At 43.3% G+C, this 144,179-nt stretch overlaps 1 protein-coding gene across 3 annotated transcripts; it reads right to left on the reverse strand.

Annotated features, from left to right (window-relative positions):
- Positions 1 to 9,450: 9,450 nt before the first annotated feature.
- Positions 9,451 to 86,220, reverse strand: LOC117754185 (cadherin-18). 3 transcript variants are annotated; one of them, XM_034572960.1, is made up of 12 exons: positions 81,255 to 81,554; positions 62,719 to 63,294; positions 49,185 to 49,479; positions 44,631 to 44,750; positions 35,343 to 35,510; positions 34,064 to 34,251; positions 33,389 to 33,642; positions 29,293 to 29,429; positions 26,095 to 26,216; positions 23,967 to 24,084; positions 15,699 to 15,950; positions 9,451 to 10,489 (listed from the first exon to the last, which is right to left on the reverse strand). In XM_034572960.1, the coding sequence occupies exons 2-12, from the start codon at positions 62,947 to 62,949 to the stop codon at positions 9,984 to 9,986; spliced, it is 2,391 nt and encodes a 796-aa protein (XP_034428851.1). In that variant the 5' UTR covers positions 62,950 to 63,294; positions 81,255 to 81,554; the 3' UTR covers positions 9,451 to 9,983. The 3 variants fall into 3 exon arrangements, with proteins under 3 accessions (XP_034428851.1, XP_034428853.1, XP_034428852.1); XM_034572962.1 differs by lacking the exon at positions 81,255 to 81,554 and adding an exon at positions 86,146 to 86,220 and having other exon boundaries at positions 9,984 to 10,489; XM_034572961.1 differs by lacking the exon at positions 81,255 to 81,554 and adding an exon at positions 86,141 to 86,201 and having other exon boundaries at positions 9,984 to 10,489.
- Positions 86,221 to 144,179: the final 57,959 nt, after the last annotated feature.

Consider the following 144,179-nt stretch of genomic DNA (forward strand, 5'->3'; position numbering starts at 1 on the left):
ATATCAAACTAACTATTTAGTGCTTATTTACTTTGGGTCAAATTTGCCTCGAGGCCGTAGTTGAAACCTTCTCATTCATGAAAGATGTGGACTCTGTGAAATGTAAAAAGATCTCTACACTTGTTTTGGTTGTAAAAAAAAAAATCTCCGCTCTGGATATGAGGGGATACGGCGGGGGGGCGGTCGGGGGGGGGATAATAAATGTGTTGTGTTGCAAGGTTTCATTTATTTGTTTCTTCCTTCTCGAGCATCATATTAAATAAACTTCCCTCTGAGATTCGTGGAGTCAGCTGGGACGCGGCTGCGCTACGAGGCAGCCATATTAGCTTTTGAAGAACTGGGACGAGATTCAACGGCGCCGTGTGATTTCAATATGTCATCCTCACATGTGGGTCGCCAAACATTTCCCCCGAGCGTTGGAATCTGAGTCAGGAGAACCAATTGTGTTCCTCACAAGGATAATGAAAATAATCGTAGCCAGTTCTCCACAGGGAAATCTCCCAACTGTAGAAAAGTAGCAATCCATTGTCCGTGTCTGTTTTTGCTTTGGACTAGTTTGTTCATTTCATTGTGAGGTTTTTTGCAAAAATAAACGAGCGCTTGAAGTCGCTGTGAGAACATTGTTTGTGTGATGTTCCCGTGACAGACGCCTCGAGCGGAAAAGAAGCCTCCTGAAAAAAAATCTTCAAATCGGGTTTTGTAAACACTCCTGCCCCCCCCCCCCCACCTGTTTGAAGTTCCGTCTTAATCTCCGTACATGTTAATGTTTTCATCTGTCGCCGTTCTCGTTCATTTCGGAAGCAGCTCTTTAGCATTAAGATGCAGCGCGTGTGTGTGAGTGTTGTTAGACACGCAAACCAAACAGGATCAGTGGCAGAAGCTCGTCCCTCGAGGCTTCTTCTTCTTCCTATCTCCAGATCGACGATAATATGCAGTAATCATGAGCCCCTACATGTTTACATATGCATAATCAGGAGGCTGCAGTGAACAGGGGTCCTTTGCATTACCTTTGGCATGTTGTTATTTTCACACATCCTTCCTGTGCATGTCCCTGCTGCACTTCTCAACTCTGCATATATCATCCCAGTGCAAAGCTAGTTTAAAGGTAAGATAGGGGAGTGTAAATTACTTTAATATTGGCAGTTTCTACCTATAGAAGTAGAAATAATACAAATAGAACGGAGAGGGTGTCCTGTGCTTGTAATTTACTTTTTTGCTATTTTGCACTGAACTCTGGAGACATTTTCCAGAAGGAAAAATAATTCCTAACTACAATAAAGTATATTGTTTCATTGATGCACATATTTGTGATTTCGAATCCTCCTTGGAAATGGCATCGTGCTCCTTCCCAGAGATTTGCCAGCGCTTAGAGAAAGTGAGTGGCAGCCGGTGGTTCCAGCCGGCGCAGAGCACCACCCTTAATGACAGTCTGCAGAGCTCGGGGGCCTGTTGGTTTTTATTGGACTTCTCTTCTCGCTGACTGATTCGCTCCTGGGACTCCAGGTGAAGGCAATTAACCGTTAAGTAGCTGGCAGGACATGAAGAAGAAGCAGCAGCAGCGAAGAGGAGCAGCAGCGGAAAGTGACGCTCGACTAGATGTTACACCAACGTTTCGACTTTCCGACCAACCAAAGAATTTGTCAGAAAGCTCACGAGGAAGAAATTGACCCATGCAACACGGCCACAAGAGTCTGTTATCGTCTATAGTTGTTGTCGAGTGTTTAATCCTGCGGCGCCCTCCTTTCACACGCATCAGTTCGAGAGGAGTCTGTGTTTTTCGTCCCTTGTGGAGGCAAATCAAAGCGGTTTATATATTCTGTCCCTCATTCAGCTGAATGTCAGAAACACTCATCGGCGTTTCCCCACAGATCTCATTATCCCGTTAATTTCCAATTATTTCAAAGACAAATGAGCACACCTGGCATCCCCAGAAAACCTGTCAGTGATGAACACGGGGAGACGCTGCCATCCCCGCCTCCCTTCGCCGGAGATAAATGGGCCCACGATCAAACCTTCTTATTTCTATTTTTTTCCATTTTCCAACTAGGCCGGGATTCAAGGAGAACTCAGCAGCTATCTTTCCCTTCATGCAGGAGGGGGGCTCGGTGTTATCTGCCATTAGATGCTGCGGTGAAGCTCATTTGTGGTTGATGGTGAAAGAGGATCTCCCCAGTGTCTCCAAACATGTGTGCAACACAGCCGTTCTAGTGGATCGGCTGTTCGGGGGCAATCACACTGTTGTTCAGCCTTGACCCGGCGCTTCCTAAATTAGTTAACATCCTCCAACTATACAGTAAGAGCCTGTGGTTTGGACTTAAATCAATACTGGAGCACAACAGACTCAATTCCTATGGGTTTTGCAAAAAGAGCAGATAAGAGCTGGAGAAATTGTTTATGGGCTGAGCCACTGAATTGGACCTGAACAATAAATCGTTTTAAATTCAGAGAAAATCATGTTAATTCATGCTCGTGTGTGTTTGTGTGTATTTCAGCCATTTTGCATTATTGGGCATTTGAGTTAAACTTTTAAAATTGCAAGAAAGTTGTCTCTGATCAACAGTGTTATTATTCTGCACAGTGTTTATTATAGTTTACATTTGCTACCAGACTTCACAGTAAATCCAATTTATTATGTTTTACAGTGTAAAAATACATAAAAAAAATGTATTTGACTTAATGATTATTTTCTAATGTGTAAATCAATCAAACATTACATTTTAAACGTTTTACTTTTCAGGGATTTACAGGAATGTGAATTATTCTGATATTAAATTAAATTCTTTCTACAGGAGAAATTCCTGAAGTTCTTTATTATGTCTGAGCACAAATTAGTGCTTCGTCCCATCAAATGAATAATTCCAGGCCGAGCCCCGGGCTTCTTTACATCTATCAAAACCCCCGATGTCACAGATAATCTGCTGTGTGAATTATTCTAAACATGATTTACTGCATAAACAATTAATCTGGTACGTCACGTGAGTGTTTTCCCCGGTGTGGCTGTCGAGGTTCGGAGCTGCTGTAAAGGTTTGTGGGTATTAAGCAGGAGCCTCTGATTACAGTTGTTTAATTGAATCAATCGGATGAACACTGATCAGACTCGCTGCGCTGACTCGTCCACATTTCGCCCACGAGAGGCCTGAAGTTATCAAGCGCACCTCATTTGAAATCAGTGCAGTACGACGTTTCACCACCGGGCACTGGGAGTTATTATGCTCTTATACATTAGTGATTTCATGTGGCTTATTTCACGTTTAATCATTTAAGCTGTTTTGATTTCCGCCTGTCGGAGCAGCGGGGAGTTCCGGGGCGCGCGGATGAATTGTTAATGTTTGTCTTTTCCCCACACTAATCATTTCCTTTGTTTGTGGGAGGTTGTTGACGGAGGTGTGACCAGGTTCTCATTAGCAGAGAAGCTGTGAGAGATGCTCGCTGCTGCCGTCGCTCAGGAATTAGCAACATTTCTCATCCATCGAGTTCAGAAGACGAGATATTAAAGATTATTTGTACTTTAAGAACAAGTTCTCATCTGATCTGGATCATTTTGGAGCATCGTGATGCCTACGTTCACATTAATGCTGGAAAATGTGATTATTCGAATATATCTAATCAAATTAATTATCCACTTATGTAACTGGAGGACAAATACAACAGGGACCAAAATTTTAGTTTTCGGAACAGGTTCGATTTATTTGTGGCATCAGTCAAAGGTTGATCCTGAAAGTTGTTTGAGCTGTTCGGGATCAATTAGATCACAGAAATTAGTTTTATTCTCTTGTATGTACGTCCTGATAATAGACGTGGAGGCGATCGGGATAATCTGTCATCTCCTTGATCAGAAGATGAAATTCTCGTTGTTCCCGACGACTTCTCAGGATAAAATTAAGCTGAAGAATTTTCTCTTCCCATGAGGCTCTGTGATCACGACTCCTGCCTGTGTCAGGAATAAAGGAAAGAAGTCGGGAGGACGGTAACTGAATTGTTGCCCCGTAGGTTTCCAGATCAGTAACAGGCACGCACAGCGGGGGGGGGGGGGGGGGGGGGGGGGGGGGGGGGGCGCTCACAGCGGGCTGCACACCAGCGTGAGCCACAATGCATATCCATCAAAATTATCACACAGCTCCCCCCCCCAGTGTATCGAGCTGTATTCACCTGACACCCCTGGCTGTCTGCACCTCATCAGGGTGGTGTGGTGTGTGAGGTCGGTGAGAGGTCGTCACACAGCACATGGTCGGTAACAAGCTGCAGCTCTGCCTGATGGACGACGGCGTCAACACAACGCCAACGAGTTGTGTTACTGGCTTGTTTTCTCCGAGAGCAGAAAACATTTGGTTTTCAGAGTTTCCTGCAGAATGTCTCGTCTTTACCAGAAGTTTCTTTAATATCCCAACAGGAGCCGCCTACAAATCTCTGTGCTCCCTTATTGAGCTGCCAGGTCCAGCTCCTACAAACTTTTTTATGATGTCACGGCCGAAATTAAGTTCGACGCGAGTTGAAACTAACCCTTTAATAAAAAAAACTCCTGTAGCTATTTCTAATTTTGAACCCCACAGTTCATACACACATTTTAACACAGTTAAATATTGGTTTTGTCTAATATTATGTAACATAACCATTAACAGGTGAGTTTAAAAATCTATATTTGTGTAAAAGTGATTGTCAGCCTTCTTAAATGAATCATTATAATTCAAGGAGCAAATATAACAAACCTGAAACACAGCCTTTATGCTCCATGTGCATTAAAACGCCACATGAATCTGTTTCCATATTCTCGTGGAGGTTTCAGTTTCCTGATGTAGCTTCATATTAGTCACAGGCCGGTGAAGAAAGTCAGCAGCAGCTCGTCCCCGCTCCTCGGCTCAGACTATGTAGGTCAGCTCTCAAACTGATGCCGTTGATTGAACCACGTTTTCTTTTTACATTTATCCTCCAGTGTCGCTGGATATTCTGTGTAACTGCAGAGGTGAAGTTTGGAGCGTAGACAAATTCTCATCAACAAATGTGAAGCTGCATTTTTCCCCTGATCGACATGAAGGAAAAGCTCCAGAATTCTGAATTATGTAATTGTGTCATTTTCAAAGCCCGGATTCACAGACACACAGTTGTTTGAAGAAGAAGATGTGGTTATTTTGCATTTTAAACGTTGAAATTCCAACTTTTTCTACAAACAAACCTGCAACCCCCCCCCCCCCCCACACACACACACACACTTTCAGCTAAAACAACTTTAATGATCGCAAGCTTGAATTTGAAAGGATTCTTAAGGCTCTTTGATCTTTTATTTCCAATTCACCTTCACACACTCCAGAGTCATGAACATTTATAATATGCAAAGCCGCCCTCCATTAAATCATACTCTCTGTGAAAGCTGCAAACCTTCTTAGAAGCCTCTGACCTCAAACGGTGTGAGAAGTAGCAGCAGCTGGCTCGACCGGCCCTCAGGTCTTACACAACCCGCTGCAAAATAAAAAAATAACGAACTACCTCTGCACACACGCACCTCACTCCTCAGCCACTCAGAGGCACAAACCCCTGCATCCTTGACCTGATATGCAAAGTGCAATTAAAGCTGGTGTAAACAAACTCTACTGTATGATGCACGGGATCCAGGAGACGGGAAAAACATCACAGGAACCAACAATAGTGTTTTCAAAAACGAGAATCCACTCTGCTGCTTTTGACAAAAGATAAAACCTCGGGAGCCATTTCCCCAACATATCCTCACACGGCCCGTGAGATATTACCCCTGCCTTATCTCAGGAACATATGGGCGCAGCTCTGATAGATTGTGGCTCCATAAAGAAGAAATCTTTATTCAGGGAGTGATGGTTTAATCCATGTAAACCTCTCGGCGTCTAACACTTATCTCACCATTCTCTTTTGCACATAAATGCAATTTGGTGCATGTTTTGGAAAGTTTACACCACGTCCACCTTCTTATTGAATTGATTCTCGGTTTAAACGAAGTAATTAAACACACGTGACACTAATTAATTGACTCCAGACTTGTTTTTTTTCCTGTTGTCCTCCTCCACAAGATGTATCTTCCACACAGGACTGAGCGCCTATATGGACGAGATAAGAACACACGATAACACGTCGCTGCATCAGCTGTGGAAGTGATGTGGATTTCCTGTCATTAGACAGGGGAGTGCACAGACCAGTGTTCACCACGGGTCGTACTCGGCGCCTTCCAGTCGAACAGGATCCCTAATGACACGTAGTAAAACCAGCTAATCAGGCAACTAAATCGTTCAGATGGAGCAAATGATTTCCTGCTCCGAGGCTGCTCCAGTTTGTGTTGGGCTTTTAAAATATGAGTTTTTACATTAACATTAAATATTGATTGATTGGACCCAAAATAAAGCAGCAAACTTAACTTTCTGTTCAGCTCCCACTGTAAAATCGATTTGCTGCAATGTGGAAAATACAGGAAATATCATGTCTGAGAAGATGCTCTGGAAATATGAATTATTCATAAAGCAACAGATATTTAGTTTTTCTTTCTAAGATAAAATCAAAGAAAACATTATATTTATCAAATCACCTTTTTCATCCACTAACTGTCAGAAATACAAATATATTCATTTCAATGTCATATTAAACAGAAAACTAACATTTGATTAAAAGAAAAAAAAAATCAATTTTGTCTGAACAAATTAATGAAAGTTGCCATTTTTCTCTCATTTTACTGCCAGATTGTGTGTGATCATCTTTTTCTAATATTTTGTTTAATTTGTTTGGTAAAAATTTAGCACATTTCAATTTCTTCTGGTTTTATGTTTCATTAAAACTTCTCATTCTCGTGAAAGCTCCTCCAGGAATCACATACCAAATGAATCACGGAGCCGGTGCAGGTCACAGAAACAGGATAATTGCAGGTCTTGTATTTTTGTGCCTCGGTGAGAATTTTAAAAACTTTTGCAGCCCTCACCAGTTGCATGAAAACTAACATCAATCTTCCAGAGCCGGGGCCCCTGGTTTTCCAAAGCTACTTTTAAAAATGTTCCCGTTTCTACGTGTGAACCAACACAACCCTCCGGGGCAGGCGCTGGAATATTTGTAGCCTGGGGAAAGAAGTTTTGACGCTTTAAGAGGCCGGGAGTCATCAGAAAGTCGCAGCTTTCTTCTGGGCTGCGTTTCCCTTGGCAACCACAACAGCAGAATGAAGATTTGGAGGAAACTAGAATTACTGCCTTGTTGTTGTTATGTCTCCGCAGTGAAAGCTGCAGTTTACATCCACGAGGAACCAGACTCGTACAATATATGACCTGAAGACTTTGTGCGACTAGGATGAGCAGTTTCAAAGGCTCCTTCAAATTAGGCCGACAAATGCGTCCCTACATCCCAGTGAAACGAGGGCTCCAACAGGTGGATCCTTCCCAGAACAACCTTTCCCAGGATTCATTGTGCTTCAGTGACAGACACCACATCTGTGAAAAGATGTCGCCCCTGAATTGAGACACAGCTCAGGCGTGTAATGAAATTTCCTGCAGGCGTTCCTGAGATTCCATGTTGACTAGAATGAGACGGACGTGAAGTCACAGGGATCTTGACCTTTAACCTTTCGACCACGACAATCAGTTTAAATGATTTACGACAAGATGGCGGCGCGCACGGACGCCACACCTCTTGGCTCTCTGCAGTGATCAGAGGTAGCACTCAGAATTTTCTTGTATTATCTTAAAAATTCATTTGTTCATTCAGTTAATCGAACTCCAGACAAACCCAGAAACATAATGCCACCAGCCACAGTAGTCTCCGGCGCAGAGGCATAAAAATAACAGATGAAAAGGACAAGGATGATAAATCCTGTGGGTTTGAGTGACGGCTGCAGCGATCGTCCGATAATCAAATAATTCAAAATGACTCAAATTGAAGGAAAAGCAAAGAAACAGTCACTGAAAGTCAGTTGAAGTTTCTTCTACGTTTGCCTTTGGCTTCGTGGGATCTATCAACAACTCTCTGCTCGTCTCCTCGCTTCGATCCAATTGTGGAAAAGACAAACATCAATGTGTGAGCAGAGGGAATAAATGAGCAAGAAAACAAGGGTGTGTGTGTTGAATTCCGGAGGAGTGAGTGCAGGCTGTGAAACACTCATCACCCTCCCTTGTTTTTATTTATTTTAATCGTCTGCATTTCTGAACCAAACTCGACAACGACGACGAGGTGGAGACAACTCATCACCGAGTGGAATTGATCCCGTTTGTGTTCGAGCTCTGAAGTCGGTGCCCGAGTGCTTTTTTGTTCTTCATCACACGGAACAACTGAGGAGTTTAGTTGCTAAATGAGATGTTAATGACGAGTGGCAGCCATTGAACTTTCCAGACGTGACCCCGTTTTTTTACAAATTTGCTCGATGGCACAAAATGAAAGCAGCTTCCACTCCCAGCTCGCCCCAAATGACACCACTCTGAAGTTTGGCTTTTCTTGTCTGTGTGATAGAGTCAGTGATGAATGTGAGGCGAGGCTTTGTTCTCTAATGGATGTGAGCGAAGCTTCTTGCATTCTGTGTCGTAGAGATGTCACTGGTGGCACTTTGACTGGAACATACCAGACATGACTCCAAATAAAGAAGGAGCGATTAGAGAGGAAGTCACATGTGACAATTGACATGTCTCTGTGTATTCACATGAAGAATCTTCATAGAGAACAAGACTTATGTACCTTGAACAATCACTGAACAAAGTAGGACGTGTGCATACCTCCACTTTGTTCTATTGGCCACTTTATCAGCTTATTCCCTGTATTAGGTCCTACATCAGATATATATATATATATATATATATATATATATATATATATATATATATATGAGTTTTGCAGAGATAGCAGTACTCGACAGTACCAATTTTCCCTTGATGCATTCTTTCTTGAAGAAAGTGAACAAAACATTCCTGGTTCTGCCCTTTAATCCCAATCTCTGGAGAAATTCAACACATTTTTGGGGGGGGTTCATGGAATTTCATGAAATTGGATTGAGTAGTTTTTCGAATAATCCTGCAGGCACACAAAGGTACTGCAACTGCAACAAAAAGAAATCTAAACATCATTATAAAATGGGACATAACCAGCACTTATGTATTAGAGTGAAGAAACTGAATTGGCTGGTTTTGAGTCCGTGATTACAGAACAATAGTTAACACTAAGAAATCCTCCATACTGATACTGATCAGTTCTCCAGTGTTGGTGAATACGAGTTAGTTCTGGAGAACTCGATTTGGGACGTGGGTCCACTGGTCCCATTTGCTAAAAGCCTCACTCACAAGCAGATGAATAAACCAGTGCAGAGAGACCAGCTCCTATGGACAGACCCTCACACACCCAGTAAATTGGACAGTTGACCATGAGGAGACCCTGGAGAGAAAACTAATTTTTTGTTTGATTGGTTCAGTTGTGATGAATTTCAACTTAAAGTTGTGTTTGATTCATTCCGGGTAACGTCACCTTTTTCTCAACTAACATGAAAGTAAGTTACTTATTTCCACAAAGGGCTGATTTTCCTAAAATTTGCCAGAAAAAACTACCGACACTAAACTTATATTCATGTGACTCTCGGTTGTGTTATAGCTCGGCATCATCCTCTGCTCGGTGAATCATGAACTTCCCACCTCTGTAATCTTTACTGCACGCAGCGCTACTCTCGGGGGAAGAAGACAAAGAACCATTTTTTTTTTTTCACATATCCACTCATGGATTTCAGGACTTTATTGAGCAATAAAAAATATACACCGAGGAAAATATCATTTTCCTTTTTCCCCATATTGTTGTTCTTCCATCTTTAAAATCTGATTCAATGCTTCCAGATGAACGAAACCATGATCCGACGCGACGAAAAGGAAAAACCGAGCAGTGTCTGCGGCTCAACGACAGAAATCCACCAGACCAGTTTGAAAGCATCTCGTGTTTGTTTGTATTGTTCACTGAAAACTTGATGCAAAACAGATTTCAAACAGATTTGGTTTGAACAGGAGTGAAATCACACACTAGGTCGTCACGTCGGATTCTGCCTCTGCGTAGAGTTCTGCCAGTTTGTGGAACTCGGGCCCCCAGTCGTCCAGGTAGTTATAATCCTGCTCCGATTGCGTCCCGGCAGAGTCTAAAGGACTGACGGTTCCCGTGGGTGAGCCCTGGCCCTCGTAGGCGTAGGTCTGGAGCGAGTCGTAGGGCGGCACGCTGGTGTCCATGTCGGCCTCTACCAATTTCTGCTTGATGAATTTGTGCACGTCCTGTTCGTCCAGCTCCACCGACGGGCTCCGGTGGCTGCGGGGCGGGACGCAGTGTTTCCGCGACTCCGGGCGAATGTCCCGCCGGAACTTGAGCTCCTCGGCGGCTGCTGGGTTGCGGAGGGCGATGATGTCGAAGGCCTCGGTGTCCTCCTCGCCGCCGCCCTCGTCGTCGTAGGTGACGACGTTTTCTCGGATGTCCTCCTCGGAGATGACGAGGGGCTCCTTCTTGCTCCGCCTCAGGGTGATGAAGAGGACCACAATGGCTGCAAGACAGAGGGACAAACGTTATTTTGCAGAACTAAAAATAGGATGAAGCCACAAAAAAGAACCATAATCTGTTATTTTCTAAATATAATTCTGGAAAACATGATAAAATCAGAGTCTGACTTTTCAATGATTAGATCAACAAACCGCTTAAAACAACAATGACACATAATGGGAACAACTGAATGTTGTTACTGCGCTCAGCCATTTCTTTTATGTTAATTCCAATGCGTGTGTGGTGTGTTGTTGTTAATTCATCGCTCATGACAGACAAACATGTAGTGGTTCGTAAACAGCAAACCAAATGAACACGAGCCCGTTTTATGTGCGCATCTATCCAATCTTCCATCAGGACACTAAAACTGGCCGGGCGTCGCGGAGCAGTAAATCAATACCCACATTAGCCGACATTAGCATCGAGGCCGTGATGGTTCTTTGAATGCGAGCTCTTGAGATGACGACAATGTGAACATTATCATCATCATCCCAGGAGCCGATTCCGCCTGCGCATCCGACGTCAAGTCGGGAGAGAAATCGTGCGGAGGTGCCTCTCGTGTAATCGCCTCATCTTTGCTTGTGCCAGTTGAGCCACATCAAAGAAAATATGGCACGGCTGCAAAAACTCTGCCGATAAGTAGCTCACGGTCTGAAATAACTTTTCCAACTGTTAATGAAATCATGGAGCCAAGTAATATTTGATGAGATAGCTTGGAACTTGTTCCAACAGCTAATGAGAGTTATGCGACTTTGGGTTAACGATGACCCCTCTGCAAGTTGTTAACACCAACATCCATTTAATAAAAACGCTGTCAGCATGGGATGCCCATTTTTACAGCAGTGTAATATCCAAAAGGAGTTCATTACGCTCCATCAGCAGAGTGGAGCCACACAGATCAGTGTTCCTGCAGAGAGGCCTGATGGGCTTCATAATGAAGTCGCACTGAGTGTTAGAAGCAGGAAGAAGATTCAAAGGAAGGAGAAGGAGGCACCTTATAACACATGTGAGGTGAGAAGCTGACAGACAGACAGGGAGGTGGTGGAGGTGGTAGATTAAGAGGAGCTGGAGGTTTCAGCTTACATGACTCCCAGGATGCGATGATGCATTTGGCTGATCTACTGTACTTACACAAGTGATCCATTTTTATGTACATACTGTGGCGACTCTGGCAGCTGCAAACAGACTATAATGCACTTTAAAAGATTTAAATTTAGACTGAAGGTGCACAAGCTCGAGCACCAGAGACTCCACTTGCGATACACTCGGCCTGGAGAGAGAGGGATGCTATTCAAAATGTGGCAGCACTGAATAACATGGACCACAACTGAGAAGCCGAATTAACTCCAGTGTTTTAATGGATGTAATCAAGGACAGATTTGCCTGCTGGGGACAGAAATGAAAAGGACAAAAAAACAGCTTGCTTGTGTTCTGAACGCAGCCTTGTAACTGTGCAGTGACACCCACCGAGTGTCAATGCAGACTCTGGCAGAAAACACAGGATTACCGACAAAAGAGCTGATCCTGTGGGACCCTTAAGAGTCTGCGTCCATGGGGCGGCTTTACAATTTGCCTGACTGATAATCCAGCCTTGTGTATGAGGAAGATATTGACACGTACGAGCCAGCAGTTGTGCTCGGAACCCAAGTATTCCCATAATAGCACTAAGAGGAGTTCACAGCTCCGCCAAGACCCAGCAGTCTCCTTAAATTTAATCACGCTGAACCGAGTTGTTCACAATCATTGATATCAGCCTCTAAATGTGCCGTTTTTTTTTGCATTTAGATTCAAGAATTATTCCTGGGAAATAGGTGAAAACATACTTGTCGGAGGTAATAAAGTAATTGTGGGTAAAGAATTGTCTGGATTGATGCACAGGTCTTTTTGTTACGTTTATTGAATATCAAAAAGTTTCACCTGTTAATAAAACATGCAGACAATACCTGAATGTTTCCTATGACTTATTTACTATGCACAGATTTACTTATTTAGCATTAGACACTGAAAATGTTGTTGATATAAGAACATGATAAATCAGATGTAGATGATACAGAACTAAAACAAAAAGACATATGATTCTGTGGAATTTGGAGGAATATGATTTCACTATTATAAACTAAAAACTGTTTTTTATACTGGTTTCGTTCGTTATATTCCAGTGGGGTGAGTTCATCCGTTCTCTCCAGCACTGCAGTATTCTATAGGTCCCATATACCGTATATGAGGCTGAGTGCTTCCTGATATTGACCGTAAATCTGTCACGGTTTTAAAAAGGTTGGTTTTACTGTTATTCAGGAATCCTCACTGTCTCTGCTTGTGCAAGCGAAAATCCCACTTTACTGTACAATATAGAACTTTACACTCATCTGCTGCAGCGAAGCTACACTCTGTGTTTCTTATTGATGATATTCAGGTAATTTCCACGACAATCTACATATATTTCATTTATCGGTGCAGTTCCACGCTGGTGTTTTTAATGAAATGTCCACAGACTGTACCTGCATGTGATTACTATGGTGAGAGAGGGTGAGAGAAGCTATTTGTTTGAGAGATGTTTAAAGCAACACATCACACAATGCAAAGATGAAATCAAGAACTTATTTTTGCATTTTTATTGACCTCCTTTTGCCTATTTTGGATATTTTTTGGATTTGGATAATGCACCATTTATTATTACTCTATGTTATTTAACTTTTCCTCAGCTTGTGATCTACTTGTATTTGCTCCCATTCACAGTAAACACCACATTGTAATGCACTCTCTCCATTAATGCTCCCTCAATGGTCCATTCAGGTCGTTTCATTTGCCAAGACAAGGCCAGCTGGGATCTAACGGCTCCACTCATGGCTCCAAATATCTATTCGCTGCAGTGACCATTGCAGGAATCTTATTTATGCTGCATTCATACCCTGGTTATTGAACACTACACTGGGAGAGTGTCTGGAATGTAAAAATAATGCGTCTAGTCCAAAAATCCAGTCACAACTTGTAACTTCTCAAGGCTGAAAGAGAGCAAAACTCATAATTCAAACTTTCTGAGTCCAGAAATACATTTTTATGCTTTTTTCAAAATTCTTCATTTAACCCAATTAGTCCCTTGAACTCAATAAGTAAAATCCAATGCAAAGTATTTATATCTTATGTTATTTAAGCGAAGTTAAAAGGCCGATGTTATCAACTAAGTCAGTTCACTGGTAGTTTGAATCCCTTTCGGTTCTGCTGCCGGCTTAATGAGGACGGCTTATTAGAGGGCAGAGATAAAATACCAACATTAATTGGACGCACGGAAAAAACCATCAGACACAAACAAATCACAGTGACAAGTACAAAGAGGAGGAATGGACCTGGGTCCTTTCAATCATGTTAAATAACAACATATTTCATATATTTTTTCATAAATTCATGATTAAACTTAACATTTACTAAATACTACACATTTCCTCCCATTATCTATGACCACACCATTCACCCCTGACATTAACATGCGATGCCACGGACTTAAACAACCTCAGTGAAGAACAAGTTGTATCAGTAACTCCTTCTCTCTAATTTACGAGTTAATACAAACCCTTTCATAATAAACCACTGTATTAGATGTCACTATACAGGTAATGTATCCAGGAACAGTTCACATGTGAAACCCTGAGGTTCAACACTGAACCTGGTGGAGCAGAGATGAAAACCCCCGGGGAACAGGAAGGTGTGTAGCATAGGTCCCCAGTGGGTTTTAAACAGGGACTATTGCAGTTACTACTCATGCATGTGCACCTCCAGGACACCCACGTCCTCGCTGTACATACATCTACACCATGGATGGTGAACTATGGGAAACGATGCAGGAAAGTCAAATAAATGGCTGTTACATGAGCTGGAATCTGATTTATTCCGACTGCGACATATCTCACTTCTCCCGAGGTGTTGTGTTACCAAACCTCCGTCCGGCAGCTCCGCTGTGTGCAACTGGAAAGTGTGAACCCCCGAATGCAACACAGTTCAAACCCTTGACAAAATATATATTTAGGTGTGATCAGCTCCGGTCCCTCGCTGTTTCTCTTCCTCCTAACTATTTGCCTCATGCTGATGATTAGTGATTCAGCATGTGTGTCTCTCACTCGAGCGTTTGCTCCAAACAGTGGCGATGGCCTTTTGTTCGACTCAGCCAGAGGCTTTGGCGTGGAGGAGGCAGACAGGCAGCATGAATATGCATAACCTTCACGCACTAATATCCACAGACAATCACTAAAGAGAGGAAGGGACAGCAGCGGCGGTGCAGCCGTGTTATTAGACGGTTTGCGTCCAGTCCTGTTTTGCTGCGGTTTGGTTTGCCACATTTCAGACATTTTCTAATTCACTATTTTCCAAATTCCACGTTTGTGTGTGTGTGTATATAATAATTTGCCATCACCTCAAAGACTGGCTGCCATAGTAACACGGCCTGCACACTCGGTGACATGCCTTGTGGGCGCTGCGGCAGCGGACTGGTACCACGGAGGTAGCCCTGTTTATTCCACCGTGTTTTCTGACGCTGTTTTGTATTCAAGGTGCGCGACGCGTCCGTCACACATGAAATCAACAAGTGTGGTATCTGTGTTGGCTGTCACCACATTCCTCCACGCTTGTCCTCCGCTCTCGTAGTCACAACATGCGATGTCAAACACTTGCCACGCAGCGGGAGGAGGATTCATGCTGCATCGCAACAGAGCGGATTTGAATTGAATTTCAAATCGTCGACAAATGTGATTCGAGGTCTAATCTGGTTTTGTGATTCGAGCTGCCTGTTGGAACATGAAGCGCTCTCAGACTGCGGCTCCTCTCTCCAGTCGCTGTGGGGTTACTCGGAGTATTCCTTCAGTTGTATGCGCCTCCTTTCTCAATCGCACTGACCCTGTAGTCGCCGTTCCTCGCTTCTTTGACCTCACTGCCTTCTTTCTCGTCGCCTCTCCTCCAGCCTCCTCCTTCTGTCCCTCTTCTCTTCTGCCCTTCGGTTTTTCTTCTATCCTTGCCCTCGCCGTCATCCTCTTACCTCATTCTGAATTCTACCTGTGTCCTTGCATGTCTATTCATCCCTCTCTCCTCCCCTGCCCTTGTCAAACCCTTTCAAACCCTTCCCTTCTCCTCCATGGTCCATCTCCTCCGTCCAAGCCCTCAGGATATTTGGCCCCGGGCAGCTCCCACCCCCTGCTGCAGTCCCCACAGCGGTTGTCCCAACTTACCCAGCAGGATGATGATGCACAGCAGGATGGCGATCAGAGCCCCGGTGCTGAGGCCCGCTGAGGAGAGGAACGCTTCGCCTTGGCACATCCGGATCCTGCCGTGGCGCTGGCACGGGCACACCCGCAGGGTCAAGGTGCTGGTTCCGCTCAGCGACGGCTCCCCGCCGTCCCACACCACAATGGGCAGCTCGTACAGCTCCTGGGTCAGGTGGTTGAAACGCCTCCGCCTCGCTATGATGCTGGCTGTGCTGTCTGCAATGAAAACAAAGTGCGAGGGAAAATTAGACCCCTTAGCTAAAAACACTAATTGATGGTTTCCTCTGAATGGCAACAGCATCACTCTTCCACTGAAGCCTGCAATTACATATTTACCCACAGTCATTTAGATTAAAGGTACGAATTGTCACACAAACAAGGATTCATAACATTTACCATTGTGAGCTGGAGTTTTATTTTTTTTTCTGGGTTTTTTCGCCGCTAGATTTCTTTGTGCCTGGGATAATTAATTTCAAAAGTGTACGTTTACTATTTCAAACGCGCCGCAAAAAGAGCAGCTCACCTTGGCTTCTGCAGGAACACCTCTCGTAATGGAACATGTCATGTAGATAAACCAAAATAAAAAAGGCTGACTTCATAGAGAAGAAAAGGCGAATATAAGGCAGAGCGCTCCAGAGGAAGGTGTTATGGCGAGAGACAGCAAAGACGAGGAGGTGGATAAACAAACCGCTCTCACACGTGTATATACTTGTAAAATGTGGCTTCAGAATAAGCTTATTGTGCAAATTGTGATGTCTGTGCTTTTCTTTGTTGCTTCATCTGAGACTGTGATGAAAAAGCTCTGAGCAGACAGGTTATGCACAACAACAGAATGTACATTGACGTCCTTATCTGGCATTTACTTCCTCTCTTATGCAGCTGTATACATATATCCTGTTCATGGATGAAAAGCACAAACATACCACAGACTGAACGTGTGCACATTTTCTATTTTGCACATTTTGAGTAGAAAAATCACAACCTAAACTATGTGCCTCTGTGATTCAAGTACCTGAATGACTAATTTGGTTTCCTAAGTAGAAACTTGCAGATGACAGACTGCATGCTGACGTATATAAACACGATATTTTAAGTTCCCCCAAAAAAAGCTGAATCGTGCACAGGGCAACCATTTTCCTTTCCACCCGGCAGGAAAAAAAGAAAAAAAAAACACCTCCGCCGCCGCGCTGAGCTTTCATGCCGCTGCTCTGAGACCTCGCCTCCCACTCCAATCTCCGCTCCATCTCGGAATAATTATAATGATCGACAGTTGGAATGACAACATGTACTTCAAGCTTTATTAAGTCAGACTCGCAGTATCACCGTATCAGCAAGCAGATGGGTGGGGGGTGGGGGGAAGGAAGGGGGGAGTGGAGAGGGAGTGGAGAGTGAAATATGTAAATAACAAGGAAGAGATGGGGAGTTGGAAGAGATGAGGAGTGGAGGGGGAGGAGGGGGAGTGGAGGCTGCGTTTGTGCCAAAAAAAGAGAGAGAGAGAGAGAGAGAGAGAGAGCAGAGGAGATGGAAGCTGAGGAGGAGGGAGAGAGAGAGAAACAACCCGTGTGTACGTGTTGTTTCACCGTCACAGCCGCACGGGTCCTTGTACCGACCACAATGAGGAAGTGCACATCCATTATGTCATGCTAATTCCACATTAAACCCGCCTCCTGTCGCAGGTGGCTGGCAAAGAGCCGCGCGCCTGTTGATTAACGCCGCGGCGAGTCGGGGGGCCATCTGCAGCCACGTGGCATTTCCACGCAAGAGCAGAGACAGCACGAGTGAGCGTAGCCACAGTTTAACCGTGTTGTGGCAGCTCGCGGTGGAATGCAGGTGACCCCCCCCAGGAAGGAAAATATGCTTTTAAGAGCATTTCACGCTTCATTGAAAATGTCATTTTGCAAATCACGAGCAAGCAATTTTCCTCTCCCCCTTTTTTTCCTCCTCCTGGTGCCTGGTTTTCTATCACATAAGAAAATGCACATGTATTAATATGCATGTGTGTTATGCTCTAAACAACCTTGCAGAAGTCCCTTAGCACTGGGTTCATTAGAGCAGAGCATGAACCACTAACTGGCAAATGGCCTCACGTTTTCCATAAGCATTAGCATCAGTATCACCGACACGACTCGTGCATAACTTATGCTCATCCCTGTTTCTCCCTCTCCGGTTAGAGGCAGGTTAGCTTTCACAGCATCAGATTAAACTTTACTGGCAGATGTGTGGGACTGAGGTGGGAACAGTTGGCCTTTCACACCCAATTCCCACAGATCTAAAGGGTCACATTCAACTCTCCATTGGGTTTTAAAGGTTAAATGATTATGAGTTAACCTAACACTGAGGGCATTTAAACAGGTCCTCCCCGGTTTACAGTAGTAATAATAAAAGGTATTTTCCATATGATGAATGCAAATATCTCATGTCTCATCGTGCAGATTCTGTGCATCACGAAAACCTGAAATAGATCCACAACACACACACACATCCCTGCAGACTTCACACTTGCCTACACATGCACCTGGTGAACCTGGGTGCGTGTGTGTAGGTGCCACTGATGGGAGTCAGCATGAACTCTCTCTCCGGATGCCTCTTGGAGCAGCACAAGCTGTGTACTCTACACTGCTCTGTACACTGGGTCACACTTTGAGGATATAAGGAGCGTTGGGTATTTAAAACTACATCTATATCTCTATATTTGGAAAAGGTTCATTATGATTGTACGGCTCTATTGAGTCGGTGAACTCACTCGTGAATAAAGATCAGGGATCCAGAGTATTGGCTTGAAAGTGGATGGGTTCATTCAAATAGACAATATGTCCGTCCATTGTCAATACTGCTTATCCTGTTGAGGGTTGCAGGGGGAGCCAATCAGAGTGGACATTGGGCGAGGGGCGGGGCTCCCCCTCGACAGGTCGCCACTGCATCACAGAGATAAACCAACATACAGAGACAAACGACCATTCGCTCTCACATTCACTCCTTAAGAGAGTCTCCAATTAACCGGAACCCAACCTGCATGTCATGAGAAACCACCACAAACACGGGGAGAACATAAGTCTCCACTCAGAACGACCCTGGACTTAGAAACTATGTGCAAACGGTGTCTATAAATAAGCGTAGTATTGTGTTACGAGCCCTCTTCACATCCTGTAATGAAATACATTAGCAGGCTATTGTCAGATAAATGACGTCACTTGAAATGAGCTGAACAATGTCGACCCACCATTAGCATCAGCACCAGCAATTAATTGTTAACGTTCTGCCAAAACTTTCTGGCTGAAAACGGCACTTTTAAAAAAATGCTGTCACACTTTAGGATGTAGCCTGTATTTAGTCCATATTAGCAAAATTATGCTGTAATCATTTAGCTGCGTGAACCTTCTGTACCCGGCAGAGCAGCAGGAGCAGATATCCCTAAACCTCCCGGTGTTCATAAAGGGCAGCTTTGACTATTGATCAGTGGCTCAGCTTTGTACAAATACTAATATCATTTTGTCCAGGAATAATAAGCATCTCGTGCAGAATAACAATCAGGAGACAAACATAACGATCTCCTTTAAAAGAAGCCCTCTGATTCAATAGGGATTAGTCTGACTCAGTAAGGCTCAGCTTAGCAAAACAAGCCCGGCGGTGACAACAGATAGTGGACGGGCTGATTGTTAAAAAGGAAGAGAGTAGCTGTCACCATTTTGTATGTTTGCTTCATTAGGCTGTGTTTTGTGTACTTGATGCTTCTGCTGGAAAGAGCGTATCATCATGTTCCTCTGTTGTGCAGAAACAGATTATTCATGCAGCACCTCAGCAGCCACGTCCGAGCTGTTAAACAATGTTCGTGCAAAAACAATATTTTCCTATTTCTTAAATCCTGATGACCTGGTAAACACCTGAGCTTTGCTTGGATAACAGGAGAATCTAAATCAAACATCTCCGAGTGAGATTGTGATAAATTCCAGCTCTGTGTTGTTTGACAAAGCGAGCGCGGGACGGACAGATCCTCTTCACGCAGATCCTGCTGTTTCAGCAGATTACAGGCTTTCGTGAAACTCGCTGTATCACAGCCAGTGCGAGTGAAGTGTGAATGACACAAAAGCTAATTAAATGTCCCACATATCAATGACTTGACAGCTCCTGTTTCAACACAGCTGATTAACTGTACTATTATGAGGTCTCCTGGAAGAAGATGCCTTCAGAAATCAATTGATCTATTTACGTATGTGGGTTATTTGGAGATCATAGCCTCGGTTTAATTGCCTTTTTAGAAACAAATGTCATCGCAATGTGACCGCTGACGAGATGAAAGCGGCCTTGTAAAGTGGGAGCAGTCAAGGTGAATATATTTAAAGGCATTTAAGCAGAACAGGTTTGTCACAAAGCTGCTAAACAGCTGCTGAGCAGAAGCATCTGCCTTGGTTTCCAGCTTTTAAGAAGCATTGTATTCTGCAGGAGTTTGACCTGCATTTAATACAGAACATCTTGCACTTCATAATAACGTGGATATTTAGCAAAATGGATGTTTTCCTCTAAAACAGAGATTTCAACAAACGCTTTCCAAAGTGCAGATTTTCAAAAACTCTGGCTCCTGTTTATCCGGGTGAACATGTAAAATGGCTAAATTGTACTCCACAGACGTCTGCGTCGCCCGATGTGACGTAGACCGCAGCGTTCCTCTGTTATATCTCATGGATGTTTGATTTCTCTTTGTGTTCTCATCGGGTCGGAGATATTTTGTACAACGAAGGTCACATGGACAGAGATTTCATTTGGAAAGGGAGAGGTAAACATCTTTTTAACGACCGAAAGGAGACGAGTTTGATCTCTGCAAACCAATAGGTAAAAGGCCTCGATCTAATTCTAAGGTGAGATCTGTTATGTGTCTCTGCAGGAAAAACACCAATTGTAACGAGATCACAGCTTCAAGGAATCTGATGTGGTTGCAATGAGCCAAAAAAAGCTTCGGTTAACGGGTTCTTTTAAAAGTCACAGTTGCTAAATTGCCGTATCGCAACCGAGCGTCGAGCCACGAAAATAGATTTGAGTTCCGTGATGATCCACAGCGAGCAAACTCTAACTGAGCAGGAAACGAGGTCACCGGAGAGTTAGTTATGTGAGTGACTGAGGGGGATTTTCGTCAGCTGCACAACAACAGAGGGAGGCATTAGACGCTGGCACAGAGCAGCTACCAACTGTTGGTCTGCTACAACAGCGATGAGCGAAGCTGCTTCGAGTGTGAAGAGCTTACTTTAATTATCAGACGCAGGAGTCAACAGTATGGTGCATTGTGCCTCTCTCTCTCTCTCTCTCTCTCTCTCTCTCACACCCAGATATCATGAACACAGAGAATAACCTCTAATACACAGTGGCAGTCGAACGCTGTGAGACTCTTCTGACGCCTCAGCCTCAGAGTGACTGGAGATGGGTGCAGCGGCTTTTCTTTACGAGAGGGAATCGTGCAGATGAGACTGCAGGAGTTAAAAATACTACAGAGTTATTCAAGGTGGCCAGGTAACAGTATAAGCAAAACAATTCACGCGAGAGGGCAGAGGTAGAAAAATAATAAAAGCTAAAAGCTCTCGAATCGGCTCATCTGTTTCTAATCTTGAGATATTTGTATTCTTTTTCCGTTTTGCGTCCCACAAGTGAATCCTCAGGATAATATTTTACTCTCAAACAGGCTCATTGTCCAGAGTTTTTACGAGGAGACCGACGGGAAAAGCTCTGAACAATGTCTCCATTTGCATCTGGGTAATTTGTGTTCTGGACAACTTCAGCAAATGTTTGGTGCATGTCTTAAAAAAAAGTATTTGTTCAATTCACGACCGCCTCTGGAGTCTAACAACTATCTTGAATGTGCCTTTGGTATTTAGCTGCTCCAGCGGAGCTGCTCTGTGGTCACAGGCTTTGCCGGGCAGCTGCCTCCCTTCTCCCCTGCTCAACTAACCATCCTCTAAATCAGAGCATGCTCTTTTAACAGCTTCCCTGGTTGAAGGGAAGGATGCTGCACAAGGAAATACAAGGGTCCCTTTATGTTAGAATGTTTTTTGTTGTGGTTGTTGGAATCCCACTTGTTTAAATCCCACTCCTGTGCTACAGCTCAGGATGAACGAAAGGTTTTTCAGGGTGAAAAGAAGAATCTTTGTTGCATTGCTTCTTTTCTCCTTCTGCTCATCCCTAACTTATCCCACTCTGTGGCTCACATAATGAACAAATTCCCTTTGTTTCCTTCAGGTTCTCGGCAACAAAAGATTAAAATATGACACATTTTTTATTTCCGTGTCGCGACACATAATCGGCCCGTCCCACACGGGATTATCTCGCATATAGTTTGACAAGAACAAGAGCCTGTGGGACGGTAAGCAGCAGGTGATAAAAAACAAATTGAAAGGTACTATTACTCAAACAGCTTTGCATCAAAAGAAGAACAAAAACATATTCCTATCAATCCTTCAAGAAAGAAGGTTGGCTTCCTGAATGTTTTCGGGATATTTTGCAGGCAGATGGCTTCGCTGTGAGAAATGTTTTGACAAAAACACTTTGAAATGAGTGGGAGATATTTTCAGATTTCAGTTTTTTGGGGGATTTGAAATGTAGTTTTTGAGGACAGAGGACAAGGAAGACCTCAAGTCTGCATGATGCAAGCAGACCTCTCCGGAGATGCCTGTCCTCAAATGGCAGATTATAGTGTATAGTATCATTTTATCTGTGAAATATATATTACTCCCTAATATTGCATCAGCTTCTCAAAATCCATATTGGGGAGATTCTAGGAAACACAAGCAATTTTTGTAATTTGTTGACTCCCTAATATCAGCATCAGGTACAAAACATCCATAATATCTCATTTGTGGCCATGGAGGACGTTATTATTTACAATATATTGTTCATATCTCACATTATTACACAACACTAGCAAAGAATGGCTGCATCACTGGGACCAGATTGTTGTTATTACCTTTATTAACTCCCCTTCAATTCCACACTGTGATTCCCTCACGTAGCATATGGCGAATCAGCACGAGAGGTTTGGCACGAAGCGGTGCACCGCGGTGCATTTCACACATAAACAACAGATTCACACCTGTAAACTGATGCAAAACGACCAATCCTCATTTATTTGGGATGAAAAAGGGAACGTAATTGTTGGACCAGGTGTTTTCAACCGAGCTCTGAATCTTTTAAAAAGACTCTGTTGCAACAGAACACTGAAGAATCCAACCCGAGACAAACGATTCACGATCAAGCTTGAGAAAGCTGTTGGAAGTGAAATGGAAGTGTGATGTGTGTGTTTCCTCCTCGGAAACACACACATCACACTTCCATTTCACTTCCAACAGCTCTACTGGGTCAATATGTGTAAAACTGAGGCAAACTACTACGCAATAAATTATGTATAACAGATTTGCACTTTTAAAAAATGTTAATTTATTGTCCTTGAGGAGATACGTGCGGCAGTGATGCAGTCGATCCTTGTTTGATTCAATCTCGCCGTTGCGAGCGGCAGGTGGCAGAGGGCGAGGAGCGTCTCTCGCTGCCACTTGCCTCTGCAGCTCCGTGTACTTGAAGTGGGCCCGGGAAGGCTTGTGGTGGAAAGTGACCGGTCCGAGGGCCAAACTGATTTATCTCCTAATATCACATAGAGGTTTTTCTTTCCTCCTCTCTCTCTCGCTCTCTCTCTCTCTCTCTCTCTCTCTCTCTCTCTCTCTCTCTCTCTCTCTCTCTCTCTCTCTCTCTCTCTATCTGTTTCCCTGCCGCTCTCTGGCTCAGAGATTCGTCTGGAGAGCCGTGAACTCCTCTTCTCAGTGGGCAACGGTGAGATATTCTGGCTGAGAGCTTTAAAAAAAAATAAAAACACAACCTGTGATTGCAGACCATCCCCCGGCTCAGCATTCACCTGAGACGGAGACGGTTGCCATGGTAACGCCCACTGTTGGACCCGCGCTGGATCAGAATAATACACGCGGGGTGGGGGGGGGAGCAAACTGGGTAATCCTTTCGACAACAGAATGCGCAAACATCTACGACTCTACTGTTCCACGAGGACACAGCTCCCAGTGGATCCCAGTGAGATCTCTGCTTTGCCCATTTGACGCATATTTTCATCGCACCTCCGAGGGATGAGGAGATCACCGCGGCTTATTGGATCTGGGGAGTGTGAGCGATGAGGATGGAGCGCTGCCCCGGAGGTGGAGGGCAAAGCTCATAAGAAATGCAAGCAAACATATTGATCACTTTAATTACCTTCATTGTCCTTCAGGGTGAAGTTGGGATTCACCGGCAGCTGGCTTGGCAGAGCAAAGGAAAACCGCTGTCCGTTGGCAAAGTCGTCCTTATCCACTGCTGTGACGGTCTGGATCACCTGTTGTCCAGGAGACAAGAGGACGGATTTACTTCCTGAAGACAACACCTCCATCATTACATCCCCACATGATCCCCTCTAATTACAACCAGGACAAGGGGTCGATTCAGTCGTTCTGTGATTTGTTGACAATAATCGTGCAGAGTCAGAGTTCTCCCTGACCCAACGCCAACTGGTCCTGTAACATATTTTCCTCCACCCTTCCCGACAGAGAGTGGCTGGTTGGGGCACTGGGCTTCCAGAGCGTTTGGCATTTGGCTGGCATCTAACAATGACGGGGGAGCTCTCAGGGCCACCTCGCTGCCACTTATGTCAACTTGTTATCCTTAATTGGTAAAAGGCACAGTGAGCGCGGGGGTGGAGCCGCTGGTGAGAGAAAAATGACCTAATATCCCCCGTCACCACGGGGACGTCTTATCTTCCATGTGAGATTTCCAGGCATCGCTGTGCCGCTGGTACACTCTCGCACAAGCCTTTGTGTTTAACTGTGCAGTGATACCATGGGCTTTGTTTGTGCTTGGGTTCACTTACGTGGATGTCGCGGCTGATGGAGTTTTCCATCGATAAAGAAAGAAAAACACTCAGTTATTCTGTAGGAAGCAGCATTATGGGATGCTTGGAGTCGGCCGCAGCTTAGAGATGCCTGAGAAACCATCACGTCTTTGTTGGTTTCTAAGTGGAAACTCATTCTCCATAATGTAATTTCTGGTTTTGAACATTATGAGAGTGTTTCCGCAATTATCTAAGATGTCATTGATCTTTTGGTGCTCTGTACACTTAGGTGGATTATAGGGTTTGCACCTAAATGCCGAGCTATAACTGATAAATCATTGAGAATTATTAAATGTTGACGGAGCCTTTTTATATTAGCTGGAGCAGCTCTTCAAGGCATTAAAGCGCTTGTTTAGGAATCCAGGAAACTCAGATTATCTCACGTGATGCTACAGAGACAAAGTGAAGAAAGGAAAAAGTATGAACACATATTCTTGTTGTGGAGACGATCAGTGATGTTAAAGCACCATTAGGATCATTAAAGAATCACAGTCGTGTGATTGATGACAAACAAGATTTCCTCAGATCCAAAAATCTGACTGAAAAACAAATCATTTTATTTTTTACCTCCACCTTCTGTTCAAAATTACAACCACTAATCTTGATTGTGTGAATGTTTATTAAAAGCACTCATCATTTGAATTAATGGATAATATTTGAATGCTGTGTAGCTCTGTTCACCTGCAGTTTAAAAGACCTATGATTAAAACAGTGATTTAACTTTTAATGGGAACTGTGGATTGACACTTGGCAACTAATTAGAAAAACACCGAGCACGGTGGTACGAGTGTTGAGATGCAAACAGATTTTACAACATTAATGAGCTGCTCTATTCCTCCTCACATCTCGTCGTCTGAATGGTGCCACTGTCTCATTCAACACATTATCATTCTTCCCACTTAATCCCACTGGGCCACGAATCCTGAGGCTACACGGCAACCGTAACTTAAACAGAACGTAAACTTTAATTCAAACTTTTCTTCCACTAGCTTGAATCTATTAAAAATGTATTTAGCTGCGTCTCCCCAGTTTTTACTCCCATCATCCTTTTCACTGAAACCGTCTTTTGGCCATTTCCAGCTGCTGATTGCTCTATATCTCAAAAACCCCTTCTCAATTCAAATGAATCAAAGACTGCAGACAGCAAATTGGAATGAGCTTCGGTTCAGAATTGTCATGGTTTGCTGATGAGATACTCATTTTGAATGAGGGATGATTAAGCAGCTCACTGCGACGTCTACACAGCTCTCAGTGAGCAACCCGGACGTCTGAGGGAAATAATAGCTCAGACACAGAATGCATGTATTCAGAGGGAGGAATGAGCTCGCAACACGTTCCCTCGGAGGTGTGGAGAGATTTGAACGTGTGAGGTGAGAGGGGAAAACAAACACAGCGCCACACACACACACACACAGGTGTTACGCATGTTTCTCTCTCGGGGGAGTACTCGACGCTCACCTGTCCCGGCCTCGAGCTCTCACACACGATGACCTCCTCGTCGGTGGCTATTTCTGGCGGGTTGTCGTTCACGTCCAGGACCTGGACGTTAACGGGGACGTGACTGAGGAGGCTGGGGTTGTCTGTAGCAGAGAGAGAGAGAGAGAGAGAGAGAGAGAGAGAGAGAGAGAGAGAGAGAGAGAGAGAGAGAGAAGATGAAAGTCAAATGTGAGCCGTAATAACAAAGTGGAGCATCAGCGCTGTAATTTTAAACTGGGACAAACTGTGCTCCTCGCGTTGGACTGTCTATGGGCTTTGTCTTAGACTGCGTCACTATAAAAGCACTGAGGGACGCAGAGTTGCAGACGGCAATTTTGTGTATTAAAGCACATTTGATCATCTTTGTGCGGCGTTGTGTTCGTCCCAGTTGGTGTGTGCAGCTCTAATGTATTACACCGCCTAAGTCTTTTCTCGTGGAGCAGTACAAGAAAATAATTTAACACTTGAACTATGGTTTTGCTTTATGGAATGGGACGGGGCCCCTATGCAAGGCGGTTAACTCTCACCCAGCGGGGTCCCTCGGTCCCCAGCAGAGGAGGAGGAGATTTACTGGGTGGCTTCCAGGAGCGAGTATATTTTGCAGTGTGCAGGGCAGCACTGAGAGATATAGCATGCTCACTCAGCAAGACCCTCCTTGAGCAGAAAGGAGCCGTGCAGGTGCAGCAGTCTTTCTTTTAAATGAATGTTTAAGGCTTTTTAGTTACGTCATCTTGTGTCGAAAAGGTCAAAAGGTTTAGAACCTCTAGAATGTTCCAGCTGTTATTCTAATTTTCAGTGTTTATAAAATGAAACATAGAAAAAAACAGCAGCAGTTTACATTTACAGTGTCAACAAGGTAAAATTATGATAAATGAGAGTTATTGCCTTTTTTTAATTAATATTTGTCTGTTGCAGAAATTCTCCTCTAATTCTGTGAATCATCCTCGTGCTGCAGGACCAACAACCTTCTTCCTTTTGTTATTTGTCTGTTGTCCTAATGATGGACGAGAGGGTGCAGGGACACAGTGTCTTCCAACAGTGTCTCTTCACACACAGAAGGCCTGGACGTAAGAATTGTAAGGCCTGGTTTAGCCCGGATCTTTCTCTGTGTGTAGTTTGCATGTTCTCCCCGTGTCTGTGTGGGTTTTTCTCCGGCTTCCTCCCTCTGTTCAAAGTCGTGCAAATTGGGGTTATGTTGACTGGAGACTCCAAATAGACCGGAGGCTTAAAACATGTGAGGGTGAGTGGTTGTTTGTCTTTGTGTGCTGGACCCTGTGGTGGACTTGCAACCTGTCCAGGGTTTGGCTCCAGCTCCCCCCCTGCAACCCTCAAAGGATAAGCTGCATAGATAATGGGCAGATGGATGGAACTTTCCTGGCTTCCTTTACTTCCATTGTCAAACAAATGACTTACTTTCTATGGAATTTAGGAACATTTTCAGTATTTGGTGCCTGGAACTTGTCTTATTTCCCCCCCACTGCTGATTACGTCCATATCTTTTAAGGTTTTTCACAGGATTTGATAGAAAAAACAAAAAGTCTTTTCAGGGTGGCTGGCAGTCAACTGTGCATTCGAGCGCTTTGTGTCTGAAGCACTGTGTCCTTGTTCATTCGAGAATGTTTAAAAGAGGTAAAACTGTATCATTGTGCCTTTGGACGGCGTCTTGGCATGTAACCGTAGCCCTGAATACTAAGGAGAGGTGAGGAGATAAAGACACATTAGCATTCAGCACCTTCGCCGGTTGGCAGGAGATTCGTCTAATTGTGATTACAAATTACCCAAGTTACCTGATAGCCATTCTTGAAGTTAGCGGGGCCTGCATTGACTCTAATTAATTTCCAATGTAGGAGAGGACATTGAAACAATTGGGACTAATTTGATTTTTTTTAGGTAATTATAAGGAAAATAGCACGAAGCTATTTGAATGCATTCTAATCAAAATGCTAAATAAACTCATTCATCCCAGTTTTTCTGCAGACTTTGATTGTTAATCTCACTATTAACTCATCTGATGTCTTTGGTCTTTGGTTACAGTTAATAATTCTATTAAAACATTGTTTTTTTCCTCAAATTGGACATTTGTGCAAATTTAATCCACTGATGAAGATTGGAACTTGACCATATTATTTATTCAAAATGATTAAAGACTTTAAAATTACCAAACAAATGTGTTTTTCTTGCTGTAAGCTTTGTTTTACTCTTTGCAGGGGGATATTTGTGCAACATTTCTGAAATGAATAATGCATTTTATACATTTAATTAAACAAAAATTACACTGTGACTGTGGAAAAGCATGATAGTAAAACATTTGTGTTTTCAGAAATTGGTTGTACGCACAGTGAAGTTAGTGTCATACTCCCTTAAATAAAAGTTTAGAGGACTGGTCAAGGATAAAGTTTGAACAATGACCAGTAAAGTGATCAACACATTAAAGTGAATATCTGCCGACTCTGTGCTTCACATTTTATTCAGTAGTTATCGGAGACGGGCGGGCGGGGGGCGGGGGGGGGGGGGGGGGGGGGGGGGGGGGGGGGGGGGGGGGGGGGGGGGGGGGGGGGGGGGGGGGCAGCACAGCCTCACACAGTTGTTCCGTTTTTACTGAACCTTTTCTTTTGTTGATATTGATTTTGACTCCAGTTTTACACTCCATGAATTTGAACCTGCACTCTTCTCTCGGACTATATGATCCCCTCATGGTGTCTCGTTATCTTGTAGGAAAGCAGAAGAAAAAAAAACCTTCTGGGTAGAACAGTGGCATTTACACGTTGTTCAATGTCTTGCACTCTTTGAACGGCCTTTCAAGCGGCTGCATTACAGTGTTCCAGATGTCAATCATTGGAGAGATGTACCACATGCACATGTCAGTAGGTGATGGAGCAGGATGAACACGAGATATTACGAGATAAACTGCCTGAAATTGAAGGTACACAACTACACAAAAAGTTGCTATTTACACAGAAACATCTTCAACCTTCTAAACTTTCTTAAACTGTCCAAGACGATGAGGAAACTTGAATCTTTCTGCAGATTTAAGTGCTGAGTCTAAGTGTCAGGACATTCAAAGGAAACACCTCCACCTCACCAACACTCTCACAGGAGCAAACACACGCAGCAGGTGCACAGCAGCTACTCGTCCACTTGTAAACGTCTGCTTAATGGGAAAGTATCCTCGGTACCTACCAACCTCCGAGGCCATCACCGTGATGTTGTGCCAAGGCATTTCTTCTCTGTCCAGAGGCTGCGTCGTCCGCACGACTCCGGTGCTCTCGTCGATTCTGAAGTACCTCTTCCCTTCTTCTTCGCTGTCCATGAAATACCTGTCGGGGAAGGAGGTTATTATTATCCAATGTGTCCACTTCAGGTGGATTATTTAAAAAAATGCAGTGGTGGACACAAAGAAGATGAGGGACAAGATGAAAGAGGAGAATCTGCAGGCTACGGTTAGCGGTTCCGAGTAAGAAGGACATTCTTGATATGCCGGTTTAAAGATATAGTGTTGAAAAAGCTGATTTAATGGACCACATTTCATTTTGTGTTTTTAAATCTGCATTACAAGGGATAATGAGGATTGCAATGCCTTTGAAAAGACGATCATATGTAACAACCACATTTTGCCAATATCTACTTTTCCTTTGACCTACAAATCACCAAAAATCTCAACACACACACACACACACACACACTGCTACTGACACATATATATATATAATCCCTAATACAGTTGGCCTATATATAAACACAGAAGAGATGATATTCCACAATAATAACTACTGTATTTTCCAAACTCTTTTAAAGACGGAAATATTTAATCTTTGTGGTCAAAAAGTTGAAAATGCAAAAGAGAGATTTTGACATTGAGGTGTATTTAAATTTTTGTCGAGACGTCCATGATAGATATGGATCGAACTGTAACTGCAAATTCAAAGATTTGATTCCAACCACAGCCGACCTACAATGTATTCATGCAGAGCCCTTTAATATGGATCAGTATCTGGAAGTCTGGTATTAGTATTCTAACTAAAATAGAGTGCTCATAAGAAACACATATAAAATGCACAAAGTCCAAAAGTTCTATGACCTTCGTTTCCCCCGATGCAACCAGTGTCTTTCAAACCCGACGCCCGAACTTTGGAACACAGGCTTTCTGATAGTAGTTAGCATTCTGCCAGGCGCCAACTCCAAATATCTGATGATATCAAAGTTGTTTCTTCAAACTTCTGAAAGCTCCTTCTGGAGCCGCGCATGATGCAAGATACAAGTGGTATCGCTCATCAGACGCCGAGCAGTCAGCTTCGTTAAATGCTCATCTCCATGCAGGCACTCAACGTTTCACCAATTCTACCGAGGAGTTAAAAAAAACAAATATCCATTTACTTCCATATAAAAAAAATGAATCAAACTATAAAATAAAACTCACATTAATGATCAGAAATCAAAACCGCGCGGTGAAATGAAAGAAGCCGAAGGGGATGTTCTGAATGCTTCCATTTTGAAAGTCTCGTACTACCTCTAATGCACATACATGAAAAGAATAATTTCCAGCTGCTTTTAAATGGACTTGAGTTCTTTGACAGAATGTTGTGAAGTACGCCGTTTCTAAGTCGAGCAATTATCTTCAATATTTAATGACAGAAGACGATTTGTCCTGCAGGCAATGTTTACACTGTTGTAATAGGTTTTCTAGCAATGCTGTCATCAAGCTCGAAGCAAAGCAGCCAGTGGAATACAAAGCAGAAAGGACTTCAGCATTGACGTACATTTTCTAATTCATCTCTTAATGACCAGTTTTCATTCTCCTGAGCATAATAGACTCTAAGTTGACTTTTTTAAATGGGTATGGAAGACGGAAAATAGTATTAAGGGATATTAATGCCAGGATTGCATTGATTTGAAATAATAAACCCATTTTAAAGCACAGATTGCTTTACAAGTGTATGTTGTCGTGATTTATTAAATGCTGAAGGTCATAACAGCACAAAGGCTTTCAGCTGTAAAAGTTATTTTATGGCTCGGCTGAAAAACGTTGCAGCTACTTGTGTATTTTGCTCTTTTATGGTATATTTTCACGTTCCTGCAGAGAACAAAACAACATATAAGATATTAACACATTATAATGATTACTTTCTTTGAGTTGTACCTTATTTTTTTTAATCTGCTATCATGTCATACATTACAGAATTAACTACTAAAGATAAAAGTCGTAGTTAACACAAACAGGATGAGAAGTTTCCGGTGATCATGATAATAATATGTGAGAGCAACCAGAGGTAATGAGCCATCACAGCTCTGATTGGATATTTAGACGTCAATTTCACAGCAGCATTTGACGTGTCACTTCAATGACATGTTGATTCCAACGCATGCATGGGCCGACTTCTGAAGATCAAAGCGAGCCGAGCACTGATCCCGGCTGCATTCTGCGTTCTCACGCCGGCACACGGAGCGGTGGCACAGTGGTTTAGCTTGTTTTTTGTTGCCCGGGTTCATGTGGATGTCGTTTGAAAATACCTCCCGGTGCCTCCGTCTTTGTGCCGTGAACATTGCCAGTGATGTACTGAAGGAATGGACGAAGAGGAGGTATCCCACCAGGAGATGAAGGGAAACCCTTTCATATGGAGATTACCGTCTTGTTTACTACAAATCTTCCACAAAGTCCTAAAATCAAAGAAGCTTCTTAACCCCATGTGTTCACTGCCATTTCAAATTGTGCATCATTCACGAAGAGGCGCAGATCTCACCTCTGTAAAACATAGGGGGCAGTATTATATAACACATGTCTGAGCTTCCTGCAGCTCTGCAGCCGATGGCATGACTTTAAAGTCTCTGCACACCTATAGTCCACCCACACAGGTCCTTTCTGATTAGACCTCTCATCAGCACAGATTGGCTGTGACTGACAGCTCCACAGCTCCACAGCTCCACTCTTGTTAATTTCGCAGCTCCCCTGGTTGACCTGTTATTATTCCTGTTGGTACAGTTGTGTGACATCATAAATTCCCACTGTAGTTCCACCCGTTTTCAGCCTGACCAGGTCTCATCAGTCACAGTAATTAAAGTAAAACCTGCGTGGGTGTGCAGGGGCTTTAAACTCTGATCCTACACCACGAAAACAGCAAACACTTCTTATTAAAATATCGGCAATACACAATCTCATGAGGAGTTTCAGTTTAAATTAACACAGGCGGTGCGGAGTTGAGCGTAATGTCATGAAACGATGTACCTGTGCAGAGCAAAGATATGAGATTAGTCCGCCGCCCGAGGCTAATATCAATCTCTTTTCAGCAGTACACAAGCATGTGTTTAGAGTGCATACAGATGTGCTAAGCTGTTGTATCGCCTCGGGTTACTTCACAGGCTTGCCAACAAAATAACTATGTATCTGATGATGCAAAAAACAAACGAGACTGATTCATTTAGCGTTTTACAGATTTTGTTGGAGGAGAATCATTTGGGGACGAATGCAGAACAGTGTCCTGAACAAACCAGAGACTAATTAGCACAGGGCAGTGAATCTGCTTTACATTATTCAAAGTTCAAAGTTACCAGAAATCATACTCTTATTGGTCATGTGGTGCTCAGAGATACAAAACAAAGGCTTCTGCATGATTCTAGAAATGCACCGTGCATTATTTCAAATGTGCACATCGATGAAATCTATTCAAACTATCGTGTCAAGTCGTCTTTGAAAGCTTTTCTGCAGAGATATGACACACGGGAGATTCAGGAAGACAAACATTCCATGGAGGCAGAAATAATCTCATTAGTTGACTTAAATCTCAGTGGGCGGAACCACAGCACCTCCGTTGTTTTGCAGCAGGAGAGATTTCACTGACTTGACTGCCAAGAAATACATAAAACCTCCAAAGATGCATCAATAAGCAGCTGAATACGAGTCAAATATGGTCAGAATATAACATAAGTATTACTATATAAATACAAATACATATACTGCATATATTCATCCATCTGATGAAGACTGCAAAAACCTTTTCAACTTTTCTGGAAACCAATTAGATGACTAAGTGACATACAGTGGCTGCTGGTCACAGCTGAACGAGTGTAGAGTCCTAAAATTAGCATCACACTATTAGCAACCACTCTCTCTTTGCCCTTTTACTTTTCCACCGACGTTACTTAACCGGACACATCTTGGAACAGCTCTGTGCAGTGATGCATAACCGATGTGACCGTGCACCTACTGAGCAGCTCTGCTTCTCGCCATTTGTAATCATTTCCCTTTTGAACGAACATGTACATTTGGCGGTTAGCGTCCTACCTGACAGGGCTGTTCCTGCTGTCGGGGTCTCGAGCCGTGACGGCGCCCACCTCCGTGCCTCTCGGTGTGTTCTCATACACATCCATGATATAATAATCCATAGAAAAGACTGGGGCTTCGTCCACGTCTCCCACAGTTATTTTAAGGGTGGCGGTATCTTTGAAAGAGCCCAGAAAGGAAAAACGAGGATCCACATGTGTATTCGTCCCCTCGATGTGGAGCGTGTAGGTCTTCTTCCTCTCGTAGTTCAGGAGCTGTTGGGAAAAGGGACCACGGGGACGTGTCATTAGTTACACTTCATTTGAACCGTGCAAGTGATAGTTTGCTGCAAATCTGCATGATCAGCTAATGTGTGTTGACAAGAAATGCAGAGTTGTCATTGTTAAAAACTCATTTGTCATTTCCTGCTGCGTAAACCCTTGAGAAAGTCTTATTTCTAAATAAATTGAAACTTGCACAACAGCTGGTCTCCTCCTTGTTCTCCTCATTTACTGAAGCTCTGCTGGATTTCTCAGTGCATTAATGCAGATGGATTCTACAGCACCACGAGAGGTCAAGACTCCACATTTCACCCTTTTAAGTCTGGATCCAAACACCAACAGACATTCCCCTGCACATTTTTCTAATAAATTTCCCAAAGATCTTGTTTCTGAGTTGATGAGCGCGTGTTGTTACCTTTTTGAGGCTGAGGATTCCCTCCCTCGTGTCCCGGTCGGTGGATATGAAAAACGTGTTGGCCCCCTCTGAGTTAATGATGCTGTACTTGATGTCTGCGTTGACGCCAAGGTCCTCATCGTTGGCTTTGATCTTCCCTACAGGTTTACCTACTTGAGCGGATTCAGGGACGTACAGCTGGTAATTTTCTGTGGAGGAAAAAATTGATGTGTAGCCATTTAGAGAAAGTAGTATAAAAAAAACAAAAACAGTTTGAAACACAGACTGATCTGCTCGTTTTCTGAATGTCATCCTAAAAAGGGCTTAGTTAGGCAATTTGAATCTGTCACCCTTTGTTCCGGAGGGAACGTCATTAAAATACTCTGCGGTGGTTCAATTGAAGCTAAATGCTAAGCTGAGGTAGATAGCGCTGCAATGGAGCAGATCAAACTCGGAGGCGGACGATTATTCAGAAAATGTTGATGGTTTTGAAATAGTTTTTCCAGCCGCAGCACAAAATGAAAAACCCTGGACTGAGGGGGATTGTGTTTGATGAGGCACTTTCAAAGGCAAAGAAGCACAACTAAATCATTGCTTACATTTATCATGAAAATGGGGAAGATTCAGTCTGCAAACCAGAGGGTTCGGACGAATGCTCGTCTAATTTTGCTAATTTAACTGCAATATTAGACGAGTGAGCCACACGGTAATTAAGTGTAATGCATCATAGTGAGAAATGCTGAATGAGGGGAGGTCTCAATAATCTGAGTTGCTCCCCACAAGAATCTAAGACTGATAAATGGTTAATCAATATATGCATGAACAAACATTTAAAATAATTTTCTCTCTGCAAATAATGACATATTCAGGTGCTTCTTTTCATTGAAGCTGCAAAACCAGAGATTGCACTGTGAAAAAAAACATTTTATGTGCAAATGTATTGGGACCTTTGTTACTGGGGAAGCACCAATCCAACTTTTTAAGTTCCAACACAGATTTGCCGGGGAAAGCTAGTCGGCAAGATAATGTTTATTCGCTCTTGCAGATGACTCTGGTTATTTATTCTGATTTCCATCCGTCCTGAGGAAGTGGCCACAGACAATTATCTAAATCGGTCCGTGTCTGGTACAATAACAGAGGAGACTTATGGAACAGAGGTAATGATCAACAACAACTAAAGAACTTCTATAAATCTAATTTTCCAATGGGATTTTGCCACATTTTCCAATATGCGACAGTCAACTATTATGATGCAGCATTCATGATATGGAATGTGCTCTTCCTGCAGCGCTCTACATACTTTGGGGAAACTGGGGTGGGTTGTCGTTGACGTCTGTCAGAGTGATGTTGATGGTGGTGGAGCCGGAGAGGCCCCCGACCTGGCCTGCCATGTCTTTGGCTTGAATAACAACTGTGTAGTGTTCCCTGGCTTCCCGGTCCATATCAGCTAAGGCAGTCCTGATGATTCCTGCACGGTTGAAGTAAAAACAAACATCAGCATAGAAAGAATAACCAGTCAGTGGGAAACAGAGACTAATAATAGTCTTCTGAGAAGGAACAAAGCAAGTCAGTGGCGAAGCAAAGTGAAAATATACATCTAGATTAAGACACAAAGAAATTGTTGTTGAGAGGGTGGAAATAAAACGCTTATCGCTGTCAAGATGTTACTGTTTTAATATTTCTCCAACAGAAACCTCTCAGTTATGGACGACTCCCGCAGCACCGAGTCAGACTTTCCTTTAACACTGTACAGATGTGTCTCTTTCATCTTTGATTCTCATTCATTGTCAAGGTAAAGCCTCGACTCTTCTTATTTATTTATTTTTATCACGTTTAAAATGACTATGCAACCTTGGATCGGAGCAGATTGCAAACTTTCTAAGTCGCCCATTCAATCACATTTATTACTACAATAACACAGCAAACACAGCCGTGAACTTTCACAATGCTAAGTGATATATGGCTGCACGTTGGGCCACTGCAGAGAAACTGTGTGCACGGGTAAACTGCGACAGGGAAACAAGCCCAAAGAGAGGGACACTGTGTTTGCTTCCTGTGTTGCTGGGTGGTCGGTGATTTATTGAATATAATAGGTGCATGTCTTGGCTTTGTGTGTTTGTCTTTGTGTCTTTGTGTGCATGTCTGTTAGTATATATTAGTTTTGTGTGTCTATTTCTGTGCCAGAGGGTTAATTCCCCACCTCAGCTCCTGAAAGCACATCAACACATGGGAGCCTGATTTAATATGTTCCATTTGTTACATCAGTGTTCAGTGTAAATCTCCCTTTTCCCCGGAGCCAAGACCCTCTGGCAACCATTGAACTTGTGTTCCTGTGAACTTGTGAACCCTGTAATAACGCACAGCGGTTGAGCGGGAGCGGCGAGACCCGGGAGGACGTGACACGGCATTGATCACCACGTGACCGTGGACTCTGCTGTTACCTCGTGTTGTGTGAGTGGAAATCACAGCAAGTGGCTTAAGAAAATGAATCAATTCCTTTTTGTAGGATTATTTTCTGAAGTGGTTTACATTGACAAAAGAACAGAGATAATCAAACGGTTAGTATGAGTTCCTTGTGTCAAATCGCTCTCTAATCCTGGTTTGAGCAAAAAGGAACTAATAACACTAAATCCTGAACCGTTAGGATCATGCAATTGAACATTTACGCCACCGGCCCTGCACCAGATATTTCCCTTAGGAAATGGTGGAAACCAAACACTGAGCTAAAAGGAAAGAAACTACTAGACTAAGATTCTCCAGGTGGACAAACACATGACTCTAAATTACTGCTAATGTTTCTGTGTATTTGTTGGAGTTGTTCTCACACCACACAGCAGGAAAGGAGATGGTGGTAATATGAGCCCAGCATGTGAAGATAGGGAGGTACTGCAGTTTTTACATTATCTTTGCAGTTTTACATTTGCTAGTAAATATCACAAACCTCGGACACATCCAGATGGTTATTACTACAAACAGCACCAACATAGAAAGACATATGAATAGATATGAATAAAATAACCAAGGAAGTAAAATCCCTACTTTAACACACTTAAATCCAGCAGCCACTGGATGTGGCTGCTGGATTTAAAGCAAACATTTTAGCAAAGTAATTGCATTGGACAAACTATTAATAATACAGGTTATATTTATATTTCTCAATTGCATCGTTAAGCTCTCAATCAGACTGAGTAAATTATCTTTTGTACCCGTTATTCCATTAGTGCCTAATTTTCTAATTCAAACCTCCACCGCTTAAATATAACAAACTTAATTTTGGAGCAAAATTAATGCAGTTTTCACGATTTCCTAATTTCACCGGCGAGGTAGGTATCGTTGTGTTTTACAAAAGGTAATTTGCTTCCTTCTTTCTTCATGACTCTATAGACAGAAACTAATCCACTCGCCTCGGGCAGAATAATCATTAAAAGTGGGTCAAGGAGCGAGGAAGCCAACGGTATGAAGATCCGGGGGATCGTAGGTTACACATCGTCTGTTACACAGAGCCGAGGTCCCATCCGAGGACTCGTCACCAGCGAATCAACAAAGAGATCAAATATAGTCTAAACAGCATGATGGAGCAGAATGGAATCATCTAATTATCATACACAAGTAAAGTAAAAGAAGAAAGTGCACCAGCAGGAGAAGTTCTCCTGATGTCGTATAATTCTGCAGCCAATTTAAATCTATGAATCAGCTGAGAAAACACACCAACTGATTCCTTCTCCTTTTCATATATATCTTGGAGTTGATACTACTTCTATAAAAAAGGACGGGGACGACTGGTTAAGAAAGTAAAATGCAACAATATCCTTAAATTCCTCCCGAAGGCGACACAGAAATGCAAAGTGAAAGAAGTTGTGACGTAAAGAGAGAGAGAACAGATTCAGACCCTTCCTCCGGAGATTCTCTCGGCTACATTGCGGCGGTTCAGGCTTGTTTAATGTACCAGCTCTGATAGCGTCTACTTCTTCTGTGCTGTCATTTTGTGCGCATTAGTTCTGCTCGCAAAAGAACAACCGTTAAGTGGGGCAGCGAGCTACACACACACACACACACACACTCTGATGTGTCGCAGGGCTTTATTCCAAAAGGATGGCAAAGTCAATACATTTACTTTGCCTGCCAGGTAGCTTCCTCTCTGTTAACGCGTGTCAGTTAAAGCTGCATTTAGATTTGTTTGGTGTTAGAATGTGGTTCCATAATTCATCTCCGGTTCCAGTTAAACGTAATTAAATGGAGTTGACCGACCTCACTGCATTATTCCTTTTCAGATGCCGAGCAGACAGCGACAGACTGTTCCTGCTGAGTTGATGAGACAGATCGTCACTACGCTGCCCTGATGGAAACGTCACAACCACGAGTTAAGTGCAGGTAAATAATTAACACCACTATTGGGGATGAATTGGGATTCTCTGGGATTTAGAAGCTGCCGAGATGTGACTATGTGTCCTATGTATAAATATCCTGGAATATCTGTGTCCTTGTTGCGAGACAAAATGAAATAATAAAATCAATCGCCTGAGAACAGACATTAACGCCACATGCTCGGTGAACGATTTCCAAAAAATCAGAAGCATCTATTTCTTGCCACACTGTTTTTTTTTCAAATGCCAGGACTCAGTGTTGTTCCGCTGCTTTTCTCGGTTTCTCAAAGTGCTCGCAGCCACTTTCCTCTAATGATGCCGGCTCTATGGGAAATCCTTCGTTATTAACTGCAGTCTTAGCATTACTTAACCTGTGTGTCCGGAAAAAACACACAGACCTTCGCAAATGGCCAAAGTTTCCATTAAAAACAACTCTACGACGGATGATCTGACCTTTCGAGTCTCTTATTAACCCTTTACACGTGAAGGCACATCGCTCCTGAGCAATACTTCACAGCAGCGGCTTCAGAAAACAATGAACACACACTCTATAAGATTTCCACTGTCGTCCACAGCAGCACGATGGATCTGCTGTTTCTGACCATTCAGCAAACTAAACACCAGGTAGGAAGACCGATGGGATTCTGCCGACGTACAATCACTCACCGGCTTTCATTCTTAAATTAATGTCTTTTAACTACACCGAAAAAGGCCACAGGGGTATTCTTTGGGATGTGCCGGCACCTGAAAGGTTTGTCAGTGCTTTGACAGGAAAGTCTCACCCCTGAACCCGCTCTCCTGACCATCTCTGAGCCGAAAACACCTCCCGAGACCGAATCTCTGCGGAGCTCGTCGGTTAATTTAGAAAATAATTGAGAAAGGAGCTGATTCCTTGAACCTGGGCCCATTTGACACAGTGAGGTGGTTAGCCTTTTCCTCAACCTCCCCAGTCTATTAGAGTTGATACCATCACACTATCCACCTCTTTGTCTGGCTTGGAAACTTCTAAAGGAGGACAATCTCCTGGGTGAACAAAAAGGATTATAGGAGATTACTAAGGCGCTCTTCAATCTCCAGCTTCAGGAATCTTGGTTTTTTTGCCCCATCCAATACGATGCTATCCCTGTATGTCTGCACTCCTGGAGTATTTTCTGGAGAAAAGGTAGATATCATCAACAGCAGCAGCCGTAAAAATCACAGAAATAATATCCGTACACTTCTATTTTACTTTCTAAATATTCTTCTTTTCGTATATTGGATTATATATCTGATTGAGAGGAGTTGGCCGGACTGCTCAGGGCTACAGTGCAGCTGATTGACAAAGTGACAGCTCCTCCATCGATCCACCCAGCAGTGAGACTTAATCCACCCCCCCCGTGAAACATCTTGATCTGTGTCAGCTCCTTCAATAAACTCTCCCAAATCCCAGATCAGCAGAGAAATTAGCCTATTTAGGATGCAACAGGGACTTAAGGGGTTGTGCAGTGCGGTGTGGCCTCGCCTCTATGTGTGTGTGTGTGTGTGTGTGTGTGTGTGTGTGTGTGTGTGTGTGTGTGTGTGTGTGTGTGTGTGTGTGTGTGTGTGTGTGTGTGTGTGTGTGTGTGTGTGTGTGTGTGTGTGCGAGCACAGATGTGAGGTGGGGGTGTTGGAGGGCATTCGACTATGAGACTCAGGAGGAACACCCTCAGTGTCTCTGCGGGTAAGTGACAGATGCACGGCAGTGATGGGAAAGACAGGAGTTATGACCCAACTATAAAAAGGATAAATGCAGCCACGGTCTGAGATGTGCTTCTGCTGAGATACAGAAAGCTCTTATTAAATCTGCCAGGCTTGCAGTTTTGAAATTTGCAAAGCATGTAATCAAATCCATTGCAGTGAACATTCTTAACGCGGTTAGCATGACACTAAGCTCAGCACATTACAGGACTGGTTATATTTCCTAATATTGCTCAGACAAAAAAAGTGACAGAGCTGGAAAACCAGGGGAAATGTGCATCTTTACTTTTATGCTGTGTGTTTCATATTCGGTGAGCAGATCGAGGTTCAGTCTGTCTGTCAGTCTCTCTGTTGTCCTTGTGCACCTGCTCTTGTTCAAGTCCGACAGGAGCAGCAGGCAGCAGGTTCGGGATCCTTCCCTAACGGACACCTTGCCAAGGATTTGTGATTGTGGTTGGAAACTCTTGGCTTTAACGGCGTCTTTGTAAAAATGCGACACAAGTTTCAAAGGAATAGTTTGATATTTGGGTAAACACAGTTCTGTGCAGAGTTGGCTTAGAGGAGTTGTTCAATATAAAGCTTGGAATTCTGGGTGAGCTAGTCATGAGTAATACAAGTTTACTTACACATTTTATCTTGATTGTACGATAAACACATCATCTGTAACCAAAATTGTTGTTTTTGTGCACGTTATTGATAACTTATTAACGAGTTCTTCAGGCTCTCGTATCCAAGTTATTTTTATTTACCTTGGCAGCGAGTGTTTCCTGGTGCTAATTTTAACTTCTGCTCGCCCTAACTTTGCAATTTGCATACTGACTTAAAAGTGGTATTGATCTTCTGATCCAACTCTTGAGCATCAAAGCCAATAGGTGTTAAATCTTTCCTTCAAAACCGTTTCTGCTAGATCACAAATGAATCGCAGCTCCATCGGTGATGAATATATTAAAACCGGACTTGCAGCGCCTCGAGGTAGAGAGGGAGTCTCCGATTGCAATGATTGGGGCTTTTCACCTGTTTTGAATGGGACATAATCAATGGGCCTCGGTGTGGTGAGAATGAAAATCAGCAGTTTCAACTAAAAATGATCGTACCTCTCTAAATTGCACCTCTCATTTTGAATTTTGTACAAATATGCCCGTGCTTGGTTGATTTTGAGTTGCATTTTTGAAAACAGTATTTAGGTTATATAGCTTCATACACAAGCTCTTCTGAGTGTCTGATTGAGGACAGAACCAAACTGCAATTTGAGACAAGGTGAAGCATCTCATCTTAACAACATATTGCACAATCCCTCCTCTGGTGGTTATAGTATTCCTATTTATATTTGCACAAATACACCACAGTAAATTCCTTGTACGTGTAAACCTGCATGGCAATAAAACCAGATTCTGGATCTGGTTCTGGAATATGGACTCCAGATCCCTTATCTCCTGCAAATACTCCCACACACCGGAGCTCAATTTTCTAATCAAAACCACCGGACTCTGAAGTATATGAGGACCAAATACGACTGAGACTGTCGCTCACCTTGTGGTAGAAGTACACTCTGTATATTACTCTACTTATCTTCGAAAGGTTTCATGTTACTCTGCCTGAATCTGTCCTCTTCCTGTCTGCAACCCTCATTTTACTGGATCCAGCTTCCTTGGTTTAAATTTGCTGGATCCTCTAACTTTACCAGAATCAGAGAACATTCCCAGTATCGATTCATCCTGTCTGAGAAGTTGTACATTAAACCTTTTAAATCTATTCCCGTCTTTCGCTCCTGTGTTCTGCTCTTGGATTTCAGCCATCTCCTCATAAACACATCCCGGTGAAAGCTGGTTGAGAGAATTTCCATTTCTTAGCAAATAGTCGTGTGATCGTCAGCGTCGATCCAATGTGAGTGTTTTGCCTCAGTCAGGACCTTTACTTTGACATTTGCTCCTCACCTCCTTTATTAAAGGAGCCTTGATTAATACTTTTTCAATAATGAAATCAATAAAACCAATATGCTGCCTTCTGGTGGAGACAAAGCAGCTGACGAACCTTAATCTCGTTCTCTGGGTTAATTAGCCAATAAAGAAATAAAACTCATTTACAAGTGACATCACGTTCATATTAACACGTCTGACTTATGAAATGTTAAATGTTCAATTGATTGGTAGAGGCCCAAATTAGGCACAATAATAAAGAAAAAAGTTATGAATATAAAACAAATGTTATACTCATTTATGGAGATTGGCTTTAATAAAAATAATGTGTGTAATTCCAGCTTGTATTTGGCCAGATGTGTTTTATTTTTCTGTCATTAGAAGTCCAATAAAATTCATAGTGATTCTATTAATTTGTGTCAGGAGGTTGGTTGAATTATGGGACATTTTTTTCAACTGCAAGTTTTTGAAATGTTAACAAATGTACTTGTTTCCAACCATATGCCGTTTCCAAGGCGATGTCAATGACTCTCGCTAAAAGACAAAAGTTTACGCCCTCACATGGTTTTCACTTCATGTTTCAGTGAATGTCAAGTGTTTCAGGAAACCCTCAAGTTTTACGAGGTCGTTTTCAAACAATGCTTCGGTTCTAGAACATTCAGCTTCTCCGGTTAATGAAAGATATAAAATCAAAACATCTTGTATCATGACTCACAGATGTTCCAGAGTTTAAATAAGGTCGTTACGATACAATGATTCAATTTCAGAGCTGCAAGGCAACAAAGAATTTACTAAGTTTCACAAGTTCACGGTTTCTTTACCGAGGCGGCCTGTTCTATGAACTCCTTCATGTTCCGAGGTTTAATCAATGCTACATCCTGTAAATGTGGCTCATTTGTCATTCCGGCTGTTGGCAGGTTTGAGACGACGTTATCACAAACCGCCAAGCCAGAAAGACGGCGGTTCACGTTGTTGCCTGCCCGAGGATTTGGGTCAAGTCTGAGACGCTCCTTTAGGGATTCCTCCAGAGCCATATGTCGGGGGGGCCAAATGCTGCCATTACCCTCTGTCCTCAAACCCTCCAGCTCCTGGCTCTTGTAGAATCAGTCGCTGCTGTGTCAGGCCACCAGACCAAGGTCAAAATGAAAGGTGTTGTGTGTGTGTGTGCTCTGTTAATCTGCTCACTAAACACAAGCTCCCCGTGCTGGTGTCTCTGCAGTCTGGGCATGGTGGGAGCCAGGTGCATGTGGCTATAAGGAGGTGTAAGCAAGCTACTGCACTGGGAGACAGACGCAGGAGCAGCCTCCGCTTCCCCCAGAAAGCGATGCTCCACTGTGGCAGGATGCCAGCACGACTGCTCCAAGACCTCGGCTCAGCATAATAAAGATCGCCTGCTAGTACAACTTCCTCCACTTGCTCATTTTCCACTGACCACTGGAGTTCCCTGCCCTAATTTGAGGGAGGGAGGCTGGTTTGCCAGTGGTGAAAAACAGCAGCCGACTTATATAAATTAGAATGTGTGGGAGGCATGGCGCTGTGCAGGGAGTGCAGCTGGCTCGGCCTTCGATCATGTCCCTCCTCCTCCTCCTCTGCACGCCCCGCGCTGAATTATAATGCAGACAAGATGCAGAGTCAGCTCCGGCAAAACAAGCCATGTGATGTGTCCAACAGCCCAGTGCATGGGAATAACATCACGCTAGAATATTGCTTACAGTCAAAATGTGATTTAAAATAACTTTCAGTGACAGGAGCCTGCGCTCGCGTTGCGTGAGGACGTCCAGTTCGCATCGCTTCGGCTTCAACGCACCGCTGAGAAATAGCTCCATCAATCCCCGCCCGCCTTTTCCCTGGAGGTGAAGCCAAAATATTCAGCAATTCATTTGTGTTGCTCATTCAGCAAAGACTTCATGTTTTACATGGGCGGCACAGTCTCACAGGGGCCAATAGTTGTTCCAGACAGCAATGAATCAATTCATACAAGTGGATTGTTGTTCACGTTAACCGGCAGCAGCAGCAGAGGCAAGCAGGCAAAGCCTCAACTACAAGCTCACGTTGTAAAGACAAAGAGAAACAAACAGATACTTACTCGCTCGCTGCACATTTTTGTCTTGCACTTTAAAGGGTTTATTAACAATTAATAGATCTAATAGCGGACCCACACACAAAGGAAGATGGATTTTAAAAACACTGAGTACTGCCCCGTTATGGCTTTCTCCTCTCAGACGGCAGGAAACAATGGTTTTTCCGAAGACCTCTCCACAAATGTCTCCTCTGACCCCTGAGGAGTTAGTTATGGTGCACCGAGTGGGTTGCGTGCTCAACAACACAGCAGTGTCTACGAGTAGTCCGTAACTCTACTGTGGCTGCTTGAGCTTTTATGGTGTCTGACGTGCTGCAATAACAGAACAGGATGTCGGCGGTGGGAAACATATGCTGGACAGATTTGACAGCGTGATTTACACATTCGCTTTAGGAGATCAACAACAGAAATTACGAGAAAGTTATTGCACACATTTTACAGTCGCAGTTGCCATGGCTGCAGTCTACGAGCGCTCACTTTGTGGATAAATGCATGTAATCATAACAACACACCTGTTTTGGGGTCAACGGAGAAATATGGCTGTCCTTGTAGAATACTGTAGACTATTCTGGCACTGTTTCCGTAGGTGGGGTCGTCGGCGTCCAGCGCGATGACTTGCAACACAGACGTGCCTGGAAGAAAAGAAAACATCAAAATGATTCCCTGGTAATCGCCCTCTCTCGCTCTCTCGCTCTCTCTCTTTGTCTCAAAGGCTTTTTAATGCAAATGACAGTAAAGTAAGTGATGCAATTTTATCGTATTATGGAAATGTGTTAGAAAAATCCCCAAGAAATCGTGATTTAAGGTCCAAGGAGGAATTCTGTGCACAAAATCTGCAGCAGCTTTAAGATGAATCAACACATTTAGCTCAAACAACTAACGACAGCTCAAACATGCAGACCCACTTTGCTTTAGCGACTGGTATTACGTATACCATGGTGCCTACGTACCGAGATGACATGTTGCCCTCATGTAAACATCAGATTTCATCAGTGACAACATGATGAAGCCTTCATTAAAAATCACATTATTAAATAATTACATGTAATGATGGAGTTTTGTGTACGAGCTAATTGCAATGTGCAATGACCTATGTCGAAGGAAAGATCATCACTGGACATTTTACATAGACGTTTTTCGCTTTAATGGGAAAATGCTTCGAGTCCAAGTTGTGTCTTTGCAAAAATCACGACAACATCGACCAATTATCTAAAAACTTGCAGCGATGGCTCATTATTTACACTGTTATTTAAAAATACTGTGTACGAACCACTGTGGTTCAATTTAACACATCAAGTGTTGCTCAAACAGCATTACAGGCTTCATTAACCCATTCTAATTGCACAATGAGTGCATTGTAATTGCACTACAAGCTTATATAATGGATTAGTATATGTAAGAATTCACAGTGTGCTAATGTTAGGAGACATATATTTTCGGGGGGGGGGGGGGCCTGTAAATCTTCTGGACATGCGAGTTGCTGTTTTCCTTTTGGGGATTAAACTAAATTAAAATTATGTGAAACTTGCTCCACTGTGTCCCGCCAGATTTGACTTTATTTTTTTTTTTTCCGTGGGGGGAACCTGAAGGAGCAGAGTGAAATGCCAGCCCATAATGAGCCGTGTACTCCACAGTATGCTCGGGCAGTTTGAGTCTCTGTCAAACTTGCACAGGGAAAGAATTGCACAGGGAATTATTTGAACTTAATCATTTCTGTGTTTTGCTTTGGAGGCCGCGCTGGTTCCGAATCATCTGTCTGGGAAAGCTCATTAGTCAGAGCGTCGTTTAATTGATGAACTTTGAATTGGTCTGTTGTCACATCTTAAGTATGAATGTGTGTCACCTTTTTTTTTTATCAGTAGTATTTCATATTAATGTGATTGCAGCAATATAAATCTCAGCGTACAGACACATTCTTCTAAGAGATGCAATGCACTTCAACTTAAGTACTCAAGCTCTTTATTTGTGGAACAATCGAGGTGACGGGTGCGTCTTTAATATGTCTGATGGTTCAATATTCTGAAGGCTGAGCTCTCATGAGTATCCGTGCAAAATATGTTTCATAAACACAATAAGACTCGGCTGGGAGTTTGTTCTCAGGAGTTTTAAGGGTGAGGGTTGTACCACAGACTTCTGTGACCATGATTAGTCACAGGTTCTCACAAAGTGACAATCTATCAAGACTATTCTGTCTCGTAAGAAGTAGCTTGAAACCTCTGCTGGTGCTTATTCCTGTCATTATTGAATATTAGACAAACCTTTAATGGAGTTTAACACTCAACATGTACAGAAACCATGATTAGACCCTGTAGGAGCAGAGATAAACTATTTTCGTTTAGTTTGAAAGGTTCAAAGTCTTTTAGATTTGTTCACTTCAAGGTTGAAACAGCAGACAGAGAGACACCTCGTCATTAGTGTAGAGTTTAGTCCTTTTTGAAAATAATCACACAAACATCAAATACTACGAAATTACTAACTTTCCTGCAAAAACATGAAATATGCACATGGTTCCGACTTTCACAGATCCTCCTCTCTATTATAAACCCCGTCACATACTATGAATCATTGACTCTCATCACCTCCTTCAGGTTTCAATCCATCTATCACCGCTGACATCGGTGAACTCATCGCCATGACCACGGAACCTAATGTTCTCTTTACAGGGATCAAGGCTGGTGACGGAAGGTGTTTTAAAAATCAGCGGGTTCTCGTGTTCGTCCCTCAGTCGGAGCCAAAGGATCGTTTCATCACCGCTTTCAGTCAGTGTTGAAAAGAAAAGAAAGTATTTCCTCGCTAACGAAGCAGCATTATGTTTGAGAGATGTTGCCTCGGACTCAATGGGCTGGAATAAGACGTCATCTTAAAGACGTCGATACGTAGACAAGTGGCCTGTCTTCAGAAAAGCAAAACAAAGTGTGTAATAAGTTCATTTTAGAAAATATGGGCGTGTGGGGGGAATAAAACACAATTGATTGGTGTGGTATGATGGATGGCAGCGTCTTCTTGAGAGGAGAACAGGGGGAGATAAATAAATAAACCCTGGATCTCCATTTGAATTCATTTGCAGAGGGTTCGACTCTTATCCACGTGCACATTAGCTCCAAGTAACATCCAATTATTCATAATTCATTATCTAAACAAGCCGCCACCATCAAACGGAGATGTTCCCAGAGGTGGAATAGTTGACAGGAAAGCAGAGCCTCTATCTCCAGCACGTCCACTCACTCCAGCTCATCAACTGGGACACATACAATGGTGCTAAACTGATGGAGCTTTCATCTCGCACTCAGAAAATATGATGGTGTAGAAGGTTTTTTTTCAAACGTCAGATCACCAGGCACGTGTCCAGCTGATCAATTCAAACAGGGGGTGGGGGGGGGGGGAGGGAATAACATCATAACCAATTAGCTGCCACACTCCCAGTCAGGCCCCTTCCTGCACTTGGGAGCACAAGTATTGACAAATGCTGGAGGATTAGTGCTGTGGAGTGTGAGGACAGTTGATTGTTACAGCCGATTTGACGCCGCAGACACCGAACCGAAAAGGAGTTACTCTAATGGGCACAAGCAATAGAGGGGGTGGGGGGGGAAAAGGGCTAATTATTTTCCCCTTCACAGTCCTTGATTTCCTCCCACGGGTCATCAGCGCTGATTGATTCTTTTTGGTGCAACCCACGATAAAGTTTGCAGCCAACACGGGAAACTTTTGAAACGAGCAGTCTGGCTGGAGCCGCACGACGGATGTCAACGCACCGATTACTGGACTTTTAAATAACAGGATGCACCTCTCGTTATCTTCAGCTTCATGGGCGAGTAATAGTGTTATGAGCCATTTAATACAGGAAGATATGTTTCTGTCTTACAGTAGCTGCAGCACCACCTAAAATATAATATTCACATGCAGCACTCCCTGAACAAATTAAGACATACACTTGACACATCCAACTTAGAAACCAATACACCGACTACTAAAGCTGTATGTGTGTCAGGCCTGTGCGCCGATGAATATTCATGAGCGCAACCAGGGAGATATCGACTGTTTATAAAGGGGGCGCCTACAGGTCTATTGGGGTTTGCATATCTAATCGGGTTTCGCACATTTACATCTTCTCGCTGCCAGAAAGTGACGCTGCCGTTCGTTTTCTTTAATAACTACTTCTACTTCCTTTTCAGCAGCTGACGGGAATTATTTCACACACACACACACACACACACACACACACACACACACACACACACACACACACACACACACACACACACACACACACACACGGGGATATAAATTGAATGTTTTCAACAAGCTGTCGAGCGCCACAGATTCACTATCTTCTAGTGCATTGGAGGTAAAAAATCCCACTGACAGCAGTTTGGCCACCGCTTTGGACAACCTGTGTGTTTTTAGGAGGCTCTGTGAAATATTTGAGTTGTATTTTTGAGCCACTGCGCTGAGACGGGTGGCGAAGAGGGTGGCTTTTGTTCACCCGAGCTAAAAACAGAACAGCAGAAGAAAAGAAAATGAAAAATACATGGCTGCTTGCATGAGGCCGGGCAGCGGCTGTCTCCGAGGAGGTGGATAGAGGCTTTTCTTTCCACCGCGATGTGGAGGACTCCACTGTCTCCGTGGCAGCAGGGATTGCTGTGGAGGCACTATTGAGTGCTTTATAAAGACCTGCCCACCCGGGAAACCGCCACAGCGCCGGCAAAACAAAGATGAAGAACAGGACCCGGCGGGCTTACCGAAGATCAGCCGTTCTGCAGAACACTATCACAGGAGGGACAAACCAGTGCCGCTCAGGTTAATAACATGTTTGATCCCTGTGTGCACCACTAATACCTTCTTTAGAAACATCCTGCAGCTGCTCTCGCTCATGAGTTCACACATAAGCGTACCCAGGATGTAAAGTCGCAGGTCTGGCTACAAATACCTTTATTATAAACATGGAGAATATCTAAGAATCAATAAGAAAACAACACTCAAGCTTAGACACGTTTCAACCAGTTCAATTAAAGCCAGAATGAGGAAAGCGATCATCTGAGGGTCCGTTTACATGCAGCACTACTCACCCACTTCAGACATCTCAGGCACCGACGCCTCAATGGGTCCATCTGGAAATGTGGGTGCATTGTCATTGATGTCTTGCACTTTGATGATGAATTCCGACTTTGGTTCCAGGGCCTCCTCTGTGTAGCGGTCCAAGGCTTGTGCATGCAGGACATAATGCGTTTTCCTTTCCCGGTCCAGGCTCTTAGTGGCATGAATATCTCCTGTCACCTCGTCAATGACAAATATAGTCCCGGCTCCTTCCCCGCTCAGGATGTACCTGACGGATCCATCACCTTTATCCGAGTTCGAGTGAAGCTGCGAGGAAAAACCACAGAGAGAGAGAGAGAGAGAGAGAGAGAGAGAGAGAGAGAGAGGGTGTGTGAGTACAGAGCAAAAATAACTTGTCAGGGTTGTTTTTGATTCACGGTTTCAGAGGATGATTCGTGGCTTTCACATTTAAATTGGTTGTAGTGAACTGGTGGGAAACAGCTGCAGGTGAAAGGACTTCGACTACATTTATGTGCATATTAGTGCAGAAACAAGTGGTGGACTCATTATCATAAAAGGTAATAATAGGTTTATTTTAAATAGCTACAAAGAAAACATCAAACATTATGTTTTTAGACCCTGTATTTTTTACCTCATTTCATATTTAACATCTTTTGGATCAATATCAGTTGCAACCTGATTCCAGACGAGGACATTACAGATGTTTCGATAGCGCTACACTACCGGAAGTTTACAAGTTCATTTCTGAAAAAAGAAAAATTGCAGTTTTAAAACTAATGTTCTTTAAAGATGTGGTATCAGATGTGCACACTCGCCAATGCCCGACCCGGCATTGTCAGCACTGTTAGCGTCAAGTTTATCTCCTATACACTGATATAATCTACAAAGTGTATTTAAAATATACTATAGTTTATATAGAACTATCCTTTGCAGCAGTACTGTGATGCTCAGACTATTCTTCAGCTTCTAAAAACTCCCAACATCCAAATCAGACATTACTCTATTGAATATTCTGCTCTCAGGCTCGACTGTAGCCGAGCATCGCAGAAGAAATGCATCTTTAGAGATTAAAGTTTTGGGGTAAATCCTTACAAGACGGTTAAAGATGGCAGAGCGCTGCCGTCTTTCTCACCAGGCGAGGGAGGAATAAAGGACAGACCGAGCCACTTGTTCAGCCATAATTGATACCGAGAGGATTAAGACTTTCATGCCAATCGCTCAGCTGGGGTTGCAGTTTTAAACTTTCAAATATATTTAACAATACCACGGAATCCTGAAACCAGGGCACCGCCATCGTTTGAACAATTCAATTTTTCACCCATGAATAAAACATGTGAAGAAATACAGTTTTTTTTTTCACCGCTGAACACAACAGATCCATTTTCACTGTGCATACGCAACACTTTACATACTGGTGTTTTTTTTGTGTTTCATATTTGTAGGTGCACATCAATGAGCTGTGAACGCAACCTTTGAATTCCACAGCACACCTCAGTCTGGTCTCCAGCAGGATTTATGCAATACACGTGCAGCAAATGAATAATTCATCGCTTGTATGTAGCTGATATGTTCTTTCTCCCATTATGATATATGTGTGGATATATGTGGATGATCATGGAAGACTTGTTAGCAAAGCGCCCAGATGTATCAGGGGAGGAGAACAAAGATGAATAAAGTCAAATTGAAACTCTTATTTTCTGTTGAATGCCAATTTGTTTATATACAGTAAAATATACATCTTAGGGCATTTCCACAAGTTTTCATGACAGTGTTTACATATTATCTCGTTAATTTTGGTGTCTGATGTTGGCGTGTTGTCAATTAGACGATTGTATTTGTTAACCTTTAGGAATAAAGTGTATAGAGAAAAGTGGTCTTTCTGTTTTATAAAGAAAATTAATTAACCAGTTCATTTAAAGAAGCTCTCACATGTTATATGTGTTCAGAAAAGTCTGCATCAAAGAAGGAAGGTGTGAAAAAAACCAGAAAACTCTACAGAGGCCAAATGATCTGTTACCTGACTGGAGGTGATTTCAAAGTGGGTAGATCAAAACAAATAACGTAAAAATAGAAACAGCAGCTACAGGTTGAGCCAAATCTTTCAAAATATTCACATTAAATTTAAATATGTTTTGGTCGTGTAATAAATTGCAGCCGTCCTCATCTATGTGAGTCAATGTTTTACATCCAACCCAATTTCTCAATCCTCAGCCGTAGATGTGCCGTTTCAACAAAGCCTAATAAGTCAACAGAAACAGTAACTGAATTAATCTTGTGATTCATTGATATAATATAATATAATATTTTTCTCCATCTAAATTACGCATAATGATTTAGATGCTGTTTTCCTTTACAAAACACAACTGGCACACTACCCGCCGTGACTCCTTCATGAATCCATCTGAGCGGTGCCGTTGCTGAATTGGGACACAGTCTACTTTTACACTAACCCAAATTTAGAATCAATTAATCACCATATTGCCCGGCTTTATTTAGACCATTAAACACTGAGCCTTTTATCGACCAAAGAGCGTTGTGCTTTTCCTTTCTGTCCGTTTGTTACATAATTAATCGGGATGTCAGCCCCCTGCAAATTCTTCACCAGACCTCCATCACACAGCTGAGATACGACATGACTAGAAAACGTGTATACCTATAAAGTCCATTAGGAGACATGTGCAGTGGAACAAGTCATTGAATTAGCTTGTGTTACCTCGCCGACCCCGCGGCTCCGCTCCCTACAGCCAGGGTGTATTTACCATTCATTTAATATTGAGTACAACCAAAGACGTATGAATTTATAAAATAAAATGTTTTTAAATGAAATGAACGGCCATACACAGAGACACGTTATTTAACAGGTTGAACACCCAAGGTCCTCAGGCCACGTCTAATCAAAGCCTGGACTCGCAGATACATGATTAATTAGAAAGCCTCTGTTGATTGCGAGTCTCGATGAGAGCAGACTGTCCTCTGCGTGGAAAATATCAAGCCTGTAATTACACACGGAGTCAAAGACCCTGTTGAATCAGGTAGTTAATCAGTTGCTGAATTGAAGCAAAAGGAAAGACGGCCACCCAAGGAAGAAATCAGGCCGTGTTTGCGTATCTGTGGCCGCTGTGTGCCGGCCCAATTACTTTGTTGACACGGCTCGGCCCATTTCTGCACCGGGAAATATTGGTTCAAATAGTTTGATCATTCCAAACCTGCCTATAAACGGAATCATTTCAATACAGAGAGCACAAGTTGGTACGTAAGGGCCGTTCGCTTCCACAACTACGACGAGGATGAATCCACTTCAGTCCGGCAGCGCTCCACGAGCTGCGGCCCATAAATGGAATTTTGCCTCCGGTCAGAGTTCTAATTTAGCCGATGTCTTCCTCCGCAAGAGCCAATAAATCAAGATCGGCAAAGTGCGAAGCAATGATGCATATGGCGACTGCTGCCTGCCCAAATCTATGGGTGATAAAAGTGTCAACAGGTTGCGGGCCATTACACAAACATCACGGGCTGAAAGAGCAGCAGAGAGCGGAACAATATGAAGATACAGGAGGTTGGAATGAGGGAGGAGTTGCTGAGCGATAAGGATGCAGCTGGATCACAAGTGTTTCCAGGTGGAGCTGCTGTGTAATATTAATAATAACAATCCAATAACACTACGTTGTGGTCCATTGTGTTGTCATGATACACAAACTATGTCCAGCCTTCATCGTGTACTTCTCGGTGGATCAAAATCTCGTTAAAGCAACACTATGCAACTTTCTGTTCCTTTAAATAGCAGCTTCAGAACCAGTCTGATAGATTTCTGTGAATATGGAGAATGTCTCCTCTCTCATTCCAACTCCTCACCCTGGACGCCTGGTCTATGTAACCTTGGTGAGTGGGTACCAAGTTGAAGAGTAAAGCTGAGTTTATCTCCAATATTCAGCAGGAAACTTTTTTAAAACATGAAGGATTCTAAACAGAGTTTGGTGGATGTGTTACAGCTGCAGCTCTTGTGGTTCAGGAAGCCGGGGATCTTTGGGTAATATCCACTTTCAGCGAGTGGGACTATTCAATCAGGGTTTTATCTCTTCACCAAAACAAATAAATCTTTTGGACCGACATAATGAATCACCACATGCTGCTCAGTAAAAGTTACATAGTGCTGCCTTTAGTAATTATTCTATGTATTTATCTATTTGCTTTCTTGCATGATGTATATTGTTTATTGATGAATGGATTTCCAGGAACTTGTATGTGACGAATGTAAACCCTTCGGAATGAGCTGGTTTATGATCTGATCTTCATAAGCAGACAATCACAATGTGCTTGTAACATTAACAGCACACTTACAATCTTCTTTATTGAACAGACCTGAACATCTGCAGTGCTGCAGAACCCTTTGGATGTAATATCTGTCTGAACCTCCTCTGGCAGCGATAACCTCAAACAAGAGCTGGTGCTCGCTGCAGATCCGATCTGCACAATGTTCAAGAGGAATTGGACCATTCCTCCTGTGGAACAGCTTCAGCTCAGACAGACTCTGATGATATTTGCTGTGAACGGCTCTCTGAGGTCACTCTCTAGTTTCTCTATTGGGTTAGGGCTCAGGGTCTGATAGGGTCACCCCCCGAAAGGCCGGATTCCTTTGTTAGAAATCATTCTGTATTACATTTATTTCTATGTTTACTGCAGCATAAATTTGACAATTCATTTCCCCCCCCGATGATTGACAGCAGCCCAGGTCCAGAGGAAGTAAACTAGCCCCAAATCACGACGCTCCTTCCATCCCACCGCCTGATTTGGATGATATTTCCATTTACACTACACAAACTATTCAACCCTAGTTTCATCAATCCACAGTTACATTGTCGAGGGTTAAGGTGACACATGTGACGTGTTTTTGAAGGAGAGGCGTCTTCTTCCACGCTCCGTGAAACGTGATTGGCATCAACCAGCTCCAGTTATTATTATCTTGAGCCAAGTTGCTGCTCGGGCTGTTTTTAACCTCGCTGAGCGTTTCTGCGTGAGGCCTCTGGAGTCATCTTAACCGGACGCCCACTTCCAGGGAGAGGAGCCACAGACCAAAATCTTTTTTTCCCTTTTATTCCGAGTTTGTCTCCGTAACTGTGGACTGATGAATATTTAAACTCTTTGAAATCACTTCCAGCTTTATGCAAATCAACACTTCTTGGTCGCGAGTCTTCCGAGATCTTTTGTGAGGAAGGTTTACACGTCAGCAGTTGCTTGTAAAACTCGATATAGCTCCGATATAAACCTCTTATCGTTAATTGTATTTTTCCACCAACTGTATATTATATATTAAACATAGCAATTTGATCCGGATAATGTGCACTGCCAATATTCCACAGGACCTCGGCTCTTCAGCAGCACTTTGCACATCTGCTCAGGTCCCAGTCAGTTATTACCTGCACTCAGAGCAATGAGTCACAATTGAACTTCATGGACTTTCTCTGATCTGAGGTCACTGCCATGATATTCTTTGCCAATAAACTGATGTAGAATCTATAATATTTGTAGAAGGCAATATTATCTTTTGGCAGCTGCACCGTATTTTATCATCAATTGATTATCTGGTCAAAACAAATATCTGTAGATGTCGTGTTTGGATTTAGTACAAATATCTTTCACCATTTTATAGAAGATCCATACATCCGTCGGTCAAATCCATCATTCAAGCCTACAGACAATGAAGTCTCCAATTATCCAGTAAAATAACGAATAGTAAATATAAGGGTAAAGACAAGATCCTGAGGTATTGATACAAGTTTATAGATCTAATATTGATAGATACTTGATATACTCCCCCGGCTGTAAGAGGACCGCACACCGCTCGGATGTTTACTAACCATCTGTGACTGTTGGATGCCAGAGGACAGCAAAGAGATGAGAGGAGGGGGGACAAGAACTCAGTTGGACAGGGACCTCCGTCGTGGCAGATTTTTTTTGGGGGGGGGGCCAGTTTATACTTCACGACTTAGTCAAAGCTGATATGTACAGAAACGGGCTCCGGGTGAATTTATGTCACATGGTTTTAAACACGAGGCTCAATTTCTCTGCTGCTGCTGCGTTTTTCAGCTCCGGGATATTTTATTTATACTTCATCAATTTTGATCATACAGAGAATGTAATGACTCTCCTGCCTGTAGTATGTAGTGTGTGGTAATTTAGTTAAACTGCAGATATGAGCTTTAACATCAGTGTTAACAGTGTCCGGCCAATACAATCAACGAAGAATGGAAATATCTGATCAAGTCGATGAAGGTGAATTAGGACCTCGGACACCTTGTTGTTTTGTCGTCTCCCCGCACAGACTTAGAGGAATCCTTTCCCTCCACAAGATATCACAACAAGGGATTGTCTTTATCTCCCGGTCTCATGGGCGACCTTATTAAAGACTAGTGGAATAGATGACTGGCATGTGGCTGGCGGGCGGGCAGCTGGCAATGCATTTCTGAGGACTTTAAAGAGATCAGCAGAGTCTGGGGGCTTTAGAGTCGCCGGCGAAAAAACACTCCACAATCTCAAGGTGAACCTCACTTATAATTTCATCACATCGCCCGGAGGAGCAGCCGCCAAAAGTGTATCTTGACTTTGTTTTGTCAGCAACCTGCGCGGTTTCAGCGTTTTCTCTGGCTCCGTGTGGCTCATTGTGAAAAGTGGCCTTAAACTGTGTTCACAAGCTAATTGGTGCTTACAGCCCGACAGTTTATCTTTGGCTGTGTTGTACCACTTGTCAGGTGTCTAAGTCAATTAGGAAGAGAGAGAGGAGATTTGAGGAGGAAAAGAATCCTTTTAACCCGAGAGAATTCCACCGACCCAACGCGATCTCAGCAACATTTAACTGGTGTTTTTAAACCTGGGTGCCAGTGCTGGGTAAATATAATACAGCTGCAGGGTCATCAGACCAGAGCTGTAACATGTGATCTTAGTTTCACATCCAGTGAGTCAGAGTTGATGGACAATGATATATTGAGAGTGGAATTCACACTGTTATGAATAAGTAAATGTACCTTTACTACAAAATGATCAAAGTACAACATAACAAGGTTTAAAAGTACTATAAATACATGCTGCTATAAAAATAAACTAGTATATGTCCAATTTTCTCTTGTATGTTTTCATATAAGCCATTACTGGTTTCTACTGCAACATACACATATATTTAATATTTAATGTATATATATTTGTATTTGTGTGAAATGATCTAAATAAGCTGCCACACATTGGAAATGAACTGCCCACTAGAGTCATTACATATTCATGTTTTCACTAACTTTGAATGTCTTACTTAGTAAATACAGATTTAAAATGGGATGTTATTATTATTATTACCAGCTTATAAATATGGCTAAGTTGGTTAATTAGTAAATATTAATACATAAATGAACACAAATAAACGATCTATATTGGAATTTATGAATTCTAAATTAAGTACTGCTGCATTTTTTAAATGTTTTAGTCGCATTAAAATAAATTAAGTGAAGTAAACTGGACCAAATATCAATGCGTGACAACTAATTTACATAATTACCACTTCACCCATCAGCAGCTGAAACATTCGACTCCATTCAGCGGCCAGAAAAAACAATATGCAGCAGCATTAACTCCTGATTTAGACATAACAATCGTGCCAATTACTCAGTCCCTGCCAAATCATTTTATTTTCATGCTGCACACAGACGGAGCTGTCTGACCACGCGGCGCCGTGATCATCATCCAAAACGCTCAGAGGCGGCTGCAGCTCAAATAAACTTGTGTTCCATTTCAGGTGGAGGCAAGAGAACTCCTGAAACTGCTGGAGGATTTCAACAGAGCAGGGAAAATACCAACTTTTGGGTTCAGGACTACATGACGTGTAACACAATCTTCCTGATTGCACACAGCCCCGGCTGCAGACACGCTCTGCTGAGTGCCACCCTGATGCACTATTAGCTGCTACACAGCTTGACCTTCATCTATTTTGCACCTCCACTTGTTTTCTCTCCTTAAATGGCTTTGTCCTTTTCGTTGTGCAGATCCTGATAATGTATGTGCCTGGTTGGACTGCATTACCGCTGAATGCCCTTTGTAATCGCTCGGTGGTGTTCACCGTTCAGATCCACATAATGTATGTGCCTCGCCAGCCTCGTTTGCTCTGAGAGGACGCCACTTTGCCGCGGTTATGTCCACTCATTACGAGCTGTGTGTGTGTGTTTACTACACGTTTGTCTGGTTTGCGTGTGTGTTGGCGCACGTGTCTTCTTAGGATGATGTGCACTGAGCTCCTGCAGCCCCGTGCACACGCTACAAATAGCCTCTCTTTGTTTATCTGCGTGTTCTGGGTTGTGCTTTGACAACTTTCGCGATCAGACACCATGCAGCGAGCGGACAAGCTGCGGTGACGTTTTACTTTCAGTTGTTTTCCTCCTGAAAGATTCATCAGAGCTGCATCTCTGTGATGTCGGACTAAGGCCTCGCCGATGCTTAAACGGGAGCTGGCGGTGGGAGTCAGGGAGCGGAGCGTTTACTCCATCAACAGTGTGCACGGCGTGGGGAGCGGAGGAGAAGGAGAAACGAGCAGAAGACGTGCCCGAGCTGATGATCAGTGCCTTGGCTTCATATTTGCAATTAGTGAAGGGGGGTGGGTTCGTTTTTTTGATTAAATCTCAGCTCTTATACTTCACTCGAGAGGACTTAATCACTTTTTATGTGGGCATGCTTGATTGTCTGATTATCACCACATATCACCAATCAACTCCTCTGAGCACCCCCTTCTCCTCGATTGATTTGTTACAGTCACAGTAAACCCTGATGATGGAACACCAGCCTAATGACCATACATCAACAGACAGTGATGAGGGGGAAGAGCTGGAGACGTGCCACTGATGCACATCACAGAGATCCGCCCTAATAGTTGTCCTCTATTTTGACATCTGCAGAGGATGAGGGGGGGGACGTGGAATGAATTGTAGTCTTCCCAGCAGGATGGTTGATTTCTTGATGTACAGTAATGAGATTATTAGAGTTTGCGGATGCAACTCTCGACACTGGTTTTAATGGCTCTGCCTCTAACTGCTGCTAAGATTTAACATTAGTATGAGACAGGCATGAAAGCGTCAGCAGATCTGCCAGCGAGTGGAGAGGAAAGGTTTATTCTCAAGTGTCTAAACGGCGCTAATTTGTTTGAACATTTCAGCCAGAAGACAGAGGAACGCACTTTGGAAATGACGCACGCTCCTGAACACACAGCTGACGTGTGTGTGTGTGTGTGTGTGTGTGTGTGTTTTTTTCCCTCCTGCAGTTGTGGGAGGGAAGGACATTAAACTGTAATTCACCTGGCTCAGCTTTGTGGTTTCTCCTCCTTTGTTCCGGAGAAGTGTGACTGTATCAAGGACGCAGCAGCACAGATACGTTTCTATCCTCTGACCGTAACATGTGTGGTGTTGAAAGAATTACTCAGTGAATCATTCTGATCGTCATTCATTGTTTAAAGATTCGAGTCTGCAGCTTCTTCTCTACGAGGTTGTAAAAGGGTTTTTAGTGTCTTTCAGCTGATGTTTTGGTTTAATAATCACCAATTTGGTCCCGATAGTGGCAAAACCATTATAGATTATCTGTCAACCAATATGAACCTCACAGACTTATCAGTATTGGGCCTTTAATATAACTTATAATTTAACTTATAGTTACTTATACTATATATTTATACACTGTCTTACTAAAAGTTACAGTTAAATTGTGATATATAAAGCCTCAATGACATTTCTTTGACATAATGGTTTGGGTTTGTTATATATTGGCTGAGTATTCAATAAGAATAACTGCCATGATGATACATATCAAATTATTATTTATTTCTACTTTACAGATTCGATTTTGCTCCTGGGTGAAGGTTTAAAACTCCTCATGAGCAGAGAACTTCGTATCCAGATGTAGCTGCAGATGTTCTCCAGTGCAAAGTTCCCCTGTATGATAATTGTCCAGTTGTGAACAGCAGTCTCAAGAAGTCTTTAAAACTTGAACACGACTAAAACCAGAAAACATGAAGTAAATAAATCTGTTTGCAGCTTCTTAAATGTGAGGATTCACTTTTGTTTTTCTCTTCCGACATAATTCTGAATATAATTTCTTCCGTTTTTCGGACTGACAGGGTGAATTAGCATAAAGCGTGGAGGTGTATCATTTATTCACTGTGTTAAGTGTCTCTGCTTCTCTGTCGGCCTTGAAACTGCATCGCTCTAAAAATACCACACGCCGGCTGTTCACGGTTCCTCAGCACGTTGCACAAAACGCACACCCTCAGATCCGGTGTCTTTTCTCCGTGATTTGTTGCTTGTGGTCACTCGAGGTTGCCAGAAGGTCGATATTGACCTTGACTCTTTCTAAGGTGTAGCCGTTTGCTATATTGGATGGATCGGACTTTCTTATGTAAGCAACAGAGGGGCCAATGATTTGTGGATTTTCTGCTGGAATACTACGAATAATAAAGTATTTTATTCTTCTGTACTGTATCTACCCTGTATGCATTTGTGTGATTGCATGAGTGCCGAGGATTTTACAGACAATTTGCACCACAGCGGTCTCGTGCAATTTGAAGACAAGGCTTTGAGCTCTGGGAAAGTGCCACAGGCTTCGCTAAGTATTTTTCTTAATTACCAAATTAATCAAAAGAGTAATTAAACGAGAGCTTCGCTTGTAGCCCCACATGTAAACAATGACACTCTTCCTCACATATGTGCACATCTCATCGTCGTAACGCTTTTTCCATTGGTTGGTATTTCCACCGTTTTCAGGATGCTCCTCTTTCCAAAAACTTCTTATTTCATGTGACACCAGAGTGGTTTAAAACTGAGAATAATCCAGTTTGCATGCACTTGTTTCCTTCATGGCTGAGAAGCACTTTTATGTAAAAAAACTTCAGTTCTGTTTTTTGTTTCATCTTCCTCTCCCACTGTTGAGTTATTACTGTAAATACAACAAGACAGTTGCCTGATTCTGTCACAGCGCAATCCATTTTTAGATGCGAGAATAAAACATTCAGGTACCTTTTTCTTAGAGGTTGCAACTTTGCTCTGCAAATTAACACAGGATAAGACAAGAGGATGTTCCTCCTGGTGTGCAGCACCCATTCTGTCAAATCCCACTACATCTCAGCAGCAGAACAGAAACCAGAAGATGGTTCGGTTCGTGGATTTCTGACCGAGGATCTGGTTCCGTTCAACAAACAGCCGCAGACAGTTCACCGCAGCTCACACTCAGGCAGAGTTTGGCGGATTTGCATGCGTCTTCTGAAAATTACAATCCTGTCTGTAACCTGACGGAAACCCCTCAAAGCGCCACGCTGAGCTGACTGACGTGAAGACATCCACACCTCCCATTGGGAGAGTGGGTTGTCTCCTGTCTGGTATCTGGACGAGCCCTGTCCCCTGCCGAGCATTTGTGTCTCACTCATGCACAAAGCTGTCATTTCCCAAATGCATCAGCCCCCCCAGAAAGGTGTCACTGGGGATTATGGGACACCTCGGGGGGATTAAAAATGTTCTTGACAGACTGGCCGCTTCACTTATTCCCAGAAGTTCCTTTATGCGAGAGGATCGGTTAAAAGTGCACGTAGCCATGTCTTATATATTGTGGTATCAAAGTGTCGTGTTTGACCTTGCAAAGCCAACATTAGAATTCTATTATTCTGTATTCTGTTCATATCTTATCATGAAAAGTCTGTTGTAAAATGTCATATTTTTTCTGATGAAAGCAATTATCCCTGTAGTGGTGATGTCCATTTGCAGCTCGCTAATGTCCAGAGTTTTTAATCAAGCAAAGGGAGGACGTACAAAAACAATACAGCGCAGTGCGAGCAGAGTGCATTAATCCTCCTCCTCCTCCTTCTTCTCCTCCTCCTCCTCCTCCTCTCCTGTCTTGTCTTCGTCTAATTAAGGGTCATTCTGTCTCCTGGCCACATTAGGACACAGCACACCAGTCCCAACCCACATAATTAAATGTTTTTTTGTGCGAACCATCTGGAGACCTCATCTCTTTAAACATGCATGTCAAATTGATTCCTTAATAATGTTTATGTTTCTTCTCAGTGCTTTATTATCATCCAGGATTAGCTGTTTATGTTTACTCTGCATTCATCAGCAGCAGCAGCAGCATCCCCATCACACACACACACACACACACACACACACACAGAGACACACACACAGAGACACACACACACAGAGAGAGAACAACAACACCCTTAAGGTAGGAGAGGAGCAGATCAGCCGAGCAGCCGGCAAACCAAACAACCTGAACTTCAAAGCAGTGGATGAATTTAATGTTGGAATAACCACGTCTGTTACCGTTAGTGCAGTCGGTAAACTGAAAAAAAAAAAAATAGGAATCTCTGTGTTGTCTAATACTCGGGACACATTGTCTCGTACACACGCTGAGGGATTGTTTTTGTTGGCGCTGTGGGATTTTACGGCTCATTCATGCGTCAAATAATATTAGCAAAAACATGCCTCACCAGTAAATAGCCTTTTCGTTGCCGCTTTGTCAGGCTCACGAGGACATTGGCGAAGGTTTATTGAAAAACAGACCTATGAGGTGATATTTGCTCTCGTTGTGTGTTTTTCTTTCCTCCCTCGCACCTTTTTTCTCCCCGTGCATGTCATCCCTTCTTCTTTCATTTTCCCCTTCAAACGGCACAGTTGTTGAAATACAGACATACGTGCAGTCAGAGGGGCGTCCTGCCTTTTCTCATTCTCTTTCTCTCTGAGTGCAGTTGAGGGGATTAGTCTGTGCCTGAGTGCCTGGAATAATGATCACTGCAGCGGAGAAATACATTTTCACATTTCGGGAGATAAGGGGCAGGCAATCTGCAAGCAGAGGACTTAACCAGCTCCCTGTGGCTTATTGTGGAGCTAACAGAAAAGTCACCACGGCCAACAACCACGCTGCACCGTCACCTCTGCAGAAGCACGGAGAACACCCACCGCTTTCTGTCGCCAGTCACTCCGGAGTGACGCTGAAATTACAGTCAGAAAAGAAATTCCAACTATGAGACACTATGTCCCTATTGGACCACTGTTCGATTTCTTTCAGTGCTGGTTCGTTTTCTACAAAGAGATCAAATCTGGGACCATTTCCCAAAGAGAAACCAAATCTAATATTTCGGTTCAAAGATAGCTTGATGTAAGGGCTACTCTCACTTTCAATCTTAATCCACTCGTGCGTCGTCGGCTTCCCAGAGTGGCAGACACGCTGAGAGGCTCCTTAATTACAGAGAATTAAACATTTTCTTGGACATTGTCATGAGAGGAATTCGGTCGGACTTTGTAATGACAGGAAGAGAAACACAAACACCTTGACAAATGAGAACAGCATTTCCACATCAGAGGAGGAAAAAGCATGTACAATGCCAACGTGGCAATCTACCTCAATGGAACAGCTTGTTCCTGCTGTAACCCACTTCTCAATAAACAAGAGGAGAGAGCTGTTCAAAAGCAAGTTCCCTGCATGGGAATCAAAAGATTTTTTGTTTTTTTGTTGCAGTTGCAGTCAGTAAAATCCTACCTTTCCCACATACTGTGCTTTCGGTCCCATGTGTTCTTCTAAAACGAAGAACTGGTTCCAGATCCAGCCACGCTTAGGTCTGTGGTGCACCTCCGTCTCCCCGTTGGCCAGTCTGGTCTGGTTTCTGGAGGGCACCCTGGAGGGGGCGTGGGGGCTCGCACCATAGCACCTCTGGATGAAGCAGAGGCACACCAGAAAGGGACAGATACAGGAGGTGGCGGATATCCTCATGGCGGCGCGCGCTTTTGTAAAGTTATCCCTGTATTCCGAGGTGGAGAGGTCCTCCCGCCACCACCGCCACAGCCACCACCACTAGCCACCGCTGCAGGCCCGTGATGTAGTCCAGGATAAAGAGGGATCTAAATCCAAACGAGGAAAACCGTGGTTCCGGTAGCTCCTCTAAGGTTCATGGCCCAAAAGCCGAAGGTTTATCAAAAAAGCAAGAAAAGCGCACGATGCGTTTACATTATGGAATTTCCCAGGCTGTGAGACGCTCCGCCAAAAAAAACACGGACGTGAACTTCTGGGTAGTTCTACCAAGAGCAGAGGTTAATCCCTGGAGCCATTCTGGATTTCCTGGGAGAGAGACAAGGGGAGAGAGAGAAACGCACAGTTAGAGATTAATGTGACGGATATAAGAAGCTAAATGTCCGCTAATTCCCTCCAATTAAATTGCAACTCATGAATCCTTTCAGATGAGGATGTGCACTTCAAACTGTCTTAAAAAATCCCCTGCTTCAGTATTCCAGCCATTCCCCCCCCCCCCCCCCCCCCCCGCCCGCCATTATGCAGATGACACAAACTAGTTTGGACTTGAAGGAGTTATTGCTATTAAAGGGCCGTCCATGCCTATGAGGTCACATCCCTGTTTGGTGAGGGATGCAGCCACGTGAGGTCAGAGTCACGTATCAGAGCCGAGCAGCGTTGGCCCTGAAACTCAAAGGATGAGCTGGCTTCATTAAAACAGATCTGGGGAAGGAGGGGAAAAAAAAAAGGGTTGCATTTGTATGTTTTAACACAAGCGGGGCCGACTGCGAGGCTTAGTGTGCGCCTCAGCACGGTGAATAATAAGTGTGGCAGGAAGAAATACATTTACTATGATAAGCGCAGACATCAAGCCACTCAGACGTGGAGCGGAGGGTGATTTTTAGAACGCACTGGGATGGAAAAGACAGAGGGACACAGTTTTTCTAAATCAAAATTGTATATTGAAGGTGGCATTGAAGTAGTAAAAAAATAACTGCGAGCTTTCTCGGGTTTCTGTGTTAGCGAGCACTCAAGGGAAGCTCGTCCGGCGCCGCCTTTGCATTAAAACGTGCATTGCACCCCTGCAACTCCGCGGAGGCATTATGGAGAGTTAGATGTTATTTAAGTGCTGCTGAAGTGTGACATCGCTGCTCGCTGTTCACTTATTTTCCTTTTCTGATGAGAGAAAATTGCATCATTTGACCTTGCTGCTCTGAGACGCCTTTCAATGTGATTTAACAACGACTCAGAGTCTCATTAAAGTTGCTATGCAGGAAGATTAGACGTCTTCCTTAAGAAGAGACCACGTCGAGGTGGAAATTGCATCGCTAGTAAAAGGCACACAGAACACTGCGACACAATTCCACCAGGCTCTGGTGATTACACTTTAAAACAAGTCGCACCTGCTGGGTGACAGAATATTCTCCTCTCAAAGAGCTTTCAGCCGTGTTGACTGTGTGATAAACACATCTACCCATTGCTCTTACAAGGGCTCCCCCTGAAAGTCACAGATGAAAACATCAGACCCCTCAGTGGACCGAGATTCCTCTCGTCGCTCGTTCCTTTCTTTTTTTATTTCAGTGTGCAGCTACTTCAGGGGACATCACGGTCCCCTGAAGTAGCTGCAGCGTTTTCCACTGCCTCCTGTTGTCTTGTCTGCTTGAAGCAGCAGCACGGTCCATTGTTAAGAGGTTAATAAAAACACGAAGATTTAATTTATTTTCAGGCAAAACAATTTGAACAGCAACAAATATTTGATTTTGACTATTTATCTTCAAAGCTACAGAGACATGACTGATACTAACATATCGTTCAGGATGACCACGACACCGACTGACTGGTCCGACCAAGAAGTTGGATTTATTTTTGGAAAATGTGTTCTTCTAAACCAACTAATTCAAAATCCAAATAGTTAATTCCTTCCCTAATCTGCTGAAGCAGTAACCGATGTAGAAAGCACGATTTTACATTTCTAAATCAGGCTCAAACTCTTTGTCAGAACCCAAAGGATCCTCGATGAAATGGATAAAGGAAATGTTACGTTTCAACCACTAAAAACAAAACCTGGTACATCGAACCAAAGGATAGTGGGAGTCACAGAGTAAGTGGGGTGAATAACAACGGACCAACAACAATCTCTTTTCGCTGATTCCCACCAGCTGAGGTCTCAGGTGCAGCCCAGTGCTCCAGATGAGCTGGGGAACCTGTGACCTGGATTCTGATCTCCACATGATCTCTACGGCCACAGCAATGTGCTAATAAGAGGTTAGATAGTCTCTTGGCTAAATGCAAAGGGTAAAAACATGACACGGTCTTATGGTGACGACATGAAGGACAAGTTAAACCAGTGCTGACGCCATCCAGTGTGGTGGAGTATACGTGTAAAGCTTCTTTTAAAAGGAAACCACTTAATAACCACTGAATAATAACACAAAGTCATAAATTATAAAAGTCAACACACATTTAGGCCCCTTTCTTCTAAATAATCATAATAAGAAGATGAAGTAAATACACTCTGGAATGGCGACTCGCAGCAGGAGAGTGGGTCGGCCGTTCAAAGTGCTGCAGAGTGGCAGCTTCGTGGGGATTACCGAAAGGACAAACACATGTATTTGATACTTAATAGGATATAAGAGCTGACAGACTTCAAAGGCCGCTGCTCACAATGCATGTGACAACATTAGAGCGAAACCTTAAAACCAGACGCTAATGCAACTTACCACTGTCGCACACTTTGAGGGATAATCACTGATTCTCTTTTATTTTGTGTGAATATAAATATTTGTACATATATATGGATTAAGATGTGCTTAGAACCCCCTGACTAATCCCCATGTTTTATATATCTTCTCTATGCAAATTATCCAGCTCAACTATATTTGTTGTTGACTAAGTGCAGCCGTCGTAATGGACAACACCTGCTGCTGGCTCCGGCTGCGCAAAGTCTGTTCCACCTCCACTTGGATTAAAGCAGCGGAGGATAAACACGCAGGCAGACACTGAACACGTGTAATCTGGAGAAAGATCCTCATCTGCATAGGTACAACTACACCCACATCCCCCTGTGGCTGAGGGAACGATATCATGCCCTGCAGAGACGAGAGAGCGGAGTTCTTTTACGCCTTTTCTTCAAAAATCATTTTTTATGATTCAATAAAATCTTGATTCTACATTTGGAACCAATTTCCCTGCAAAGTCAAAGCACTGGCGAGAAAATTGTAGGTAGCCGAGTGAGTCAGGCGGTGTGTGTGTGTCAGAATGAGAATATCTTTTTTTCAGTGGTTTCACTTTTGCCTCCTGGGGCTCTCTTCAATCAGTCTCCTAATTGTCTGATTATCATGCTGATTCTAAGCAAAATACATTTCAGGGAGCCATGAAATCAACAGCATCTGGCTCTGTCAATGGAAATAATTTGCCCCTTTTATGTTGATGATATTGTTTTGAGCAGCCTGCTGCCCACGGCATGTTTGTATATGTGCAGCGTTTAACAGGATGGGTTATGCACAGCGGCAGCCACTAGGATTTTTGGCAGGATGCACACAAGATGGCTGCGTTTACATGCAATTCTGATGGTTTGGTTAATGCTGCTTTTACATATACTGTTAATACATATGAGAAATAATAGTAATTTTCAACAAAAACTAATAAAAACATATAAATGGACGACATGGTTGAGACGCTAGATCTTTCCCACTGTTTTGCTGCAGTAAATATGCAGTCGAGCACCAACTGTCCCCAACCACTACAGTAATTTCTCCTGCCAGTAACCAGAAGGTGGGTGGTTTGAATCCCCCGCTCCTCTTGTCTGCATGAAGTGTCCTTGAGCAAGATGCTGCCCCTGACGACTGTGCCAGCTGTGTGTGGATGGTGTGTAATAGAGTGACTTGTAGAGTGAAGAGCTTTGATAAAAAATGAAGTAATGTGGATTTCACTAAATTTATTAATTGACTGATTAGCTGACAAAAACAATCAGAATCTATAATTTCAGAATCTATTTGCTGTGTTTCATTGTTAAATATACTTGTTTCTGCAGACAAACCACATAGACAGAAATACTGTGACGGAAAAAGTCAATCTCAGGGAATCAACACGGTGATGTAAACAATCCCAAGTGGAATAAGACTTTAGCTGGAGGATAGTCAGCAGTTCTCGCACGTAGCCGCAGCCACTGACGGCACAGCGGGAGGTGAAACACTTAAAAAGCCAGAAAGATAAAGTAAAACGAAACACGGCGAGAGAGGGAGCGATGTCGAGCGAGCGGCGGAGATGCAGGTTGGAAACGGGCTCCCGTCACTCGATGCTAATAGCTAATGTTTTGGCCTCCTGCTGCACGCTCACCCACTGCATTCGATTTCACAGCATCAGATCTGTGCCGATGTCAAACAGCAGATAGCGCAGGACCGGGGCAGGTCAAAGCACATATCGCTGAACCTCTGTCTGTCGTCAGGCACAAAGAGGAGCAGCCAGGAGGAGAGACAGCCACGGCACAAAGACTCTGTTGACTGTGCACCTCGTCCGAAAAGAACAAATACAAATATGTTTCCACCCGGTCGCGGTGCGGGTGCGTTGCCTGTAGTCTCGGGTAATGTTTCGCTGAGCAACGGTGAGTAAACAAGAGGATTAAAGTAAGTACAGGAAAATACAAACAGCAGAGGAGAAAATTAGTGACACGGCAAAATGCGCCGTGTTTGTCTGCAGCCGCTCTGTGAAATGTTCCTGAGGCCTGAGCACGGATGTGTGTTTTCTGCTGAATCAGACGCAGCTCTGCGTGCAGCTAAAAGGAAAACGAGCTTCAAGACCAATCCTGCATGTTCTGCTCTCTTCTCTACAACCATAAGAAAATGCATTTCTTATCGTAGGCGAGATGGTTTTACACATTTTGGAGTTCACGGACTGCAACGGGGGAAAACAGGATTTTGTCCAATATGATTAAACACAGTAAATCAACACGTGTACATTTGTCTTCCATCAGAGATTTGCCATTATTTCACGACTATAGTTTTATATGCTTTCTGCTGTGATGTAATGACGTACCCTGGTGTTTACTTTGCAGGATTAGCTACAAACAGATTACTAGTGCAGTGCCCGTTCTAAACCTGCCTGTGTGCAATGAACCTTGACCTGTGGTGATGCTGGATGCAGGTTTCCCATTGAGCCGCAGCAAGTAAAGACCTGCTGCCTGTTTAGTCAAAGTATATATTCATATTGAACTCATCACATCCGTCCAAATCGCACCAAATTCAACCCTGCGCTTGGTTTTGGTTTTTGAGATGCGAGCCACATACAGACTGAGATTTCCTGGATTGTTAGACGGACATATTGCTGTAAAAATATCACACACATCACAGAAGAGGATTTTTTTCTGAATCACTCGCTCACTTTCAGTTCAGAGCTCTGCACAAAAAGTTGTTCCAGTGAATATGGACATAAACCTACAGAGTTAGTTTTCATTATCAGTCTGAATCAGTCATATTTGCACAGAGAATCATCATTTGGTTGGTTTTTATCATTATTCTTGGTTTTTAGACCCAACAAATGTTCCTGCATCTAAACAATGTCCGGTGATAGTATTAAATATTCATGGTTTGCATTGTATATGTGCTTTGGAGCTAAATGCCTCATGCATTCCTTCCCTGGTTCACTGACAGTCATATCAGTTTGTCAGAGCTGTGATTGATCTGTACCTGTTCTGTATCGAGCTCCTCTCGCCCGGAGTCCTTCTTGGGAGATCTGACCCGACTCGTTGTTTGTGAAAGGAAGCAGATTAGTCTGATCAGCTTCTCGAGCCAGACAATCCCCTGAATGTGTGGCACACCCTGGAGGTTTCCCGTGAAATTGGAGGAGACAAAACAGGTTGGAGAGCGGTGCCAGCGATTCAGGTGGCTTAGCCCGGCAGACTGTGGCATTTCCCATCTTAGGAGGAAACGCACAGTGAATCACGACTGATGGACTGGATTGTTTTAAGTGGCTCCACAAATACTGTCTTTTTTCAGCTGTCATCTCTGTGTGAGGTTCGTGAGATACACAGCTGGGTATGATCACCTTTCGTTTTTCATATGATTCAGATCTCGTCAGGTTCGTATCCCCCACAGAGGATGCGATGAAGGTTTTGTCCACACAGCCACATTAAAATAGCTTCCACTGATGGAAGCTATCTGTCGGGATCACAGTTTTTCTGCTGGTGTTAAAACCCTTGTTTCACCTTGAGGATATTGTTGGACCGGAAACTAACTGCATCCCGGGAAACAACAGAAAATGTGTTGTTGATGAATGTTGGATGAACAGAGATCTTCCCTGGAAAGGATGGAAGGCATTTTGTAATTTTAAATATATGTGTTAGGAAACTCGAGTGACACCAAGGCCCAGGCTACATCTAATTGTGCACACTTATAGAAGTCAGTCCCCTAAACGTGCCAATTTGTTTGCAGTACATCCTCAAGTGATTCCTTAATCCTGATCCAGATTAGCACACCTCATCTTTCCACCTAGTTTCGTAGTAATCCATGCAGTAGTTTTTGTGTAATCCAAAAACCAACAGGGGTGAAAACACAACATCCTGGGTGGAGGTAATGACCAATAGAGCACTGACTCTTATCTGAGTACAGGGTCTCATGCTGTTACTATAGTTACTATCACTTAGCGTCAGATCTGAAACGTTTCAGGTGCAGAACCCCGGCGTCACGGCCGTTCGTCTATTCCCTCAGTCACGGCTTGCAGGAGCCACCATCGCTGCAGCAGCCTCCTCGTACCTGAACGTGTCCACAAACCCAGAGTCTGAGGGATTAACTAACTTTAGAGTATATCCTCTGTGTGAGTGTATTAGCTAATGCAAACATTTAAACACCTTGTTACTATGGAGGTTTCTAAGTTCTTGGTAAATATAACTGCTACATGGACGGTATCGATCGCTGTTATATCCACGGATCAGGACGGTCAGGACATTAAAACTAACACTGTGATTAATAGTGGATCCCTGCTCACCTGATAAATCATTAATGACGAGAATATTAATGACGTTCTCGAAAAATGTGAGGGGAGCCGATCTGCGGTTTGCTGCAGCTGCTCGTCTGAAATATGAACCAGCAACTCGTCACACGTTCGCTTCACCTTCAAGCCCCCCCCCCACCCCCACCCCACCCCACCCACCACCCAAAACTAATGGCACCAATCTCATTTCCTACCTGCTCCTGCTCTACACTACAACTCCACTCCATTTAACGAAAAACACATTATACCTCAATTTAAGCACCTTCCCAGCAGCAAATGATGGATTTTTTTTTTTGCTCTCACTCCCAAGTTAACTCGAGCTCTGTATTCCAACACCTGCAAAAAATACGACTTTCATCACGTTGCATAACCCAGGACGTTCGACAGAAAACAACTTTGAGATCGTCTAATAATCACGACCCCCACTACCCTCGACTTGTCTCCTTGTCAAATAGACATCTGAGGAGCTGGGACTCAGCGCCGTCTTCTCGCCTTGAAAGTGAAAATAATTTAGCTTTAAGGCTTCAGACAATACAAATGTCTGGGTGACATTTTAAATGAAAATGGAAAAGTCAGGCTGTCAAACACACTTGTGCTCCCGGGTATGAGGACAGTTGAAGGCCTCGGTGTAAACTACAGCCCGAACGACAATTTGTTGCAATCAAACTCTTATGACAAAGACATGTAATTGATGCTTGAGGAGAAATCATAAATAACTATACATAAAAAGAAAACAAGTATATCTAAATATGTAGAACTTGAAATAAGAAAATAAACAATCTTGCAAATTATAGGTTTTCATGTTGGAATATATCAGCAAACAGACGCTGATGCTGATATGTTTTAAAAAAGCATCTATCAAATAAAACCAATATAATATTGTATATATATATATATATATATATAAACACTCAAGGAAATACAGAACTACGCCAAAGTTACTAACTCTTCAAGATCTAAAATTAAAAATATGTCAAGATTGTAACATCTCCCTCGTGGACAAACAAAAATCCTGAAACACAACAGACAAATTCTCCAACCTTGCATTTCTGTCTTTCTCAATACACTTGTGGGTAATTAAAAGCAATAAGCAGCAGGCTTTTAAACACAGATTAGGCCGGAAGGTAATTAGGCCCATTGCAGTAATGACTCCCACTGAGTCTGTGGGCAGGATGGTGTGTCAGTCACCCCCTCCCACCATGTCTCCCAAAGTCAACAGCAACTTGTCCTTCCAGCGCGCTACCGTCCAAACGCCATCTGTCTTCACGCTCAGCTTTGATTACCACAAACCCAAAACGCAGCGCACCTCACACAGCTTGGCCGAGCCAAAGGTTTCCAAGATGAGAGCCTCCGATGGGTTCATCTCCTCGTGTTTACATGCCAAGTTAAACAACCTTAATTATTTTTGTCAGGGAGGAGTTCATCCTCAATTTTTTTCCCCCTTCAAATTAGAAAAACACGCCCGCGCTCGACATCCCCGCTATATGTTGTTTGGCTGCTTAATGAGAGCTGGGCGGAAGAAGGAAAATGTCCCATCTGTTGTGTGTTTAATGGCTGAATTCTTGAGCTCTCATCACACAGGATGGAGCAGACAGCACCCATCTGCCGGCCACTGCAGGGAGAGAGAGGACGCGCTTTTTCAACTTGCATCATCATCATCATCATCATCCTCCTCACCATCATCTCTCCGCTCCGACCGCGAAACGCTGCCGCACAGCATTCAGACACGGGTCGGTCAAAGTGACGTGCACGAGGCAAACGGCAAACGCTGGGATGCAGCGCTCCAACTCGAGATTATTCATCATTTATGGATTTATCTTTTGATTTATTTATTGAGTTAATGAATTAATTGTTCTGTAAAATGTAATGTCATGAAATGTAAACTTTTGAATGAGTAAGCTAATTGCTTGGTTTTCTTGTAAACCACTTTTAGGACAATTTTAGATGTTTTGGCACATTTTATTACTTAAAAAGTAATTAATCAAAAGTAACTTTAGTTCCACACTTAATTTTGATTGGTTTTTGATTATCCACATTAATTCTTCTCTCAACAAAATGTCGTAAACAAAGATTGCATTTTTTCAAGATAGATCACATGACGTCTTCCTAAAGGTAAGGCCAAAGCACCTTGATTCCCCCTGGTGGCTGAACGCAGCCTCACCTCCTCCATGTTCGTGATGGAACGTGGAAACTCCAAATTACATCACTGGTGCAAGGTGAAAACATTCCTATCTTGGATATTTCTATTACATTAGATATTTCTATTGCACAATCCACCATCGGGTTGCTCGGAGATCTGTGAATCCACAGACAAGCCGAGCACAGCGCAGCAGTCAACGGCTCTGGATCAGGAGGAAAGACCCCAACTGGGCCCTGAGTGTTTAAGGACACACACACAAGTCGGATCAGCCTGTGGTGGGCCTGTCTTAGCAGAGGGGGTCTTGTGATTAAAAGGCTGAATCACCTGATGACGTGAAGGTACACAAGTGATGAGAAGTCCCTAACATCCGCTGGTGGTTGTCAACCTAACATCCAGCTAGTGCAGAAGACTTTCAAACATATTCACCATCTTGTCCTTGTTCCAGAAAGGCTTCACTGTTGGATAGTAAATGTTCCCCCTCATTTTAGGGCTAGTGACAGTATAAATCAGGTCATTTACTTATATAGGGACTCAGGTTGGGCCACTTGTTTACAAATGGTTACCCATGAAGACATGAAATCATTTTGCAGCCATCTAAAAACAATAAAAACCACAAAATCCTCTAATTTAATAAGCGCATTGTCTTAATAAATGACTTCAATGATTAATGAGTTGTAGCAATTGTTGATAAATTTCCACAAATCAATGAAGTGACTAATCCTTTCCGCGCCACTTGGGCGGGCCTCTAGTGCTTTCGGGATTGAGGTCGCCCGGCGCCGAACGGAACAAGAGGAGAAAAGTGACCAGGTGGACTGAGAATGAAAATGTATTCATATCCCCTGCAGCACTTGGTTCTCTTCATGTCTGCGAAGTCTAAATTCGGGGCCGAGGCAGTTTGGCAGGCTTCACACTTTTCGCACATGCTGAAACACACAGAGCAGGTGGGTCTTACAACAAGGAGAGGGCCCCTGTGCTCTCATCCACAAAGTAGGGCTGAGGCTATTCACATTAGCATTTCATACACAGATAAGCTTGCTTTCCCGCTGCCAGGTAGATTCCCTCATGAGAGGTTGAAGTGCAGGAGATTTGGGGGCTTCGCAGATGCTCGCCACGCTGCTCGCCACGCTGCTCTTCAGGTGCCAACAGAGGCTCTTGGGAAAGAGAGTGTGTGTGTGTGGGGTTGGGGAATATGCCACCTCATTGTCCAAATAAAGAAAAAGCTGGTGATGCAGACGACAGGGAGAGAAGAAGGGGAAGGATGAATAGTCGCGGGGGAAGTGTGAGGAGAAAACACAGTATGTTGTGTGGGCCGGGTGGGGGGGGGGGAAAGTCGTGTTTTCACACTCACACAGTTTTTTATATTTCTCTCGATGTATTTTTACCAACACTGTCAAAATGTAAACCTGCTGCAGCATCGTGAGAAAAACAAAGACAATCAGCTATTCACAGAAACCTGTTTCTGGCCAAAGTGAGAATCACGACTTTCTCACTTCGGACTCGGATTGTGATTCTCTCACACTTTGATTTCTGTTTCTCCAAATCACCGGTTCGTCTTCTGGTTCCGTCTTTAGTCTTTCACTGTCGTACTTTAACAGATTGTTTTGAGGAGAGATTTGAGTACTGGGTCCTCTGAATAAGTGCAGTGACATTAAACAAACTCATATTCATTGATCTCTTGATAATCTCTGACAAGGAGTTAGTGTTTTAATTTGAATTTGTTTGTTAGTCAGCAGGATCACACAAAAACTACGAGACACATAACGACAGAACTTGGTATAAGGATGTGATATTGGTCATAAAAGAGCCCATTACATTTTGGTGCAGATACGGATCAGGAGGCAGATCCAGGATTTGTTTTCTTCCAAATAAAAATCAGGATCTAGTGAATTCAAATTGAAATGTCTAGTCGATGTCAATAAAATGCCCGTCTCTGACTTCTTTCAGTTGATGGTTAATCAAATTAAACTGTGTTTGGTTGAGTTCCAGGAGCCATAAGAACTGTGAGCAGCCGTAATAGAAGAAATGGTCAGTCTGACTTGTTTATGAACTTTATAACTGCATTTGTGAATTTGCCTTCGCTGCCTGTGCCTCTGTGGCGTTGGACTCGTCTGCCGGCGGTGGACCGGCTGACTCACTCTGGCAGATCCTCGTGTATTCTCGCACTCCCGAGTATTTTAACTCTTTCGAATGTTCGTATTTTGGGATTGTTGATGTGTGTAGGTGTGTTGTCTACTGTCTGTTTGTGTGCTTTGTTTCAGGACTCAACGCCTTATTTGGACAAATGAACTGTCCTGAATTGAATTGAACTCAATCACAAGCTCCCGTCGCCTTTGAAAAGCCATAAATCTACAACAAATTCAATTTGATGGCATCAAAGACTAAGAAAACCTCATCTGACAAGTGTGAATATTGTGAATACTTGCCTTAGTATGTACTTACACAACTAAAGATTGTATCCGTCAGTTAACTCATAAATCATTTGACTTTTCAAATCAAAAAATGTGTGAAAACATATGATGCTGCATGTTGTTAACGTCCTAGAAGTCTAAGACCTGGCAATCGGAGGAAAATGGATTCTTGATGGTGTGGAGAGTTTGTATTTGTGTTTTACAAACAAGCTAGAACAGGATTAAATTGCTCTTTATGGAATTTATGAGCACTAGATCTCCAACCACATCCACATCCACACTATCAATGTCATTCAAACAAGTGGTTTCATCCCCATAAACATAAATAAACACTGGTTTTAGTAGCGACTGCTTGTCTAGATTAAAAATGATGGCTTCTGACCCAGGTTTTCTGACTCTGTTCAGATTCATTTTCCGCACACAGAGAGCTGCTTGACACTTTGGCACGAGGCTTGATGGTTTGGCAGCAGTGCCCGAGCTCACCAGCAGAGTACTCGGGGCAGGGAAGCGGCCAGATGTTGTTACAAAGTGAATGGTTCAATCACAGTTCTGGAGACGGTTCTAAGGAAATCTGCTCGCACACGACACGACCCAGCTGGAACACTCACAGCGACGGAGCCACTGCCTGAATTAAACAGCGATTTCCGTTCATTGTGAAATGTAGTAAATGTGCGAATGGAAAAGATGCGTGTTCGCATTATTCTCTATCCTGCACATACACTAAAAGAATGTCACCATATTTAGGTCAACTATTGCTGTGTTTTTTTAATAAAATTCATCATTGACCCCAAAGCTTTTGCAGACATTTTTTAAAGACGTGTTATTAAGATTCCCGCTGTCGTCCATGCAGTCCCCCCCCCCCCGGGCTCGCCTCTCATCCACCTCAGATCTGTGAATCAGTAGGGACGCCCTGTCCAGCTCACGCCCCTCCCCCCCCCCCGATCACTCTCATAAATCGTTGACATGGTCCAATTAACATCTATCTCACATTTCCACATCCCGGAGATGCACGTGAAGGCTGAGCAGCTCTGACAGGCCCACAGCACACTAATGTTTTATCAGTGAGACACATCAGGGTTTCTTCTTTGCACCGGGACACCGACGCTACTGACATGACAGCACACTCCAAGGCTTTTGTATTAGAGTCCATTGAGAGCAATATTTAAAAAGGTAGTTAATGTAGCACAGCAGTTGTGTAATATTATAAATAATTCATGTGAGGAGTTATCTTAAACTACTGCTCATAAAACCACCCATTGTTGACACAAAGAGGAATCAGGCAACATATCTTATTAAGAAATATTGAGTGAAAGTAATTACTTTTTCAGATTTCTTTTGCAACTTTTTGAAATATAGCTCAAGAAAACAAGTTTAATCTGAGTTTTGTATCAACATGTCTATTTATTCTGTGTACATCGCCGGGTATGAAAGTGTTAGCGAAATGCCTAAAGCTCAGAATGTAAATCTAGAGGGGGGATAAGTATGATGAAGGATGTGCCCAGGTGAATAAAAACACAGGCGCCTCCTTGAAGAAGCTGAAACCTCCCGCATGTGACCAAAAGGCAAATCCACAAGCCAGACGCTTTTAAGCAGGGAACAAAATAAATACTCAGAGGCCGCCTGCAGGATCCCAGGCAGACACGCACAGCGATTACATAATGACGGTTCGTCCTTAAGAAGCTATTTAAAACAAGGAAAAGTCTCTGAGCAAACACTCACAAACGTGACATGGAAATCCACCCCCCTCCCTAATAGGACATTAACTATTCATGCAGCATATTGGCAATCAAACAGCTTTGTCTTCATGGGCTTGCAGAGACACTCTCAAACTATGGACAAATATGCAGATAGGGAATATTCTTATCTGTGTCCCACTGCAGCAGCAATTTCATTCCTTTTTTTTTTCACTTAACACATTTTTCTGCTACATCAAACTTTAAAGCCACTGCATATTTTTTTTTCTTGTCTGCATTTAGATCAAGCATCCCTGCAAAACTAATTTAAACTAAGCCTGTTTTTTTATTTTTAATTTTTGTGTTAAATCAGACTCATCTCCAGCAGAGCAGTGCGACGTGTTGTTCAAATGTAGGACACGTTGATCTACTTATCATAAATGACACGTATATTGAAGTCAGTCGTCACATCTTAGAAAAACATCGTCGTATATATATCATGGATGAAGCCATCACAAACTGGATATTTATGATTCATGAAGAATTACGACATTTTCTGGGTTTTAACGCGGCCGACTTCGTCATTTATTGTGTTTTGCTGAGGTCAAAATGCTGCAGTCTCATAAAAATGCTCCGCCATGATCAAACTTCCTTTTTATAATGCTGGGGTTGTTTTTTTTTTTTTTTTTAAGGAAATGCTTTGCCGCCCATTCGTCACTGCCAGTGAGGGCAGGAGATGAATCATTCTAATGTTGCTCTCACTGAAGAAACCCACAGTGCAATAATGCCACAGAGCGCTCTGCGCCCCACTGTAAGCAATGAAAGTCAAAAGAAAAAAGAATGGAGATGATAACAGGCCAGAGAGGACTTTATTTCCCTCTGTGTATTAATATGTTTGGTAAGTGTGGATTAAATCAGGACGAGGTTTTGCTGATTAACGTTTTTCCTCCTCCAAGACAAGTGAAATGCCTCCAAAGGTGTTTTCAGACTGATTACCATGTGCCTCCACGCCACCTCCCTGGCTGATGAGTTCATGGAAAACACCCTCTGGCTCTGACCACGTGACTCCTGATTGGCCGTTACCGTTCGTCTGGCAGCCTATTTAAGTCCATGGGACCATATGGTCTGTGAAAGGCCTTGTTCAGACTGCCAGCTCAAATCTGTCCTCTGTGTGCGCATGTCCACATCGTCTCCAGGTTGATGTTAGACAAACTGAACTGCAACAAAACACGAGATACTTGAAAATCAGATCCAAGATGGTTGGAACTGCATTTCCAATAAGTCTGAACACTCAAATCAGATTTCAAAGCGTCTCCGGAGTCACAACTCAAGATAATCAAGAAATGGATCTGGTTTGTTGTTTTTTTCTATTGGCTTGTGGAAATGTGTTCTAGGTTGCTTCAATGCTCGATTCTCAACAAGGAGATATAATGGGTAAGGTATAGAAATGAAAAATGCTGAGTATTAATATTTTAGATGACATTTGAAATGTCCACATTAAAGGAAAAGAGTGTCTGATCACTTCTATCTGGATGTACATGATGGTGACAGATCAACTGCATTGATAATTCACAATAAGTCTTGAACATTTTCCAGCTGTAACAATTACTAATTGTCAGTTTAACTATGGGTCATACAGGAGTGTTATGAAAACGACCTTGTTAATGTCTAAACATTGAATATTTGAGTCTTAGACACAGAAGTTCTCCATTTCTATGATTCCCTTATGAAAGGCTGCAGAAACAATTCATTTCTTTCAAGATCCATTATGTGAATAATGTCTAATTCTGTGCAGCTGTAAGTTTTCAGTGAGGCTGATTCACTGCAGATTGGAGGAGCAGTGACGAGGCAGAAATACAATTAGGTTAAAGAGAGATTTCCTCCAAGGTTTATTTTTCTGTTCCGAAGCAATAATGTGTAGAAATAATTTGGTCAAAACATAAAGGTTGATCCCTGAAGTTATTTTTTATTTAACTCTGTTTATCCTCAATCTGAGACACGGTGTGTTTGTGTGTGTGTGTGTGTTTGTGTGTGTGTGTGTGTGTGTGTGTGCACGCGCGCCCACCAGAGAAGCACGTCTGATAAGAAATCTAATGACAAAAATTCGATGCGTCATTTATCTCTAAACGCCACCGAATCCCATCACAGCGCTGCATTAGAAGCAGGGGATTATTTCACCTTGTCTCATTCCTGGATTTGGAAGAAGATGGCATCGCTGATGAGACTGATCGTCGCCAGTCGCCTTTTTTCAAAGCTACTCGCCGAAAAAAAGCCCTAAATTGTCGGTCCCTCTCTTGGCAGACGCAGCCAGTGAATGACCAGTTTTCAGTTTGCGGCCTGTGAAGAGACTGTTAATGTTTGGATGAAAGCATGATTTATCTGTTGAATGGCCCTTTGACTGCGCTGTTGGGACAATGAGCCACTGTTCTTTTTCCCTTTCTGGACTTCTAGTGATACGTTTAAAAAACATTACGGCCTCCATCCCCCTGTAGCCACCTGCAGTGAGCCATTTTCTGCTTGGACCATGATGTCTTGTGATTTTGAGATAGATCTGGAGAAAGCTTCGCTGTGTGATGTTAATATGTTGAGCTCCAGCTGGTTATCACGCTGGTTATCACGCCCCTGATAATTAATCCCCATCATAGATGTCCATTTTCAGCCTTGATTGGCCAGTCTGGTCAAAAAGGAAATCTGAATTTGGCTTTTCAGAATCCAAACAGCCACAATGTGTGGTCGAGAACTAAGCCCAGCTTGACTAATGATGCTCGGCATTATGCAGCGTGTAAGACGCTTTCCTCAGCTGCAGACATGCTGCCACGACTGACTGATAATTGCACAGTCGCTCACAGTTGAGTTGACACAACACTTCAGGGTAGAGTTCATCCAACTGGTGTCAAATCAGGGAATCCAGTGATCAACATGTACAGTTTGGCCTTTATGCCCATAGTGCTGTGTCTGCATCACGCAGGGATATTCAACCACCACAGTCTGGAAGTGAAACAGACCATTTCTGTGTTTACAGAGATTAATAATGTAATTAGCTCCGTGCCCTTTTCAAAGGGGAAAACATCCACAGGCCTGCAAACACACATGTTGTTATATCAAGGAGCATCTTTATCCTTTCAGACCATCTGCAGTTCACTTCGGTTGACTGCCGGGCATCTGCTGACCCTGTGAGGATAGATGGGTAACTCCAAGGGAAGCCTGCAAGTCGGGGATGCGAGAAGAACCAGATAAAAACTTCTAGCAGGTTAAATGATTCAGCCTTTTAATTAAGTTGGTGTTAGACTATCTGACCAGCGGAGGAGCCAAACAATCAATCACAACTTAACATTTAAGCCATTTACCGGACTAAGCACATTCCAAGGCCTATTTCAGCTTTGCTAACTTGTGATTGGTTTTTGTCATCTTTAATAAAAACTACTAAAATGTATAAAGGAAAGAAAACTCATCTCATGCCACCCCAGTTGAGTGAAGGCCAACATCCCTACTCCACTGAGCTTTCGCAGTTTTTAATTCTTTATGTCGTTGCAGCTACGTTTTCATATTTTCCACTCGTCAAATTTAGAGAACCACGTCCATGGAGGTTAGAACTTCAACACAGGCCGCATCTGTAACTGCTTTGTGATTTAAATTGAAAGTTTGGGTCCGTCGTCTCGTGGCGCCGCACATTAAACATGCGAGGGAAAGCGTCTGGTAAATGGCTCGTACGTGGGGGAAGATTGACGTGATGGGTTTTCAGCAGAGGGGCCTGCCCGTCGGCCTGTTATGCTTGTTACATATTGTATGTCACTTCATTTCCTGGTGTTCAGACGAGTGGTGGAACTAACCAACCGTTGCCTGAACAGTTGATGAATCATTCAAGGTAATAAATCAAAGGGGAAAATATCAAATATGTGCATCTGTGAACATTTGGGGATTTCCCCCTTGTAATCTAATACCCTCTGTTTCTTATGGAACAATGTGATGGACGTGAGGCTACCCAAAGGAAACGAGTGAGGGATGAACTGATCATCGCCTCTTGCTGTCCACTGATACACAGATACATCTCTAATACCAAAAGGAATATAACCAATATCTTCCCCAGGCCCCAATTCAAGGAAACAGAAAAACATCCGAACTTCTCCCTCAGCACAGATTTTCCCATCATACGTGTAAATAACATTTACTGCATCGCTGCCACAGCCCAGAGCAGCAGCAGCAGCCTGCTGGAGCTTCTCTGTGAAATGTTCACAGCTTGTTCTTCCCCACGCGCACTGTGGCCCAACAACACGCCACTGAGTCACATGACACTTGACATCTTCCTCTTAAACATTTTGCAAACACATCAGAGAAGGTGAGCACCTTGCAAAAGAACAAACGCACTGCTCGAGACTGGCAGCCATTCAGCCCCCCCTCTCCCTGTGCTCACCAGAAGCCAATCAAAGCAACATTAACAGGGACAGCTGAGCATCTGGCACTTGGCTCACGCATCTTGGCACAAACACACAAACACATACACAGACACACACACACACACAACTGTCAAAGCATTTCACAGATTGCAATGACTGAGGCATTCACTCAAAACGCGTCTGTGCGTTTTGGTGCAGCGATAGAAAAGCTCGGCTGCAGTCAATGAGTGGACTCCTGTTTCCTGCAGTGCGCGTAAATTTCAGTCTGGCTACACTGGTGCGGCAACACGCAGCGCAGGAATCGGAGAGTCCCCCAACTCCCACTCTGCTCCAGCAGCCCCTGCCTGTCGTGCACAACTCCACCGAGCCGCCGTGGGCACCGACACCCCCGGGAGACAGGAGCGAGGCGCGCCGGAGCCCGAATGGAACCAATACGCGCTCCGTGCAGCCAAAGACCTGACCGAGGGAAAGTGCGCGCACTTCTACTTCGCCTCCCTGGTGCCAAATGTTCACGAGGCTGAAACGCAAACGAGCACGAGACTCCTATTTGTTTCCCAGTTGCATCAAACACAAGTCAATCAAAAGGCTGTGGCACACGCCCGCGCCACGGACCATCCTTACGCACGGGCGCAAAATTAAAAAAAACTTGCAGGATGATGCATATAACAAACTTACTCATCCGTCTTACCTGTCCTCGCGCACTGCCCTCACGCGCCAGCAGATTCAACGGCGAAAAGCGTGCGCGTGTTTGAGTTTGTTCCTCATCCTCTCGTCTTTTTGCTCCTGGTCCATCGTCCCTGTTTTCACTCCTCTCCTCCCGCCGCTGTCATCCTCTCCGGGGCAGAGCTGGACTGCGCTGCTCGCCGAGAAGCCGATACTCACCCCCTTCCTCCCCCCCCGTGCGTGTGTATGCGTGTGTGTGCGCGGCAGGCAGGACGAGCCGAGCCCATGCAGTGCGTGTGCGCGGATCTCTCCCTGCCGAAGCATCCTCCAATCCTGCCCGGCTACTGCGGCGGCTCAGGCCGAGGCAGGCAGCGGATTGGTCGGTTCTCACATCAATCCTCGGCCCGGACCGGCCTCCCTGTGCCTCCCCTCCACCTCCACCTCCTTCTCTCCATTATCTCCCTCTCCTCCTCCTGCTCCTGCCTTTCTCTGTTAACACGTGATTATAGAAGATAGGGATCAGGGAGCGATATGTTATCCCCATCTCATTTTCTCTCAGAGACAAACACCTTCCCTGACTGTCCCAGTAGGATTCAGAGCACCGGTGACTGTGCAGAGAACTGCTCTGCAAGAGGGAGAGGAAATGTGCTTCAAAACAAGAGGAATGTAACTTTAATTAGCCATAAAAGTTTGACTCATCCAAGCATGAGAGCCTGTCGGGACTTAAAACTGCTCTAAATGTTGCACTAATTTTTTTTTCTGTTTCTCATTTCAGCAACAAAACTTGGAAATAAATGTGTTAAACTTTTTCAGCCTCGAGCGTTAAACTCAGTTGTTTTTTTTGTCCTGAATCATGAGCGTCAAATATGGGAATATTCAACATTTTTTAGTTTTAAAAACACACGGTTCTATATGAACAGTGATTTCAAGATGTCGCTGTTTTCAGACCTGCACTGAACTCCGGATATTCTCCTGGAATTATCCGGAGGGGCTGTGTGTGAGAAATCAAATGTACCAGTCAGTTAATCTGGACTGTCTTATACTGGGGCCATGTGATGATACTGGGGCCATGTGATGATACACCAAATAATTCACCACAAGCAACATGTCACCCTTCACTTATAAGAGAGTTTCCTGTTGTTGTGAACAATCTCCTGCTGTGTTCTTCTTATTTGAAAGGTAAAGTCCGGATAATGTCCGGAAGCAATTGTCTGGACATTTTCTGAACATTTGTATCTGTAATCAGCTCATGTGGGTCATGGGTCAAGGTTAAGGATATGAATATTTCATTTAAAACCATTAATAACATGTAGGGAACTAAACCTAGGGGCAATGTTGAGCCTCAGCTACTTTATTTTGAAGTTTGTGTTTGAGGAACAAATATAATTGAAGCCCAGATAGGTGGTTTCACATGTCTGGAGGCCTACACCTGTGTGAGACATCAGTTATTTATTTTTCTAGTTCTGGTTTCCAAATCCATTGAAATATTCAGAGTGAGTCTTCCAACCAAATATTTTTTCGTGTTTTAAATACGAGGTATCTCACTGGTCGAGAGTCAGGAAGAGTTGAGCGTTACTTTCATCCTTCACAATCTTAATAGCGCCATCAGCAAAGTGCGGCTCCCAATTACTCTGCTGAGTTAAGAGGAGGTAGAGGAGGGAGGTCAACATCTAAGCAGCAGGATCCAGGGGAAAAATAATATGAAGATTCACAAAGTTAAATTTACTCGTGTGGCCCTTCCCTGCACGAGTAAAGCTCTAAAGATCATTTATGCAAAGTAGTTTGAGCTTTTTGGGAGATTTGAACATGTGTTCTAAGTTCACGAGGTCAAACCTAATACTCAGATTTACATTTCTAAAGACAGAGGACACAGGGGCGCAAACGTGGATATGGTTTCTCATTGGGATTTGTTCTCATAATCATAAGTAACTGAAAGCTTTTTTTTTTCTTTTATATATTAAGTTTAAATAAAGGTGAGTCCGCGGTCGAGGTGCGTAAATGATGCACCGAGTCGTTTGTTTCCAAAATGTTTCACAGTGGCCTCTAAGATTCAAAACTGTATCTGCAGCCATGTATGCATCTATAAAAACACTTTCCTTCCCCGAGTGTCGAACACATCTGGTGTCACTGACAGCCTGTCACAGGGTCGGTTCCCCTGGGGCATTTCAATGATTTTCACTGTCTGGTCATAATCTGACTGGGGACCCAAAGCACAGACTCACAATCACACTGTGGCGAGGACGAGCAATATCACAGTGTGTGCGAGACCTTATTTTGAACAGCTCCGTGTTCACCTTCATGCCACAATAAGAGAGGAGTGTCGACATGAGCCACAGCAAAGTGATTTAGTGAGACCAGACTGAATGAAGAGGCAAAAACGATGTAATAAAATATGCCTTTTATTGTAAGCACGTCTTCGCTTCCTCCCATTATACAAAAATCAAGCCAAAATTGATCAGACACAGTTGCTGCCACCTTGGCTGGACAAATAAGTTTCAAGGTCCTGTAACACAAGCGCTCGACCAATCATGAGCCAGTCTGACCTGTCAATCATGACACAGTGTAATTTGACTTTTTAGTTTGATCCATGTCCCATCTGCTAACATGGAGGAGTTGAGTTTTACGACCTATACTGCAGCCGACCACAAGGAGGCGATATCATGTCTTTCATGTTTATCTACAGTCTATGATTTAACTAACTCAGGCTGCTTTTGCCACAGCATCTTTTAGTTAAACTCTTAATATTATGCTTAAGAAATTACCCTGATTACTCTTCGATTTGACTGGATACATATTTTGCAGCGGACAGATGTTGCATACAGCACATTCCAACTGCTACAATTCAATATGTGTCCGACTGATGAGAAACCACTTCTCTACAGAGCAGAGGTTTGTTATGATTGGATCGATAATTGGAAAAAGCAGGTTTGAAATTTGTGCAAAAGTTTCTGGTGCCATTTACTTTTGAGAGTGTTTTTAGGTCCAAATATATATTTCATTTAAATTGTTTGCTTTCACTTTGGAGTGTGTAGCTTGCAGTAAAGTTCCAGCCTGCTCAACTTCTCTCAACTGCTGATGGATACGATGATGTATAATGGTTGGAAGGACCATGACCAGGAAAACACTTGTTTCTGATTGGCCAGTAAATGTGCTGTAAAAACAAAAATAAGATTCCTGAGACATAATTCTGATCAGACAATCACCAGCTGTCTTGAATCAGATGTTAAGCTGCAGGTTTTCCTACCACACATGTTATTTTAAACAATAATGCACGCTGAATGTGTCCTGATTCAGAAAATATAATATCGTAGTTGTGTAATATTGGTTATAAAGTCTCTAGTATGTACTAAAGCTATTCTGTTTACATATAAGTGGTGTTTTAAACCTCTGACATTTATTTGTTCTTGGTTTCAAGACAGTCACCTTCTGCAACCGACACCTCAGCTCGGCTGCTCCGTGTTTCCTAGCGTCTGAGCCCAATTGCCTTGTTTTGAAACCCGTCTTCGGCAGGTCGCTCTTATTTCTTGACTTTCACTCTTTCCCTTTTCACCCCCTTTTTGTTTCTGTCAATCAATTAGTCAGTCAGTCACTCGCTCTCTCTCCAGCTCTGCCTCCCTTCCACACACACACACACACTCCCATCGCTCAGGTACCCTGGGGCCAGCTGTTGAGTCTGCCTATTCAGCCATGCTTCTGCTCTCCCTGGATCCAAAGGGAAACTTGATGAATAATGAACAGAGCAGTGAAAGGGGCTGGTGGGGGTGGAGGATGGAGCGCTGGGCAGCGTGGGAGTGAGGGAGAGAGGCCCTTCAGGACCGGGACACGATGGAGAGATGGAGGGAGGGCAACTTGTTAGTGTTCACCCATCAATTAGGCCGCAGAGGAGACATGAAGAGAATGCAGGGTGATGCGTCATAGACGAGGGGAGGAGGAGAGGGAGTTGGAGGTCTATAAACTAAAGTGTGCTTGCTAAGGAGACAGATTAGGCATCGGAGGCGGGCAACAAGATGAGAGTTGGGGGGGTGGTGGTTGGACGTGAAGAGGCAGCGGTCTAAAAGACGTCAGGGGCTCCTCAGCACACTGCCTCCAGCTTCATACATCATCCAGGTCGGGTTCCTGCTGCCATGCAGAGTTGGGACGCAGCTTCAAAAACCCCTCAAAGCGGATGTGCACGGTGTGTTAAAGACAAAAAGTAACGACGCAAAACCAAAACAGAAGAACACTCCCTGAGATTCACATTTTATAGAACTGCCAGATGTTAATGCTGGATTTTATTCCTTCTCAGAAATGAGCTACAGGTGAACAACTGGCTTTTACAGGGGAAAAAAAGCTGGTGTCTTGGTTTTGTGCCCAACGTCAAGTTTCCACCCATCTGGAGGAAATCAAAGGAACCAATTCACTTCCATTCAATTTAGTACATTGTGGGTTTAGCATGTGGCTAAATAATAAGGGTCAACTAGTGGCTGCGTTTTTCAAATCATCACCATATTTTCATGCCTAATGGTTACCATACCTTAGCCAATTACCACAGGCATCATGTGCCAATACTTTGCAACATTATCAGTTTGGCAAAATCATCGAATTCAATATTTTGGTGTTGAAGATTAGAACAGTGTCTGAGGTTCAGTTTTCATTTGAGTCTCTTCTGTCTAAAATGAGTTTTCCTGCCAGTGCCTGCTTTCAGATTTGTTCCCAGCGCCTTGGAAAGCATCGTTAAATCCGGATTAACAGCGTTAGCCTTGGCTGAGCGAGGTTGGGCTGATTATTGTGGCAAATGCTGACTGATGAACCTCAGTGTGTCCGGTGGCAAGCTGCCCGTCGGGAGCACCGGGGCATTTCCCTGTGGCCTGAAGTGAACAGCGAACTCCACCAGCGATGATAGGAGCAGGAATAAATTGATGAACCTCTTACCTCACCTGTGTTGGACGTGCACCTCACCGAGCGGCTGTGGCCTCATGATCATGTGAGTGATGCTGCAGCGCCGCTACTGCTAGACCTAGAGAGAGAGAGACAGACAGAGAGAGAGATTAAACTACTAACTAACTAACATATATTTAGCCTCTACTATTATCCTGTAATATCATCCCGTCACGGGGGGAGTTGGAGCCAATCACAGCTGACACAGGTCGAGAGGCAGCATCATGGACAGGTCCTCATCTTATTTTAGGGCTGAGACACATAGAGACAATTCAAAGTCTCCAATGAACCTAACCCCAATCCGTCTGGACTGCGCAGGGCAGCCAGAGTACCGGGACAAAAACCCACGCAAACATTCAGGGCCTCGGGCGAGCTGGAGTTCAAACCAGGGAACCTCTTTGCCGTGCTGTGCCACCGTGCCACCGTGCCACCCCATCAGATGACCACGGTGGCCTGAAACCACAGTAGTTTGCTACCTGCTACATTCACAAGCATAGTCTCTGAAATTAGCGATCTGACAGCTTGAACAACGGTGGCTGGAATGAACCAGAATTTCCCAGCGTGTGTTATTGCTGCAGTCTGTTCCTGCTCAATCCACTGTTACCGTGCAGCTCCGTTCATCGTGCACTATTCTCTATGCCACTGTGCAAATGTCATTTCTTGCCTGTGGTTAGCAGCACTTAGGTGATTCACGGGCCGTTTGTCTATGTTCAGAACAGAGATATCCAATTTCTTCAAGCCAACGCGTGTGTGTCACACTGGAAACATCCTATATACTGCAGATAGATGAACCACTGCACCAATCACATGAAGAGATAAAATAAAAACACACACAATGAAGTTCACAATGATTTGGGAAAATGTAAACTAGTCGTGAAAAGGTTGTTATGGTGAAAAATGCACGGATCCCACTGATGGTTTATTAAAGAGGGGCCTGGAGAACTCCCTTGCATGTTTGAGTGTGAAGCTCTGTTAACACAAATGCTTCTCCCCAACAACAAGCTGCACAGTGCTGGAAGGGTTCCTCCGGTATCGATCCACCGGGCCATTTCTCTGCATGATGTCCGTTTCCGTTGACGGGTTTTTAATGACAGGTCAGTAAATCATTTTGCCCGGGGGGGCTAATTGCTGAAGAGCCTTTAACGATACCCTGAGATTACAATGTGTTCTGTGGACGAGGTTGAAAGCGATTAACAACCGGGAGGAGGTTTTTGTGGTGTACCACGTATCCAGTGTGGGTGTTTTCCCCTTTTTACGTTTTTAAACGGCGCCAACTGGTTCTATGGACCCTCCATGTATAAGAGACATTTGGCCAATTAATCACCTCTAAGCAGAACTGAGGGATTATGCACTTGACTGAATCTCATTTCAAGCTGCTGGTTTGGGTGGGTGTGTGCACGGGAACTGGCCGTGGACACAGACAAATGGCGGCGGCATTGGGGTCCTCTGGCGCTGGGAGACTGGTATCAGCCGGGTTGGACTGGGAGTTTGTTTGCCTCCCGCAACACACATCTAATTTATTTGGTTGATGAGCATCAAGGTTACACCGCGCCCCCCCGCCATTAAAAATCCATATACCACTCCTCCCTCTGCGGAGACTACTGTGAGTACTGTTATCCCCGAGCACTTACCCAGCCAAAACAAATTGCTGCACAGGAATCAAACAAATAGTTGCTTTCGCTGCCGACTCTGAACTCACGTTGTTCCCTCGTTAGAATGCATCAGGCGCCCTGCAGAAGAATATGCAGCCTCTCGAAGCCCGATTGTGTGTCTCATGCACAATGCTTCGTGCAGTCGTTACCCTTTTTGAGAAGTGTATATTGGTTTGAAATAGAAAACTTCATATTCTCATTAATTATGAAATACCGGGATGTGATTCACAGTCCAAACAGCAGCGGTCCAGGGCGAGGGGGGGGGGGAAATGTCAACACTCAATCTGTTCTACACGAGGGGGAAGTTGACATGAAGCTTATTTACACACAATGGAAGTGACGAAACCATGAGAGACGCTCACCGTGACTGCAAATCACACCTGACGTGACATTAGCCGTGCAATTGGAAATGTGGCAGTTTTAAAAAACGGACAAAAAGGAAAACACAGTTAATACTTCCAATGGTGTGAGCAGAGAGACGGTGTCGAGAGGTTTAATTCTTAATGGGCAATAGAGCTGATGAAAAACAGGAGCTACAATTACAGAAGTGGGTCAAGATGTTTCTACTCACATCAAAGTAAAGGAAGCTCTTGTAAATCAACTGCTCATTGTTTTGAACTCTGACTGCAACTACTATATTTTATTAATACGTGTTGTGTCTGTTGATTCTGTCTATAAAATCTACAAATTCCACAAACGTCCGTCTGTATGTGGAACACAACTTGCAAACCATTCAATTTATCAACTTCACCCTCAGCATTTGTATTCTTAGTAGCTCGGGCAAGTGCAGCGATGATACTGGTGAGATTTGGATGTGCAAAATGTTCAATGTTAATAAGATTAGAATAAATGTTGAACAGTGAGTTGAACATGTCTTCAGATAAACTAGAGCAGTGGACAAGTGGGTCACACCACAGGTGAAAATCGCCACTAGATCATGTTTAGAATTTGGTTTTTATTTCACCGTGTAGTTCAATTACAGAGCTTTTATTTTTGAAAGATTGTGAATTTGGGACTGTCTGAATTTCTATGACAGACTCTGAAATAGCCGACACGCAATGCATGACAAAATAAAAGCATTTAAGTCGATCATTTCAACTTGCATGTAAACCACACACGTGAAACAGTGATGATGCTATAAAATCTTTACTGCAGATAAACCATGTAGGATGAATTCGGTGTTATCAAACTCCACTGTGCAGCATAGACTGTTAAAATATCTGCACACAAACAATAAAAAGTGAAATTGTAGAAGTGTTTGAGGACGACTCACTAATGACGAGGAATAATTGTGAAGAAGCTCCGGAGCATCAACACAACATCACATACCGAGGGAAAATGGTGAGAAAAGGAGACTAGAAAACATTAAGCACCACCAATTTAATACAACAATACTCCCCACCACGTTGTTGTGTGCTTGAAGAATAAACCATTTTGGATTCAGAACAAAACACTGCCAGTGAACGTAATTCATTTCTTTCACAACCAGAGCGGCCAAAGACCATTTAGTACAGAATAACTATTATTTTCAGGACACAAGGATGAAAAATGGCCGACACATTTCCCCAGAGTCCAACATGGTGTTTTCAAATAGGTTGTTTTGTCCGTAAGTAAAATGATAATCAATTTACAAAGACATATTAGATGAGGGAAATAAAAAAAATCTTCGCTTTTGAGAGGCTGGAGCCGGAGAATATTTAGCAGCTCTGCATTGTAAATGACTTCAATGAATAATCAATAAATAAAAAGTCGCAGACAGTCTGCAGAAGTCAAAATAAGTGATGCATTATGAGTTATTTATATGCGTCGGTGTGTAAAAAGCAACAGTACTGAGCAGTGTGCACACATGAGGGGAGGAAAAGGAGAATATTGATGGTTTATAGTGACCTTGAAATTCTCTCTGATGCACAATAAGTCGTGGTCCAGCATTCCCATCATACCTTGAGGCTTAACCAAGGGGTCAAAGGTTTCTCTGTGGGATTCTCAGAAACACTATGACAACCTTGATGAGGGCGTCTTTGAGCAGCAAGCGAAAAACACATATTCCTGGAATGCAGTTTTTTTCTCTTTGTCCTCCTTTCCCTTCTTCACCTCCACCAGCAGGATGGTTTCCACATGTTGCTAAGCTCCAATCAGCGGAGACTCGGTAAAGAACTGACACTGAAGACACTGTTATTTTCATCCGCAGTTAGGGGCTGTCCCTGCTACACGCCTGCACGCCGAGCGAGGTGGGGATCATTAACAAACTGCAGGAATGGGAAATCAGATGTATGGTTACAGTTGTGTCTTTTCATTATTTCTGCACGATAGATCCGGGGAAATAAAATGGCTTTTCAATGACATTTCAGACAATCGTGTTCCTCCAACCTAATGGCCTTGGCTCCGTGCAGGGGTCGTCCCTAAACTGTTCCCACAAAGAAACTGTTCACCCACCTTAAGAGAGAACTTTACTGGGTTACACTGAACCCTGAGCTGAGCTCCAACAAACACATTTTGAATAAAGTGGATTAAGACACTGTCCTTACCAGGGGCCAATCTGACTAATGCGTTTGTGACTGAATGGGAGTAAATCCCTGAGACCGGGTTCCAAAAGCCCTGCAAGTGGAAAGATTTGTAAAGACTCCAGATTGGTGGAGGAAAGCAAAATTGGGAAATGGCAAATTAAACATTTAGGTGTAATGTTCAGGTATCCTTCTTTTGTTTTGGTGTCCACATACCAGACATTTCTAGCTACCAGTTCACGTATTTGTCGTAAATTATTATTTACAAGTAATGTTACCAAAGTAAAGATGGACATGTACTGTACAATATGAGCCGGTTTTAGAGTTGCACCAGAGTTCATCTTCGTCATGTATTGTTTGTCGCGTACAGGGGATCAGGGGACTCGATGCATTAACATGGACAGAAGACACGGAGGCCAGGTTGGTCATGCCACAGCGTCAGCGCATTCCTGCCTGTTCGATATTTCCTCCTCCTCCTCCTGTCATGACCGACGGACCAGAGAGAAATGTCGTCCACACACAGAATGGAACATTTGGTGAAGACAGCATTGTGAAAGCAAACCTCATATTCCGAGGGTTCGTAGAGTTTGAACACATAAATCTTTGGCTTTCCTTCTCAGACGATTTACGTCTGGAATTCAAGCCCAACATTTCAAAAAATCGCTCAGTGCACGTCCATCCTCAAGGGTCTGAATATCACACACCTCTGAGAGAGGAATCTGAATTTTTATTGACTTTTAAAAACATGCATGTTCGGCCGTGGTGTTGTTTTTCACTTTCTTACTCACGAATGAAAGGTCACATTGTTGTTTCTGTAAAAAATCCTTTGCCATTGATTTGTGGGAGGAAAATACCTGTTTCCCAGTCACACTTTCTGTTTGACAAGACGGAAACGTAGCTGTGAATGAATTATTTAACATTTCATGGTGTGATATACACCATTAGACAGTTACTGTGGTGTGAAGCATGTTTGGTTGACATTGCAGGTGCACGACTTGGCTTTCTCGCAGCCGTGCCCACATGAATAATGGCACATTTGCAGGCAGATAATACAATTATAACGGTATGTCACAAACTATACATGTTTAGCAGGTTAATGTTGGAAACTCTTCACCGCTGTGTGCTTCTGCCTCTGGCAGCGCCCCGAGGATCTTTGTCCTCCCATGCATAAGGATCTCAGTTACAGGCCCGTTGAAACCAATCAGGACTCTCACAGAGTTTGTTTCACGCAGGGACCGAACGAGCGGAAACACGACACTGACTTTTACAGGAATGAAGCAAATTCAGGGAAGTTTAACATTAATTTAGAGGCTTACTTTTCGAAAATGATCAAAATACGGCATTATCATAGATGTTTCACACAGTCAATCTTACTGACACACGAGTTTGACCGACTGGATTTGCAACTGTGATGCCGTCACTGAGCTTGTCCCCGTTTTATTATCTGTTTTCTCTTCTATTAATGACTCTTTATTCTGTTTTTATTGTGTCTTTGTTACTCTATCAATCTGCTGAAAGCCCTGTTGTATAAATCAAGGTTATACAAGACAAATAAACACAATGCAACAGCGATATTATTAAAACTATATAAATGACATCAATAACCCAAACAATGAGGTTATAAATGACTAAAAACTGAATCAACATAAAACTCCCACACAGTCAATTCCATTTCAACTCCACCCTGATATACTGCAGGGAGGTAACACTACCTGCGGGCCTGCCATCAGGAGACTGACAACACAGCGAATCCACAAAGAACAGGAAACTTCTCATGTACAAATATAACCTCCCACTAACAGCAAAGACCCCCCACTGTCCGTCACCCAGACGACAATAAACTGTGCTGTGGACTTGCACCGTAATGAGACTCGCATACGTCCGACATGAGTGTTTGTGGTCATGTGGAAGACTGAACCACAGTCTCTCAGTGGGACAGCCACTGAACATGGATGAGCCCGACAGCTCGGCCCCGGGATGTTCACACCTGTTACAAATCAGAGCGCTGCTGGTTTTCTTCAAGACTTTGTCATGTGCACAACAATTAAATAGAGCAGTCACTGGCAGTTAAATTCTTGGGAAACACAGGCTCCCTCTAACCATGCTCAAAAATATTTAGAAAAGAAAACCACACAATCCAAATCATTTTAAAACTAGAAATGTATAAAAAAATATATATATATTTCATGCCATATTCTATGTATTAAATAAATATGGAATATAAATAAAAGTATTTGTTTCACAGTGCGGCACAATTGACTGCTTTGTGCTCTTAAAGGTCAAGAAGGTGGAGCTCCGTTACACCCCCATCATCTCAAATAAAGTGGGTCTAGAGTGTTTTTTTTCGTTTTTTAGGTCAGTCACCTTCAAAAAAACACTCAAGAACTTCCCTGAGCTACTGGAGGACTGTTGACACGGTGCAGTAGTTATCGGAGCAATGATGGAATTGGACAAACTTGCTGTTTGTGCAGAGGACTCAGTCACTTTCCTTGGAAGTCACAGTTCCAGCAAACGGCACAAAACCCCATCTGGCCTCTGAAAGGATCCACTTGGCATCCAGCGTCAAAATAGAAATAAAACAGCTGCCTGAATTTAAATACTATTAATGATAGTGTGCTTGTTTATTATTATTGTCATTCCGTGGCTGCTTGTGACTCACTTTGCCCGTTGAATCATTGATGTGATCAATGCTGGGTCTGAGCAATGCAGCTGCGGATGAAATCCAAGTCGGGGCTTTAATACGATGGCAGGCACAGCGACCACAAGGCACTGAATCATCCATAATAATAGCTGGATGAGAGACTGCATGGCGTATGATGGTTAGCATCTGATGCATTAAGAAGGTAGAAGTTAGGGCTTGGGTCAACAACCCTCGAGGGAGAGCCGGCAGACGTGGGTGTATCCGTGACTGCATGACTCCTCCATGTCGAAATGCACATGCCTGAGAGGTAACCCCCCCCCCCACACACTCACATATCTACTGCATGTGTCGTGGCTCGCTCAGGAGGATGCTTCCTTCGTTAGACAATAACCACGTTCAGGAAAAGACCAAACGAGCAATCAACACACGCTTTCGCTCATGAGCTTGAGAGGACAGTCGAACTGAAATCACCCGTCGGAATCCTGTCGTAAATTTCCACCCAGTTGAAGAGATGAAGGTGACAGATTTACTGACTGACAATTACTTTTACAGGGCTCAGCCAAGGATGCACAGTGAACCAGGGAGATGGAGTTATTCATCACCTGTTACTGTGGCTCTGGTACACAGACAAATAACATGTTACATAAACGTACACAATAAAAAGTAAGCGCAGCTCAGATGGTCGTGATTCATCTTTTACAGCTTCACGCAGAGAAAGACTCGTCTGAACATGAAGGGGCCAACTTTGTTTAGGATTCTCTGTCCCTGTGGAAACACTGTGCAGTTTTAGAAATGTGAAATTCCAACTATGGACCAACCTGGCTGCTCATACACGTATGAACCAGACAGGCTATTGTCCTGGCCTCCATGTTTTCTTACCACATGATAATTTATGTTGCCAGTTCCTGATTCTGCTTTAGCTGTACCAGAGCCGAAAGATGGCCGACCACAGTCAGGATCACTTAGTCACTCCCAGCGACCCCCTGCTCACTACACGACAAATGAATCACAACAAACCCGACATTTGGTCCATCTTGGAAACTGGGTCAAAAAGCAAACCCAGTTTAATTAGTCTGCACAAATGAGACAGTCTGGTTTTCACAGGATTTGTCCTATTTACGTTACCAGCTCTTAACATTGCATCTTTAGCTTCTTTGGGCAGATGCACTCACTGCACCTCAGCTACCTGAACAGAGAAGGAGCCAACTTTTGAATGCAGCCTTTGAATGGGACACAGCCACTGGGTTTCTAATCCTGTTGCTTTCCACCTCATCCTTTATCCCTCTATATCTGCTTCTCAATCACACTTGTATCAAATACGCACACGGTTGCTCAACTCAAACAAACACCCAACGGTATTCAGTGTAAACCATATTTTATGATTGACCGTGCATGTGAGGGTGCAGGGGCAGATAGAGCAAGATCCTTAAATGTGTTTACACATCTGTTAGACGCTCAGTGGGGAGAAAGAAGGTTCTTCAGGGACATACATGAGGAAAAAGGTGCAGTAATATTTATAGATGGACTTTGTGGAAAGTCACGGGTCAAGAGGTTCCACTCTCCAGCGGACAGTGTTTGCCACGGGCTCCGGCTGCAGTTCAGCTTCACCGGACTACAATTTTTTCCCCTTAACCTCGCTTGATAGAAATATGAGATTGGTGAATTAGATGTTATATTGCACCTGTATACACTGGGAACGTAGTTTATCGCTACGAAATGCAGAAATGTACTGATTTCAAACCGGGATGGCAGATATGGACAGTTTCTCCACAGTATTACACCAAACGTCTGAGTCAAATGTTATGTACTTTCTTTAAGGTGTTGGAAAATGCAGCTCGGTACATTGAAGACGATAACCCACAGCGAAATAAGCACTCTGAGGCTTTTAGCGGCTGTTACGTACCACAAAAAAATGAAGGTAACATTTAGTGACGGATGGAATTGCAATCTCTTCTTAGAATTGCAGGGACACATGGGGCGAATGTAACATTCAAGGGAGCAATTAGAATAATGTCCTTTTACCGCTGAAGTCCCAGTCAGCTCCCCCTTCAGCTTGTGTCACACACTCAGCAACAGAACTATATGAACGATAAAAAACCTCAGGGTCATTTTCAATGTCCTTTACACCCTCTCAGATGGTTAAACAGAGTTGGTTTAAAGGCGTCGCTGGGACGGGCACAAGCTCGATGTTGGCAGTGGCTTTAAGAGCTTCTCTCTCATTATGCTGAGTCCGGAGCATTTGATAAAACATGAAGTGACAAGCGTGTTTTTCTGCAGCAACACCAACTAAATGTCTGACATTCGTAACTGCTGAGTGGAAACCAACAATGTCAGATGTCATTCGCGTAAAGAGGAGGCATCGTACAGACACCTGTGTCACTCAAATTGTCTTGGACTCCGGGACCAGAGGGACGCAGGTGGGGACGGAAAATGATCACACAGAATCTCAGGAAACAGAGAAAATCACTCAATACTCTCAGCAGTCAAAGAAACACGAAACAAAGCAACACCTGGAAACACAATGTTCTTGCTGAGTAATGTCAAAAAACATTATTTTTGGGGCTAACCTAACTTTTGTATAAATATAGTTTTAAATATTCTAATCAATGTTTATGAGAGGCTCCACTTTCAAATTTCCTGAATCAGAAACTTGACTAATTAGATTAATTCTGCCAACAAAGCAGCTCTGCCTCAATGAAATGTTCACATTAGTCCGACCTGCCTCATTTTGAACCCCAACAAACCCAAACTACTGAATAACCAGCAGAAAAACTGCCTCCTGCTTGTAAACGATTTGTTTCGGGTGCTTCTTTTACTTGCCTACCTGCGGCGACAGGTTTCATCACCTGCACAACCCACAAGTACAACCCTGAGACAGAAAAATAAAGAAAATACATGGGAACAGAAGTTTATTCTCCTGTTTACTCACAGCGGTTTATACTAAATAAGGTCCTGGTGATTAATCTGGTTGCGGAAGGAAGTACATTCAAAACCTGGAAATGCAAATGATTGTGCTCATTAGGGCATTGATCTAAAAAGTCGTTGACAAAGAGAAAAACTGCAAATTGTGACGCGGTAGTTTTTGGCTGCAGATGCAATCATTTCTGATTCGCAGGCAGATTTGATAATAAAAACTAATTCCCCTGCAAAATAATAAACCTCATCGCTAATGCTAGAAGAGAATAGTGTGGATGTCTGAAGTTCAGAGGTCACACACAGTGATTTGCCCTCCAATTACAGGTAAACAACCGTCTCCGCTCCTCCACACACACGTCGCACCATCTTGACAATCCACACCACTCACCAGACCTGCAGTGCCAGTATGATACAGCAGTTTGTGTGACAGCTGGCTGGTCCCTGGGGTTACGGCACAAATGTTGGTTGAACGAACCCCACGGAACCTGCAGCGTGAAGACCAGCTGTGCTCTCTGACCTTGTGCTTAGTATGTGCTCATAGCGTGAACGTAACAAAGTCATGAGTTACAGCTAAAAACCAGGAGGAATCTCCACGTCGAATGAGCAGAGACAACAGCCAGAAGTTAGTCAGAGAGTCACGTAAAGTAAAGTTGGCATTGAGCAGTTGGGGGGGGGGGGGGGTCGGGATGTACTGGATTACCAACCCTGTGTGTTTATTGTTGTTACTATGGTGACCAAGCTTCGTTAAGCCAGAGGTTTTAGATTTACACGTTCATCCAGGTTGGAGGACTTGTCGCCTTTATCCTCGGCTGCTCCACAACACTAACCTTGTCTTTATTATTGTAATAAAAGTACTAATTTGAACCCTTAAGTATGTATATATTTTTTACTGGGGTTGGGTTTGAATCTATAGTGTAACTGCACAGACAGAATCCTATATACTCCCTGTTATATGGCAGCTTTGGCACTATATTTTCCCTTTGAGAGCGAGGCTCCATAATCTGCGAACAACAAGACGCTCTCCCACTGAGAAGTGAGACTGTTCTCAAATGTTGCAAGCCTCTTGATCTGTATGCGGGTCCTGCTTCAGCTTCTAGTCTCCCACACAGTGTGTTCCTCAGCAGGCAGCGCTCATTATGTTCTATAACACTGAAGTACACTCTGAATTCGTGGAACATGCATTACATACACAAGCAAAACCAGAAGTTTGGCCAATGCGGCACATTATCTGTGACTCAGGCGCATCTGGGGAAATGTTTCAGGACGAGATAACCAAAGTCTTAATGATCAGAATATTAAGTATTATATCTAAGGTGGAGTTTTTCCAGTATCAGGTGCAGTTTTTTCTTCGATAATGTGCAGTACCGTGACTCACCAGCTTTAAATACTATTCTTTATAAATGTGTTTAAAATATATATTTTTTCATATTCATCCAGCCCACTATCATGATAATGGTCTGACCCGACATCTGCCGGGTGTTAACATAAATGACAGATCATAAATGAGCGCTGGGCTTGACAGCTGCTCATTTTTTTATTCCTTTGCAGTGGAAGACAAAGCGCCAGAAAAAAACGAACTGATGTGTTTAATCATTAGAGGGAAACTGTAAACATCTGACTGATCACGCTCAGATCACGAGCTTTATTCAAATTAGTATATGTCAGCTTCTGCATGTGCATTTTATATGTGTGGTGGACAGTCTGCAGCAGAGAGTGGAATAAAAGGTCCGTCGTACTGTATGTAACCTGCCATCTTTTATCTATATAACAAGATATAATGCTTCAATATCACTGTAGTGAGGTTATAGAAGTTATAACTTGGTGCTACAACTGTTTCTGAGATTCACAATTAACAGCATCCATCCATGCACCCAGTGGGCAAGAGGCAAGTGTACATCCTGGACAGGTTGCCAGCCTATCACAGGGCCAACAACCATACCTGCATGTCTTTGGACTGTGGGAGGAAGCCAGAGTAGATGCAGAAAACATGGGGAGAACATGCAAACTTCACATGGATAATATACATTTTGTGGACTCACTTTTAAACCTACTTAAACTGTCCAATGCGTGGATCAAACCAGCTGAAGCAACCATGTGAAAATGACATTTCTTGTGCTTTTGTTCTGGCGAAACCCAACAAACAACCTCCTCCTTCTTTCCTCTGCTCGTGGGGAAAAAATCATTATCTAATGAGAGCAATGTTTGGAGAAGCTGGAAATAGCTTGATGAATATTTTAAAAGCTACTGGCTCCAGCAGCTATTTACTAGGAGCTAGTTTCAGTGGTTGAAGAAAAGGACCCGGACAAACAGAGAGGTGGTGGTGGTGCAGTTAAGACGTGTCACCCTTGGGCCTCGCATCCGGTTGATTTCCTCTGCGCTAATCTGTGCGAGACAGATCTGGCATTAGAGAATCAGGGGCGTATCACCAGGTAATCCAGCTTGTGTGTCTCGCTGGCAGAGGCCAAGCAAGTCAGCGTCTGCTGCTAAATATGGCCTCCAGCCGGCGTGCTGCAGCGTGGAGGTGGGATAAGCTCCTCACCCACCCTGACACGAAGCGTTTGTACGTCAACTCCCTGAAAGTGGGCTGGATCCACCAGTAGGTTTATGGATATCCTGAAAGGGTTCATTGCAAACCTTTACATCTCCAGTTGACCTTTGGAGACGTCTGTATATCTTAACCTAAGAGCCCAACTCGCAAAGGCCGTAAAACTTTTAATAGCATGTAATCGATGCAGGAGTTTGAGGCCAGTCAGGTTCACAGCCCCCTCTGATCAAAAGAGAGCTGTTCTTTAACACGCTGATTCCAAGAAAGCTATAAGGTCACTTCTCACTGTGTCAGAAAGAGCAGAGAACCACACATCAGAGATAAGGGCCCGAGGAGGAGAGGGCAATGCTGCCCCCCTGCTCCAAGAAATTCAGGCCTCTAGACATCACAGTTAAAAACCAGAGGCTCTCTCAGGACAGCATCCAGATCAAGACGGGATAATTACAGCATCTAGGTTGTGAGCTCCCATGCTAGTTTCCTTTACAGCCAGCACAATCAATACTGCCCACCCATAGCAGCCCTGCAGCGATGTGATGCAACACAGACAATGGGCAGCATCCTGACCTGAGGAGGCAGAGGCCTTTACCTCACAGGTTAATATGGGAGCTGAAATAAATCCTCCTCTCCACTCAGCTCTGCTAGAGGCGGCTTTCTACTCTCAGGACAAATGATAACAGGATGTGGTACAGGTATGAAAACTCCTACTTCAAAGTGATCGGCATCTCTTTTGTTGCGAGATCTAAATTTAAAGTACGGAAATATAAAATAATAAGGCATTTGAAATTTAATTGAAAAAAATCTAAAGGTCATAAATTAATCGTACATTCTGAAATAATAAAAAGTGTGTTGTTGTTAATGTCACAATCCTTACGACTTCAGTCAGTTAATCCTGTGACACCCACGGTTAAGTAACGAGATCAAATGGCTGTTGCAGAAAAACATCCTGATGATAAACTGTACAACAATCTGATTTGATTACACCTAAAGTATTTAACTTTAATTCAAGACAAACGCTTTAGATTTAAATATATGAAGGTCATAAATAAAATGCTTTTACTTTTAAGGGGTATGTCTTTTTGGCAGAAACCTCTTTACAGCACTACGTAAATACAGATTCTTTAGGAAGTGCCCGCAGCACATCATTGTAGTATAGTTACATCTGCCTTAAATCAAATAAACACTGTCTGGACACAGTGAGAAACCCACATCTAATATCTCCAAATTGCACGAGTAGATTGCATTACATCAAATTGGAGATTTGTGGAGTTAATCACCGGCCGCTCCATCACTCTCAGCCCAAACAATACCACGAGAGGCAGCAGCCGAGCGGAGTCGTAGTGAATCCAATGTGCTAATATAGCCCTTGCAGTCTGAGGGCAACATCTTAATCTCTTACCTCATTAAGCTGTATAATGTGCAATAAAATTCTCATTCCAGGCACAGAGGCGGAGAGTGTTGACTTCAGCGTCCGGTGTTATTGCCAGTAGCAGTGATGGTAAAGTCCCACATGAGCAGCAGCAGCGGTAGTAGCAGGGTTGTTGTGTAAAAAAAGAAAGAACATGCAGTGTGTGTAGGACCATGCACTTTCACCAGCTTTATGTTAATACCTGGCTAATCCCTCCTTTCTCAACCTGGGAATACAAACATGGGAAGGTCGCTCTTTCATAAATAATCCCGAACACATCTTTTTTCTATAAATCTCCACGGCGCTGAAATCTTTTTTCCCACTATCCCAAGCACGACACAGATTAAACGGGTGCAAAGGGTTAACGTGTAATCTGCTGGTTACAGGATAGTATCTCTGACCGACTGCTGGTCCTGTCACCGTGTTAGATAATTCAATGTTCAAGAAGATTTACAATATTGCAAAACATGAGGTACATGAGAGGGAATGAAACTAAGTACTGAGGTACTAATAAGCAGCAATGAAATACAATAAATACAATAAAATAAAAGTATAAACAAATGTTTATTTCCTGATTTTGCTGTCCATCAAACTACAATCTGCTTGGGTCACCCTATACCCATACATCCTGAGATATGGAATCACTTGTCAAATATAATGCGTTAGGACACAAACGGGCCGTCTCATCGATCCAGTCCCAAGGGAGCTTTAAGTTGTTCCATGACCACTATACATTAGAGCAGGAAGCGCGTGAGAGGACGTGGCTGAGAGCCTCCATTTAGAAATACCTACCAGTGAAGCCTCCTTTAAACATCCAGGCTGAGCTAATTAATAAAGTAGATTTTGAATCTCAGTTGCACAGTTTAGAATCCTCCCGACAGCATTTAGTGCAGACACCTTAAATTTTGCCCGCTTGCATCGCCAACAATCTCCCCGAGGCTTCGCCTGTTCCAGACATTTCTGCAGGAATGCCTATTCCCGTGCTCTGTCGGTCCAAGTGATCTTCAGCGGGAATGGCCCTGAAGAGATAAGGCAGCCGGACAATGAGCATGTCCACCTGGCACGGCGAGATGCTCCATCACGGTGCCCAGGGTTACCAAGGTGTCAGGAGCTCCCCCAGCCTGCGCTGCATTGAAAAAGTGCCATATCCTCAATGGGCCCTGGCAGATCCAGAGCACCTCCTGGCTCGGGGAAATGCTGCTGACAGTTTTATACTAAACTCTGGGATTCTAAATTAAAGCTGCACCAAGCCAGGATGTAAAGATACAGGAGCGGCAGTTCCAGCGTTTCAGAAATACCAAGTCTGAGGCCAAACCTGTGCTACCCACTGAGGTAGATGCACAGCCTTAATCCTTATGAATCTTTAAGTCACATTATATCATGCCATCACCATCAGGATGTATGCAAGGTCTAATTCACTATGTCAGAGAAAGTGTTTGTAGTTTGCATATCTCCACAAGCGTTCATCTTATCGGCTTCACACTCGGTCTGTGTATTCCCAAGTTCCCCAGGAAGTGCAGTGTCGAACTTAGCAACTGGAAGAGCTTGCTCACGACAACTGATTCTCCAGTTCAGAGATCGTCGAGTCGAGTCGAGCTTCACCAAACTTTGATAAAACCGGTGAACGGCTCTTTGTGCAGCTCGATTACTGCAGGTCACCTTTACAGTGTCAGAGGGAAGCCTTCTGGCAGCTTCACCAGCAGACAGCCCATTCCAAACATCCAAGTTTAGAACAGGCACTGAAGCAGTTACTTAACAGACAAAAAGCACAGTGACCGTCATTACTGGCACAAATGTTGTTACTGAAGCATCTTGTATTATCTTTGCCTGTAGGTGGCAGACTTTCTAGACACAGAAGTGGCCTGACAATGATCGAGCACCTCCGCTTTGGTTAAAACCTGTTAAATATGAATAAGTGAGTTTGTTCATTGGTGAGCTGCCTGAAATCTAATAGAAAACAAACCAATCTCATCAAGCTAAATCACAAAGTGGAGCCGCAACAGAGAAGCGTCTCCCCTCCCCTCTAAAAGTGAGAGTGTGTTGATTAGCTGTATGAATCTTAATAAAATTCTGGTGTCAAGTATGACCCACAGGCAAACGAGAAACACAAACGCTTCCAAATCCGCGGAGCTGCACTGAGCAGAGAGAGCTGGACCGACCGAATTAGATCTCTTTCTTTTTGGAGGGGCGAAGGTGTATTGATGTTCCAGCTGACATTCAAAAAACTTTTTGGATTCTCTCTCACAATCGCACATCAGGTTTTGTCGTTCGTCCACCAGAGACTCACCAACTAGAAAAGAAAGTCCTCAGCTGGGGACTGGTGATGTATCCAGGAGAGACAGAAGCTGAGATCCCAACATGTCTGCGTGGAGCCAGCGTTCCAGGCCGTTTGATACAGAGCCATTGTTTTTTTTCTTTTTGATTTCACTGGCTCGTCATCAGACACAGTTTACAGTCGGGAGAATTAAAACACAGGCACTCCAGCAGCTGTATGTTAAATTGGCTTTTCATCCTTCAAAAGATTCCAGGTTGAGAGATATGATTGAAGACAAGGTCATGGACATGATTACGTCCACCTAGAAGGAAACAAAGTGTTTGTCCGTTTGTTAGTTAGCTGGATTATGCAAAAGCTATTGGACGGATTTCCAAGAAACTGAAGAGAACCCATTCAACATTGTTGTGTTTCCATATCAACGGCGGATTCAGGATCCACTTCCTTTGACATCATTTCTTCTGTATTTTCGTTACAGAAAATAAATCAGGGATCTTCATGAAACAAATTGTGGTTTAGATCTAATTTAAAAGAAATCAGGATTTAGATGGCGGAGTAATGTGCTCTACTGAGTTCCAGTCTATTTAAGTATATAAAATAAAATAAAAATGTAAAGTTATATCGTGCTTCACATATTTGATCATTAATTTTTATACAATTATAACCTCAACACTTTTCTCAAATGAAGTAAAACAATATCATCCTGGAGGAGACTCCCTGCCGTGTCTCACCTTAACCCCACTGAGTGTCTCTGCACCTTCCATATATCATTATTACACCAAACAATAAACATTTGAAATACTGTTCCAACACATAAAACGTCCCCTGCTTGATTCACAGCAGAGCCGTCCACTGTATATAGACCCAACTACCATCCTATACCAGCACACTGAAATAAATACAACACAACATCATCAAATTCCCCTTGGATCAATGATGATATTACACATTAACTGGGGCCAAATATTCTGAATTATTGCAAAAATAAATAATACAAATCAAGTCATTCATTGTGTTTTGCTCTTTTTGTTAAGTGGCTGAAGTGGCCAAGTGATTTCTGAGCCGTCGCCTTCCTTCTCGTTCGCTGGGGAGGAGGAGCTGTGGAAAGACCCAAGTGTTGCCCGCTGCTTAAATCACAGCAGATGGCGAGAGAAGCGACACAAGAAGCAGGTAATCTGGATTTATGCCCTCGCACATATGCTGAGTGCAGGGGCATCTGCTGTGATGAAAATGGCAGCTATTTTAATGAAAGCACTGAGATCTCGTGCAGGAGGTGGGGGGGCTGTAAAATTACTGCACATTACACACCAAGGTTGCCGCCCCCCCCCCCCCTTCCTCCTCCTCCACCAGCGTGTTTGGCCTCGCAATCACGGTGCAGCTTTGAATCACACTCGAATAGAATCAAGTGCAGCGCCACCGCCGGCTTCTCCTGAATCCTTCAGAGCGTTTGTTTGCTGAGAAAAATGCAAGTTTATAATAACAGCAATCACCATTATCGTCATCATCACCATCATCTGTATTCATGCAGTAGCTTTGAAAAGCTCCTGGTGGCTGCTGCTGCTGCATGCTTTTCATGGTGAGGTATTTACAGAGGCTCTCTCTCTCTCTCTCTCTCTGCTGCTGCTGCTGCTGCTGCTTCTGTACCCGAGGCTCGGATACACAACTGTCAGGTGCTGTTAAAGGAGAAGCACGGGGATGATGGAGAGGCCGATGAGGTGGTTACGATGTGTTCGGTATGATATGTTCCTGCTGCGGACACAAATGTCAAGTCCTATGAAAGAGGATCAACTTAAAATGTAATTTGTTCTGGTCGCTGCCACTTTTTCAGCAATTTTACTGAAACAGGAAATTTGGTCAAATTGGGAAACTCATTTCTTTTGCATGTTCATGTAACACATTACTAATTTTAACTGTAGTGCTCTCGTGTTGGTGTTGGGTCGTGATGAGCAGCAGCTGCAGGAGTCGAGCGGAGATATTTGTCTCCCTCACCTCAGCGTTGCTTCTGTTTTTAGAAAGTTGCAAATTGGTCCGACAGCCGTGACACGTAATCCTCACTCGGAGATGATTCTGAAATAGAAATTGAATCAGGGGCTCGGTGATGAGGGTCTTGTATGCAGAGCAACAACCTTCCTCCAAACAGACCTGACAACCATGCAGGTGCACAAACCACCGATGAAGACCACTCTGCTCCTGTGGGAGGATCAAGTCTTTTCATATTCCGGCGTGAAAATAACCGCCTCAGAAGTTCGTCAGGGTGTTTTTAAAATGCAGGAGGAATACGAGCTCTCATTTAGTCCATTTGAATTGTGCTCAAGGCTTAAGCTTTATGACTAATTGCTTGTTAAATGACTCGAACACAAACAGCTTTTTTTCCTGCCACCTCCCAAACAACATCAGCCATTTGATCTGCGATTGTTTGATTCAGAGTCGCGGTGCATCAATCAGAACAAAGCTGAATCCTCATTATGGATCTGAGCTGTCAGCCGCAGCAAAGTCATTCCACACATTAACTTGTAAAACTGTAAGTTCAGACACAAAGATTCTTATCTCTCAGCATGATGCCCTTGTTAGGGATCACATGACCCTTTGTGCTGCACATAATCAAATACCCAGTCAACTCATCTTCACTTATATCAGAATATTCCAGGGGTGAGCTAAGCTGATACAGGAAATGATAAATAAATGAAAAGGATGTTGATAAGACTCCTGAAATGACTTTTCAAGCAAAGATTACTCCGGCACTTTGTTTAATAACTTCACCAACTTCTCAGATTTTTATTCTCTGTATTTACACCTGTCCCACTGAGTGACTGAAGGTCGACTGGCACATAATTATAATAGTTAATAATAATTTAATATAAGTAGTTACAACTATGCTTGATGGGATCTTTTTCTAAGATAAGTGTAAATTCAGTCTTCTTGTACAAGCCTCAGAAGTCACAAGCGCAGTTCCTGCTCCACCAGCTCATTCTTTCCTTCAGTCAATACCTTATAAACTGCTAAAGGTAAAAAGTATTCTCCCACCATCCAACTAGAAGCTCATCATGAAAAGTCCCAGCTCCGTGCTTCATCCCTCATCATCATCATCATCACCACCAGGGTCTGGAGAAGTCTCCTTCATGAAGCACCTAAGTCAAAGGTCCACTTCCATGGTGCTGTACCTCCTACCAGGGTCTCAACACCAAATCCAATTCCTCTGGTTCATCGTTTCTAATTTTCACTTCTGCCTTGAGGGGTATGTTGTCATTAGTGTTTCATTGAATGGGTCAAGGAAGAAACAATTTTAGAGGACAGAGGTAAGAGCTCTACTTCTAGTGTTCTAATACAATCGTTCTCCTGAATGAAATATAGCTGTTTGAAAGGTCCAACTTCTTCATCTACAAAAGTTCAGTCTGGAATTCGTTTTTTGTCCTTGTCCGTGGCCCTGAAGGACTTGGGATCGCATTCTTCAGGACCTTTTTTAGGATTTACAACACATCAGGAATATTGGTAACGTTTCTCTTCTGCAGCCCAGCGCGCTGATGCAGTGTAAATTAAAGGAGCCTGGTCCGACCCAAGTGACAACACCCTCACCCTGAAAAGTGATCCGCAGATGGCAGGTCGTGAATCTCCTCCGATAAATACCCTCGGCTCTATCAATTCCACTCAGCCTTCTCCGGGCAGACGTGGTTTATGTGGAGCGACTATGGGAGCAACAAACTTGGAGCGGAAACTGTGTTTTCCTGACACGGAGAGAATCCTGTTGTCGTCCCTTCAAACTGCAAAGCTGAGTCATAAAGCTTTTGGAAACAACCATCAATCTCCAATTTTGCACAGCTTGGGATCGTAATTGAGACGCCTGAAATTCACTATGTCCGACTGGAAGCCAAGTGCGATCAAATTTTGTAATTTTATTATTCCAAAGGCTGGTTTGTTAAAATTGCTCCAACCACTTGGAGCCTTTCAGATAAGCACCTTTCTCTCTCTGGTGACGAACGTGAGTGAGTGTGAAACGGGATTTTTAAACACCACGCTTTTTTAAGTTTATTTCGCTCCCCTCGACTACATCTTGGAAACCCGCCTACAGCCCCGTGTCCTGAGCTGTCACGCCACATCCTTCACTCTTTTGCCCTCTTTGAAGTGCAATTAGTGTTGATGAAGATCCAATGCAAGTTGTGTTACTGACAATCACACCACAGCAAAGTCAATTTCATTTAATTGGTTAAAACTTCTCCCCGGGACCAGCAACTCGCAGCACGGCAGCGTCCTCCTCGTCGGGACCGTCACTGCATCCAGGGGGCGGCGGCTGCTCGCTCCCAGCGTGGCTCTGCATGCCGAGCAGAGGTGACGACACCTCTCTCGTAGTATTTGGACGACACGAGCGTCACTGCATGACATCTGCTCGAAATGTGCTGTGTGACCCTGTGGCCCCTGCTGCTACAAGCTGTGTTGGTTACCAGGCAGCTAAATTAGTGCTTGATGCAGCTCGATCTCGCCTCCCTAAAGAGCTTTGCTGTGTATTGACAATTTGCTAATCAAATTAGAGGCGGGATTATGAGCCGAACATCTGCTCTTTGTAATAACGCTCATTATTAAGCTCGGCTGTGTCGCGGTGAGCAGCCTGCTCACGCACCTGCATTGCTCGTGCTGACATCCCTCACGAGAACCCCTGCACTCGCCGCTCTGCCTGTTCCATACCCTCTGATCTCATTTACTTTTACATATGCATTTGCAGAAAACAAATGGAAGATTTCATTTATTTTCTCATATTGTGGGAGACGGGAAGCTTCAATCTTGCGGCTGGAGTGATGGCTGTGCCTTTTAGAGTGCTTATCACCACTGATGTATAAACTCCAGTGTAATTTAATGAAAGTCATTTTTTTTTTCTCCTCCCCTACCGTGCAGCACAGACGCGGCAGTGCATGCTGCTCAGCCCAGCCTCACAATCATCATTTCCAACATGCAGGGCCTGATTGTCCCTTCCAGGGGAGAGGAGCTCTTTATACGATACAGTATGTTCCTTCTTCCAAATGACCATGAACCTCTTAGCATGCACGTTGGCTGGAAACACGGGTAGTTAATCACGATAATGAAAACAAATCCTCCAAGTATTATTCCATTACTTTGTTTGTCTTCTCAAAATAGAAAATAACCAAACAAACATCGACACAAAAAAAAAACCCTGCAGTAATTAGATTCTGCTCTGTAGCAGTACGAGCGGCTTTTATAATGCACGCACAAAATGGCTAATCAGGTGTAATTGGTTATAGTTAGCGGCCACTGCTGCTAAGCCCTTAAATGTACAGTAAATAGTCCTTCATTTTGCATTGGTGGCGTAAAGAAAAAACACAAATCCTCCCCAGATTGTAATGTTACATTGCTAATTACCTCCAAACGAAATAAAGATTGAGAGTAATTACATTTTTACCCCTCTGTTCTCTTATTTAGCATCAGCAGTGCACACTGACAGTCACAAGGGGACTTACAGCTGGGATTACCAAAGTAAATCAGAAAGCTTCTTAGCCCCGGGACCTATGACAGTCCTCGCACTCTGAACACGTGTGTGTGTGTGTGTGGGAGAGAGGCAGAGAGGGATTGCTCATGCTGGGGAGAAACACGCCACAAACTCAGCAGGACGACTCTAAATTAGAGCCGCTGTTCTGTGGGATTGTTCTAATAATTCATCTCCTACCGATCGGTGCCATCTCAAGCCACAACACGGAAGCAGCCAGCCGCCGTTTTTACAGTTTGTTAAATCAAGAGGTTTCCTCCCGGTTTGCTCGATGCACTAATTCTGGCTCCGGTCTCGCTAATAGCTTTATTGCTGCTGCCACTAATGTTGCCGTGCTTCTCTATTTGGTTTTTCTTCCGGGGGGGAGCAACAAATAGATCCTGTGGTTTTTTTTTTTTCTGTCACAGTAAAGAACAAGGGGCTTTATTAATGTGCATTTTAAAGTTTGCTCAATTTAAGGTTCAATGTGTAAGATTTAGAGTAAATTTGATATAAAAAAATCTGTTTCATCTAAATTGAACAAATTGTGGTTTTCTTTACTCTAGAATGGACCCTTTATATTTAAATGCTTTATATTTACATCAGGAGCGAGTCCACAGGTTGTCTTTCATGTTTGGGAGGGGTGGGGGGTATTCAGCTGCAACATGTAACTTCAGATGTCACTAAATTCTACACACTGAACCTTTAACCTCCAGCAGTCCTGCAGCTACTTTGGCTGTTTTTGGCTGCTTTGCTACACCACGTTTAAATAAATGAATGTTTATCGTGCTAATGTTTGGTTTCTTTTTCTGCACAACATTGTCTATATGACCAATAACAAGTGTTTCACTTTCATATAGTCTAACAACATGCTGCACCCGAAAATAATTATAAGTTATCGATGAATGATACTAAACTAAAACATTTGAATCCATGTGTTTTCTTGTTTGTAACTAATTCCACAGGTTCATGTAATCGTTTATACATGTTTGAACTAGTCTGTGCAAACAGGACGAGTAACGCTGCAGAATGTAAACAGTGATGTTTGTACTTTAGTTCCTATTTGCACTGAATTAACTGGATTCTTTTGAAACCATAGAAACAGCCACAGTTCGGTATTAACAGTAAATTGTACAGATCTCGGCAGTAAATGGCTCTTAATTAGGTTAAGAGGTAACTACGGGAAGAAAACGACACAAAAGATTTCCACAGATTTTGGTGGAAGGATAAGACCCAGTAATCATAAACAGCAATCAATCAATTTCTTTAATATTGTGAGAAAATGCGATGGCATCTGAGTGTGTGCAGTGTGGTGCAGCTTTAGAGAGTTTAAGGGGTCTGTTGAGCGATGGGAGGGGTTCGTGCTCTACTGAGACACGTTCTACTTAATTATTAAGAGACGCGTTTATTTAAGCGTTTTCTGATTTGATGCCCTCTGACATATATACAAACATTGAAAAAAAGTGAATGGAAATAGTAAGTAGCGCTAATTCCAGTGGTGCATAATGTCGGTTTAGCTTTAGCTGATTTGTGCCTGAGAAAAAAACAAAAAAAGAAACGGGTGTAATGTAATATACAAAATGCATTATTTATTGCACTGGTTTCGTTTGTCAGGCAGCTTCTCTGCACCCAGTAAATGATCGTGCATGAACAAACACCGCTCGACATGAAACTAACCGGTGTTTTCAAATCAGATCTGGCCACAGTTTCCATCATGGTGGAGAGGGTGAATTACTCAGCAACCTGAGCAGTTCGGAGCCCACTGGTGATGAATGAGAAAATGAGATCCCGACGTGTCCTGCAGGCGAAACCCTCTTTGGGTCTGTGTGGCACCGGAGATGATCCACATCATAATTCTCCTGTTAGGGTAACGGGAGTCGGTGAGTAGCTCTGCATCGATTTGCTCTTTTCTGAGCTATGTCTGCACCATAAACAGCTCTGGAAGGCAAACGGCTCCTCTGGTTCTCTGATTGTTTCACCTCTTAAATTAGCTGACTGACCACTGCCTGTTGTCATTTTGTCAGCGGATAATGATTTAATTCTGCGGGACCACCCCGGTGCACTCAGAATCATTACAGTCGGTGTTTGTGCACAGAAAACCACACGACTGCCGAGCGAATCCAAACCGGAGCACATTAGCATGAGCTGCTGAGGTTTTCTCTGGTCCCAGTGTTGTCTGATGAGACTCTCACAGCCTGGGGCCTCAAAGCCGAGCTGAGGGTTTATTGACATGGAGCACGCGGCTTCGCTGTGACCGCCACCACAGCGGCCCGAGCTGATCCCCCCCAACCCTGCCGCAGAGACGCAGATGCCAATGTTTAAGAGCACAGCGGGGAGCGGCGGAGAAGAGCAGGCTAAACACGAGTCAGAGTGCCAGAGAGAGGACAGAGACAGAAAGAACTTGTTAATTTCGTCTCTCGGTAGTTTGATTTCAGACAGAAGGAGACAGAAAACATGTTTCCTGAAGAAAAGCGAGGTTCAAAGAGGCATCTGACTTTTACCACACGCTCCAAACAAGTAGAAAAACAAAAGGAAGCAGTAAAAATAAAAGGGTCATACAGAATTCAATCTTTTTAGGAGGCAGTGAAGTCAAGTTTCTGACTCCTCCAAACACTGGGTTGGATCATTTCACTTTGAAATGTCGTCAGTTACTGAAAACAAAAGTCATGGCAACTTTTCATGAGTAACTAAATGCACTGGATTAAAACATGAATTTCTTAATGACTAAACATTGAAGTACCACAAATTAATTGATTATTTGACCTAAATACATGTCCAATGCAAATAAACTGCATTTTGCTAATTAAACTTTCAACTACTTGAAATGAAAATGAGCAATTGGTTGAAAAAAACCAACAAAATCCACATTATCTAGCAAACAGAATGAAACCCATCAAGTGCTTCTTCAGTCGAGGTGTGTGCACGTTGATGACAATGTAATAACACCTTTTTTTTAAATATAATCCAGGTTTACATCTCCTCTACATGTAATCTGTTACAGCTGAGCTCTGCCCACACACAAACTCCAGAGCAGAGAAGGTGGAGGCGAGTCAGACGGAAAAAACAAACATTGATCCCTGTATAAAAGGACGATGTTTCTCCTCAACAGCAGCACGGCAGATTTAAACCGTCTCCTGCGCTGATGGTCGCCTCCCGTGACGAATGCATTCTGCAGCCAGACTAGAAAACGCCGCCATGAAAGTCAGCGAGGATGAGCAGCAATGAAACTTAACACGCTTCATGGTAATTGGGTGAAAAAGGAGAGGCCGTGCAGTAGTTTTGCACTAATTATCCGTTACTATGCCAACTGGTGCTGCGTTAAGTCCAGCCGGCGAATGTATGGGCTAAATGCAAAGGGCACGTTTGATAAGCCGAACATGGGATCAGAGCCGTGTCTTTGTTTGCTCGACCATTAGCTCGACTGTGGGATGAGGAAGACAACATGAAGGCAGCGTGCATCTTAAATTCTAAATCTTTGAATAAGATGCTGTTACTCATTCACATTGATTTGCAGTGCACTGTCCTGGAGAATAATCCGCCCTCTGCCCCGTTAAATTTAATATTATTATTCCAGCCACGAGTAATTCACTTACTTGATTAATTGCTTGATTAATTTCATTACAGCTAAACAATTATGGCCCCAGTTGCTGTCTGCCTGTCTGTGGGTAAAAACAGCATTAGTATCGACTGCGTTTTACAGCAGCGGGTGAGAAACATCACGAATGAAAGGAGGTTCCATATCTCACATTTTATACCCGGCCCTTATATCCGGGCTTTGCTGAATGTCTTCACGTCTGCATCTCGGAGTACGAGATTACGGGGATTCACAAATTGTCTGTTAGTGTAAGTTCAAACATGTCAGCAGAGCTCTGACACCGAGTCTGAGGGAATAAAAAAATTCTATCTTCACTTTGGTCGATTTATGCCTCTTTGGTGCCGTGTGAAGGAAAGCGTCACTGAGAGACACTTGAGAAGCAGCTACGGGGAATGTTCATGACAAACAGCGAAGCACTTCTCTGCGCCGGGAGACTTTTCATATCGTGCTGAGCACCGAGTCAGACACAGAGGGAAATAAGACAAAAAGAGGTGGAGGTGAGGTTATTAACCAGCGTCTGAGGCGTCGATAGACCAGGATGAAGAGAAAAGACATGTTGCATTCTTCAAAGTGTAAAACCTACGGCGGCTTCTGAACAACTAACGTACGGGTCATTCGAGGAAATGCAGGAAACCATTAAAGCTCAGGTTGGAAGCTACACTTTGAAAATATGCATCCATCACATCCCACCTCCTCCCATCAAAGCTACACCCCCAAAGCACAGGAACTTCTCTCGCTGTTGTTTTGCTGTGGATGTCGTCGTCTTTACCTGCGACTTTATCTGCCATCTTATCCACCACTCGCTCTCTAACGTCTGGCTCTCGTCGGTGCTTAAGTGGGGCTTGTGTTGTGTCGGGGGCGGCGAGGGCATGGGCGGGGGGGTGCGTCCGCATGCGACAGGTACGCTGATCCAACGAATGGAACAAACAAAACACAATGAACAATTTTCATTTGCGCCGAGCGAAATGACTGGCCGTGTTTATTACAGTCCTGCGAGGAAACTCAGACAACTTTGTTTGTGAGGAGAATTTCAATTTCAACAAATAAGATGGTAAAAACAATTTCCCAGCTCCACCTTTAACAGGTTAAGAGCCAGTGTGAGTGACGCACAAACACAATCCTCGCCTGACTTCCCTCCCCTGATGCTCGGCAAGTATCTGACAATCAAATGAAGCATAGTTGCATGAAAAAGTAAAACAAGGCCTGTGTTTGTCCCACTAAGGTTTTTATATTCACTCCTCCTCCCTATTAATTACGCATCAGTGCAGCGACAACATCTAAGAGCACGAAACAATCAGAGGGACACTGTGAACTTCTCTCAATGGCGGTCGCGGATTCTATTTCACAATCAATTTTATCTGCAAGTCAACGATGTCATTCGTCTGCACATTTAGTCAATTCCGGGTCGAGTGACTGAACACGTTCTGTGGTCGCGCGGAGGACCCGCTCGTGTGATGTGCTAAAATGATGACGCCGCCTTTCTGCCTGTCGAGAGGAGCAACGTTTCCCATTAAGTTGTGCTGGCTCTGTTTCACTAGATTTGATTCAATATGCAAAGGCCCTTTGAGAAATCAGACAGCCTGTAGGGTGTGTGCCATGGTAATGTGGCCCTGAATGGAAAGTGTGATTATTGAGAGGGTAACGCAGAGAGCACAGCAAATGACAAACTGCGTCTCTCTATCTAACCAGCCGGGCTTCACTGAACTTAGAATATCATAATTATCGTTGTCATTATCGTCGTAAGCACAACTTACTGTTCCTTTTGCTTTAGTCAGTAACCTTTCACCCCAATGCCACCCCCATCTATAAATCTACTTATCACTTCTATGCCTTCCATACTAATGGCATTGCTAAAAGTGGCTCTTGTTGCTAGGCGACCATACATTTCAAGCACGCACTTGGCATCATATTTATTACAATTTGTTCTCAATCGCCTCATTGGCTCATGTCCTGAGACGTGTTAACATCCTTTAAGCTCTGGGTACATTTGTCCAAACAGCTCCACACTGCAAAAGGTCATAACTCATATAGAAAATAAATGTATGCCCTCAATATTGTGTAAATATCTATAATATCCCTGCATATTTAGAATGTTGTTTATGTATAAGTGGATGTCATTGTGTGAAACTAAACCCCGTACAAAAATACACAACTGTCAACACAGTAAAACTTCACTTGAGACTCCCTCCCGCTGGATGTCTCCTGTCTGGCCACAGATTTCCACCAACATCACACCTGATAGGTTTCTTTCCCACGAGCTGCCACCTGCAAAGTTCTGCTGTGAGGTCATCACAGCAACAGACAGTGGGTCCTGAGCGGTGATCGCACACCTCCCGCCTCCAGGCAGAGGAGAACGTGTCCACAGGAGAACATGTCCACAGGAGGAGAACGTGTCCACAGGAGGAGAACGTGTCCACAGGAGGAGAACGTGTCCACAGGAGGAGAACGTGTCCACAGGAGAACATGTCCACAGGAGGAGAACGTGTCCACAGGAGAACGTGTCCACAGGAGGAGAACGTGTCCACAGGAGAACGTGTCCACAGGAGGAGAACGTGTCCACCGGAGCGGTAGAATGTGGTGCCAGGATCACACCTGATTTTAAACCAACCTCACCGTAAAATCCTAAAGTTACAGCAAAGTAAACCGGCTCTGTCCTTCTCTGCTACTTCAGCCATTCACAGGCCTTACTGAAGGAAAACCCATGACACAGTACAATATACTACGTGTAGTACACACACCACTGCTGTACTATGAGTACAGCAGATTTCACACTGTCAAGGTTTCTCTCAGACGTCGTTCACTGTTGTTTCGTGCTCATCCGATGCCTTTTGCAACACTTATCTATTAAAGAGATGTTTACTGAGTTGATGTAAGTGGCCATTGATCTCTCACAGTGGAATAACATCACCTATTACTAGATCCACCTAACGTATAATAGCACTGTGCATGTATTGAATGGTGATGAATTCTCCTGAGCTGTTCCTGACGCGTGCATTTCCAAAAGCAAGATTTTCAGACTATAAATATTGATGTTACATAAATCTGCAGGACTTCATTGTTATTATTTTTTAAGGTAATCCGATTGTATATCATGTGTTTATACTGTTCTGCCTCTGCCTCCTCCTCCTCCTCCTCCTCCTCCTCCTCCTCCTCCTCCTCCTCGGTGGTGTCTTCCCCTCGCTGCACCTCCACAGATCCTCTGTATTCCTCAGGCAGCCGTTCACCTCTGTTCATAATTTACCCAACCTGGTCTCTCCATGTTTAGCAGCTGTAGTGATTCTGAATATTTTTGGTCAGAATCAAGACTCATGAACATGACGGAATATTAGATAGTAGAAACTCGACGTTCATTAACGGAGTTCAGGTTTCTCCTGACAGGCAATTTACCAATTTAGCCGACACAACCAAAAAAAACCATATTACTGTAATGTTATTCATAAGTGCCTGACAGGTTCTGACAACTGAATGAACTGCTGCGCATGTGAGGACTAACAGCAACTGCTCAACTGAAACGCAACATCATCAGTTTTGACCAGAAATTGGTAATTGTGCAAATTGACAATTGTACCTGGTGATTTGCGGAGACGCAGCATTTGCAATTTGTTTAAAGGGAATGAGAAATTCAAATCTGTTGTGAAGTGTCCAGTTGTTTGGAGGTTTATTTGTGTTATTTCTATATTTGTTTATGTATTTATTCATTGATATGTAAGATGTATTCGAAAGTGACTAACCCAAATCGGAGGTTTAGTTGTTCTTTAAAGATAAATATGGTTCTTCCGGGTGTCTGAACACAGGAAAACAGAGTCTATGATTTAAATTGCAGGAAGTCTAACACAGAATTGAAATGTCAATCTTTACTTTCACCATCGATTCGAGTGAAGTGGACGAAATATTGGAAGCAGAAGCACCGGCAGCACCAGAGATTACCACAGAGTGTACGATCACTGTAATCTGTAATGATTCAACAAAATCTGTGCATTCATTAATGTTCATTTACTAATCTGTACCTGTAGATGCATGTGATAAACAGGTAATGTGTGTATTTCACATCAGGTGTCATGGAGATCTAACACTTGAAAAGTGGCACTGAGAGAAAATTGTGATTGTCACTACTTTTTCTGTCTTTTCAGCAACAATGGAGTCGTGCAAACACAATAATCCACAAGCTCCACTACATTTGCTTGTGCCTGTCTTCTTCCAGCAGACTGGTTTTGTCAACACACAAAAAAAAACGCCTCTGCACATTTGCATTGTTATTGTGAAAATGACAGAAAAATATACAGTTGAAACCCACAGACCAGGTCTGGTCACTTAGAAAACACAATGTGGACCGTCATCCATAAATATCAGATCGACAAAACAAATTGCATTTGCTTGCCGGCTGAGCATCTCTTTCTTTCTCTCTCCCTCTCTCTCCACAGTCCTCCTGTTCCATTCAGACTGCGAGGGGAATTGAAGCCAGCACTGTAAAGCAAGGCTCCCGACGGGCCCTTAAACTGTAAATGTTTTCACACCACGCCAGCTGAACCTGCAGTGTGCAGCCAAAGCGTGACATGCATTCACACAGCGCGTTACACCACGATCAATGACATGTGGTGGTCAGGTGAGCGGGTCCTTAACCTTCACCACCGGCGGGAAGATGAATGGCGTCGCGGGGGAGAGGCTGTGATTCAGCGAGCAAGTGCAGGTGGAGAATGGTCCCAAAAAAAAAAGAAACCCTCATCATGCACGACATAAAAGATTAATAGGCTTGTTTTGTCGGATGAAGTAGAAAGGTACATTTTAAAAAATGGCTGGAAGCACACACGTACGACTAATTGCAGGTGTTTACAGACCTCCTCCTGCAATCCAAAGTGGTTTCCGTCTAAGTGCCAAAGTGACTTTGCTTTGTCTTTGCTGGTAAATAGACGAATAAAAAGGGAATCAATGAGTAATGCTGCCATCTGTTAATGTCAATTCAAACAGCCATAGAGTTGATTTCTCAGGTGCTGGAGTGTGTTCGTACCTGAGGGATAACGCGGAGGAATCGGATGCAGTAGTTCATGCGATGTGCATTTTGGTTTATTGTTTCGTAGCAGTTGATGGCTGCTTCGTCCTCGGTCACCTTTTCTGTTCCCTTCTTCTCAAAGTATCCTCAGTACCATCAAAACTTTATGAAAACTACTGAGGAAGAAGAAAAACAAGCTTGTGAAAAGAAAACCTGCAAACCCCGTTTTCATTTATTCATTTAACCTTCGTTTAACCTGCAAACCTCTGGAGTTCTAATGTTTCTTTTACGAGGAAAACCTCAGTAGAAAGAGTTTTAATGGCATTGTGTTTAAACGCTATAGATGGATAGATAGATAAATCATATGTGCAAACATTGAAGCTGATTTCCTCTGTAAACACCATTTTAAAGAGAATTATTTTCCCATTCCATTGCACTGATATGGATTTCACACTCAGGTCTCTCATCAATAATTGTTTATATAATTCCAATAGCTGTACTCCAAAAAATGGCGGCTATGGTGCTTTATTGTAATTTCATACATTTCACGTGGAGCAAACACCGTCCAAAACGTCCTCTACTCCCATTAACAAACTCAACCATGGAACTAAATGCAATTCATAAAATATGCAAAATTGAATTAAAGTAAACTCAGACTGCTGCAAGCTTCTTCTTCTTCTTCTTCTTCTTCTTCTTCTTCTTTCTCCTGCTCCCTCTTTACTAAATAAAATGCTATTCACCATCTGGTCCCTCAGGCTACTTTGAGACGGCACTTCAGAAATACTCATATGTGTGAAATTCGGATTAGTAAACTCGCTCTAATCACTCATTTAATTCTTAAGACCGTCATAGCATGCTCGCTAATGTCTTGTAAATCTACAAAAGCTGACGTGCTGGGGTCTATGCTGACGTGTTGCAGGGGAATATATGAAACTAATTCTACTTTATGTTCTGCCACTTGGTTTGCAGCGTGTTGGGTTTTTTGTAGGGGGGGGGGGGGTCGGGTTTCAAAAAGGGACACTTTTGGATTTCTCCATGCAATTTAGTACTTGAACACAGCAGGGACTATTACAGAATTACAAAGTGCTACAGGCAACTTGAGCCCGGCTTAATGTGTGGGCAGGGTTTCTTTGATTAGTGTCTGATACAGGAAAATGGCTCCAACCGCTCAATGTTGTGACCACGTTACTATCTCAAGATCCAGGACATTGATTTGGTTTGAATTAAATGGAAAATTGTTCTAATTTCAACCGTGCAACATCCCAGGCTTTTTGTGATACCTTTTTTTTTAAAAACCTCTTATATATTAATAATACTCATTGGTGAACAGAAACCAGGCCGGTGTAGAGTTCTGGACCTTGATAGAACAGATGCTGTAGTTTCTCCCCTAAACAAGTACACAATAACGCCTTGCCTTTGTTTGCTAATTCATGAAATCAATGCTCCTTCTTTAATAATTTAGTGCACTGCTACTTGCAGGGGAAATGTGGATGTGTTGTGTGTGAATGGCCACATCACTTTCAAAATAAAACTCATAAAACCGCATGAAACAGCATAAAGTAAACGCACATTATCGTACAAATGCTTGTGTGTGTTCACAGATAATCGTACATGGAGCAGACTGATTATCTCATCGGCTGCAACACAGAAACATGCTTTGCATGGATGTGAATATTAATAACCAAACAAGTGCAATCACACATGAATTGCAGAGAGATAATAACACGGATGCACACACTCACACGCTGTGGGTAACAGTGTTTTCTAGATGTTTTGATGTTCGTCTAAAAGAGAGACAGATCTCTCAGAAGAGCCGCAGACAAACACCGTGCACATTTAAGACTTCTGTTTGGCATCACAGCCATTCACTTGTATGAGCAAATAAACCTCGGCTCCACTCAGTTTGCAGGGGAACCTTCACACGGATCCATAAAACTGTCAGCAGCTGCCTTTCCACCGGTCTGTAATGTGCAGCCACAGCGGTGAAATAAACACCGTCTTCCCCTCTGCAGTACAATGTCATCATGCATCTCGGAAGTAACCAAAACAAGCAGGCGAACGCAGGCGCGGCCCGAAGATCCTGCAGGCGCCTACAGCTCCTGGAACATATGGAGGTAAAAGCACCTCTCTCTTCTACACGCTGATGCCTCCTGCTGCACTTGATTATTTGTGACAACTCAAATTTGCATCTCATCCCGTTTATTAAACAGACAGCTGGCAAAAGCACACATTTTTATCACTTTCTCCATCATATGCAGAATATTCTTTTTGTGCAACTTTAGTTATGAAGCCCACTGGTCGAAGCACATCGACTAGAATCCACAACGCACATACATCACTAAATATAGGGATGAGGAATCTAATAATATCCTTTTCAAGGACCTGCACTTTCCTAGAAAACAATCCTTGCCTGGAGCTTATTGATTTCATATGAATACACGTTTGATTCTATAACAAATACCATAAATCTGCTCTGTATGTACAAAGAGATTAGACAATGAATCGCACTTCGCTCAAGTGTTAAATAAGCCTTTGATTCGACTCCTTTTCACGGAGGCAGCCGGACGAAGATCCTTTGAAACATGGAAAAAAACTGTCTCATTAACACGATGACACGGACGGAGACAACCACAACCCTCCTAGCTGCGTCGGGTTAATATCGGCCGATCCCGATGCATCTCTCTCTCTCTTTCCTTTCTCTTTTCAATTTGGGTAAAAATCAAGGCGAGATACTGGCCGAAGACATCAGACGGCGCAGTGACAGATGGCAAACTCTTGATTTATTTTCATGGTTGAGCCGGTGCCTCTGCTATGGGACCGAGATTTCAAAGGAGTGACATTAATCTTTCGCGTGTCTCACAGTGGGCTGAGGAACTAGTTCAAGGTGGAACCAATATAAGACTAAAGTCCCAGGAATTGGCGAAGTGGCGAAGGGCACGTTAACGCCGTTCAAAGGGAGAAGATCAGCTCGGTGAGAAGACAACCAGGATGGACGTCATTGCTCCTGTGCAGACCCAGAATGCCGTCTTGACCACAAGACGTCAGCGTTCAAATCCGGGACAGTTTGGCAAGTGCAGATGGGTCATCCATCTTAATTTACAGATTACGGTTTGATCCTCATCATGCAATGATGATGATGTCACGACCCTCATTGGATAAAAACAGACCATAAACAACATTTACTGAACTGGCCTGATGTGGAACAGCATCAATGCGACGGCTTTAATAAACTCTAATTGACTGGTTTGTGAAATTGCCAACCTCCACATGATGAAAGGCAGATAAAAGCCTGTGATGTTCTCTCTCTCTCTCTTTTTTTTAGCCATTTATTTTTCTTCTTTTTTTTTATTGAAGCTGGAGGTTGGGGGGGGGACGTCACAGAACACCAGCCGGCAGGAATCTCGTCTGAAAACCCCCTGATCCAGGCCTTCATCTGATCCTAATGAGCTGCGCTAATGAAATATGATAAAACAGCCTCCCACTGAAGCCCAGGGCGCTCAGCCATTACCGAGGTTAAATGTCAACAGTAAACAAAACACAAACAGAGCCGTTTCCTCCGTGAGCCCGTTCCCTGAGTGGAATATTCCATTTCACCTGGACACCCACAGTATGTACAAAAACGTCAAAGTTTCTCACGATGCTTTGTGAATCCAAACTTTCAAAGTTCCTTTTATAAAAATCTGTGGATTTCCAATAAATCTCGTGTGTCTGGATGGCTGCTGTTCCAAGTCGGAGAGATGCTCCTTGTTCAGAATAAGCAGGGCATGGTGTTCCCTGCCACTTTCGCTTAACTCGTCTCTGCCTCCTCACAATGATTCCAGACACCTGAGTGAGACGTTCACAATTCCAGCATCCTTTGGCGAAACCTTGGGGCCCGCACTGATGTAGCCTTTGATGACAATGATGGATGCAGCTGTCAGCGAGACTGACATGCTCGGCTAAATTATATTACATTCAAACTATTTTTTAGCCCTTTTCAAGGCTAATGTTGCAATGAGATGAGGCACATGTCGCGGGGATACTCGCTCCTCGGAGACAGAGGGTGACAGTAGCAGTGGCACACCATTCGTCATTTGGCACCGGGAGCCGACATGTTCAATAAATGACCTCAGATATTATTATGTAATGATTATTTTGCTTCTTGTTGTGACGAATAACTGATCAATTTACTGTTTACATGTTAAAATATAATCAGGATAATCTTTTTTAAAATCTTTGTCAGTCTTCAAGCATCCGATTGTGGTGCCTTTTCTATTGAGGCTGTTTATAATCCATAATTAATTAAATTCTTTAAGCTTGGTCACCGGCTCCCCGAGGTGGGGCTTCATTTCACGTTTAACAAAGTACATCCCACAGAACCACAAGATGCCAGCAGGCCACATTAAGGGAAGGATTACTGACCAGTTACGAGGGGCCACAGCTCAGGGACCTCTGACCAGATGGGCTCAGTGTTCCATGTCCTGAAAGTAAAACCTCACAAACCTCCGGACGAGAGTTTTCAAACCATCTGCGTTCATTGATTTTCATTTGACTAATTGAGATTTCGAATTTTCATATAAACGCCCCAATATCAGACAAGCTTGAAGGAATATTTTTGACGTTTTGGGAAATGTTTATTTTCGTGCTTAGGGTGGAGTTGAAAAAGATCAATATCACTCTCCTTTGGTTTGTTAAACATAAAGCTGGATCATGAGAACAACTTAGCTCCGCTGGGACTGGAGGGGGAAGCATCTGCCGTTGTTCTGTCCGAAAATAAAATAAACAACCTCTGAATATCATGTAATGTACAGAACTTTGGGCGTTTTAAGGATTTTTTTCATCTAACTCTTGGCAAGAATAAGAGAAAACTGAAGAACAATAGTGAAAGAAAATGTTTAAAAGCCTCTGGCACAATAAGTGATGGCATCACATCGGTCCAAAGTTGTTTCACAAGTCAAACCTAGAAACACAGCAAAGAACAGATGGATCGTTTATAGATATGATCATTTCTAAATTATTTTAGAGCGCTGCAGTTGCATGCAAAGCAGCGCTCTCTCTTTCTGTGGGAAACGCTGCAGAGAAATTGAAACTAAACTCCTGGATCCATTTATTCTGATCTGTTCCAAAGTTTACTGAGGTCTTCCCTGACCCCACAGCACATCCACCAAGTTCTGTGGTGACGTGTCCAGTAGTTTTTCCTGATAACTAACAGACAGGCACACACAACGTGAACATGACCACCAAGCTAAGTCAGCCTGTGTCTGCTGAGTCATATAAGAGATTGAAGAGGGAGGGCTGTGGTGCTGAATGGGGTCTAAAGTAATTATCCGCCCTCATCAGTGTTAATATGCAAGTGGCAATGTTTTCGTAGCCTTTAACACGTCGAGCATCTCTGATTAGTGCGGCCACTGCAGCAGAAGAATGGAAATGTGCTCAGCCACGCCCCTTCCCTCCCCGCAGAATCACTCTCATTCAGATGATATTTCACCGTCTATTATCGACGCCACATTTCAGATCTCTGCACTCAGCCCGTGACATTATTCATGCGCACTGATTGGTGCGGGCTGTTACTCGATTCTGTTTTAAATCACAGGCTGGTGGGCAGGGATCTCAGTGGCTGCCGCTCACATGCAGCCGAGTCCACCGGCTGTTTAACAGGCTGCGAAGTTACGCATGGTCACTACATTTCATTAGACAAGACAAGGTCGGCAGCCCGGGCAGAGGCTTCTGTTTTACTGGCATTCGAGGAGCGCAGCGCTGCTAAACGCCACTTGACCTTGTTGTTGTATCGTGACAGACAGCGGCTCCCACCACGCCGCTCCTCCGAGGGAGGAGCTGACATGCTGCTTAGCCACGATAGGGGATGTGCTCCCACTGTGTTTGCATAATGTCACAGATTTGACGCTTGATTAGGATATTATTTATTCCTCCACTCGGGCTGTTTGGTCTCCAGTTGCACAGACTCCCCCCCCCCCCCCTCCCTTCGTCATCTACGTCATCCACACATGTCAACAGTCTGTGCTTGGGCGGCTAATACAGGCAATAATGAGAGGTCACGTGTTAGGTCATTGCTTCATCATGTCGCAGTGGAGCTGAGGTGCAGGCGACTGTGTCACGTCATTAATATGAGACTTTGGGAAGTGCAGATTAGCATCAGCTGATTCATCAAGGAGGGAAACTGTCAAGTCATAAAAACACGTTTTAGAGCTTGATTACCTGACCCAGTGTTTTGAAAGTTTTCATTCAAGTTTGATGGGAACTCAAAAGTATTTTCTTTATGTGTGAAAAGCATCCCCACTTTAAGACGGCGTTTAAAAGGTCACAAATTCTCAGATTAAAGTCGTAAGAAAATAAAACTTTCTGAGGTTTTAGAAGCAAATTTGTGGGGAATAAAATCTGTAATTCTCTATAAATCAAAAATGTATGAGAATGGATAGTATTTTTTTTTATAAATCAGTCATTCTTTTCTTGTAAATGTTTGACTTTAATCTGAGTTACAGCCTCTTAAATTTGAAATCTTGCAGTTCTTCCTCAGAATATTGCCCCCTCCCCAGTGAACCATTCAAACATGTGGGGCTCGTTTACAGTATCGTCAGTTTAGATTATTTTAACAATTCAATCTATGCTACATTTTACATTGTTCTGTGACTAACTTTCCACTTTCTGCATAATTATTTTAAACATACGGCTCTGGGAAATTAATTTCCGTAAATACGATGTGCGCCTGCAGAGGTTTGTTGCCACATGAAGCTTTGATAGTGACTAACTTGAAATGTGCACGTTAACATCATATAAAGTCCCAAGATCCAGTTGTTCTCTAGCACATCAACTGTAGAAACCTCCAGAAGAAGCAAGTAAGGGAACATGAAGTGGAGATTGTTCTGTGATTGTCAGTTTCAGACGCAGATAAAAACCTTTGAAACATCTATTTTACAACAACTTAAATAAACACTTATTCTGGTTTGATTTCTCCAGCCTCCTCCACGCTCCTGTGCTTCTCCTTCTCCCTCTGCCAGGAGCATGCAACGTCATTCACAGACCAACTCCTCCACTCACTCGAAAGCAAAGCAATTGAACATTCATTACTCCTGGGTCACATGAGGGGACTAATAACCTTATTACTCATATTGGACATGCATAAAATAGATGCCTGACCTTCTTTTAACCTGTCTCCAGCAGTAGATGGAGGGTGTCCATTAACTGAATATAAAGGAGTTTCGATGTTCTGTTCGCACTCGCGTTTGCTTTGGCCTCGCCGTAAATGTTATGAGATCCCCAGTTAATAATGAAAGTACTGTTGCTTTTTTTTGCGCGCGCACCGATTCATTTATGTTCTCTGAGTACGAGCGGCAATATGGAGCTTATGATGATAAAAGGCGGCAGATCCTCTCAGCCTGAAGTGTCTTAACCTCCACTTTCACAGCCTCCGTGTAAAAAACCATGAATCCCACTTAAAGAAATGTGTGAATCCCACTCTGACGAAACCACTGCTGGCAACGTGATATCCATTTATGCTGTTATTAGATATCTTGATATGTTTACGCGAGATTGAGACGGTGGAGAAACTGTTGTGATTTACATGACTGTGGGATATGTGGAAATGTGATTATATCCAGCTTCTTACACCCAAATACATAAAATGGTTGATTTTATGCTATTTAACTTTAACTATTTTCTCTTCCTCCACTCTTTAAGGCAGAGGTTATGTTTTATCCACGAGAGAGCCATTACTTAGCATCTCCATCTCTGCTGTCCTCCTCCCCACAGCTCTCTGCCATTCTCCTTTGTCATTCTAATCGTTTCCTCTGGCGTTACTACTTTGTTTTGACCTCTGGTCTGTGTGTGTTTCTGTCTCATGGCCGTCTGGTTACAGGCTGAAGATGAGGGAGGACGGTGGAGGGAGGAAGACTTTAGCTTCCAAGTCACTTTCTCTATTTTTAAGTGTTTGTCCAACGTGGAGTCAACACGCAGAAGAATTATCATATGAAATTAATTCGATATAATCAAAACATACCAACAGAATCAAGCGTGTTTTAATTACTCACTAATTTACTGATGGTGTTTTTAAACCTGTGTTAATTGCTTGGTAATTATCACATGTGGGCTTTTGGTCAAATGATGATAATTATATGATAATGGTTGTGTCTCCTGCAAAAAGGCAGAGAAATGCAAAAGCATTGTTTCTGCTTTGAATAAAAATGATTCCACAAATCAAAAGCCAGCTAAAGACAAAGATACGTCCATGATCTCCACAGCAAAGACGTGTTCTTCTTCATATTAGTGCATAAACAACTCAAAACAACAATCAGGCATCACACGTTTCTTTAGCCCAAAAGATATTCAAGCAACCATGATCTAAAACAGATGAAGTCAATATTTACAGATATGAGACGAGTAGTTTCTATCGAGTTGCATCAGTTCGAAAGCTCTTAAAGAACCAGACGCACCGTTCACAGAAGCTCAATTTACTTTGGACAAAATAAAATAATCCTGCTCACGGTCATAGTCCCAGAAACATTACATTCCTCAAGAGACTGTCGGAGTCAAGGATTCTTCACTGTAACCAGTGCTACCAGAATAAAACTGATCTACGCACCCGTGTGTGAACAGAGGAGGAACAGTGTCTGAGCCTGAGGAGATGACGTCGCCTTCACTAAGTCAAACACAGCTCTTTAATTGACAAGTGGTCCTCTGAGGAATCTTGTGTAAAAGCACCTCAGCAAAGACCGAACAGAAATAAAGTTATATGAAGCTTTAAAACCTTAACGTGGGCAACGGCACGTGATGTAACATGTTGTCACCCAATTCACCCCGACAGCCGCCACCTCGGTGTGGCCACCAACCAGCCTCTGAGATAATTGCCATCAATATTTCACACAGACAGCGACAGTAGGGCACGACCTGATGCAGCTGAGGAAAAATCAAAAATTTCTGGGCTCTGACAGATCATAACTCAACTGCTACAATCCATCAAAGCGAAAGGTGAGACCCGGAAGGAAAGTCCCTGACGGGGATTTGACTTATCGCAGTTTATACGGCAGCTTGTTGGGTTTGAGCTATTAGAAAGAGGAAGCTTTCTATTCGGGTCAAATGTGTTTTTTGTTTCGCTGACAATCCTCGGTGCAGAACCGCTGACGTGGTTCTCAGGAGGCGCACAACCTCGTCCGGCGAAATGAACAAGACGCTGATTCAAACTTTGATGTTTTTATTATTCTATTTTTGACACAACTTGGGATGAATAGTGATGTTGACATTGGTGATACGACAAAGAATATTAAAAATGATTATGATTTTGTATGTTTTGTATTTTATCTGTGGTGAGTGTGGTTTTCATTTAAGCCATTCCTGGTTTCTACCACACACTGTAACATGCGTGTATTTTGTATTTTTGTCAGATATTTTGAGGAATATTTGCCTCGATTGATGGGAGAGATCGTGGGGAAGACATGCAGCAAACAGCCGGGTGGGAATCAAACCTACGGCCACTGCAGGAGGGCTCAACCCTACATATTATGTATTTATGTTTCAAGTTTCTGGAACAGATATTCGCTCCCATTCAGCCAGGTAACGAGCTTCAGTGAGGTCCAACACACATGATGGACAACAGGGCTGACAAACGCTCTCTATTCCAGATTTCATGTCAGGGGTGCTGAGTGTGTCTGAGGTCAGGGTCCAGTCTCCGGTACCGTCAGGTTCCTCCACATCAAACTGGGGAAATGATTATTTTATAAATCCGGCTTTGTGCATGGCAGAATGTTCACGTTGAAAATAACGGCCTTTTTCACAAACCGGAGGAGCACTATTGTCTAAAATATTAATGCATGCTGCAGCGTCATTACTTTTCCTTTTGTTGGAACGAAGCGTCACAGCCCTGAACTTGAAAAGCCCCAAACTTTATGAACAGTGCGATGCATCAAATAATGTCACTGCTGCAGCTGTGTGAGATTTCTTTCCCTCAGTACTGTGTTAAATGTCGTTTGCAGAACCTACTAAACAGAAGGTTATTCTGCACTCACGTGGGGATAACGACTGTTCTCTCACTTGATAATACACAGAGAGAGAGAGAGAGAGAGACTTCTTTTGAACCCTGGTCAAACTGTGCTCTTCATCTTTTTGTCTTGGAAACACAGAAACTCGCAGATTGATTGACTGAGCCTCATCGCGCACTGAGCCTCGACACTCAAGAGACTCCCGAGTGCAGTGAATCAACCAACAGCGCAATTCTTCATGCAGATGAATATGTTGTTGTCCCGACGAGTCCAAGTGATGATCCTTACTTCCTCAATTATCAGCCACGTGCATAATGTACGTTATTGATCGTCTTCCCTCCATCTGAGTGCAGCTTTTAAAAAGAAACGTGAACTCGGTAAGATCTGGTGTCGGGATCATCGCCGTCCTAAATGACTACAAACGTTTCATGGTGGGATTGTTTCAGCACCAACATCATGGTATTGATATTATTAATTTACAGCTAAATATAATGATAGCTGTAATGACAGCGTATTGCTCTGCTGGAGTGAGATATTATGCTCATTTAAATTTATAACATTTATCAAGGCACAGCTGGAAGATATCGTGCTGAGCCAGTTCTCACTGCCTTTTAAACATGTGGCGTTAATGACTTCATTCAATATTTCCTGCAAACAAGAGGAATAATTGGATTTTCTCAGCAATGACACGGTGAGTAGAGGCCCGGGGTTACGTGTAGTGCTCTCAGACTTAAGAGTGAGTAAAAGTAAAGTATTCATTGCCATTCACTGATCTGGTTTCATTAGTGGAGTGGAACATTGCCACAGGGGCCTTCGCTCAGTCTTGACCACACTTCATGGTCAGATTTTAAGCTTCTGTCAAGGAACAACGATTTCAATCCGCTCGCAAATCACTAAGAGGTGAATTTTAAAATCTAAAAAGTTGAGTTGCTCGCCATCGGCAAAGTGCAGCTGATTCTACACGCGGCTGCACTCAGGCTGTGAAACAAGGCTGTGTCAGGCCACGGCACCATTAGGAATGACAGTTCAACACACAGCCGAGGTAAATCAAAGCTTTCAGGAAGCCTTCGTTTAAGCAGCCCAGTGTGCGGGTCGAGCAGGGAGAGAAACCTCTGACCCACAGGACATAAACAGCTTTTATGTTTCCAGCAGCAGCCGAGATTTCTGAGGAGTAACTGGAGGAAGAACAGGACCTGAGCAAAGGGGATGTTATTACTCACAAAGATTCAAATGTCCTAATCATTAAATCAAATGAAACAATAGTGTAAAGAATTTTATTTCTGCTGCTAGAGCTCTTTAAACCCTAAACACTGGTCCTTTAAACTACATGCGATAGTTTTTCGTGGCTACATATTGACCACTGCTACTGGAACTTGGACGAGGAACCTACTTTTCTTGATTTTCTCTGAGCCAGACGTGCTCCCATCAAAAGGTACTTTGCAAATATACCTCAAGTCAGTACAAAGTCACGCTGAGCAGCCAAACTTGAGATTTAAATTTGAAATGTGCTTTGAATACACTTCAAGCCCCTGAATCTTCTGTGCGCCTTTTAGCTCACTCATCATCTTTTGTAAACTGTGTTTGTTTAGTCGTCGAACAAACTTCACTGAGGATTCAGCTGACATCACGCTGAGGAGATAATGACAGAATTTCAATCTTGAGTTGAGCGGTTCCCTAAAACAACGGCAGCGTCTGCCAAAGCTGGAGGTATGAGAAGCCATCGATTCGTACGAGGGAAATCAATCGGCCAGTCGTTCTGGTTTAAGGTGACACGAGCTGATGCCTTTGGACAGATGGAAAAGTGCAGCTTCTCGACAACAGGTGGAACAGAGGCGAGGACAATGCGTCGTCAAGAGTGGAGACAGATAATCAGTTAAACAGGTTAAAATTACAGGGAAATCATTTTGCTGATCGTTGCCGCTATTGAGCCGAACCACAAAGTCTGCAGGGGACGGACGATCAAAGATACGACTCGATTATAGATAGTTATTTCTTAAAAGAAACTAAAACACATGTTGTTGTGTACACCTGTGAAATCCCTGAAACATTTAGTCGCCTTTATTTCTGGAGCTAGTTGCAGACTTCACGCAAAACAGCAAGGGTAATTTGTATTCAAGTATGTTAAAGCCTCACATATGGTTCTGCTGTAGACAAACATGTCGTCTTTGAAGCATTTCAAGTGCATCATCTGTCACAAAGTGCTGTTGGTGCGTGGCAGCACTCGGCTGAGCCAGGATTTACCTTAACGATGTGCAGTTATGCGACCGTGGACGCCAGCGCAGGACGGGACGAGAGCAAATGAGGCTCGCTGACAGTTTTTAAAATGCCAAATATCTTCCTGGCAGCAGAGACGTGTCTCTATCCTGAGGGACATCTTGCATGGCAGGTTTTCAGCCATCTGTGGATAGGCGATCCATTCGTTTATTTATTTATTTATCTTTTAATTAGAGCTCCCCGTTCGCAGCGAGCACTTTCCTCCACCGGCCAAACTAAACCGACTGCCCCTGCCTTCTGTTACGACTCCGGTGCCACCGCTGCACAGTACGTGACATTATTTTTACAAGGAAATCTGCAGTATGTGCACATCACCGGGTGAAATACATGAAGAGGCAGCGGTTTTTTCTTTCTTTTTTAAGGTGTTCAAATTGTGTGAAACGTTGAGACGTCAAGGGGTTTTAAATCTGAAACAACCATCTGCTTGTTTGCATTTCGTTAATCCGGGGAAGGTTTGCTGAGCGTGCATGTTCCTTTCCAGCAATGATCCATTTTACATTCATGCAGTCACAGACATTAACACTTAACAAGGTGCCCAGGACATCCACAACCCACAATCCTCTGCTTCTGGCCGCTCACTAGTTTCCTGGGGCGGCTGCTTCGCTCACAGGCACATTAGCGGCATTGTTATGGACAAAGAGTTGTTATCCATCTCTGGCCCTCGTTTCCCAAACACTTAAATCTTACTTCACCTCCTCCTTTTTTTAACAAATCATGTTTGACCATTTTATGTCTTTGTTTTAAAGCTGGTGGGAGAGAGACATTAGGAAATGAAGAGGAGAGGGAGGGAGGATTCACGGCTGGTGGCTTAGCCCACCTGCAGTAGAAGTACTCAATACTGTATATTTATACATCAGCAGGTTACTATCGTTACTTTAAGGATTCAGATCACAGAATATGGCTTGTACAACAAATTTTGGTGTGTTTATTATAGATGAAAGTATTCAGCAATTGGGTTTAATGCAGCTTGTCCCAAAACTATCTTTTATTAAGATAAACAATATTGTTAAATTAGTCTTTCTGCATGCCGTGCATAGAGTGCCACCGTCGTGAGTCACTTTAACTATTCAGCCGACGGTCAGTTATGATGTCTGAGGTGTGAATACACAAGGTCCTGCTGAGAATAATTCATGACGGAGCCCAAATGACTTTCAGGTCGACACCATTTGTCTCCGCAACTAGGAATGTAGATCTCCACTTTAAAGGGAAGGGTCAAAAAGTCATTACTATGGTAATGCAATGCAAAGGCCAGAGGCAAGACGCCAACAATTGATCTTGAAATTGACATGCTGTCGCCATGACTGCTCCCTACTCCATTGAGATAAACAAATGCACTGCCTAAAAAAAGAATAATCAATTCTGCATTCTCCAGCTCGAAAGTTGGTAAAATAATTATTTTCATGGGTTATCAGATTGAAAAGTAAGTACCCCGGGAACAAAAATCCACCGCAGTGAGGTTTCACATCTGGAAAAGGGAAGAAAGTACAAAGTCCTGAGAATAAAATATGAACCATCGTGTATTTACTTTCTTTAACTTGATATTGGAAAAAAAATGTTACCACCGATTAGACTGAGCTGAAATCATTAAAACAAACCTTTACTGCTCATCAGAGATATGAACGGTGTCGTCTCTGTGTCGTTCGGCTTCAAACTGTTTCAAGGTCAAGATGACGGAGCAACTATCTCCAGAGACTGTGAATAAATACTTCATATAAATAATAAACACACTCGTGTTTTTCCTTTGCAATTAAAATCTAACTTTTCTATCAAACATGCTTCAAAAATAATCTATTTCAGTATATGCATGAAGGTATAGTATCATTATGCTTTTGTTCTTTGGCTTTGATGCAAAAGATTATGGCCGTCGCTGACATCAGCCGTTAAAACAGTAAAATACTTTATAAACCTTTGAATTTAACAACAGGATTTCACATTTCAGTTCTTTGTGGTGAGCAGAAGGTTCCGAGTGACGGATCAACCCACAGACGTTCGTTACGGAGGAGATCAAGGCCAACACGACATCACACGTAATTTGTAAATTCTCTTAACGTTAACATTAGTTGAAACATGTCCAATTAAGACTCGAGCTCGGAGGTCAGCGGCGGCTGATGGTTCGCGCAGCGCCGACTTCACCCCCGCATCAGACATGCTGAATTTTAACTCCCGTTGCAGCCACGTTGCATCATGGGGAAGAATCGTCAAGTCACTGGTGTCGGTCTGATAAAGAGTTCGGCTCCAGAGAATCGAGTCAGAATCAGACGAGTCGTTCGACAACAAGCAGCAAGTGAACGATGGAAATATCCTCGATAATGAAGCGTCTCCGTCGATGAGCTTGGGAATTTCACCGGCTTCCTACCAGACCGGAATATTTTGGATATGTGGTGCAGAGCAAACGCTCATTTGTAACGAGGACAGGCTCGGAATGAGAACAGTCGGAAAAATGCAAATAAGTGAGAGGGAATAAGTAAGTAAGAGGAATACATTTCCTCACAATGAAAAGGATTATGTGCTGGATACACAAGTAGGAATCTACTAAGGCGGATAAATTGGCCTTCAAGTCTGACAACACGAGTTAATGCCGAGTTTTCCACTGTGACTCTGTGGCTTTATTCTGAAGGGAAAATTTAACATTTTAATAAGTCTAATATTACCTGAAAAAGTTGCTCAAAGATTAAAATGTTCACGACAAAAAGAAGCTCTTAACAAAAACACGTGTAAGTCAAAGTGTTCACAGACTTAATAAGATAAGATGGTTCAATGGGCATCACTGTGTCTTAGAAGGGGAAAACTCATGCTCTGCTTTTTATTGTAAAAACTTTACCACAAAACTTATCCAGTCTGTTGATACTTGGTCCCTGTAGCTACAGCAGCATCAGAGGAACTTCTTCTGAATCTCCCAACTACTAAAAGAGATAAATCTGCATTTTGCTTTCATGCATCACATTTGATTGAAAAGAGCTGCAAGACTTTCTAAACTTAGAATCGTTACCGTCTCTCTGAATGTTTAAACATCTTCTTAGGGAAGTTTTGTCATTGCTTTTAACAAGAGTTTGTTATTTTCGTGATTCCTTTATGTTTCTGTGTTTCTGTCTAAGTCTGAAAGTTTTACAGAGACTAAACTATCCCAGATAGAGGTGCGGCCATCTTGCAATTTTGTTGTCATCGCTTCATCTTGTGTTTTTATCAGCAAATAATCAATTAAAACCAAACCCACAGGAACAAATTTAAAGTTTAACATTCATCAGTGTGATCAGAACGAGCCTAAAGGACAGACACCAGCTTTGAGACATGTATTTTACGTGTAGTTTGATAAGAGGAGATTTGGCTTCACTCTCAGGGAGCTGTGATGTCATCCATCTTTTATATACATTTATCTCAATGGGTCCTTCCTGGTTAAATACAGGATTAATACAAATAATAAAGTATTTCATGAATAGTGGTACAGTCCAAGTTGGTCCTTTTCTTTGTAGTTTGACACATAATTATTATACAACCTGAATCGTTTCTACACATCAGTCTGTGCTTCTATAAATTTAATTTAATGCTCTTCTTAACAAACTGAATGTGATTAAAATCCTTCGTCCTCCTGAATGTTTCCACTAATAAAACACACAGGATTCACTGCCACGTCTTCACTGATTCACAAAGTCACCTCCTCTAAACGATCAAATTTCTTTTTGGCAATTTTTCCGATTAAGAACTTTGTCTTGATGGAGCTTAATCAGAAATTACTGACTCGGGTCAAAACCTGCCACCTTTACTCATCTGAGATGTCCGGGCGTTCGCCTCATGTATTACCACTGGCATGTCAAATCAAGGCACCTCATAACAAGGGTTTGGGTTAAGACGGAGATTCATTAAAGTTCCTTCTGCTGCTTCCGGGGAAATCAGCGGTGATAGAGTCAAAGGGCTTTGCCCTAATCCAATCTGCCCAGATATGAGTAATACAATCGGTGGATCTTTATGAGTAATAAAGTGAGAAATATTTAGGCTGCTCCAAGACTTGAGGGGGCAATAATTGAACTGGGAAATGATTCAAAATGACAAAGACCCTCTGCCTTGGAGTCATCACCCACAAAAAAAGGTCCCTGCAGTAAAACCCCAGTGTGCCTGAGGTAGGAGATGACTGGATTTTGAATGTCAGGAAAGGACATTGTTTTAATCCCATTTATTTATCAACAACAGCTCATTTTCCTGTCCTCACATTTGAATGAAATCTAACAGATCATCGTGCCTGAGACCGGCTCTTAATCATCACTGATATAACCTTGACATTCACGTCTGTGGGTCTGTCACAGACGTTTGTCGGAGGCACGGACCACTAATAATGACTCCACTTTATGTCACGATAATTAAAGTGTCGTCAAAGCGCAGAGCGATGGCTTCAGAGCAGGGAAACGTGTTATCAGCAGTTTGAGGGCGAGTATCTGATTTATAAGGTTTTGTCAAGATTTCAGTTGGAGAGACGACGCAAGGCTTGTGCTGTGCTCAGGGTTCATTAGAGATTGTGCACTTGTGCTAATGGTGTTGGGTTTTAACTGTGTCAAAGTTATTACTGTAAAGGTTAAGTGGGTTTCATAGATGGGTCGGGAGGTTTGATGCTTAATTAAGGTACAGTGTAAAAGGCTTTGAAGTGGATGCTGTTTTCTTTGTAATTATTTTAAATGTGTGGCTCTACAATAACAAAAATAAGGAACCGTCTATGAATTACAGTGGATTTGTTTATTTGTTATTTAAACACCTAATCCTACACGTATAAATAGACGACTGGGAAAATGTGAGTTATGATCATAGAAGCGCTTCACATTGCAAAGTACGAGCTCAGGTACCAGCAGCCGATGTTTCAAAAAAACATCTCTGGTTCATCTGTCTTGAAATAAAGACTTTTCCCTCAAAGTTAAAATCCATCATTGTTAAATGTTGACAAATGCAGGTTCCCCACTCTGCCCTGGAAACAAGGTTTGCTGTCATACATCAGTAGTTTGAAAGTCTCTTTGAACAATAAATAGCCGGTGTTAGTTGAATTCTTTCCCCCACAAAGAAGTGCACACGCCGCCGAGCACCTCAGGTATTATTTTGTTTCTACCACCGACTTCCTGCAGCAATGTGGAACTTTAACATTTCTCTTTAAATCCCAAAGGCTGCACAGTGTGAACAGTTTGAAATCAGATCTGTTTGGTTCTTATGGTAATATAAGAAAGTTTAATATCATGTTTTCAGTGTATATAATCTAATATTTAGTTCAGTACAACACAAAGAGGGGAAAGTATGTGTGAAAGATTCAGGACCACGGACAGAGACACAGAAGGAGCCTGAAAGATTCAGGACCATGGACAGAGACACACATGAACCTGAAAGATTCAGGACCATGGACAGAGACACACAGGCGCCTGAACGATTCAGGACCATGGACAGAGACACACAGGAGCCTGCAAGATTCAGGACCATGGACAGAGACACACAGGCGCCTGAACGATTCAGGACCATGGACAGAGACACACAGGAGCAGATTCATGTTTTTAACAACATGGAGAAGAGTCGTATGAAAATAATAACATATTCATTCATGCTGTGTTTAAATGTAAACACTGTATACGATTGCTATTAATTCATAATGAAAATATGATCCCTTGAGTGTAGCATGGTAGAAGTTGTGTGTTATTTTAAAGGTGCTTCTCGGCAGCAGGGACAGGGAGACTGGTCGGGAGTCGAGAGCAGCCGAATACGGAGAAAAAGCAGCACCACGGGAAATTCTCACAAGCTGACACTGGGATGGCCGCTCACCTTTTACTACGGTGGTGACCGGCAGCGTACAGCCAACACAACGCTGGAGTGGCTTGGGTCAAGTCTTTGATTGCCCCCTGTTTTGCCCGGACAAAGCCCAGACTTAGACCTTACAGAATATCTGTGGAGGAAGCTGAAGATGACAGTTCACAGAAGCTTCCCATGTAATCTGATGCAGCTCCAGAGGCTCTAACCAGGCTGAACCACAGAAATCCAGGTGAGCAAGATACTTACCCAGAGGAGTCACGGCTGTAGTCTCACCCCAAAGAGGCTTCTACAAAATGCTGGATTAACACTTTTGTAAATAAGAGGTTTCACCTTTTGATTTTTGATGAATCGACCAAATAATGTAGATGGACGTGCAAAGATTTCATCCATTTAAAATGAGATCTACAAGTCAATGAAGTGTGCAAAGTGTAAATGACTAAATCCATAATATTCTGTATGTGTCTCGCATATCTCAAGCTTATCACCTGGACACGGGACATGTTCAGTATTAAACTGGAGCTCCTCAACATTTCATGAGTTCGGGGTTTTGCTGAACTTTGAATAAAGAACAAACTCTTTGTGCAGCAGCAGGATTTTATTTCTAGTGACTCAACTACTGCAGGTAACTTTTACAGTTTCAGGGAGAAAATCTGCAACCAGCATCATCACAACTCATTCCAAAACAGGGAAGATTAGAACAGGAACTGCACATGTGTCAGATAAATCCTGGATTAGAAAATGAATGGAAGAATAATCACACTAATGAAGTGTTTCAGTTCCTGACATGTCGACATTTTTGAGATTTGTGATCTCTTATGAAAAGGCCTGATTATAGCATGTTGGTGTTCTGACACTAGATCATAACATTAATTAACGGCGGGTGCTAAACATTCTTTATCGTGCAGTAAAAACACTTCCATGTTTATAGACATAATCAACATGGTGCCCCAGATGAGCCGAACTCCCGCAGACGTGCTCACGCTTCACGGTGGGATTAGAGAAACGCAAACAGTGAGACGCCGCCAACAGACTTGAACGCCACGCTCCGTGTAGTGTGGCTGAAACAGACACGGGACAGATGGACCACGAGCTCCTGTACATTAAAGCAACATCTACGCCTTCTTTTCCACATCCGCATGCTCGTCATCGCATATGCTCACCAGCACACAACCTGTTCAGATGTGCCCTCGACGTGGAAGCCAATGATGTGTGGGCTCCGCTTTCACCAAAGCACGAGAGAGTGGGTCTTAAATGAGAAGATGATTGTTGTGTAATCCCACGCGTGATTACACGTCGGCACGAAATGCAAAAGAGCGACAATGTGTTCATGTGACCTGAATGCAGGTTTGTTTCCATACAGTTTTCATCAATTATATCCAATGATTTATGTATTTTATCACGTATTGTGCATTGTGTTGAGGAGTCAAGAGGAATATGATTGATACAGAACAAATAATGTTGTATTTCTTTAACTTTTCATCAAGAAGATATCATTTAAACAAAATGATTTCTGGTTGTTTCTTTAAGTCTTTGTCGAACACTAGAGCAAATGATCAAAAAACATTCTGGTGCAGCTTTGGTTTCACCTGCACTGTTTTAATCTGCTTCACGAGAAACAAACTTTCCCAGAACCAACATCACTCGGAGGCAGAACGAGCTCGAGAATCAAACAACTCAACACAGTGATATTTATTAATCTGGGGAAGGTTTGCTGAGTTTGCATTCCTTTCTTTTCCAGCAATGCAATCACACATCCACTGGACTTCTAAGCTCTGTAGCAAAAAAACATCTCCACTACAGTCTGCAGGGCTTGAAGCTACCGAGCAGCTCTTACAGCATGCATGCCTTGCACAAGAGCACATGCCTCACTCCCTCCAGTGCAAGGATTTAAACCAGGAACCTCTTGTCTCAAATCTGTCTCAAAGCAGACAACTGGGATCCTCTGGCACTGGAAGGAGTGAGACCACAACATGACTGGTGGTGTCTACAACACACACAGACACACACACACAACACAAGCACAGTGGCTCCATCACTCCCGCGGCTCCGGCTGCCGCGACGTGAGCCCAGAAAGCCGAAGCTGAGCTGCTGCAGTCGGCGTCCTGGCAGCGACACAGGAGCTGCCCGTCATTAGGACGAACAGCTGAGCCCGCACAGAAACGACGGCTTCACTCCTGCAGGAGCAGCGGGACGAGAGGCACGGCACGTTTTACTCCTCCATGTGCTACTCGTTTACACTCAATTACTTCTCTAAACACGTTAATGCAGAATTGTTTTGGTGCAGTAACGTGCTATTTGCATGGTTCATAAGGTTTTTATGATGCATCGTATAGAGCTACTTAAAACATGCGTTTATAAATAGCTTCACTTGGGGATGCAAATGGAATGAGACTCCACTATCAGGATGTTTAATGTCTTACAGGGAAAGTGTTGCATGTGTGATGAGGCTGCAACACGACGCGCCTTTGTTTCGACATAATCTTCTTCTCATTGGTGCTTTTACTTCCTCAGGCCAAAGCAAAGTCTTTCTACTTTCATGTTGGCTTGCTGATAAAAAACACTGGATCCATACACGCATAGTTACGTGGTAGTTTTCTGCCTCATTAGCATGATATATTTCAAACACATATAGTTTTTTTCCTATTTGCATTTCAGTCAAGTCGGTGATTGAAGCCGGCGGATCCGTGCAGCCAGGCCCCCGTCCCTCTGCTCTTGGAGATAGGATTGCCGTTTGTCTCCAGGAATTTGCAGCTGCATTTTACGCGTATGAGCTTCAGCTGACGGATTTAATGGACACTGCCTTCATCTTTAAAAGGGTTTAAAAAGGTGCTCTAACTGAGATTTTAAGGTCCCCGAGAACAAAAATGACCGTGATGTATCTGCGGACCCCGATAGGGTTGTTGATCATTACCGGTGAGTCAGCTGCGACCGAGCCAGGCACGGAGATTTCTCACTTTCAAAACTCTCTCCCCGCACAGTTGGAACAACATCGGCCACTCTCATATTTCCAGCAGCTCGGTGATGGATGATGCTGTGACTGCACCTCGAGAAATGTTGCCACCGAGCCAAAAACAGCAAAGGAACTTTATTGGAGTATTTAGCATGTGATGTATTTTCCTCTCCCGTTATCCACTCTAATTAACGTGACTCAATATTTATGTCAGGTGCTGTAAGAGCTTGACAAAAATCACAGACTGCGTTCGTTCCCCCGTCAAGACGCACGCTCGGCGACACCTTCCATGACTCACGGTTTCCCTTATTAACAGTTCACTTTAATCCAGGACAAATTCCCTCATTATGGCTTAATTAGTCCGTAATTCCAAGTGGCAACAACAAGCTAGTTGATATTAATCAGGAACAAAAGGGCCAAAGAAGTCATCAAGGGAAATGTCACAGGGCGCCGTAACCTTTCAGACAGGCTAACCTTTGAAGGCTCCCAGGCAAGATGGAGAGTTGTTTGGTCGAGGCGGCGCCGTGCCGAGCGGTAACGAGGGCCACGGTGGCGTTTGTGACACAAATTAACTTCAGGTTAATGATTGGGGAGCGTCGTCTGCGAGCTCCTGAGCGCAAGAGGGCTGCAGACACCGAGCACAAACACACTCACAAGCTCCCACAGATCCACAGGCTTTACTGCTCGCATGCACACGCCAAAAAGCCCGAGTCTCAGCGAGGCGTTGGGTAAATGCACAGTATCAATCTTGTGCTGTTGTCAGCCCTCGAGGCTCTGCGGGATTATTATTTGGTCAGCAGCTTGCCTGTTGTACGAAGCAGGTGCTGGAGACTCAGATCAGCTATTGGAGGAGATTTTCTGAAGCGTTGGAACCTCAGAGCGCTTCCCCGCTCCGGCTGATTGGCTCAGCGCAATCTGTAATTTAATTAGTGTGCTTTGCCCTCGTACACACCCACCAACGCACAGCCAGACTGAAATTTAGCATCAGCCCGGCTGCAAACTCCCGAGACCAATATTGAAACTTCACCACAGGTGTCCGCATAACAATCCACGGGAGGCTTCAGCTTCCGATGGTAAACACTCTATCAGTGATACGTTAACTCATCAGCACACACTGTCAGCAGCTCTGCTCCCATGATGAAGCATCGTGCCCCAGGTTTAAGTCATAAAAGAGAAGCTGCTGGGCCAGAAAACCACATTTTCTGAGTAGGTAATCGTGACCATTAATCATGCTGGCACTCTTCTCTCTCCCATTGGCCAAACAGAATAGGTCATGGCTAAAGACTGCACCTCCACACACCGCCGGTGAATATGCAACCGCCTCCACCTACTCAAGGCCGTTTGGGTTTGATTTGTAGCAGCAGTCCTGTGAAATTACCGGAGTTAAAATGTTGAAAATAAAACCACAAAAAGGAGGAGTTAAGGTTTTCCACAGTAACATTATTGTTCTGTCAAATAGCAGTTTAATAGAAAAGACATTTTAATGTTTTAATTCAAGATTGTTTGAGATTTATTTAAAAATATATCTGTGTAAAGCGTATATTCCTCAAGATCTCTACATGTGTTAGAAACTCAAAATAAGTCAAATTAAACCGAATGATTCAACCTCGAGGAGGAAAAAAAACAACAAGTTGTCTTCTTCTCAAGTGGGAAAAACAGACACCTTCATTTTTCACATCGTGGCGATTTCTGTTCACGTCGATATCTCGGAACGAGGCGACTTCACGCGATTCAGGAGTTCCATCGATCCACAACAACTCTCTACACAAATTAAATTGCCTTGGAAACAAAGTGACACTCAGCACTTGTGTTCACGAGCGTAATTTTTCAGGACAAGAGAAAGTGACTCGTGTTTTTTTTGGCGGGGGGGGGGGGGGGCATTTCACCTTCAGCGAGGCGGCCTTTTCAATTTCCATGTTCACAGATGCACTTATCCCATGTCACCTTCAGGGAACTGGCTCGGTCTGAGGGGGCGGATTATACCGCAACCGCTGCTGTTTGTTGTTCGCTGCACTCTTTCACATATTTGAGGTCTTCGAATGCCCCTGTGGCCCTTTCAGTGTTTAAAAAACTCGACTGACAGCTGACGAACCCAGACGCCGTCAAAAGCCCCCTGACCTCGAGCCAAACTGCTGCATCGCTACCGCCGGCAATACTGCTGACACAACGCGCCGATACCGGATAATGACTTTTCTCATGTGGAGAAAAGAAATCACGGAGCTAGTTATTAGATTCTGAGCTAATTTAGGATTGGAGGCAATTTAAAACTGGAGACTTTATCTCAGCACTGCAGCATTTGAGATGTCAGCGGTGAACGTAAAACTCACCTCACGCTGCCGAGGCCTATCATGACAGCTTTAAGGTCTGTTAGCCAGGCTTAAGCACCACATGCCCACCCGCTTCTTCATTTTAGAGCATATAAAAATAAATGCACTATATGCATGTAATATTTAGTGATCTTACCCAGACTGAGCACATTTTCCAGTGAGGGCCTGTTTAGAGAATCTTAAATTTGCCTGTGATGTTAGTGAGATGATCAAAAACCTTCGTCTCAGGCTTCGTCGTAAAAACAATCTTTTACAATAATCATTAAATCCACTTTCAGGAGTTTATATGCGTATAAGTGGTGGGATGGTCTTTTGTTCCATAAGCGAAGCCGCGGTTGGAAATAAAAGGAAACGCTACCTCCTCGCATTAACTTTCATAACAAACCTTTTAAAGTATGTGCTGCAGAGAATGTTTAATCAAATCCCCGGTGAGCTGGACTATTTAAAGTATCTCATTAAGCTCTTCAACTAAAACTTGTGTTTATAACTGTCACTTTCAGAGGAGTCCCCCCCAGTGGACGGCAGCAGCAGCCGCTTTCATACTGTAAAGCACAAGTCTGTGTTCATGGATGAGCCCAATCTGTCAATGTTTGAGACGTTGTTTTGTTTTTTTATTGTGAAATGTTAATGAAACAAACAGAGATCAAAATATTTGTTTCCTATTGTGGTCGACACACTTGAGACGACAGCATTTGCTTGTGTCCGCCCCCCCGGCACACGTCTGTGTAAATATAGTTATATTACTCCGTCTTTTGGCTTTGAATTCACCCCCCGACAGCTCAGTGGAGATCTGCTCTAAAGATTCTCTCAGCAAGTCAACGTCTGGAAACAGGATCCGCTCCTCTGGCCACGTTAGGGCATCGCGGGCTCTAGTAGCTCGAAGCTGTGAGTTTCAGGGATCAGACGTTTGCTTTTGTGGAATCTGCAGGAGAATCATGGTAATGGTGCCAATCGTCTCGAGAAGAAATGAGCAGAGTGAGACACAAGAAAGCGAAAGAAAGAAAAACAGACGATTTGGTATCTGAGTGAAATCTTATCACCTTCGGACCACATGAGGAGATTAGTATGGACCGGCTCAAGTGGGAGGGAGATAGCAGACGTCTGTATTTACCCATTGGACTCATTGATCAAAGTAAACACACTCGGAGAGACGGCCCATGTGGAATGAATCAATGGGGATCAATGGAAATCAGACCAAAGCGGCCGCAGCCTGTAAATATCAGAGGTCAGTTTGCTCGGCCAGAAATGTATCACAGCGGAATAATAAGAATCTAATTAAAAGTCCCACCGGAAAACATTAAAATGTGAAGCTTTGGATTTAGAAAAAAACGCAGCAAACTGGTGTGCATTGATGTGCAGGTGGTTCTAACCTCTATAATGGAGGCAAACGTGTGTGAATCACCGCGGCTCAGCTGCTGGAGGTGTCTGCAAAGCGAAGGCAGCGTCTTCAGTTTGCCTGGAACCGCTGTTGCTTTGTTATACACCCCCTCGCTCTCACACAGCTTTAGTCTTTTCACTTCCAGCAGACAAATGATGAAGAAACGCCATCAAAGTCTTCTTTTAAAGGGCACTCCCCCCCCCACTCAGAGGCTCCGGTGCCACGACGCTCGATCCCCCGGGGAGACGTCTTTTTTTTCTTATCTGCTCTTAAAGCGAGTGAAACCTCAGAGGTGAAAAACAATGCAGGGGTTTGTAATTCTCTCACTTTTTCGTATTTACTTTTTTTGCATTATTCAGGATTTGAATGCCTTGTTATTTATACTGGATTAAAGAGGTCGGGGGAAGGAGCTATGCAAGGTAATCTAGTCTGGAACATGAATTTTAACGCTGTCAGATTTGTTTTCCGTATGTAGTAAATTCTAAAAAACTAAAACATACTTTTTAAACGTTTTAAAGAAGAGAAAGAACTATCCCCTTCAGTTTTAATACCCCTCGGTTTTTTGTAACTAAGGTGCAATGAATCCTGGGACAGGTTTGGCAGGTGAGGATCCACCCGCTGCAGCTCTTGTTTATCTGGGATGAAAGGATACATCTTGGAAATGGGACGGCCTTGTCGTGCCGTTCCTAAATTGAGACACAGCTTATGTATTTCCTACCAAACCGAAAGTGAAACCACCGTGCATCACTCCGTTCGGTAAAAGTCAATGATCAGTTTGCCCTCAACTCTTAAGGTGAATCTGGGCCTCGGCTGCTGAGAGTGAAGAGACATTCTGAGGATCCTTTTTATTGATGGTTCACTGTGTTATTATAAAAGAGACGAGAGAGAGAGATCCATAGAAGTCATTTTGTTTTGGAAGAAAGTGTTTCAAACTGAAGGAAATCTCTTGTGCACAGACTGAAGAACGAGACTTGAGGTTGTATATTGTACATATGGATCATAGAGACACACATGTGACCTTCGCTGCCGACCAATGGCTGTCAATGGAAGTTGTGTTTTTATACAACACAATGTGAAAACACAAGATTACCTAGCATGTACTATTTTCTTTCAAACCGTAAATACCTCAGTCTGGTCTCCTTTCAACTTTTTACACTTGTGACGTGAGAAACAACAAAGAATCAAAGAACATTTGACCAACATGCACCTTTGCCACCGTCGTGCTTATTGTGTTCCAGAGTCAGGTCTCAGCTGTGCAATCACACGAACCTGCTGGAGGCTGTTTTAATCAACAGCCTTATAAGAGATGCAACAAAGAAATCCTGTTAACTCCGAAAAGCCAGATGCAGACCAGCCGGTGCTAATGGCCCCATTCACACCAGAGCAGCATTCTGCTTGTTGTTAATGAATTACTTCTCCCTCAGCCTGCGTTTCATGAATTCATTCACATAATGACATTTCCTGCTCCTCTTGTTGCATAGACACAACTGAGCAAGGCCAATTTGTCAACATGTTACATGAATGCATGTATGTCCTGTATGTTGTATGATATTTATTCATACATTGCAAAATGGAATATAGAGCCAAAACATGTCTCCTAACACAAATATGGTTATCAGATGTTAACACACACACACACACACACACACACACACACACACACACACACACACACACACACACACAATCCGTCCACTTGCGAAACTGCAAAAGAAAAACATTCATATGCGTCTTCAGGCAAAACAAGTTTTTATATTTCATCTAAATCACAACCGTCACCTGATATTAACCAAACAGACTTGTTGCTTAAACCAAACTACAAACAGGATTGTGAATATGAAGCCTGGTCTCTGGTGGGACAGTCCTGAACTATGTTTGCCCCGCCCCAATTCACTAATGACCATTAATAAATGCAGCTCTTCATTCGTTCACAAATGTTTCTAGGAGACGGGGGTTAAAAGATCAATGTGACTCTGAAGTCTTCTCACTGTTCTGCCACATCCTGGTGCTGTGCTCAGTATGTGCCCTTCAAATGACAGTAAAGTATTGTCCCAGCGATTTCTGAGAGCTGGACAGATAAATGACAACTAGTCAGAAACAGAGACACTTGTGTCATGGTTGGTTCCACTTTGAGTCACACGTCTTCCTCTTCTGCATCTGCAGTGGAGCAGGAATCAGTTCAGAAGCTCTAAGAATAATGTAAACAAACTTTATACATCGGAACACGTGACCATTCATTTGTTAAGATCATCAACATTATTTTTCACAGCTTTCTGGTTTTGTTGGAGTTAAAACATCGAGGTGAACAGTAAATGCTCGGAAGAACAGTTTGTTTTTATTGCTGCGTCATTGTCACAGGCTAATTTTAACTTTGTGACATAACTGGAAGGTTTGCAACAGCTGAAAATATTCATGAAACTTGAAGTTGTGTTATTACATCCAGGTTGTTGGGCTGAAGCTAAATCTTATTTCTGTGGCACAAATTGAAAGCTCCGGCATCATCTTTGGCTTCGACCCCAATGCAGAAAAACACAACAGGAAATGGAAGCAGAGACGATATCTGCCCACACAGTGTGATTGACAGCAGATTCTTGGAAGTGAAAAGCATTAACACCTCCTTAAAATACAGATTAGCAGCTTAGCTGTGACACGTTATCACCAAATGTGTTGCCAGAGTGAAAAAAACCTGCCATATTCACCAACTCGGTGAAAAACAGTCAAATGAAATTCATGACGTGGACGAACCGTGTGATAAAATCAAAACAACGCGGTTCCCCGAAAAATAAAAATGTGTTTCAAACCAGTTGTGTTATGAGAGTTATATCTCATCTGCTTTCTCCTTTCCCCAGTGAACCTCCCTGTTGGAGTTGCATCCCTCCTGCCTCCTCCTGCAGCAGCTCAACAGCCCCTCACTCTGAAACCTGCCTCTTTGAAATCCAGCTGTGTTGACAATCTTGCGTCAGACTCCAGCTTCACCTCGACACGTTCTCACGTAGCCGCACATCAACAGCCCGTCTCGCTCAGATGAAACAGAAAGTCAACTTGGAGGTATGCCACGGTGTATCAAATCAATTCGCTTCCCTCAGCCTGGGGTCGCATATCAATCTCAGGCCACATAGTGACATGTGTGTGCACGAGCGAGACGGAGAAAGAGGAGCGTGCACAAAAATCTAAATAAAAGCTCGGTCGTCTTAAGCTGGAAACATTCATTCCTCCGAGCATCACAAATATCAGGCAATCTTAAGGTTTTTAGCTGCAAACATTAAGGTTTTTTCCCACATAGAATTAAAATGAGGAGGTTTTATCGTGTTACTGAGTTTCTGTTTAGTCCAGATTCCTTCGAGCTCCACCAAGAGTCCAGTGACTGAACTTCACTGTTC

The sequence above is a fragment of the Hippoglossus hippoglossus genome, chromosome 20 (assembly GCF_009819705.1).
Source record: "Hippoglossus hippoglossus isolate fHipHip1 chromosome 20, fHipHip1.pri, whole genome shotgun sequence".
Lineage (NCBI taxonomy): Eukaryota > Metazoa > Chordata > Actinopteri > Pleuronectiformes > Pleuronectidae > Hippoglossus > Hippoglossus hippoglossus.

What these genes read in the sequence shown, in the direction of transcription:
- LOC117754185 (XM_034572960.1), bottom strand. Translation starts at nt 62,949, where the DNA reads ATGAGGATATCCGCCACCTCCTGTATCTGTCCCTTTCTGGTGTGCCTC. An exon ending in GGTGATGGCCTCGGAGGTTG is followed by an intron (nt 26,217 to 29,292) that starts GTAGGTACCGAG and finishes TCTCTGCTACAG; the next exon opens with ACAACCCCAGCCTCCTCAGT. An exon ending in AGAGCTCGAGGCCGGGACAG is followed by an intron (nt 24,085 to 26,094) that starts GTGAGCGTCGAG and finishes CCTGGACAACAG; the next exon opens with GTGATCCAGACCGTCACAGC.